The sequence below is a fragment of the Rhinoraja longicauda genome, chromosome 28 (genome assembly GCF_053455715.1).
Source record: "Rhinoraja longicauda isolate Sanriku21f chromosome 28, sRhiLon1.1, whole genome shotgun sequence".
Classification (NCBI taxonomy): Eukaryota; Metazoa; Chordata; class Chondrichthyes; order Rajiformes; family Arhynchobatidae; genus Rhinoraja; species Rhinoraja longicauda.
In genome coordinates this window covers 15,499,440-15,643,618 of record NC_135980.1, presented here as the reverse complement: position 1 = coordinate 15,643,618, position 144,179 = coordinate 15,499,440, and the positions used below count along the sequence as shown (strand labels likewise).

At 43.5% G+C, this 144,179-nt stretch overlaps 5 protein-coding genes across 8 annotated transcripts; 2 read left to right on the top strand and 3 right to left on the bottom strand.

The window, feature by feature from the left end:
- Window positions 1–24,996: 24,996 nt before the first annotated feature.
- Window positions 24,997–37,495, top strand: LOC144607094 (cathepsin K-like). The gene is made up of 7 exons (XM_078423692.1): window positions 24,997–25,119; window positions 26,253–26,369; window positions 27,025–27,192; window positions 29,464–29,685; window positions 31,400–31,568; window positions 34,413–34,518; window positions 37,396–37,495. Exons 1-7 carry the CDS (start codon window positions 24,997–24,999, stop codon window positions 37,493–37,495), a joined length of 1,005 nt encoding a protein of 334 aa, XP_078279818.1.
- A 138-nt stretch (window positions 37,496–37,633) lies between these two features.
- Window positions 37,634–50,015, bottom strand: LOC144607308 (interleukin-27 subunit beta-like). Its single transcript, XM_078424053.1, has 8 exons — window positions 49,961–50,015; window positions 48,296–48,392; window positions 47,459–47,695; window positions 45,562–45,679; window positions 42,693–42,862; window positions 41,886–42,049; window positions 38,686–38,873; window positions 37,634–37,705 (listed from the first exon to the last, which is right to left on the bottom strand). The coding sequence occupies exons 2-7, from the start codon at window positions 48,375–48,377 to the stop codon at window positions 38,721–38,723; spliced, it is 924 nt and encodes a 307-aa protein (XP_078280179.1). The 5' UTR covers window positions 48,378–48,392; window positions 49,961–50,015; the 3' UTR covers window positions 37,634–37,705; window positions 38,686–38,720.
- A 7,562-nt stretch (window positions 50,016–57,577) lies between these two features.
- On the bottom strand, window positions 57,578–91,794 carry ankrd24 (ankyrin repeat domain 24). Of its 3 annotated transcripts, none has more exons than XM_078423570.1 (21): window positions 91,683–91,794; window positions 85,255–85,385; window positions 83,757–83,845; window positions 82,922–82,986; window positions 82,446–82,503; window positions 81,409–81,479; window positions 80,043–80,149; window positions 78,690–78,877; window positions 77,391–77,422; window positions 76,603–76,677; window positions 75,723–75,806; window positions 70,866–70,973; window positions 68,555–68,602; window positions 67,754–67,852; window positions 66,958–67,018; window positions 66,390–66,511; window positions 63,579–65,090; window positions 61,319–61,483; window positions 59,474–59,539; window positions 57,900–57,926; window positions 57,578–57,743 (listed from the first exon to the last, which is right to left on the bottom strand). In XM_078423570.1, exons 1-21 carry the CDS (start codon window positions 91,683–91,685, stop codon window positions 57,609–57,611), a joined length of 3,246 nt encoding a protein of 1,081 aa, XP_078279696.1. In that variant the 5' UTR covers window positions 91,686–91,794; the 3' UTR covers window positions 57,578–57,608. The 3 variants fall into 3 exon arrangements, with proteins under 3 accessions (XP_078279696.1, XP_078279694.1, XP_078279695.1); XM_078423568.1 differs by lacking the exon at window positions 91,683–91,794 and adding an exon at window positions 89,483–89,803; XM_078423569.1 differs by lacking the exon at window positions 91,683–91,794 and adding an exon at window positions 89,483–89,803 and having other exon boundaries at window positions 66,958–67,015.
- Window positions 91,795–106,815: 15,021 nt separating this feature from the next.
- Window positions 106,816–132,572, top strand: sirt6 (sirtuin 6). Of its 2 annotated transcripts, XM_078423738.1 has the most exons (8): window positions 106,816–106,956; window positions 110,364–110,491; window positions 112,650–112,832; window positions 115,098–115,157; window positions 119,147–119,242; window positions 124,066–124,146; window positions 126,092–126,215; window positions 127,124–132,572. In XM_078423738.1, exons 1-8 carry the CDS (start codon window positions 106,891–106,893, stop codon window positions 127,475–127,477), a joined length of 1,092 nt encoding a protein of 363 aa, XP_078279864.1. In that variant the 5' UTR covers window positions 106,816–106,890; the 3' UTR covers window positions 127,478–132,572. The 2 variants fall into 2 exon arrangements, with proteins under 2 accessions (XP_078279864.1, XP_078279865.1); XM_078423739.1 differs by lacking the exon at window positions 115,098–115,157.
- LOC144607199 (relaxin-3 receptor 1-like) lies at window positions 131,369–143,073 on the bottom strand. The gene is made up of 3 exons (XM_078423879.1): window positions 141,980–143,073; window positions 134,929–134,971; window positions 131,369–131,596 (listed from the first exon to the last, which is right to left on the bottom strand). The coding sequence occupies exons 1-3, from the start codon at window positions 143,071–143,073 to the stop codon at window positions 131,369–131,371; spliced, it is 1,365 nt and encodes a 454-aa protein (XP_078280005.1).
- Window positions 143,074–144,179: the final 1,106 nt, after the last annotated feature.

The window sequence follows — 144,179 nt, the reverse complement described above, 5'->3', positions numbered from 1 at the left end:
TGGAGTGTGGGAAGAAACCAGAGCACCTGGAGAAAACCCACGTGGTCACAAGGAGAACATACAAACTCCATACAGACAGCATATGTAGTCAGGATCGAACCCGGGTCTCTGGCGCTGTAATCAGCAACTCTACTGCTGTGCCACTGTGCTGCCCTTTATTATTAAAAGTCATTTTTAAATAGGTCATACAGGAGGAAATTGTTGAAATGGTCCCAACATTTAATTGGCGATATCGTATCATCTTCTTTCCTGCCCAATATATTCCCTGGATTTTGCCATAATTACAGCCCCACTACAGAAAGAAAATTCAGACTCACTTCACAAAGTGGGAAAACCTTCCCTGTAATAGAGTAACACAACTCGAGAAACCAACAGGCACCCCATCTTAGCAGCTTCCTGATGTGCAGGGGGTACAGTTCAAATTCTAACCCCTCCCTTGCCCTTCCATTAAGGGGGTTAAATGTGTAATACTTCCAGTTTCCCCAATGCTGAAACACATGCTGTTTAACTCACTGCAGTGATGAAACCTGGGGGGTTGGGGGTTGGGTCAGTTCCTGTCTGCACTTGCGAATAGGACCTCTGTGACAGTATTAACATTTAGACTATGGAATTATTCATTGGCTTCAGGCAGAGGAAACTGTTTGAAGGGGTTGAACTACATGAACTGTTGATCTTAACTGGGTACCGCCGAGCTATTGTGCCTGCAACAGTAAAGTTAGTAAAATGATGGCAATCCCCATGTTTGATGCGCCAAGAATGAGAGGTTTATCGACTGGCTGGCTCTTTTCCTAATACCCACTGCATTTTCAGCATATAAGTAAGTAAAAGCAATTCATTAAATAATTCTTTCAAAGTGCCAGTGCAGGCACAGTGCTAATGCCTGAAGGGCAGGGTTTTGGAAATCTACCCATTGACCTTCGAATATCAGTGGTATGACCTTTGGGTCTGGAGCCCAAAACACATCTCAATCAACACCAAAATACACATCTTTAACTCAAATGTGAAACAGGTGATGCTGTATGGATCAGAGACATGGAAAACAACAAAACACACAACAAACATGCTGCAAACATTCATTAACACCTGTCTCAGGAGAATACTAAACATCTGGTGGAGAGACAAAGTAAGCAATGTGGACCTGTGGAAAAGAACAGGCCAGGATCCCATTGACTTACAAATTCGAAGGAGAAAATGGAGTTGGATTGGACACACCCTCAGAAAACCTGCCACAAACATCACCCGGCAAGCCCTGAAATGGAACCCCCAAGGAAAAGGGAAAAGAGGTCACCCCAGGAACACCTGGAGAAGAGGTGTCCAGGCAGAAATGTCTGGGAGTGGGCTCAACTGGGGAGATCTCAAAAGAACCGCCAACAACCGAGTGAGGTGGAGGACATTTGTCATTGGCCTATGCTCCCTAGAGGAGCCAAGGGCTTAAGAAGAAGACCTTTGGGTGATCTTTGCAAAGTTTAGCTTGTTGTCTTTGAAGTCGAGTTGTTGGACATAGATGAGCTGCCAGTGCAGAGATACTAATTGATGGTCTTATCAACTGGAAGCCTGTCACAGTCTCCCACAAGGGGATCTCTGATCACATGAACCAGATGGGAATACACGGCCCGCTATATAAAACTACCAAAGCCTAAAACCATTCCGTAACAACATAATGAGTAGAGACAAATGGCTCAATGAAAGATATTGAGACGGGGTTTCATTTAAAAATCATTCTGCAGGTCATTCTGCGGACCTTTCACCGTCCGGCGCGCCCTGGAACGTGGCAACGACAACAGCCTGACCGCGGGAGAGGACAGCAGGGGAAGGGAAAAGACATTCTGGCCTTCCATCACAGTGAGGAGGGGACTGGAGGAGACTCACCGTGATGGATGTTTCTTTTTTTTTGTGTTGGTTGGGGTTGTGTAATTTGCTTATTTTATTGCTTTTATTGTTGGACTGTAGGTGACTAAATTTCGTCAAAAAAACTTGTTTTTTGGATGACAAATAAAGATATCCTGAATCAATTTTTTAGGAAACGCTCACCTTCACCCTTGAGAAGGCAAATGAAATACCATAGATATGAGCCCAATCACAGATTGCAAACTGTCAGTCAGTGAGAGCAAAACGAGCAATCAGGCACTCGTCTCCCGGGAGCAGGGCGAGAGGTTACAGGAACGAGAACACAAATGAGCCCTCACCGGTGGCTAACTCTGAACTATACACTTCCCGTTTCATTAATGGAGCAGTTACTTCAGTGATTAGGTTCTGCCGGGTCTGCCCTGTTGTCAGGTCAGGCACGAACCTTCACACGCGTTATTGTCGGGTGGGTGTCAGTTCACGAGGTGACCACTGAGTGACCAGCATCACACATCCTCCAGCCTGCCCCGTGCTTGACCATGTGAGCAGATGTCCTGTGTGTCAAAGGATTACTCTTATCAAGCACAAGACACACGATAAAAGGCAAGGACTGCCCCGTCGTCTCCTTCACTGGATAGATCCCTCAAGGGGAGTAAGGTTTTCATCCTCAATAAAGCATTAAGCTATCTCTTTGTCAACCCAAGTCAGCGAGATTAACCTCTCCTTCTCAGTAAAACCAGCTGAGTAACTGTAGAATACTTCAGGCAACCCGAGTTACAAGGACAGTTTTACATTATTTATTCCAGTATGCATTGTCCTTCCCAAACAGCGCTCGAGAACAGATGTGTGGAATACCTTGTCTAAAAGTTTGGGGAAAGAAGATTCAATTGCAACTATGAATGGCCTAATTCTACTACTTTCACTTATGGAAAGAGGAAATTGATATTTACTTAGAAAGTGGAAAAGAAATGCAAGAATCTGGAGAGATCAAGGGCAAGTGGCACTTTATTGTCACGTGTACAGCGAAATTATTTTTTGTGTACAGTTCAGCAACAAACATGCTATACGTAGGCACAATCATACTTAAATGCAAGAGTGCAAATAATAGATTACATGGAGTACACACGAGTTGCCACATTTCTGGAGCTATCCTGTAACCTTCAAGTTCAGAGTTGTTAAAAATGTTAGTCTTAACTTGGTTTTCAAGGCATGGGACTAATTGGAGAGCTTTCGAATAGCCATCACAGTTAAGTAGAGTGCTACACTAGTCTCTTTTCAAAAAGCCTTTGAAACTAATTAAATGTTTACAACATGCTTCAGCAGTAAGGGACCCCTCATGTCCTTAGCCCTGCTCTGCCATCTTTCATTTCAGCACCATTTTCCTGGACTGACCCCACATTCGACTTAATATCCAAAATCGTTCAATCTCTGTCTTAAACGTATTCCACAGCCCACTGGGGGAGAGAATTCCAAATATTCACCATCCTCTGGCTGAAGAAATGTCGCCTCATCTCTGTCCTTAATGACCATCCCTTCTCATGTGTCAGTGACCTCTGGTCCAGAGGAGGGAACCATCAGCTCTGCATCTGCCCTTCCAAGCCCCAGGGGGAAGTACTTGACACAATGCATTTGCCGCATTCGATTACCCTCCCCCCCCCCCCCACCCCACCCACCCCCCCCACCACCCCACCCCATTCTCCTCTTCAAGAAAATCTAATGTCTTTTCCTTGTATTATTTTCTCCTTTTTGTTCTATTTTTTTTAAGCCCACCTTTGTCAGTTACTAACCCACATGGTGGTAACTCTCATGCTCTTTATCGCTTCCTGGTGAAAGAGATATTGTCCTAATTCCCCATTTGTGTGATTCAAAAATAGCTGCTGCCGCCTGATTAATTCGTTCAGCTCCACTTAGGGGTTGGAACAGGGAGATTCCTTTATGTTACCGTGACAGATGGCAAGTTGTATTTTGAGATAAATATTTGGATTACAATATCTTTCGAGAGGGCATTGCAACCTTTACTGCCTTGCAACCAGCATCGGAAGAAGAGGAGACAGTGAAGATGACGTGTATTAAAATCCGTAGAATGTATTCAGCTCAGTGTGTCTTAGTGTTGTTACAAAGTTCTTCCAGAACTAAAGCACCTTGACTCCAATCTGTTGGGAGCATCAAATCCTGCTGGTGGGACATCTGCAGGTGACATCCCCTACCAATTATTCATGTGCTGGTTATCTGTGCTTGCCATTAATTAACTTGCAATCTACTAAATCAGGTTGGTGGGGTAATTAACCATTGTAAATTGACCTTATTTTATATAATATTGGGGCCAGGATGGGCGTAGCAGTAGAAATTCAATGATATTGTTGTGGAGAATGAAAACAAATGAGATTGATGCAGCATTAGTTTAAATGTGTAGGAAGAACTGCAGATGCTGGCTTACACTGAAGATAGACACAAACCGCTGAAGCTACTCAGAGGGTCAGGCAGCATATCTGGAGAAAAGGAATAGGTGACTTTTCGGGTCGAGACTCTTCTTCTGTCTGAATTCCTTTTCTCCAGAGATGCTGCCTGACCCGCTGAGTTACTTCAGCGATTTGCATCTATCATTAGTTTAAATAGGTGGTTGATGGTCACTATGGACACCATGAGCTAAAGGGCCCCGTTTCCTTTTCAAGACTCTAAGCTTAGGTGGTAAATAATTAGGAAAGCTTGATTGAATATGGAAATCTAAGAATTGTAGAGATTGATTGAAGTAAATGTTTATATATTTACACTGGATGGGATCAGATCTTAATGGCAGGAGTTATTTTTCTCTGCGTGATGTGTAATTTTGCAGTAGCATTCTCACCTCCGACTACATACTCATGATTCACTCCAGAGTTTTTGTCAATGAAGCTAGACAGACCTTAGGGTGGCACAACGGCTGCCTACCGTGCCAGATCCAGTTTGATCATGACTATGGTTATTGTCGATACGGAGTTTGTCTGTTCGCCCAGTGACCACCTGGATTTTCTCCAGGTGCTCCTGTGTCCTCCCACACTCCAAAGATGAACAGGTTAATTTGCTTCAGTAAAATTGACCCAAGTGTGTAGGAGTGTTAATGTTCGGGTTGATCGCTAGTCGGTACAGACTCGGTGGCTGAAGTGCCTGTTCTGCTCTGCATCTCTAAGGACTAAAGTCTAAACACCTTTGTTGCCGAAGTACCTTTAGGCTGAGATCTTGAGCTGGGAGCCATCCTACCTCTTGGGCTGTTCATCAAAGAGCCTGTGAAAGTGCATCAACAGGGCAAGGAGGCTCTTCCTCAGGTACCTCCATCAGATTACCTGGATAAGACCACACAGCTGTTCGTGGGATCTTCCCATGCAGCACCTACCTACAATTAGAGTGTGCGTCATAGGCATTGGTGTTACCAATAAATTCCGACATTTCCAGATTTTAGGCCAAGTCCAAAATACAAAAGGGTTTTCCCCAAAACAGTATCTTAATGCAGATCGCAGGATCTTATTCCGAGCGGCAACTTGTATAACAGTGAGATTATTCATTATGTGCAAAGTGCAAAGAGATAGGAAAGGGGTCCAAGTGGATGTGTGGGGCAATTGCAAGTAGAGCAAAGTTCAAGAAGCATGCAGTAACACGTTTATCTCAATTGCAAGGATTAGACTGCCCTCTTGTGAAGTGAATGCAGATGTGGAGCAACTGAATAAACTCCATTCCACAGGGACCAAAGTGAGACAGAGCAGGCCCTGGGCAGGAGCACCCAGCAATTTATTCACAAAATGCTGGAGTAACTCAGCAGGTCAGGCAGCATCTCGGGAGAGAAGGAATGGGTGACGTTTCGGGTCGACCCGAAACGTCACCCATTCCTTCACTCCCGACATGCTGCCTGACCTGCTGAGTTACTCCAGCATTTTGTGAATAAATCGATTTGTACCAGCATCTGCAGTTATTTTCTTATACACCCAGCAATTTAGTTCAGTTTAAAGATACAGTGCAGAAACTGGCCCTTCGGCCCATCGTGTCCGCACCGACCAGTGATTCATGCACATTAACACTATCTTGCACTAGGGACAATTTTTACATTTATACCAAGCCAATTAATCTACAAACCCGTACGTCTTTGGTGTGTGGGAGTGAACCGAAGTTCTCGGAGAAAATCTACGCAGGTCGAGGGGATAACATACCAACTCTGTACAGACTAGCACCCGTAGCCAGGATCGAACCCAGGTCTCTGGTGCTGAGAGCGCCATAAGGCAGCAACTCTACCGCTGCGCCACCATCTCGCCCGGAATAAGAATTTCAGCTATGCTGGTGTGAGTGAAATTTAGCTCCTTTATATGTTCCCATTACAACATAGAGACAGTTTTTCAGTGAGTAAGCCCTCTAGCATTTGATCCTTGTACTGGATCGTGGAATCTCTAATCGTCAGATCTTAATCAGTACACGATCGGGAACAACATCTCCTCATTGACCATCAACACAGGTGCACATCAGAGCCCCCTGCTCTCCTCTCTTCACATAAATGACTATGTGGCCAAGTACAGCTCCAATGAATTGGCCAATGACATCACTGTGGAGACCACACACCAGTTTTATTGGTGGGTCAGTGGTGGAGAGAGCTAACTTCAAATTGCTGGGCATTAAAATACTCAGTCCTAAGTTCAGCACATAACTGTACTCATGAAGAATGCTTGCCAGTGCCTCTACTTTTAGAAGTTTAAAGAGATTCTGTATGTCTCCAAATCCTTTACGGAAGTACTGCAGAAATGATCCGAACAGGTTGCATCATGACCAGGTACGGCGGTTCCAAGGCAGAGGAACGCAAGAGGCTGCCGGAAGTGGTGAATTTAGCCCAGTTCATCATGGGCACAGCCTTCTCTTCCAGCAACAGCATCTATATGAAGTGTTGCATCAAAAAAAAAGAGGCATTTAACTTCAAGGATCTGCATCATGCCCTCTTCTCACTGCTACCATCAGATAGGAGGTACAGAAGCCTGACCACCAGGTTCAGGAACAGCTACTTTCCTACAACCATCTGGTTTTTTTAAAAATCAACCTGCATACAGGGCAGCACAGTGGTGTAGAGAGGGTGGTAGAGAGGGTGTAGAGAGGGTGGCAGAGAGGGTGGCAGAGAGGGTGGCAGAGAGGGTGGCAGAGAGGGTGGCAGAGAGGGTGGCAGAGAGGGTGGCAGAGAGGGTGGCAGAGAGTGGCAGAGGGTGGCAGAGGGTGGCAGAGAGGGTGGCAGAGAGGGTGGCAGAGAGGGTGGCAGAGAGGGTGGCAGAGAGGGTGGCAGAGAGGGTGGCAGAGAGGGTGGCAGAGAGGGTGGCAGAGAGGGTGGTAGAGAGGGTGGTAGAGAGGGTGGTAGAGAGGGTGGTAGAGAGGGTGGTAGAGAGGGTGGTAGAGAGGGTGGTAGAGAGGGTGGTAGAGAGGGTGGTAGAGAGGGTGGTAGAGAGGGTGGTAGAGAGGGTGGTAGAGAGGGTGGTAGAGAGGGTGGTAGAGAGGGTGGTAGAGAGGGTGGTAGAGAGGGTGGTAGAGAGGGTGGTAGAGAGGGTGGTAGAGAGGGTGGTAGAGAGGGTGGTAGAGAGGGTGGTAGAGAGGGTGGTAGAGAGGGTGGTAGAGAGGGTGGTAGAGAGGGTGGTAGAGAGGGTGGTAGAGAGGGTGGTAGAGAGGGTGGTAGAGAGGGTGGTAGAGAGGGTGGTAGAGAGGGTGGTAGAGAGGGTGGTAGAGAGGGTGGTAGAGAGGGTGGTAGAGAGGGTGGTAGAGAGGGTGGTAGAGAGGGTGGTAGAGAGGGTGGTAGAGAGGGTGGTAGAGAGGGTGGTAGAGAGGGTGGTAGAGAGGGTGGTAGAGAGGGTGGTACAGGATGCAGCAATAGAGCTGCTCCCTTACAGAGACATGGGTCCAAACCCGACTACAGGTGCTGTCTGTCCAAAGTTTGCATGTTTTCCCTGTGACCGTGTGGGTTGTCTCCGGGTTCGCTGGTTTCCTCCCACATTCCAAAGACGTGCAGGTTTGTAGGTTAATTGTCTTCTGTAATTTGTCCTTAGTGTGTAGAATAGAACTAGTATACAGGCTGGTCAGCGCAGAGTCGGTGGGCCGAAGGGCCTGTTTCCACCCTGTGTATCTAAATTAAACCCAAACCCTACTTCGACAATGGAACTCTATGGCCCATCTCTTACATTACTGTGGACTAATTTATTTAATTCTCTAATAATGTACAATGAGTTTTTGTGTTGATGCTGCTGCAAGCACGATTTATCATTGGACTTGTATCTTGCTGTACTTGCGCAACAGACAATAAACTTAAACCTCAAGTTCTCTGGAAACTAGTTTCATGACAATTTGGGGGCATATTTGTTTGCTCAAATATTATTTTTCTCGTGCAAAGCTCTTCCAGATGATAACAGCAGAGTTGTGCAACGTGCAAAGTACTCAGTGCTGCGGGAGGTGACCCAAACTCCAACAGCTGAAGGACAGGCTTCAGCCCATAGGAGCGGACGGAGTGGGGACATGGTTTTGTCTGAACTGCAGGCTTTCCCAGAGTGCAGGCATTCATGGACTTCCAGAGCTCGCTGTGCCAACTTCCTGTCCCACGTGCCTGCCAGGACTCCAACTATCTCAGCCAAGATCATTTCTCATTGCACTAATCCCATTCTTCATCAGCAGAACCACCTAACCATGTTTTATATCCTACTTATTCTTATAAAATATCAAATATCTGAGAGAATTTAGTTTCCAGCCTTGGACAGCTTGAAATCATATTTTGTAATGGTTATCAGCATATTTACATTTCTACCATCAATTGATCAAAGTAAATACTTGGTTCATTAGACAATAGACAATAGACAATAGACAATAGGTGCAGGAGTAGGCCATTCAGCCCTTCGAGCCAGCACCGCCATTCAATGCGATCATGGCTGATCACTCTCAATCAGTACCCCGTTCCTGCCCTCCCCATACCCCCTCACTCCGCTATCCTTAAGAGCTCTATCCAGCTCTCTCTTGAAAGCATCCAACGAACTGGCCTCCACTGCCTTCTGAGGCAGAGAATTCCACACCTTCACCACTCTCTGACTGAAAAAGTTCTTCCTCATCTCCGTTCTAAATGGCCTACCCCTTATTCTTAAACTGTGGCCCCTTGTTCTGGACTCCCCCAACATTGGGAAAATGTTTCCTGCCTCTAATGTGTCCAATCCCCTAATTATCTTATATGTTTCAATAAGATCCCCCCTCATCCTTCTAAATTCCAGTGTATACAAGCCCAATCGCTCCAGCCTTTCAACATACGACAGTCCTGCCATTCCGGGAATTAACCTAGTGAACCTAAGCTGCACACCCTCCATAGCAAGAATATCCTTCCTCAAATTTGGAGACCAAAACTGCACACAGTTCTCCAGGTGCGGTCTCACCAGGGCCCGGTACAACTGTAGAAGGACCTCTTTGCTCCTATACTCAACTCCTCTTGTTACGAAGGCCAACATTCCATTGGCTTTCTTCACTGCCTGCTGTACCTGCATGCTTCCTTTCATTGACTGATGCACTAGGACACCAGATCTCGTTGAACTCCCCCTCCTCCTAACTTGACACCATTCAGATAATAATCTGCCTTTCTATTCTTACTTCCAAAGTGAATAACCTCACACTTATCTACATTAAACTGCATCTGCCATGTATCCGCCCACTCACACAACCTGTCCAAGTCACCCTGCAGCCTTATTGCATCTTCCTCACAATTCACACTACCCCCCAGCTTAGCATCATCTGTGTAGGAAGGAACTGCAGATGGTTGTTTAAATCAAAGACAGACACAAAAACCTGGAGTAACTCTGCAGGTCAGACAGCATCTCTGGAGAAAATAGGTGACTTTTGGGTTTAACGTTCTTGTTTTTCCTACTCTGATTTTATTTTTATATGAACCCTTATGTCTGTCTCTTCCTGGACACACTCTGGTTCTCATTACCCATTTCAGTTCCCTGCACTATTGAATTGGCCTTTACTATTGACTTGCTAAATTTCACCCAACGTGTCCGTCCCCCATCCTCTATTTAGTTTAAAGCCTTATCAACTGCCCTCCTAATTTGATTCACTGGCACCAGCCCAATTAAGGTGAAGCCAGTCCTTGTTAAATAGCTCCCTCTGGCTGTTCAGCAGATGAACTGCAGACAAACTGCAGACAGTGCAGTTCTTCACAGAGTGTGGCAACTTAGGAAGGTGGAAGTCAGGTAGAGTGTTGCACTTAAACAACGGAAACAGTTTAAAAGGGCAGCACCTACCTTCACAGAGCCAGGAGACAGAGCCCCAGAGACGAAGCAGCATTCAAGGGGTGACATGTTGGGGAGACTGCAGGTATAATCATGTGGGCTTTTCTACCAAGTTTACTAGTTCAGCAGCTCATTAGTTTGAGTGGATGGACTTTAAGTCCAATATATGAAGTGGTGTTTGGAGTGAACCAGATTCCTTCATGCATTTACTTAATTACTTAATTGAATTGCTGAGTTACTCCAGCATTTTGTGTCTAATTGAAAATGCTTAAGGGTAATTGATGATCAGTCTTGTGGCTTGATCGTTCTGAGCAACCAGTCTTAGACCCTGCCAGGGTCAGTATTCAGTGCAGTCATGGACATTATGGCGCTGGAGCTGTGGATGGATTCACTATGGAGCATCCTCCATGCTGATATGTACTTGGATAATGCTTTAGTGAAGGCAGGTAGATAAAGGGGTCTTACATACGCACGATAAGAATTCTTATACACGCAGAGCTGGGCAAAGCCCAATAACAGATCTGTGGGTTAAATCATTCATCTGCAGTGAAGTGACAACGTGTCTGCTTGGGATGAGATTAATGAAAGGAAGGTGCATCTGCATTTCCAGAAGCAATCATGTGGTAGACAGAGAGAGTGAATGCTCCTTCCAAATGTTAGAAATCAGGAAATGGTTGAAAGTTCACAAGTGAACTGAAAGGCAAGATGAACCCAGGAAGCAGACTGTAATAAATACTTGTTATTTGGCTCAATTGCCATTTAATGAAGGACAAGAGTGCTTGATTATACATTAAACCTTGCTGAGTATTCACCACTTGGGCCTGAACCTAGGCCTCCTCTCCACAACCACGATCTCCCCAGCCTCAGTAGTGGCGTTACACCAGGCCAAGTATGTGGCATAGGAGCATCAGATGCATTGTTCTGCAGCTGCGGCTCACCGGCAGTCTCTCTGTCTTTTTTTTGTTTTTTGTCTATTATCATCGTTTAAAGTACGTTTTGTTCTATTTTTAACTCTGTGTATGTGGGGGGGTGGTGGGGGGGTTGGGGGAAACCTTTTTTCTAATCTCTTCCTCAACGGAGATGCGACCTTTACCGTGTCGTATCTCCGTTCGCGCTACGGCCTAACATCGTGGAGTCGGCGGCTTCCAGCTGGGATCGACCTTGAAGACTCCGGTCGCAGGGCCTGGACTTACCATCTCGGAGGCTTCGGCCGTGGGCCCTGCAGACCGCAACATCGGGAGCTCGCAGGTCCCTGGCTGGCGACCGGTTTTTGGGAGCTCCAGCCGTAGCAGCTTCGACCGCCCCGAAGTGCGAGGTACGATCGACCCGCCCGCAGGCCCCTCATCGCCCTGCGTGGCTCGGCCGCAGCACTTTCCATCGCCCGGTGGGGGCTCAGGACTTTAATCGGCCTGCTCGGCTCGGCCCTGGGACTTTCCATCGCCCAGTGGGGGCTCAGGACTTTCATCGGCCTGCTCGGCTCGGCCCTGGGACTTTCCATCGCCCGGTGGGGGCTTCAAAAAGTTGGGAGCCTCGATCACCTCGTGGCACCACGGGAGAAGAATGAAGAGGAGATAAGACTTTGCCTTCCATCACAGTGAGGGTATGCCTGGAGCAATCGCTGTGATGGCTGTTTGTGTAAAAATTGTATCTGTGTGTCCTGTGCTTTTTGTTGTCTACTGCCGGACCCTGACGTGAGAGGACGCTGGCGTTGTTTATTCCCCGCTTTTCCGTTAGGATAGTTTGTCTGTTTGTTTGTTTGTTTTTATGTTGATTGTCTTTGTAAAGCGCTTTGAGCACCCGATAAGGCGCTATATAAAATAAATGCTTATTATTATTATTATTATTGTATTTTGCTTCTGAGCTTCACGCCAATGCAATGAATTTCAGAGGCAGGGTACGAGGTCCTGACACTTACATCTTGTGCATTCAGAGCTATCAGCCAAGGATGAATTTCTAGGAAGATATCACTGATATTTTGGAAGATATATAGGAGATGCTTATAATATATACACATGAAATTAATATTTTATGGGCAGAGAATTTGCTGAACCTGTAATTATGATAGCACGACATTAAAAATGCACATCGGCATTAATCTAAGTAGGATTGGATTTACAGAATATTTTTCATAGCTCACACTGGGGAAGGCTCCACCACTGGAGGAGAGTGAATCATGGACAGCAAACTTGGTGTTTCTACTCAGCTCTATCAGCCCATCATCCTCCCCCCTCACTGTCAACGAGAGTAGTGGAGACAGTGTGCCATTCGATAAGTACTTAAAGGGGAAACCTTTGTGGAGCTGTGGTCAGATGATAAGGCAGAGGGACTCTCACATCGATTGCTCTCACATAGGCACAGCCAGTTTTAATGGGCCAAATGGCCTTTGTCCATGCTGTGACCTTTCTGTCATTCTCACATGGAATAGGAGGAGTTAATATAGCACAGAAAGAGACAAGGAACAGCAGCTGCTAGTTGACAGAAAAAGCTACAAAGTGCTGGTGTAACCCATGTCGCAGCTGCAGAGTTGTCTCATAGTGCCGGAGACCTGGTTTTGATCCTTACTATTGATGCTATCTGCATGGAGTTTGTACGTTCTCCCTGTGACCATGTGGGTTTTCTCCAGGTACTCTGGTTTCCTCCCACATTCCAAAGACGTACAGGTTTGCAGTTTAATTGGTTTCTGTAAATTATCCCTAGTGTGTAGGATAGAACTAATGTAGTAATCATTGATTGGTGCAGTCTCGGTACGCCGAGGGGCCTTTTTCTATGTTGTATCTCTGAACTAAACAAAACTATCTCTGGATAAACATGGATAAGTGACGTTTCAGTTCAGGACAGCAGTGTTGTGTCAAGGAACATCAGGTGTGTTTTTGAAGAGAAATATGAGAAACATACTGGAGCATGGATTTAAGAGTTACCCGATTCTCCTAGTTCTCTGAGATCCCAATATCTTGAATTAGCAAACCACCCTCAAACAAATTATTTCAAAAAAGCACTAATAACAGTTGACTAATCCACAGGCATTTAAAATAATTAAATGTCTCCCTGACAATCTGATAGCAGGTTAACAGCATCTAATTTGCAGGGCTCAATGAAAGCTTTAAAGTAAGAAAAGAAGTTCAATTTCAGTTTGATATCGAGGTGCTTTTATGGAGATACCTTTTGACTAGTGGGGTACCGCAAGGCTCGGTGCTGGGACCGCAGCTATTTACAATATACATTAATGACTTGATGAAGGGATTAAAAGTACCATTAGCAAATTTGCAGATGATACAAAGCTGGGTGGTCGTGTGAACTGTGAGGAAGATGCTATGAGGTTGCAGGGTGACTTGGACAGGTTGTGTGAGTGGGCGGATGCATGGCAGATGCAGTTTAATGTGGATAAGTGTGAGGTTATCCACTTTGGTGGTAAGAATAGGAAGGCAGAGTATTATCTGAATGGTGTCAAGTTAGGAACAGGGGTCGTACAACGAGATCTGGGTGTCCTAGTGCATTAGTCACTGAAAGGAAGCATGCAGGTACAGCAGGCAGTGAAGAAAGCCAATGGAATGTTGGCCTTCATAACAAGAGGAGTTGAATATAGGAGCAAAGAGGTGCTTCTGCAGTTGTACAGGGCCCTATCATATCATATCATATATATACAGCCGGAAACAGGCCTTTTCGGCCCTCCAAGTCCGTGCCGCCCAGTGATCCCCGTACATTAACACTATCCTACACCCATTAGGGACAATTTTTACATTTACATTTACCCAGCCAATTAACCTACATACCTGTACGTCTTTGGAGTGTGGGAGGAAAGCGAAGATCTCGGAGAAAACCCACGCAGGTCACGGGGAGAACGTACAAACTCCTTACAGTGCAGCACCCGTAGTCAGGATCGAACCTGAGTCTCCGGCGCTGCATTCGCTGTAAAGCAGCAACTCTACCGCTGCGCTACCGGGCCCTAGTGAGACCGCACCTGGAGTACTGTGTGCAGTTTTGGTCTCCAAATTTGAGGAAGGATATTCTTGCTATTGAGGGCGTGCAGCGTAGGTTTACTAGGTTAATTCCCGGAATGGCGGGACTATCATATGTTGAAAGACTGGAGCGACTAGGCTTGTATACACTGGAATTTAGAAGGATGAGAGGAGATCTTATCGAAACGTATAAGATTATTAAGGGGTTGGACACGTTAGAGGCAGGAAACATGTTCCCAATGTTGGGGGAGTCCAGAACAAGGGGCCACAGTTTAAGAATAAGGGGTAGGGCATTTAGAACTGAGATGAGGAAAAACTTTTTCAGTCAGAGAGTTGTGAATCTGTGGAATTCTCTGCCTCAGAAGGCAGTGGAGGCCAAGTCTCTGAATACATTCAAGAGAGAGCTAGATAGAGCTCTTAAGGATAGCGGAGTCAGGGGGTATGGGGAGAAAGCAGGAATGGGGTACTGATTGAGAATGATCAGCCATGATCACATTGAATGGCGGTGCTGGCTCAAAGGGCCGAATGGCCTCCTACTGCACCTATTGTCTATGAGAGCTACCTAATATTTCACTTGAAACTAAAACCAGAAATTTTTTGTTAAGAACAAAATCAATTCAAAGAATGCAAGATAGACACAAACATCTGGAGTAACTCAACGGGTCAGACAACATCTCTGGAGAAAAGGTATAGGTGATGTTTAGGGTCGAGTCCCTTCCCACTCAAAGAATGCAAGGCTCATTTCGGAAATTCTTCCACGTATTTCTAGTTTTGTCTCAGGCCGACAGTTCGCATGAGATCCATAACTGGAAACAGTTGGAGTATAATCAAGAATGTGGTACTGGGGCGATCAGTGGGTTAACAGCTGTGCTGCTATTCATTATTTTCATAGATCTATCTCAGAATTGATCATTTTTATTGCAAGTCATCTGCATGTGGAATTGGCTCAGTATTTTTTTCTCTCTCTCCATTAAAACACCCTCCCCAACTATACTGACCACATTACAATTATTTATCACTCTCAAATATCCACAACAACCCTGGCCTCCTCTATCACAAACATTCCCTTCACCCTGTCCATCCCTTTCCGCACCTTCTCTCCAACTTAAAACTAGATTTCTTCCACTCCTTCACAGTTCTGTCAAAGGGTCTTTGACCGGAAACCTTAACTCTGCTTCTCTTTCGACAGATGGGGCCTGCAATCGATCGCAACAGAGAATAAAGTATTGAGAACGGCAACAACATTGTCATAAAGTGAGCTGTTGATGTTGAAGAGAGTCATTGAGTTACAGAGCATATGAACATCCTCTTTGACCCACTGCCATGTCAAGGCTGAACATTGTGCTTTTCTATACCAATCCCACTTGCCTGTAAAGTTCCACATCCCTCGATAGCCTGCTCATTCATGTACCTGCAAAGATGCTTCTTAAATGTTGTTACTGATCCAGCCTCCATCGACTCTTCTGGCAACTCATTCCAAATACCAGATACTTTTTGTGTGGATGGTTTACCCATTAGATCCCCTTTAAACTTCCTTTTGATTAAATCTATGCTGTAATTTTTTCATACCCTCGCCATGGAAAACAGATTCTGGATATTTATCTTATCTTTGACTCTCATAATTATACAGTATATACTTCTATCATGTTACTTCTCAACCTCCTTGGCTTCATGGAAAACAAACCTAGCAGAACCAATTTCTCCTGATACTTCGAGCTCTCCAATAAAGCAAACGTTTTTGTGAATCTTTCCTGCATCCTCTCTAGCTTAATCACATCTTTCCTGTAGTGTGCTGATCTGAAAGTGGTGTCACAAGTAGATCGGGTAGGGAAGGTGTGGAGGCCAAAGTCAATGGATATTTTTTAAATGGAGATTGACAGATTCTTGGTTAGTAAGGGTATCAGGGGTTATGGGGCAAAGGCAGGATAATGGGGTTGAGAGGGAAAGATAGATCAGCCATGATTGAATGGCGGAGTTTACTTGATGGGCCCAAGGGCCTAATTCTGCTCCTAGAATTTATGAACTTATGAAGGAAGGCTTTTGGCATGCTAGCCTTTATCAGACAGGGCATTGAGTAGAGAAGTTAAGATATTTTGTTGCATTTGTAGATGGCATTTTTGAGGCAGCACTCGGGAGTGTTGTGTTTAGTTTTGGTCACCTTCTCTGGGAAATCCATGTCTAGGTTAGTGGATCGTTTACTATGAGATGGGTTCAGCTGAGGTGATTACTGACCTGCTTGCACTACACGAGTTCCAGGGATGGCCAATTGCAGCCCTATTGACAGGGTGGAGTACAAGTTATAGAAGTGTCCCACACTGGTCCAACCGTAACTCTTCATGTACCCCACCACAAAGGTAGTTGAGGCAGCTGCTATCACAACGTTTAAAAGGTAGATGAGGCAGGTAATATCACAGCGTTTAAAAAACATTTGGACATGTACATGGATAGGATAGGTTTAGGGAGATATTGGCCAAACGCAGGCAGGTGGGACTAGTGTAGATGGGGCATGTTGGTCGGCGTGGGCAAGTTGGGCCGAAGGACCTGTTTCCATGCCACCTGACTCAATGACTTAATCATATGACTCCTCTCTGGTTCAGTGAATACAATGTAGAGCTGTAAGTTAAATCTTGACATTAAAGTGCTTAAAAGGGAGTCCTTAAAAACAAGTATAAGGGGCAAAAATCACAATTAGAAATTCTTGAAATGCCTCTTTCCACCCTGTCACCTGTAGGCAGCCTGCAGCAAGCAGCCTGCTTTCTTCTCCTGCGTGGCCTGTATCTGACCCGACCCCCACCCAGTCTTGCAGCCTAGGGCCCAGTTAGATTATCTTCTCCAACGGGTCTGGGTTTCCTTCCAGCGTCTTACTGCTGAGTTGTCCAATTATGTGATTAATGTTGACTTACTGGCAACCTGCTAATAGATCGGCAAGTGGAAAAACAAGGCAACACCCAGCTCAAGGCTACAAATGTAAATAAACACTCTGATGGAAGATTTAACATAAGCTTGCAAACTAATCGAGAGATTCTCAATCAAATCAGCTGAAGCATCTTGTAAAGTATGTGAAAGTATGTTCGAAAATCGTTTCATCTGCTTTTTAGTTTGCCGACTGCATCTTGCCAGAGATGCCATCACACACTCACTAGAATCACAAAAGCTTAAATCCCTGCTGTGCCATTCCAAGGAGCGACTTCTGCTCCCACTTTGGTTTAGTTTAGTTTAGTTTAGTTTATTGTCACGTGTACCAAGGTGCAGTGAAAAGCTTTTGTTGCGTGCTAACCAGTCAGCGGAAAGACGATAGATGACATATAATTGAGCCGTCTACAGTGTACAGATACATGATAAAGGGAATAATGTTTAATGCATGGTAAAGTCCAGTAAAATCCGATTAAAGATAGTCCGAGGGTCTCCAATGAGGTAGATAGTAGCTCAGGACCGCTCTCTAGTTGTTGATAGGATGGTTCAGTTGCCTGCTAACAGCTGGGAAGAAACTGTCTCTGAATCTGGAGGTGTGCCTTTTCCCACTTCTGCACCTCTTGCCTGATGGGAGAGGGGAGAAGAGGGAGATTTATCCGCGATTATGCTGGACTACGTTGTGACTTTGTACAAAACAGGCTGGAATTTTGGCGTGATTTTCCTTTTGCAAGCTATTGAATTAAGTGCCTTAGCTGCAATCAACAAAACAGATCACCGTACTGAATGCTACTCTAATGTTCACCGCGCCTCATTTCTGAACAGGAGATAAGGAGTGTGATGGCTGGGAATTGAAATCAGGTCAATAGGTTGGAAGGCAGCTCTACTCACTGCTGCAACACCAACATTCACCCGGCAACTGCTCCGAACCCGCAGCTCAGCAAATCTGCTCCTGTTCCAAAGCTTCCTCACACTAGAAACACAGAAATATAGAAAATAGGTGCAGGAGTAGGCCATTCGGCCCTTCGAGCCTGCACCGCCATTCAATATGATCATGGCTGATCATCCAACTCAGTATCCCGTACCTGCCTTCTCTCCATACCCCCTGATCCCTTTAGCCACAAGGGCCACATCTAACTCCCTCTTAAATATAGCCAATGAACCGGCCTCAACTACCTTCTGTGGCAGAGAATTCACAGATTCACCACTCTGTGTGAAAAAAAACTTTCTCATCTCGGTCCTAAAAGACTTCCCCCTTATCCTTAAACTCTGACCCCTTGTTCTGGACTTCCCCAACATCGGGAACAATCTTCCTGCATCTAGCCTGTCCAACCCCTTAAGAATTTTGTAAGTTTCTATAAGATCCCACCTCAATCTTCTAAATTCCAGCGGGTACAAGCCGAGTCTATCCAGCCTTTCTTCATATGAAAGTCCTGCCATCCCAGGAATCAATCTGGTGAACCTTCTCTGTACTCCCTCTATGGCAAGAATGTCTTTCCTCAGATTAGGAGACCAAAACTGTACGCAATACTCCAGGTGTGGTCTCACAAATGCCCTGTACAACTGCAGCAGAACCTCCCTGCTCCTATACTCAAATCCCCTCGCTATGAATGCCAACATACCATACGCTTTCTTAGCACTGGAGAATAAAATATTTGCGCACAAATCTAGGTTGGCAGAGAATATAGAGCAAGCAGTCAAAGGAACAATGTGTCAGCCCAATGATCAGTCCAATGAATGGAAGCACATTGGTCCTCTGAGGATTCCTTTCATTCCGTCCTTGGGTTGGCTGCTTTCACAAGCTGATTTTTTTTTTAACAAAAATAAATGTAATTAATCATTGCAAGAATAATATATACGATACAAAACAATACCAAACAAACCCATCGCCATAATACAAAATCACACAATTATCTAATCCAATACTCTTAAATGTCAAATACATTCTTAAACAACTATATAACCATCCTTATTAAGGATGCATTCCATCCCCTGCGATACCCAGCGGTCCCGGAAATCCCCAGGACGCCCGTGGACAGCGCATAGTCCCTCTCTAAAACCACCTGGGCGTGAACGTAACCCCGGAAAAGGGGCAGGCAGCTGGCTCGGGCAGAGCCTTCTTCCACCTGACGCCGTGACTTGCAGATGGCCAGCTTGGCCAGGCCCTTTTACCAGCTGATGGGCAACTACCCAAACCTCAACTGGAGCGACCCACTGCTGTTGCCTGAAACTATGCAGCCTTATTCTGAGTAAATTATCCCAGTTGCTCGTCTGGCACTTGGAAAAAGTGCTGCTTGCTCAGGGAAAGTGGATGTTAGAGTGCAGTAGGTTGCTGCATGATTGCCCTTGCCATTTGCCATTTAGACAACCATTGGCCATTGGAAAATCAGTCTGTGAAATTAAACTGTTGCCAAGTGCAACTAAAGCCTGGTGATAATTCAGCACAGGCCTATGGTCAACTGAACAGCAGAAGACAGAGCTAATTACCCATGGATCAGATCAAAGTTGCCCTGGCCATTCACAAAATTGCAGAGTTGTAGATGTAACCCAGTCTATCACACAGACGAGACTTCCCACCATTGATTCCATCTAAAGCACCCAACATAATCAAATACTTTAGCCACCCCACTCATTCCTTCTTCTCCCTGCTCCCGTCTGGCTGAAGATAGACACAAAAAGCTGGAGTAACTCAGCAGGACAGGCAGCATCTTTGGAGAGAAGGAATGGGTGACATTCCAGGTCGAGACACTTCTTCAGACAGGCAAAAGATACAGAAGCTTCAATGTGTGCACTTCCAGATTCAGGAACAACTTTTTCACTTCTGTTATCAGGCTTCTGAATGGACCTTCCATAAGCTAGAGTATTGTCCAATGCAACTTTCACCCATTGTGGACATTGGACTTTGTCTATTGAACTGATGAGCTACAATGTGTTACAATGCTGAGAGCTATATTCTGCAGTCTATATCGTTCCTTTTGCTCTATCTATTGAGTTTGAATTGATTGTATTTATGTATTTATCTTGTTTCAGGTGACAATAATAAACCTATACAAATACCATACAAACAGCATTTGTTTGTTGCTTTTTCAGGTTCTTTCAGCATGAGAGCAACATGAAGGCTGTTATTTGCATAGTGCTTGTTTCCAAACTTTGTTCCAAACGTTATTCGCATTATTCTCAACGTTAAACTTCATGTAACACAGTCAATTCATTGCCCTTCGCAAGGTGCAAAGCTGATCCACAACCATATCAAGGAGGCACTCAGTCACTGTGCTGATTGGGTGGGTTGCCTGGTGTAACAGGTGGGTTGAGATCCATAACTGCGCTGTCCTCAATCTGAACCCTTCACAATGCAAACAAACGTCAATGTATTTGTTTCAAAGTTGAAGAGGCTGAATACAGAGGGGTGATCTTGATCAGATCAACAGACAGAGGGACAAAAAATCACACTGCCCACTTTTAGTCCGAGAAGTTGATGAATGGTTCCTGGTGATTTTACTTCAAGCTCTCCTTGAGAAAGAAAGTATTCAAAATATCCAAGTACCCAATATCTTCAGCCATTTGTTTCAAGGGATCACGTGGGCTCGGTTTATAGTTTGGCGCAGTGTCATCAATCCTTTAACCTGCTTCAAAGACTTTCACCAAGTGTTGCAGATGTATTGCAGAAAGCAGGACGCATCACAGCTTGGCATTGCAACTGCTCTGCCCAAGACCGCAAGAAATTTCAGAGAGTTGTGAATGCAGCCCAGTCCATCACACAAATCAGCCTCCCACCACCCCCATTAACTCCATCAACACCACACTGCCTTGGAAAAGGGCAACACAATCAAGGACCATGCAGCGTAGTCACTCTCCTCAGGGCCGTTTTTACAGCATTATGGGCCCCCGGGCAAAGCAGTGTACTGGGGCCCCTACCATTACTCTCCCCCACCCCCCTTTCCCTACCAGCCCCCCCCCTGTCGTGCCGGCGAAAAGCACTTACCGAAAAGCACTTAGCGATGGACTTAGGGTGCTACATTGTTGCAAAAAGCACTTACAGATCGCTGTGAGAAGCACTTAGTGACCGAAAATGTTGCGAAAAAAGCACTTATTGAACCTACATTTTTAAAGTAGTATTTATTTATTGCAAGTCATTTAACATACACAGATCAGCATGGGGCCCCTATGCTCGTGGGCCCCCGGGCAAGTGCCCATCAGGCCCATGCGTTAAGACGGCCCTGACTCTCCTCCTCCCTCCCATCAGACAGAAGATACAAATGATTAAAAGCATATACCACCAGATTTCTATTGTTATCAGACTCTTGAATGGACCTCTCATAAGCTCAGGTTGAATTCCCAGTCTTCAAATATACCACATTATGGCCCTTGCACTTCTTAATCCGCATTTTCTCTATTGCCGTTACACTTTATTGTTTTTATTTTCTCTGTTGCACTGCCTGATGTATTCATGTATGAATTGACAGGATAGCAGGCAAAACAAAGTGTGACACTGTATTTCGGAACGTGGGACAATAACAAACCAATAACCGTGTTATGCCATAGGGTCCAACAAAGTTCTTTGGAGCTCTTGAGAGGGGAATTGAGGAGGATATTTAAGAAGATGAGGTGGGAGGGGTGGAGTCATGTAAGATGATTGTATCCCATTGTATTTGTGCATACATGTGCCTGAGCAATATATGTGTGTGTATGTGTGTGTGCGCATATGTATGTGTGTATAAGTAGTTATGTGAGTGTGTGTCTGTGTGCACTATGTGTATGCGGTGCACTAAGTGTGTACATGTGCCCGTTGTGTGTGCATGTGTGTTACAGTGGGCAGCCGGTATATTCGATGGATCTGGAGGGGATTCTGAAGTCTATTCAATCATGACAGTGGCTCCAACTTTCCCTTTGGTAAAATCCGGGGCCCAGACCAAGAGTTTCCATCGGTCTCCCTGGCTGGAGGTGGGAAAACACCTGAAGAATCAAGGTCTGGCTAAAACCAGAGCCTGAGAACTTATCTGGCTTCTGACGAAATCTGAACCTGACCCGGCTTAAAACCAGGCGTCCATGAGGTGCTGTGGACCATCAACAGCAGCCGATAGTTGAGGAATAATCTCAGGGCCCAGAGAAGGTATGAAGAATGTTTACTGGGAAGCTACAAGAAATGTGGATGTTTAGCTATCTGGAGACTGGAAACATGGAAAAGATGGGATTATTCCTTATAATGAAAGTTGAGGGTGATTTAATAGAATTTCTCAAATTCATGAAGGGGTTTGAGAGAATAAGTTATCAATTCTAAGTGATAAACTATTTCTGCTTGCATTATGACGGGTAACCAGAAAGCTGGACACATGAGATAATACCTCAAGGAGCACTGATAGAGAACAGGAGGAAATTCCCAGCACTCTGCGGTGATCTAGAACGCAGGCCCAGAAAGTGTTTGACTCAGATTCAAAAGCAAACATCAGGAAAGATGATATTAATTTGAAAGGGTCATTTCCCAGGCCTCTGGAGAATAGCCAAATGAATGAAATGATTTGGTGAGGTCAATCAAGGAGCCAATGCAGGGATAATCAGTTGAATGGGCTCTTTCCATGTCCTGTTGATTCTGTTTTTACCATGCCGTGATAACAGTGCCACAGCAGTTAAATGTAATCTCCAGATTACAATCCTTTAATGTATACATAGGTTACGTTGAAGTATAGAAACTTAAACTTAAAGTTTTTTTTTACTGAGTGATAATGATGTAGATGCAATATGAGCTCTGATAAAAACACACACACACGCACACACACACGCACACACGCACGCACGCACGCACGCACGCACACACACACACACACACACACACACACACACACGCACACACACGCACACACGCACACGCACACACACACACACATGCACACACACAAAGTGTTGGTGTAAATGGGTCAGGAGAACATGAATAGGTGATGTTTTGGATCGAGTCTGAAGAAGGATTCCAATCCAAAATGTCACATATCCATGTTCTCCAGAGAAGCTGCCTGACCCACTGAGTTACTCCAGCACTTTGTGTCCCTTTTTTGTAAACCAGCATCTGCAGTTCCTTTCATCTACATGATCTCTGTTAAACCTTGGTGGCCTTGTAGCCTTGGGCCTGATGAGATTACCTGCCCCATTACATGGTTTTGCAAACAGCTCCAACCCATGTTTTGGGCGACATATCTATCAATATGATTACAGATGATTGACGGCCTCCTCAATATCGGGTCATCTCAGTTTGGGGAAGAAAACCAATCATAGTTAATGCCTGCCTTGAGGCACACATATACAAACTATTTGAAGCATTTTCAAATGTTCGCTTTACAGCAATAAAAACCCTGGCCGTCAGCCAGGTGAGCGCAGATACTTAGCAACTCCCTATCTGGGCAAGCGAGGTGAGTTTGAAATCATTTTCTTTTATACCTATTGTTTTTTTGACGTATTTTGTATAAACTGTGCATGTCATTGGCATCTGTTAGATTTTGTTTCATTCTGTGTTAATCATTCTCTTTTCATTCTTTAGCGTTAATCCTCCTAATTTTAATATCAGTGTTTAATTGAAATTGTTCTCATTGTTAATTCCTTTACTCTGACACTTCTCAGGCCAACACATGTTGTACGATAGTCAGATTGGGCAGGGGATGCTCAGTGACAAAGACTAGGGTTAGTTTGGGAGGTGGTAGGTTTTTCAGCCGTTTGCACCAGTTTCTGTGCACTGCCAGCGTGTGAACTCATCGTTCCCAATACCATCCTGAATGCTCCTTCTATATTTTGAGCCATCCTTGGCCAAGAATTCCCAGGAGTGAGTGGGGATGGTACATTTTCTCAAGATGACTCTGAGATAACTTTGAATCTGTTCCCCTGTTCACCTAGCATCTCTTGCAGAAGTCGGAAAGAGTGTCCGTGTCTGCACTGGGAGTCGGGTGTCAGACATGTAAACAATGTGATCTTCTCATCAGAGCCCAACTGAATGTAATTGTGGCCTCAATGTCGGCGATGTTAGCTGGGAGAGTTCACTGACAATAGTCGCTTATCCTGCCAGTGGATTTGGAGGATCTTGTGAAGGCAGCAATCATGGACCCTCTTCTGTGTCTCGAGGTGCCTTGGTTGTCCATGTCACAGCAACGTATAGGAGGGCAGGCCCTAGTAGACCATATATTTGGTGTTGGGACTGAGGTCTTGATCACCAAGCACTCCTTCCTTCAGAGAGCTAAAGGCTGTGTTGGTGCAATATCCGTTGAATGCAATAATCCATTTCATTAACAATGTCAGTCCGCGTTGAAAGATGGCTCCCCGGGATGTGGGGAACAGTCTCTCTTTCTCACCCCAGCTTCACGACTGCAGTACCAGTTGCATCCAATTCCCAGGAGAACTGGCCATGATCAAAGGATTGACGAGGAATCACTATGGGGAGGTGAAAATCATTTGAGCTATTATTGTGCAATATCTTTGGATTAAATAAAAATTATAAAATAAATGTTTAGAGTGCTTCTGCTGATATTGCAGAGCTGCTAATGTGATGGTGTAAGGGTATGGGCTGTACACAGTGTAAGGGTATGGGCTGTACACAGTGTAAGGGTATGGGCTGTACACAGTGTAAGGGTATGGGCTGTACACAGTGTAAGGGTATGGGCTGTACACAGTGTAAGGGTATGGGCTGTACACAGTGTAAGGGTATGGGCTGTACACAGTGTAAGGGTATGGGCTGTACACAGTGTAAGGGTATGGGCTGTACACAGTGTAAGGGTATGGGCTGTACACAGTGTAAGGCTGTGGACCATCACTTGGTAAAACAAATCAAAGTTTGAGTTTCTATCCTTCAATCTAGCGATTATATTTAGGTGGTGTAGTGGTAGTACCATAGGATGGTGCAAAGAGAAAGAACCAAGAGGGCATGGAGCGCAACTGATGGAGACACTGCAACAGTGCAAAACAACAGTTGTACTCTTTTGGTATGCCTGTGTCCACTTTAACCTTTCATTTCAGAGCCATCACCAGGCGTTATTTGGTCAGGCGTCCGATACTTCAGGATGAGGCTTTACCTGCTCGTAGCCTATGTTCTGATGGCTGTATCTGCTTCCACAACCACCCCGAGCCCGAATGAAGAATGGGAAGCCTGGAAGACCATGTACGGGAAGACGTACAGTAGTAAGGTAAGAGATGGGGAAAAAATTCCAGCGGGAAAGATCCAACCAGAAGATTTCCAATAATGCAGCACTTCACTTCACAGTGATGTGGCCCACCTATTGTTGCACTTGCATTGCCAGAACTTGCATTTATATAGCACCTTGCAGGCCCCAGGATATTCCTATGCACTCTACAAATGCTCTGGTATTTTATTTAATTTAATTCTTCACATGTTTAAGTTATAATGTTTTATTTTTGATTGTCTACTGTATATCGCGTTGTTACTTGCGAGCAAAGCACCAAGGCAAATTCCTTGTATGTATACATACTTGACTGATAAGATTTATTCAATTCAATTTAATTCAATTATTCAAATTAAAAACTCTTACCCTTGTAGAGCTAAGGGAAGCCATATTCCCCCAGGTCTGAAGAATGATACCCTGATGAAGAAGAACATTGAAAATGCTTTTGGTTCCCAATGTGCATATCTCAGGTAGCTAACAAGGACAGCAGTAGTTGAATTTGCTAGAGCCAATAACTTTAGTTTATCCAAAGGCTTCCCATCCATCTGGCCATGAGAGTTTATTATGTGTGTGGGATGTCTCAGGATTTGTCCGGTCTCAACCATTCCTCAGTGCCTCTGAGGTGAAGTTTCAGGTCCCAATCATTACCGAGAGCACACACTCCAGAGAGTTGCACCCCAGCAGGTCTGTGTTGTCGTAGCTGTTCATTAAGTTTCAAACCAAGACCACATTTGTCATCTCAGGAGCATATAAACATCCCATATAAGGGGGCTCTCCTTTGCTAATGTTTATCCTCCAACCAATACTCTTAAAACAGTCTTGTAACACTCTGAAGAAGGGTCTCGACCCGAAAGGCCACCCATTCCTTCTCTCCAGAGATGCTGCCTATCCCACTGAGCTATGCCAGCTACTTGTGTCAATCTTGTCATTGGGTTGGGAGCTGTTGGTTGGACATCCCTTTGGGCAAGTTGGCCACAGGCTTCCCAACAGTACAGCAACATTGAAAAGAACTTCATTGACACTTGGGGGCATTTTACGGACACAATCAAAATATGAAAATATTTACCTTCCTTTGCATGCACCTGCCATTCATTGTGCAAACTTCCTCCAGTAATTTATCACTGTTCTGTGTTCAGAAAATAGAGTCTCTCAGGCAAGAAATATGGCTCAACAACCTGAAGAAAATCAAGAACCACAATAACGAGCAAGAAAATTCAACTTTCACAATGGTCATGAATAGTTTTGGTGATTTGGTGAGTGAAATATAATCAATTTCTTGGTTATGGTACGGGGCTAACGATTGAGGGATTGTAAGTTAAACTCTACTGTGACTAATTAATTAAACAGGATTTCATGAAAATTGGTCATTGAACAATTAGCCTCGAAATGTACAAAATCACCAGGTACTGATTTTTAAAGAAGAAACTTGATGGTACAATCCTGGTTTGGTCTACATATTAATCAATTAGATTATATTGTTGCTTCTTAATGTTTTCAGAGCAATTAATGGTGGGTGGTGAATGCAGGGCACTGTTCAGGTCCTGACAAATAATATTTTTGTTGTAACTGAATCACAGAATCATATAGCACAGAAACATACCCTTTGGCCCATTGAGTTCATGCTGACCACCTATTTACACTAATCCCATTTTATTCTCCCCACATACCCATCATCAACTCCAACCAGATTCTCCCTCTCATGTATACACTTACAGTGGTCGATTAACCTGTCAACCTGCTCGTCTTTGGGATGTGTGAGGAACACCTGGAAGAAACCCACACGGTCACAGGAAGAACGTGCAAACTCTGCACGTACAGCACATGATTGAACCCAGGTTAATGGAACTGCATTGTACTATAGCAAGAAAGAAAACCATCAACAAAGTGTCTTTGTTTCTCTCTCTTCAGACAGAAAAGGAGTTTGCAGAATCGTCGTTAATTTATCCCAGTAAAGAGATGCCAGTGAATAATGAAACAGGAGAGGCACAAGTGAGGACAAAGTCACGGAATGCCGGTCGCCTCCCATTGAGTGTGGACTGGCGCAAGGCTGGCTACGTTACCCAACCAAAGTACCAGGTACCAACTTTACACCAACCATTGCTTCACATTCAGTGAGGGCTTGTCAGCTAACAGTGTTTGTGGCACGTCCAAGCCGCAGTCCCTGTCCTCTTGAGTAGGAGGGAACTCTCCCAATTCTCTGGGCAACACTGCACCCACAATCAAAGCCATCAGAGCACAGCAGTGGTTCAGACATCTTATTGCTGTTTGTGAGAAATCGGTATTGGTTTAATATTGTCATGTTGTACCGAAACAATGTCAACCCTTGTGTGGACAGCTTCCCTCTACATTTACATATTTCACTCGACAAGTCGGTCAGCAATTAATATTCACGTTGTTCCATTTGCTGGGTCCAATTCACGGAATTCCTGACTCAGCATAATTGTGGGAATGCCTTCATTATTCCGACATCACTGCCATCTCACATTTCTGCATTAAACTTCAAATGCCCATTTCACCAGACTGTCGATGGTCAGATACGATCTACACTCCCCTCTTCACCTCTTTTGTATCATCCACAACTTTAAAAAGTGTAGTTTGCACCTTCAAGGCTTGTTCATTAACATAGATTAAAACAAAGGTCCAAACACTGATCCATGGAGAACACTCTTATTCACTTTCCTCCAGTTCAAACAACAACCATTCATCATGACCCTCTGTTGTCTGTTAATGAGGCAACTTCACACCCATGCTATGAGGAACGGATAGAGTAGACAGTCGGAACCTTTTTTCCAGGGTGGAAATGTCAAAGGCTAAAGTGCATAGCTTTCAGTCAGAAGGTGAAAAGTTTAGAGGAGTTGTGCGTGGTAGGTGCCTGAAATGCACTGCCAGATGCAAAATCAGTGGTGTTTTTAATAGGTTTTAAGATAGGCCCATGAATATACAGTACAGTAAATAGAGGGATATCGATCACCTGCAAGCAGAGGAGATTAGTATAACTTGGCATTATGTTCGGCATGGACCATTATGGGCTGATAGGCCTGTCCTTTACTGTGCTGTTCGATGTTCTATATTCTGTCACTACCCTTTTTATACCATGTTCCAACTTCCACTGATGGCAACTTATGCAAAGATTATGGAAGTCCATGTACACCACATCCATTGCATTACCTTCATCAGTTCTATCTGTTACTACATTAAAAAATCATCCAATTTGCTCACAGGAATTTTCCCTGAAAAAATACTTGCAGATTCACCTTAATTATTCAAAAAAATTTTTGGTTGACCCACGTGGATTAAATGTTCCCAAAGCTCTTCCAGGACAAGATTATAATCACTGACCTGTAGTTGCCAGCTGATTTGTATTCTAATTGTTTAATACAAGAGAGTAACCTTCCCTAATGTCCAGTCCTCTGGCACCTACCCTGAGTCAATAGACAATAGACAATAGACAATAGACAATAAACAATAGACAATAGGTGCAGGAGTAGGCCATTCAGCCCTTCGAGCCAGCACCGCCATTCAATGCGATCATGGCTGATCACTCTCAATCAGTACCCCGTTCCTGCCTTCTCCCCATACCCCCTCACTCCGCTATCCTTAAGAGCTCTATCCAGCTCTCTCTTGAAAGCATCCAACGAACTGGCCTCCACTGCCTTCTGAGGCAGAGAATTCCACACCTTCACCACTCTCTGACTGAAAAAGTTATTCCTCATCTCCGTTCTAAATGGCCTACCCCTTATTCTTAAACTGTGGCCCTTTGTTCTGGACTCCCCCAACATTGGGAACATGTTTCCTGCCTCTAATGTGTCCAATCCCCTAATTATCTTATATGTTTCAATAAGATCCTCCCTCATCCTTCTAAATTCCAGTGTATACAAGCCTAATTGCTCCAGCCTTTCAACATACGACAGTCCCGCCATTCTGGGAATCAACCTAGTGAACCTACGCTGCACGCCCTCAATCGAAGTTCACATTGTATCTATTCTTCTCTTGTCAACCTAACCTCTTCTTCCTCATGTGTAGAAAGGAAGTGCAGGTGCTGGTGTACACCGAAGATAGACACAAAATGCTGGATTAACTCAGCGGGACAGACAGCATCTCTGGATGGATCTCTGGATCTCTGACTGACTCTGAAGAAGAGTCACGACCCGAAACGTGACCCATTCTTTCTATCCAGAGATGCTGCCTGTCCCTCTTCTTCCTCATTTTGGCTTGTGATGGATGTGCCGTGTGAAAATGTCCAACAGGGCTTCCAGCTATCAGTTCTCTTGAAGCTTGTGACTCCCCGCTGTGTGACAGCCTTTCAGAAGTACTCCACAGCTACAGTGTTCACTTCTTCCCCACCAGGGTCGATGTGGCAGCTGCTGGGCCTTTACTGCGACCGGTGTGCTGGAGGGCCAGCTCTTTAAGAAGACACGCAAGCTGATCAGTTTGAGTGAGCAGAACCTGGTTGACTGTACAAGGCATTACGGATCCTCCGGATGCAATGGCGGCTGGCCTTTGAGTGCCTTTAAATACATCAAGAAGAGTGGAATCGAAGCTTCATCAACCTACCCCTACACAGGCAAAGTATGTCTGCATTCCCAATTCATACATTGGCATTCACTGCATAAAGGGGCTACTACTGTGCTGCGTGTCTATACCAACAACTCGTTTAAAATACAGGTAGTTCTGATACAACGCTATAGTTACATTCTCAAGAAACCTTGTGTTAGAGGAAACTGTGTTATCAAAACAATTAGAGGATAAGAGGTTAGATGTAGAGAGTTTTAGACTCACAATAACAAGGTTATTTCTTCCACGGGATTTTCAGTCTTTTTAATAGCTATAAGTTTATTCTTGTTGTTGCAAGCTAAAAATATTCAATGTTGAACAAGTGTCGTTGAGAGCAATTGCTTGTCAATTTCTATGACTGCCTGTGTTATAGAGTCATGGAAGCAGGCCCTTCTGCCCAACTTGCCCATGCTGACCAAGATGCCCCATCTACACTAGTCCCACTTTCCAGCGTTTGGCCATACCCTTCTAAACCTTTCCTTTGTTCTCTAGAGACAATTGTGGCTTATTACTGCAGAGAGGTTACATAATAATAATAATAATAATAAGCATTTATTTTATATAGCGCCTTTCCAGAAGCTCAAAGCGCTTTACATAAACAATCATAACATAAAAACAAACAGACAAACTATCCTTGTCGTCGTCATCCTCCCCCCCCCCCCCCCCCCCCCCCCCCCACCCCACCCCCCAAGACAGTTTTTGTTTGACTTGTCAATTTCTGAAATAACTTTTAAGTGGTTCTGTCGTTCCCAATAGAAATTGTATTACAACCAATTCGGCTTGCGAATACAAAATATATTCCTAATTTATCGATCACATTATGTTCAATTTCACGATTACGAAAACATACATTGTAGCAGAACTACCTGTAGATTCAGATGTTGATGATGTGTTTAACAAGTCCTGGGAATGAACAGTGTTCAATCTTTTATCTGCTATGCATTGTATTATACGTCCCACTGGAATAAATATATAATCGATTAAACGTGCAAACGTTAACTGCTTACATATTTAAGGAAGCTGATCAGATCTATGTGCAGACCTACGTGATACGGACAATAACTTGCAGGGAGGAATATGGCAGGCATGGCAAGATACCAACTACTTGCTTGAGTGGGATGAGTATCATTTTGGGTCATGCCAGAGCTAGGGTTGCTACTCTTTTGCTGGGGGTGGGGTGCGATACTTAACGGGACTCCCTCTATCAGCTCAGGGATTAAACCTGCTAAGCAGCCACCTGCGTGGAAGCAGAGGGAATTGACATCATTTCTGGGAGAAGGTTGAGGGTATTACAGGGATCCAGCGTCAATCTACTCCTCACGGCCACTGCAAAATAGGTGGCAATTTCTCCTCCAATTGTCATCCCTCCACCCAACAGTACCGAAGCAGATTGTCATTGTTGTCTGTGGGAGCTTGCTGTCTCCAACTGGCTGCTGTGTTTTCCACATCACAGCAGACCAGTTCTTCAAAAGTTAACCCAGTGGGTGTAAATAAGAGATCACATAGTGCAGTGAGAGTCCCAAGAGCTGCTGATAGGGGAGTTCAGTCTTTGGTTGAGTTTCATACCCTCAAGATAGTACCTCCAACACTCCAGGATGTGGAATTTGCCGGCATGGCGCTCAAGACCCCATAACAGTGTACAAGTGTACCTCTGAGCTGCACCCAACACTAATCTCAAGGGCTGGTCATTCGATGTCGGTAAATTCCCACCTGTCTCTCTTTCACACAGGCCAAGTCATCTTGCAAATTCTCAAAGTCAAAGAGTGTGACTTCCATCAAGGAATACAAGGTCCTTCCCTCTGGTGATGAAGAGGTGCTGACCAGAGCAGTGGCTGAGGTTGGGCCCATATCAGTGTTGATTGATGCAGAATTGAAATCCTGGCAGTTTTACAACGCAGGTGAGGAGGAGCGCTCAACTCAAGCCTTCACTGTGCAAAGCCCCAGTAGGGTTTGTAGCATGTTATGCTGTGGCAGCGGTGGGGAGAATACTTGACCAAATGGCCTTTCTATGATCTCGTCAGGGAAGCATTGGCTGATACAGGCGGTGGAGCCCTTGGTTCCTTCCAGCCACAAGGCAGAACGAGTGACCCCCAATAGCAGCGAGCTGTTAACCAGGTGACGGCAGTCAGCCCAGCACTCTCCAATCAGCAACACCAAAGACCACAGAAGAGCAGCAGACATTACACAAGGGAAGGCACAAAGTACTGGAGTAACTCAGCGAGTCGGGCAGCATCTCTGGAGAACATGGATAGGTGATGTTTCAGATCGTTTGTAGTGGGGAGGGGGGTGAAAGAAAGCTGGAAGAAAGGAGGGGGGGGAGTGGTTGAGGCAGGCAAAAGCCTGGCAAGTAAGAGGTGGATATAGGTGAAGGGGAGGGGGTTGATAGGTAGATGGTGGGACAAAGACTTGAAATGAAGAGAGAAAAATGGTGAGATAAGGTGAGAATTGTGAAGCGAGAGGAAGGAATATAGGTGGAAGGAGAGGGGGAGGGGGCAGGGGAAGGGAGAAAATGGGTGTGAATCCAGGTGGAGCACATGGAAGAGAGGAGGGAGGGAAGGGAAGGTTTTTTTTTAGGTTAGTTACCTAAAATTGGAAAAAATAATGTTCAGGCCATGAAATAGTGAGGTGCTATTCCTCCAGTTTGCGTGTGGCCTCGCTCTGACTTGGCTCAGGCAAAGGAGGGGGCCCAGGACAGATAGGTCAGTATGGGGATGGGAAGGGGAGTTGAAATGGTTACTAACTGGGGATTCCATGGGTAAATCCCAGGAATGTGATCACAAACCTCCAGACATGGTGTCGCAGCTGTAGAGTTGCTGCCTTACAGCACTTGCAGCACCGGAGACCCAGGTTTGACTGCGGGCGCTGTCTGTACAGAATTTGTACGTTCTCCCCGTGACCGCACGGGTTTTCTCCGAGATCTTCAGTTTCCTCCCACACTCCAAAGATGCACAGGTTTGTAGGTTAATTGGCTTAATTGGTATAAATGTAAAATTGTCCCTAGTGCGTGTATTGTTAATGTGCGTGTATCGCTGGTCGGTGCGGACTCGGTGGGCCGAAGGGCCTGTTTCCGCTCTGTATCTCTAAACTAAACTAAACTAAACAGTTGTGTGGCAAACAGCTGTTGAATGTAAGCAAGGCAGGCGTGACAGTGCAAGGAATGTTTGGGAATGTAAAGTAAGATAGATATCAGATGACAACGGATCCACTTTCCTGATGTTCATTTCCATTCTCATCTTTTAGAATCCCTCTTGTATTCTGAGGAGCAGAAGGGGAGGTTTTGCCCAGGTTCCCACACACGTTGATCTCTGACTTGGATTCTAGCTATGTAATGCGGCACTCTGTCTCCCTCTCTGATTCTACTTCCTCTTCCAGTTTGTGTCGGAAAGAACTGCAGGTGCTGGTTTAAATCGATGGTAGACACAAAATGCTGGAGTAACTCAGCGGGCCAGGCAGTATCTCTGGAGAGAAGGAATGGGTGACGTTTCGGGTCGAGACTCTTCTACCAGTTTGGTATTTTTGGAAATCAGATTAATTTGTACCCAATTCACTTGCAATTTGATCGTAGCACCAAGCCCAGAGGAAATGGCTCCCCATTGCCCCACCGGGACAATGGTACCAAGTGTGTAACATGTTTTACGATGAAAACCTTCCTCCATTCAGCCTTAGCAAGCAACAAACTGCCCAAGGAGGCAAAGGGGTAGTTGACTTTTCAGGTCGAGACTAAATGAGGACTAAAGGTGTAAAAGGGGGATAACTATTACAAAGGTGGCAGGGTGGAGGGTGAGGCAGGAGCTGGCGGGCAATAGGTGGAACCAGGTGTGGAAGGGTTGATGGGCAGGTGAAGTCAGGTGGGGAAGGGAAGGGTGGAGATAGTGACAGCTGGGAGGGGATCAACCCATCCTCAACTGGATCCACATGTCACATGTCAGCTCCTGTCTCACCCCTCCCATTTCAGCCCTATATACTGACCATCTCCCCTCTGCACCCTCAGTCTTGATGCATGCTCTCGACCCAAAACGTTGACCATGCCTTTGGTTCCACGGATGCTGCCTGACCACCTGAGTTCTTTCAGCAGTTTTGGTTTGGTTTGAAGAGGTCCCAGTTTCAGCAGTTCCTTGTGTCTCCATCCATCCTGAATTTCCTTTTCATTGGTTTGAACCAGCTGTTGTGGTTTAAAATTAGCTCTTGCTCTTTGCAAGAGTTTTTCAAGACAGACAAATGATTTTTTAAATTCAGTGTAAGTAACTCAATCAACCTTTGGGACAAAAAAGTAGCATGATCTGATCTTCAGAAGCAAAAGAATAGGAAGCTGGGAATAGGAGATGGCTATTCTGTCCATTGCTGCTGCCCCACTATTCATGATCTCCTGTATCTTAACTTCCCACTTTGATCCCATAACCCTTATTATAATTGCTAAACTTTTAAAGCTTTTAACTGACATCCACCCACCATCTCCATCGTGTACCTACCAACCCCCTTCATCCCACATCTGCCCAATACCTCCATCACACTTACATCCCTCCTCACCCCCCACCACCATCCCAATTCTGATGAATGGTCTTCAATCTACACTTTTTCTCCTTCTACAGATGCTGCCTGACTTGCTAACTGGTGCCAATTTTTTTTTCTAAACACTTGAAAGACCAAGCCAGATTACCTCTTCATCTGAATTTACAACATTACAAGGCTTTGAAGGCGGATGTTCATGTTTGCTTCCTTCTAACAATATGTTTCATTTGTAGGTGTACATTTCGATAGTAATTGCAGATCTAACACCTTTAGCCATGCTGTCCTGGTAGTGGGCTATGGTTCTACAAATGGAACAGATTACTACATTGTTAAAAACAGGTACGTTAAAAGCCCAGTAAAATCAAGTAGCTCTTTGGAGATTTCTTTGGCAATGCAGAGGGATATTCTCAGGGGCAGAACAAGAACATTCTTAGGCAAAAACTATTTGGAAATTATCAAAGAAAGCACAAATAGTAATCCCTGTAAAGTGTCTTTGAGTGTTTGAAAAGCGCTATATAAATGTAATGCATTATTATTATTATTATTATTAAGTCTATGAGGAGATTCTCTCTATTGTCCAAGTCAATAATTATCTCTTCAACCATCATTACTAAAATGCACAATAAGCTACATGCAGCACTGTGGGAGGACATTAGTGCTGAATGAAAGTGAGCACATAAAGCAGAAGAGATACTCGAAAATAAATTGACATCCAGTTCTTCCGTGCCCATCCCAGCAATCAGGAGGAGAAATTATGAAGTTGTTCACTGCCTATAGTAGCAATCATCTCTAGCTATTGCTGTACAGCAGGTGCAGAGAGGAGGTGACCAAGTACCAGTTATGAAGAGCGTGTACAAAAGTTACTTGCTCCTCACAAGTATTGCTCCTCCAAGTAAGTGTTTCTCCCAATCTTCACCTTCGATTTCAAAATGATTTAGAAAAAAAAAAACAATCTTAATTTCATTCCAATGAATCATGACAAACTGATTCTCTCATCTCCTGGGCAATCCTTTCAGGCAGTCTGAAGTTATGTCACATTGTGATCGAGTGCTGTTCAGATAGTGAGGCAGTCAAAACTCAAGGATGGAATTATCTCATTAACATGGGCAAACCTCCAGAACATTTACTCTCAACCTTAGAGATCCGTTCACTCCTATCATCACACATATTAAAAGTTAAGGGAAGAACAGAAGAGACATTATCAGATGCATATAATCATCCATATTGAGGAGGGAGGATAAGGGGTGTTGAAGGGGATGGAGTGGGGGGAGGGGAGGGGGGAGTGGAGGGAGGGGGGAGGAGGAAGGAGAGGGTGCTGCACCAATGCAGGAGAGGTTTGGGCCCAACGGGTTCACTTGGTCTAGTATAGTATGTATATTCGAAGATAGACACAAAATGCTGGAGTAACTTAGCGGGACAAGCAGCATCTCTGGAGAGAAGGAATGGGTGACGTTTTGGGTCGAGACCCTTCTTCAGGCTGATGTACATCAGTACATCGGACTGATGTACATGAGATGTACTTCAGACAGACATCACAGAGTATCTACATTCTGTTAACTCTCCCCCATCTCCACACCTCTGCCCAACTGAATCTGAACCATGTTTTCCCACTTTTCAAGAAAGGAGGGAGAGAGAAAACGGGAAATTATAGACCAGTTAGTCTGACATCAGTGGTGGGGAAGATGCTGGAGTCATTTATAAAAGACGAAATTGCGGAGCATTTGGATAGCAGTAACAGGATCGTTCCGAGTCAGCATGGATTTACGAAGGGGAAATCGTGCTTGACTAATCTACTGGAATTTTTTGAGGATGTAGCTAGGAAAATTGACAGGGGAGAGCCGGTGGATGTGGTGTACCTCGACTTTCAGAAAGCCTTCGACAAGGTCCCACATAGGAGATTGGTGGGCAAAATTAGAGCACATGGTATTGGAGGTAGGGTACTGACATGGATAGAAAGTTGGTTGACAGACAGAAAACAAAGAGTGGGGATAAATGGGTCCCTTTCAGAATGGCAGGCAGTGACTAGTGGGGTACCGCAAGGCTCGGTGTTGGGACCGCAGCTATTTACAATATACATCAATGACTTGGATGAAGGGATTAAAAGTACCATTAGCAAATTTGCCGATGATACAAAGCTAGGTGGCAGTGTGAACTGTGAGGAAGGTGCTATGAGGTTGCAGGGTGACTTGGACAGGTTGTGTGAGTGGGCGGATGCATGGCAGATGCAGTTTAATGTGGATAAGTGTGAGGTTATCCACTTTGGTGGTAAGAATAGGAAGGCAGATTATTATTTGAATGGTGTCAAGTTAGGAAAAGGGGACGTACAACGTGATCTGGGTGTCTTAGTGCATCAGTCACTGAAAGGAAGCATGCAGGTACAGCAGGCAGTGAAGAAAGCCAATGGAATGTTGGCATTCATAACAAGAGGAGTTGAGTATAGGAGCAAAGAGGTGCTTCTGCAGTTGTACAGGGCCCTAGTGAGACCGCACCTGGAGTACTGTGTGCAGTTTTGGTCTCCAAATTTGAGGAAGGATATTCTTGCTATTGAGGGCGTGCAGCGTAGGTTTACTAGGTTAATTCCCGGAATGGCGGGACTGTCATATGTTGAAAGACTGGAGCGACTAGGTTTGTATACACTGGAATTTAGAAGGATGAGAGGGGATCTTATCGAAACATATAAGATTATTAAGGGGTTGGACATGTTAGAGGCAGGAAACATGTTCCCAATGTTGGGGGAGTCCAGAACCAGGGGCCACAGTTTAAGAATAAGGGGTAGGCCATTTAGAACAGAGATGAGGAAAAGCTTTTTTAGTCAGAGAGTTGTGAATCTGTGGAATTCTCTGCCTCAGAGGGCAGTGGAGGCCAATTCTCTGAATACATTCAAGAGAGAGCGAGATAGAGCTCTTAAGGATAGTGGAGTCAGGGGGTATGGGGAGAAAGCAGGAACGGGGTATGATTGAGAATGATCAGCCATGATCACATTGAATGGCGGTGCTGGCTCGAAGGGCCGAATGGCCTACTCCTGCACCTATTGTCTATTGTCTAAGTGCTCAGCTCTGCAGTTCACCCAGCCATGAAACAGGGTCCTATTTGGGTCAATACACAGTGTCTCAGCCTCTCCCCCTTCCCTGACTACCACCCCCAGGGTCCACAGTTGCAAAGGCGCTCTCCTTTCTTTCCATTTGCTCCATCTTACTGATTATGTTCTTATTGCAGCTGGGGACAGAGCTGGGGCCAGTCCGGCTACATCCTGATGTCCCGGGGAAGGAACAACCACTGTGGAATTGCAAGCTTTGCCATGTTTGCTCTGATCTAAGTGCCCATGTTTCCGGAGATTCAAACGTAACGGCTCTGGCAACTTTTAATACAGCTTTTATTATAGATTGTGGTTGTGATTGACCTATTTTCATTGTACAAAATTGTAGCCGCTTAGTCACAAGAATATACATCAATAAAACTTCCGAAGGCTGTCAAACTCTCTCCGTCCTCATACTTTGTCAGTTCGGCTGGTTTGCACTGGAAATAACTGTACAGACAAAGAGAGCAAGGTTTATTTTCAGTAGCAGAGTACATGGGGAAGGAATTAGTAAAACAAGGGAATATCTATTGTGGGGCAGGACCAAATAACTTTAAAATGGCCATTGTGCTTCCTTGCATTAAATGTTGCTCACAGCAGGCCGCTGGGGCATGCTTAGCAGGCCAGACTGCATTAATAGAAAGGGAAAATGAACCAAGAGTTGCACTCTGACAAAAACTCTACAGGAGTGGCATATTACTTCCCATATGAACTGCAGTAAATGCTCATTATAATGGATCATGGGGGGTGGGGAAGAGGGGGCAGGTGGGTGGAATGGTCTCTGTTGTTGCCAATTGTCTCCTATAACATAGATAAGGTGACATTTTGGTTCGAGACTTCTTCAGACTCTCGGTCCGGAACTAGGCCCTGAATCCATGTGAGTTGACAGCAAGCCTGCAGGCGGCCGGGGGAGAGGTAAGAAATGGTGGAGTCAATGGTCGTGGCCCGCGTGCCGCCGGAGTGCATGTGGGGTGGCAGATGTGTGCTGGAAGTGGCCGAGGACGCTGTGTGGGCTGGCGGTGGCAGTAGTAGGTCCAGCCTGGAGTGGTCAGGGAGGCGATGTGGGTCGGGGGTGGCGTTGCCAGCCATCCATAGGTCCGTCCACTGTAACCAAAATCCGTTATAAAGAGGTCAGTTATAGCGAGGGTTTACTGTACAATGGATTCATTGGAAGGACAGGAGGAGAGTGCACCAATCTTCACAATGACGCCCCCTGCCTGTGGTTTTATGGAGCAAACGAGGATTTAATTCACAAACATGTCTCATCTGCCCACAACATTATACCTCAGCATTTTAAGAAGAGTTTTGATTCACAAGGAAGAGATGTTCTAAAGTGCAGACACTATGCCTCGATATTTACTCTTTAGATAAACGTTCCAAGTCTACCCATCTACTCCTTCAGACTGTAGATGCTAGTATAACCAAGTTACCAGCAGGAAGATGCATTGATTCAGAGGAGCCAGTGTCACTCCTTGGACCACAGCCGTGCAGAGATGGTCGGGCTCCACTCACTGGGTTGGCCATTGTCAACAAAATCTTTTGCTGCCATTTGTACAAAGTACACAGCTCTGGATCGCAGGCCACTCAACGTGTAGTTGGTTGGATTGCTGATCTCAATCTGTGGGACATAAAAGGAAGAATTTGTCCAAAGTCCAAAGGCAATGTGGCCACCGAGAACTATGGTATTGCTCAACGGTTTTAGTGTCGTTTAGTTTATTGTCACATGTACCGAGGGTACAGTGAAAAGCTTTTGTTGCGAGCTAACCAGTCAGCAGAAAGACAAAACATGATCACAATCGAGCCATTTACAGTGTATAGAAACATGATAAGGCAATTATTTTCAGTGCAAGGTAAAGCCAGCAAAGTCCGATCAAGGATAGTCCGAGGGTCACCAATGAGGTAGATAGTAGTTCAGCAATGCTCTCTGGTTGTTGTAGGATATTCGGTTGCCCGATAACAGATGGGAACTGTCCCTGAATCTTGAGGTGTGCGTTTTCAAACTTCTATACTTGTTGCCTGATGGGAGAGGGGAAGAGGGAGTGGCCAGGGTGCAATTCACCCTTGATTATGCTGCTGGCCTTGCCGAGGCAGCGTGAAGTATAAATGGAGTCAATAGAAGAGAGTAGAAAGGAAGAAGGGTCTCAACCCGAAAGGTCACCCATTCCTTCTCTCCAGAGATGCTGCGTGTCCCGCTGAGTTGCTCCAGCATTTTGTGTCTCTCTTTAAGAGAAGGAAGGTTGGTTTGTGACTGAAGTTTGTCTGAAGAAGGGCCCCAACCCAAAATGTCACCTATCCATGTTCTCCAGAGATGTTGCGTGACCCACTGAGTTAATCCAGCACTTTGTGTCTTTTTCTACATCTGTAATTAACAGCTGATATAAAAGTTCATGGAGAAAGGTGATAGTTTATATAATTATAAGAGGTATAGGTAGAATGGATAGAGTTTTATCCCAAAGTAGAAATGGCATGTAGTAGAAAGCATTAGTTTAAGGTGCAAGGGGAAAGTTTAAAGAAGATGTGTAAAGCAGGTTTTTTGTAATGCAGAGTGGTAGATGTCTGTTGCTGGAGCAGGGTGGGAGAGGAATAATAATAATAATATATTCCTTTATTCATCCCACACCGGGGAAATTTACAGTGTTACAGCAGCAAAGTGGATAGCAGGAGAGCAAGAGATCATTCATTATAAATAATAGATACATAGATTGTCATCAGTTTTCTGTGTGCTCTTAGCTGTTATTGTTGACTCGTCTGCTGGGTGCTGGTTGTGCGGTCTCACAGCAGCGGGAAGGAAGGACCTCCTATATCTCTCCTTCAAGCACTTGGGGTGAAGGAGTCCGTCACTGAAGGAGCTATTCAGTGCAGTGACAGTGTCCTGCATGGGATGGGAGTCGTTGTCCAGCAGCGATGTTAACTTTGCCATCTTCCTCCTCCCTCCCATCACCTGCACTGAGGAAGTGGTGGAAGCTGACACTGTATTACTTAAGAGACAAGAACATGCAGGGAATGGAAAGATTTGGAATATATGCGGGCAGTTGAAATTAGTTTAATTTGGCAATGAGATCGGGACAGACATAGTGGGCCAAAGAGCCTGTTCCTGTGCAGTACTGTTCCACGTGCAGGAAGGAACTGCAGATGCTGGTTTAAACCGAAGATAGACACAAAAAACTGGAGTAATTCTGTGGGAAAGGCAGCATCTCCAGAGAGAAGGATGGGTGACGTTTCAGGTCGACCCTTCTTCATACTCTGAAGAAGGGTCTTGACCCGAAATGTCACCCATTCCTTCTCTCCAGAGATGCTGCCTGTCTCGCTGAGTTACTCCAGCTTCTTGTGTCTATCGTCAGCACTGTTCTATTTTCTATATTTTATGAGACCATTCCCACACTATGTCGAGGCCCCACCACAGATCGATGTATGAACTCTGATCATTTTGATCTCCAAAAGACAAAAGGAGTCTAGAGCGTGTGGAGGTGAGACTGATTAGACAGCCAGAGGGAGTTGGAAGACTGGCGCAGCAGTTAAAACTGATCCCTTGAGGTCGGTAACTGTGCAGGTCAGGTATCAGAGGGAAACCAAGTCATGCAACTGTTGGTGAATGGGGTTGGGTCTGTGCCTGTGGGAGGTGCAGTTGGATGAAATAGTCACTGAGAAGCTGCATGGTGTCCTTCAACTCCACTTTGCTTCATCCTCTTCTTGCTCAGAAAGCGCTTACACTGTGGTTAGTTAAAAAGAAAACTTCATTGCAGTGGAGAATGTGAGGCATACAGCTGACCATGAACCCCAAGACCTGTTCTGTGAGCACGACAGTGTGGCTGGGACAATGGAGGTGATGTGTGAACAGCTCAAGCTCAGCCTTATCACATTTCACTCAGCAACAGGGTGGCACAGTGGCGCAGCGGTAGAGTTGCTGCCTTCCAGGCGGGTGCTGTCTGTACGGAGTTTATACGTTCTCCCTGTGACCTGCATGGGCTTTCTCCAGGATCTCTGGTTTCCTCCCACACTCCAAAGACGTTACAGGTTTGTAGGCTAATTTGCTTGGTAAAATTATAAATTGGCCCTAGTGTGTGTAGGGTAGGGTTAGTGTGTGGGGGATCGCTGGTTGGCGCGGACTTGGTGGGCCGAAGGGCCTGTTCCCTCGCTGAATCTCGAAACTAAACTAAACCGGCTACCCATGTTTGTGTTGTTTTTGCATTAGGGTCAAAACCAATGTAACAATCAAACAGCCCCATCACCCGGTAATCACCCTTTGTTTTGCAGTGGTGCTGCCACATAAATAACAGAGCAGACTACCAGGATAACACCATGGACCAGCACCATGCCTTACAGATGCAGCGTGGAATCAGGCCCTTAGTCTCACCGAGTCCGCACCGACTAACGATCACCCGTAAACCTGGTCTACCCTACACACTATGGCCGATTTACTGAGGCCAATTAACCTACAAATCCACACTTTGGGATGTGGGAGGAAACCGATGCACCCGGAGGAAATCCGCACGATCACAAAGAGAAAGTGCAGAGTTCCCGAGGTCAGGATCAAACCCAGGACCCTGCCGCTGTCAGGCAGTAGCTCTACTGCTGCACCACTGTGCCACCCTGACATCCCTCTAATGATGACAGAAAACATTGCTTTTACCATTCTGGGCCTGCCGGATCCTGCTTGCCAGTATTTGATTATATATTTCAGCAGGAATAGCTGTGGATTGGGCCAGGTTGCAGGAGGCTTCCATTGCAGCAGCAGCTTTTTACGTTGGTTGGGTATTGGAGAAAGACTGACATCAGCTGGTGGGTCTGGTTTAACTGAAAGAGAAAGACACATGTAGGATTCTTGACAAAAGCCATGCCCTTTGATTTGTGCAAACGCTAAATGTAAATAAATCTTTTGTTCAGTGTCTCGACTTACTGGTTTATGTACATTGGCTGACAAGTAACAATTTGTGGCTGAGAGGTCTGAGGTGACTTTTCTTTCCACACACACACAAAATGTGGATGTTGCCGGCCATGCTGGAGGCCTGACTGACTGCTCTCTCAAATTAACATAAATGTCTCTAATGCAAACAGCAAGGTTTTCCCAATTTTCCAAACAGCAGGGGAATCCTGATATCCCAGGAGTGAATTATGTCCCACCCATCATAGCACATTTTCTCATATTCCCTTTCGACACAAGAGCCGTTCAGCCCATCAGGTCTATGCTGGCTCTCAGAGCTGTCGCGTCAGTCCTATTCCCACACTTGTTTCCCTGTAACTCATTTCCTCTCACATGTACACCAACTCTACACTCATCTGCCCACCAGAGGCAGTGTCTAAAATTAATCATGTGGTGTCCTTTCCCGAAACTGGAACAATAGATTTTTAATGCAGATGCGTTTGCTGGCGAAACGTGTGTCACGTGGGTGAAGGTCTACATGGATTGACACGGGAATAGATTGACTCTGCCACGTACTTATCTTCTCCACAATGAATTCTTTAATGGTGGATCGGGATCCCAGGGGGTTTGTTGCCGTCACTGTCACCTTGTAGGGAATCTTCGAAAATAGTTTGATGTCCTCGATTGTACAGCTGCCCCGCAGCGACCCCGCACTCGAGCAGGTTTTCACATGTTCTGTTCCATAACTTTCAGAAATATGGGAATGTTATTGTGCGAACGAGAACCAGAGAGCATGTTTAATTGTCATAAGCGCCAGGAAATGTACAATGAAATCCTTACGTACTGTAGCTTTACAGGCACATTAATGTGACAACATAACAAGTAACTGTACAATAGACAATAATAATAATAATAATAATAATAATGTATTTTATTTATATAGCGCTTTTCATATACTCAAAGATGCTTTACAGAGATTTAGAGAACATAGGGAAATGAATAAATAGATAAATAAGTAAATAAATAAACGAACAGAGAAAGGAGACAGAAGGTGAGGTGACCTTCAGTGGTTGAAGGCAGTACTGAACAGGTGAGACTTCAGCGATGTTTTGAATGTGGTTAGTGTGGAGGAGTCTCTAACGGTTTGGGGTAGTGAGTTCCATAGGGTGGGAGCAGCGATGGAGAAAGCCGTGTCCCCCCAGGATCTGAGTTTGGTCCGGATGTGGGGGGATAGGAGATTGGCAGCAGCAGAGCGGAGGGTGCAGGTGGGAGTGTGCCTGTGGAGGAGGTCGGTCAGGTAGGATGGGGCCAGGTTATGGAGGGCTTTGTAGGTTATGAGGAGGATTTTGTACTGGATTCTCTGGGGGATGGGGAGCCAGTGGAGTTTATAAAGGACGGGGGTGATATAACCAATGATCCCATCATTTATCAATAATACTAGCTAACCAGATCATAATGGTGCAAACTGAAGTACATATTGCAACCTAAAGTCCATAATAAATCTTTGCTGAGGTAGGGTTGTGTAGTGTGGTTCAAGAGCCTGATGGTTAATGGGAAGAGGCTCTTCTTGAACCTGGAGGTCTCTCGGTTCTTAGATTCGTGTACTTTCTTTCCGTTGGTGGCAGCGAGATGGGAACATGGCAGGGCGATGTGGGTCTCTGATCATTTAACAGCCTTTTTGATTCAGCTCTTCCTATAAACGTCACCTATCCTTGTTCTCCAGAGATGCTGCCTGACCTGCTGAGTCACTCTGTGCCCTTTTGTGGATTAACCAACATCTGCAGTTCTTTCTTTCCACTTCTTCCTGTAGATCCTTTTGATGTTGGGGAAGTCAATACCAGTGATGGACCTGGCAATTCCCACCACTTTCTGTGGCCTCCGTTGTTCTTGTTTTTTAAATGAATTGGAAATCTTAATAGATGCTTATTCATTTGGCACCATAGGTTTTTGACTTCTCTTCGTGGGAGCTGGGCCTGTTTCAGGGGTAAGCACCAACTCATTGCTGCAGATAGACGAGGCAGACGGGGGATCATCCCTATTGCTGTGCTTCTCTCAGAGAAACTGCCAAAGGAAAGCAGCTCCTCGCACAGTGAGCAGAACAGGTCATCCCAAGTTGGTGCCAGTCGAAGGGCAGGTCAATCAGAACAACTACTGCGGAATAGCCTCGATGGGCCAAATGGCCCACTTCTGCTCCTATGACATAAACTTATGAACTTATGAACGAATTCCATGCGGGAAGGAGCATTCCCGATGTTTATGCGCTCCCTGCCTACAGATTCCAACCTCAGCCACCAGATTTTGTACCCCACCTTTCCTGCTCTTTCCAGCACTGCTCAGGGTAGTCATGCCCCTAGAGGAGGAGGTGCACCTTGCCAAGGGTAACAGAAGCCAAGAGAACACATTTCCAATCGTCCAGTCGCTTTTAAAAGACCCCATTCAGAGACCTCCACACACAATCATGTCTACAATTGAAATACTTACCATGCTTTGAGAAGTCTTTTATAAATCTGTCTTAATTTACTTTCCAACCATTAATTTTATGACCTAATGGCGTTCCATAAAGGCTTAATTTGAAGCATTGCTCTAAGATCATTTTCCTGGATCATTAAGTGTGTTTAACTTTGCGTATTCCTCATTATTTTTTTTTATTATCAAAAAATACTTTATTCAAGAAATAAATATATACAAAACATGTTCCTTCCAAAACTCCATCATTATTATCACCCTTTGAAGCTTCACAATTTCACTGTAGTTTCACTATTTCCTTTGCCTTTGGTCATCACACTTGTGATCAACCTTGTTGCTCTTTGCTGAACCTGCTGTAGCTTATTTTGACTGATCAAATACTTCAAACTCAAACAGTTCAATCCTTGTGGTCCCCAACTCAAGCTTGTTAATGGAACTGGGGCCAGCCTCATGATCTTGAGTAATGACCTGCCATCGGAGTCCGGCCACCGGACACTGTGCTCTGATTGGACTCAGGATCACTTCCCTGGAGATATTCCCAGCATCCTGTGCAGCATCCTGGTTTTCCCGAGGCAATGTTCCAAAGATTCCCTCCATACCTCCCTCCTGCCAGGGAATTGAAGATCCAGAAATGCCTATGTTGAGTGGATGTGGAGAGGATGTTTCCAGTAGTGGGAAAGACCAAAGGGCACAGCCTCGGAATAAAAGGGCAAACATTTGGAATGGAGCTGAGGAGTGAAGGCCAAGTCATTTTGGTATTTTTACAGTGAAGATTGATAAGCTCTTGGTTAGTAATTGTGTGAAAGGTCACAAGAGAAGGCAGGATAATGGGGTTGAGAAGAAAAAAATAGATCAGACACGATTGATTGCGGAGCAGACTCGATGGGCCGAATGGCCTAACTTTGCCCCTATTTCTTACCATCTCACACACAAACATGCCAGCAGGGAGATGTTCCCTGATTTGTTGTAAATCTATCACCTGTATGTGGTGCTAATCTCGGTGGGCAGGTTGGTTGGCTTCTCCAGATTCCAGGTGCAGGCCACGTTCAATGGGTAGCTTACTGACCAACAGCTGAGCTGAGGCTTTCCTGGGACATCTGTAAACAAGAATGAGGTCAATTGAGACGTGGAATGGTAGTGACCCAAATCCATGTCTGTGATCAGTAATTCAGAATCAGTAACATTGTAGTACTGTTAACAGATTCAGAGTCAGTAACAGATTGTACTAACTCCTCCATTCACATAGGTTGAATTTACAACTTTTTATGGCAACAACATTGACTCTATAGGATATTGTCCTCAAAGTGTGAATGCACCATTCACTTTGTGTGCCTCTCTTTGCTTGCACTGTACAAAATACTCATGGTGTATTTCATTCAGCTTGTTCCATAGATCCACCGCTGTGACTATCTACCCTATCTATGCCCCTCAGTCTCCTTTGCTCCAGCGAAAGCACTCAGCCTTTCCAGTCTCTCCTTACAACTCAAACCCCCCTGTCCCAGCAACATGCTGTGCATTGTACTTCATGCGCTCCAGTTTAATCACGTTTTATCAGGAGGGTACAATGTGGGTGTTAATTGTACACGGGGAGGGTACAAATTGGGAAGTTATAAATTGGTAATAGTGTAAATTACAGGGCTATAAATTACAATAGACTACATTTGGAGAGGTATATTATATTTACATTAGTGGAATGTAAAATTTGAGAGGAGTAAATTATGTACTGTATGAAGTGGTAAGGGTAACGTTAATTAAGGTGGTGTTAATTGCAGAGTGTGTGTTAGCTGTCGGGGTATAAATTGGAATTTACATATTGTGAGGTTGTACCTTGGAGATTATGTAAATTCAGAAGGTTTCAATTGTGGAGGTGTAAACCAGAAAGGTGTAACCTCAGGAGTTGTAATTTGGGGAACAGTTAATTTTCAGGAATGCAAAGGGATCTATGTTGAGGGTGTGTAAATCGGTGAGCTATAAATTGAGGAGGTGTACATTAAGATATATATTTTGAGAGGGTGTAAGTCTGACTGTCAGTGTTGTATATCCCGATGCTGTTGAAAGTGGGAGTTCGGTGAGCTCACATCGGTGAGCATGTGTGTGAGGAAGTCATAGAGTCATAGTTATATAGCATGAAAACAGGCCCTTCAGCCCAACTTGCCCAAGCTGACAAACATGCCCCATCTACACTTGTCCCACCGGCCTGCGTTTGGCCATAACCTTCTAAACCTATGTGTTTTAAACAATGTGATAGTACCTGACTCAACTATCTCCTTTGGAAGCTTGTTCTATACACCCACCACTCTTTGTATTAAAAAGTTGTCCCTCAAGTTCCTATTAAATATTGCCTCCCTCACCTTAAACCCTATGTCCTCTGGTTTTTGATTCCCCTACTTTGGGTAAAAGATTATGTGCATCTACTCTATGTAATCCCCTCATGATCTTCCTACACCTCTATAAGATCATTCCTCATCCTCCTGTGCTCCGAACAATGAAAGGCCTAGCCTGTTCAACCTCCCCCTCGAGCCCAGGCTCTCAAGTCCCAGAAACATCCTCATAAATCTTCTCTGTACCCTTTCCAGCTTAACAACACCTTTCCTATAACAGAGTGACCAAAACTGAACACAATACTCCAAACATGGCCTGAACAATGCCTTGAATAATCGTAACTTAACCTCACAACTGCTCTACTCAGTACTCTGATGAAGGTCAATGTGTCAAAAGCCTTCTTTACCACCCTATCTACCTGTGATGTCATTTTCAAAGAACTGTGTACCTGCACTTCTAGATCCCTCTACTCCTCACACTCCCCAAAGTCCGAAGATATAGTGCATCTAAAAGAAGGACCGTTTGGCAAATGGTGTTCCACTGAATGTACTTACATCCCAATAGCAAAGAGATTCTGCTGTAAGCGTTGCCTGTCACTAGGCTGTGGCAGCTGTACTCCCCTTCCTCGGATGGATGAGCACTGAAGATGGCGAGTTCATTTCCAGTCAGATTAACCTCTGTGGTCTCAGTGATCTGCAAGTTGTTCAACCTCCACTCTGCCGCTTCACTGCCTGAGATGTTGCAACTCAGAGTGATGTTCCTCCCAATCTCCCCATAGTACGTGACAACACCTTTAAATGCAACCAGGAAACACCACCAGCTTTAATGACAATCAATAATTAATGCATGTGTAAATCAAAAAAAATCTGCCAATAATGGAAATCTGAAATAAAAGCAAAATGTGCTGGAATTACTCAACAGGCCAGGCCACATCTGTGGGAAGAGAGAACGGATTAATGTTGTAGGTTGAAGACTTGGCATTCTTGCTATGTCGTCAAAAAATGAGGAGGCTTATAGCACTAGTATGGATGTAGGTAAAATGGTCATGGATCATTTTCTTTTCTTATCTTTCCGTGTCGAACTCAATGTCAAGTTACACCAATCTCCCCAGCCTGCATGGAATGCATATCTCTCCATTCCATGCTTATCTGTGTGCCTATCTAAAAGCCTCTTGCTACAAGATATCCAATCAGCTTGTGTTCAGACTCTCCAGCCTTCCTTTCTGGAAACAAGAACGGAAAATAATCTGTGGCTACTTTACCGACACCCATGCCGATGTTGAAAGTCCTCCTCGGTTCCCTACAGCATAGCAAGAATGCAAAAGGCATGAAGCATGCAACATTTCTGGTGTGTTTGTTGGAGGTGTCAAGCGGGTGCAGATAATTACTCACCAGCCATGATGTGTTGACCCTCTACTGCACCACTGGTATTTAGCAGCACCATCACAGCACAAAGGATGACAGGGAGCTCCATTTATAGCTTGGAGACCTATATGTGGATCAGCAGCCAAAAGATCTAAGTCACCAAATTAGCACAATTAATACATTGTGGCAATCACCTGCACACCACTATTATGCTCGAGGGAGACTGTAAGGTAGAGTATAGCCACTACTACAGTGAGGCGAATGGAACAAAGTTCCACTGATCAGAGAGACCAGCGGCAGAGTGTGACAGCACATGGTACAGAGGATGGTATACAAATGAATCCAGAGGCAGCTGAAAAACTGGCTCAGTTCTATAACCTAGTTACCTAGTTAGCGTGGATGGATTGGGCCAAAGGAGCTGTATTTGTACTGTATGACTTTATGAGCTGTTCTTGCTGATACATACTGCCTCCCATTCTACCAGTTCCTCAGTTATAAAATCCTTGCCTTTATTTTCTGGATCCAGCCACGTCTCACCCTCCCACTCCGCAGTCTCTGTAGCCTGTTCCAGCCCCTCAAACCTTCCAGGTAAGTGCACCCTGGCCATTGTGGCCTCTGTGCATTCCCTAGTTTAACCTCTCCACAACAGCAGCCATAAAGCACTGACATTCCACAACTCATCCCCTAGATTTCTTCACACACTCATATTAATGGTATTCCTTAATTTCTATCCCTTTGGCCAAACCTTTGTAAATTTCCCCTGAAACCTTCTTTAGCAGCTCAGTGTCAAATAATGACATTTTGTTTCGGTATTGCAAGTTGTGTGTTGTTAGGATGCTCTTAGCAAAACTGAATGGTATTAGTTAGGTTCTTAGTGAAAATGAGCCAACAGCATAAGCTGTCCTGGCTTTCATATTGGTGTCTGATGGCAGGGATGTTGGTTAGGAAATGTTACAATCATTTTTGTGGTATCCCGCTCTGAAACATCTCTGAAGAGTTGTCAGGATTCATTCACCATCTATTATTCCCGGCCTGATGTTGGCAAAGAAAGGCCAAATCAAACAGCACTAAATTTCCTAGCAGGCACATTAACAGCCAAGAAATTGTTAGTAATCTGGGAGGCTGTTTCTTCCTAAAAAAGAACATTTGTTGAATTGATTGTCTGCCATTTTAGGTGCAGATAATTTACTACATTAACACAGCCAAATTGCACTGTAACAAAGTTCACAATCTATTATGCTTTATTGTCATGAGTGCAGAAATACCATTATATAGCTGAGCACATTGTTAAATAATTATAAAGAAATACACTGAACATACTGGCCATGTGTACTGACCGGCTAAGTAGTCTGGAGACTGAAAAATAAGTGCAGGGAACACAATGTACACCACTTCCTACAATCTGGAACGAGAAAAAATCCTTTCCAACTCACGTCACTGCATTGTATCCCTACACTAACAAAATGTAACTTCAACAACAAACTTTCCAACATTTTCAGGAGAAGTAACTCCTTCAATTTTGTTTTGCAGCTGTAAAGCTCAATTGTATCGAAATGTTTTAAACCATTAACTGGTAGGACCACATCGTTTTACTTGTTTTACTTCATCTCCTCAATGCTTCAACTTCTTTTCAATGCAAAACTAATTGCAAAATTCAATTGCAAAAGCAAATATCAAAATCAAAATACTTACTCTTTCAGGGAAGGAGTTGGTAAAAGGTTTGCTGCAATACTCTCTGCCCTTTATCTGCTGCAAAAGGTTGAATTCAAAATGCAGAATCAACCTAGTTTTACTTGACAATTATTGACAAATTCCTAAGTAATTACAAAGATTTTGTTTCCTTATTTAGATTGTGATTAACCATTTGAGTTTGCCAGGAAGTTTACTGTGGCTTAATCTCTACATAAACAGCTATAAATTACTTCCTTCTGAAATAATGTCCTCCCGAATAAATCAGTCCATCAAGTTCACCATTCAATCATAGCTGATCTATCTTTCCCTCTCAACCCCATTCTCCTGCCTTCTCCCAATAACCTGTAGCACAGTGGCGCAGCGGTAGAGTTGCTGCCTTACAGCGCTTACAGTGCCAGAGACCCGGGTTCGATCCCGTCTACGGATACTTGTCTGTAAGGAGTACGCACGTTCTCCCTGTGACTGCATGGGTTTTCTCTGAGATCTTCGGTTTCCTCCAAAGACGTACAGGTTTGTAGGTTAATAGGCTCGGTATAAATGTAAATTGTCCCTAGTCTGTGTGAGGATCGTGTCAATGTGCGGGGATTGCTGGTCAGCGCGGACTCAGTGGGCCAAAGGGCCTGTTTCCGTGCTGTATCTCTAAATAAACGAAACAAAATAACCCCTGACACCCTTACTAATCAATAATCTGTCAATCTCCCCCTTAAAAATATCCATTGATTTGGCCTCCACAACCGTCTGGGCTGAATTTAAATCTCCTGGGTCAGTCTATCATAATGGGCTTTGTCAAATACTTTACTAAAGTCCATGTAGGTAACATCCACTACCCTACCCTCATCAATCATCTTTGTCACTTCCTCAAACATCTCAATCAGATTTGTGGGAGTGGATCTCCTCAGCACGAAGTCATGCTGACTATCCCTAATAAATCCATGCCTTTCAAGTGCAAATCAATCCAGTCCGTAAAAATCTTCTCCAATAATTTCCCTGCCATTATTGCAATATTTCCCAGCCCATAATTTCCTGTTACCCTTCTTAAACAAAGGAATAACATTAGCTATTCTCCAGTCTTCTGGCACCTCGCCTCTGGCTAAAGAGGATAGAAAGGCCTCTGTCAAGGCTCCGGTAATCTCCTCTCTTGCCTCCCTGAGTATCTTGGGATAGATACCATCAAGCCCTGCGGATTCATCCACTGACTGTTTCTCAATACATCCAACACCTCTTCCTTCTTAATACTAAAATTCCTTGGAGTATCAACATACAACCACCTCCCATCATCTCTCCCTCCCATCTCACCATCATCCACCTCCTCTGCTTTGGTGAATATGCATAGAACATTTTGTATCTCACCTACTTTCTCTGGCTCCAGGCATAAATTCTCTCTTTTGTCCTTTTTATCTGTCCTAACCTCTCATTTAAATCCTTTCCTGATTCCTTTGAAATCACACAAGAGCCCTGTGTGATTTCACCTCCCTAATCCTTGCATAGGCTTTCTTTTTCATTTTGACTAATGATATCTTTGTCAGCAAAGGTTCCCAGACTTTGCCATCCTTGCCTTCCATCCTCACCGGAACATGCTTGGCCTGAACTCTAACCAAACTCCCAAACATCATTTGTAGATTTACCTCTTAACAGTCACTCCCAATTTACTGTACTTTCTCCAGTTCCAGCCTAACACTGTATTTGTCGTTGCTCAATTTAGCAATTTCATCTAAGGTCCAGTCTTATCCAAATCCATGACTATCTTAAAACCTATGGAATTATGGTCACAGTTCCCAAAATGCTCACCACTGAAACTTTGATCACCTGGCCTAGCTCATTCTCCAATGTAAGGTCAAATTTAGCCCCATCCCTAGTTAGACTGTTTATATATTGTTTCAAGAAATCCTCCTATATACACCTAACAAATTCTAGCCCATCTAATCCCCTGCACTAAAATCACTCACTACAGTAATCAGGTTGACTTTACATCTTTCCATGAAATGTCTGCATATCTGATCTTCTAGCTCCTGCTGGCTGTTGGGTTGGTCAATAGTATAACCTCCCCATGGTGATTGCACCTACTGCATGCCTGCATACCCATATGGCCTCACTGGATGAGGCCTCAAAGATATCCTCTCTCAGTGTAGCCGCAGCATGATCTTGGAACTAATGCAACTCCTACAACTCATCTACAACCCTCTCTATCATTTGTGAAATATTTGTACTCTAGAATGTTGACTGCCAGTCCTGCCCTTCTTTCAACCAAATTTCTGTCATGGCGACAATATCTAGGTTCCATGTACTAATCCATGCTCTAAGCTCCTCTGTCTTACCTTTTTAAATAAAAACATTTCAGACTATCAGTCCTACCGTTCTTATTATGCTGGCCCTGCCCGTTCTTTCTATTGGACTTACTTGACTTAACCTCTACCTTCCCCTCAATCTGTCCATCTGCTAACCTATTGCTCAGGTTCCCACCCTCTCCTATACTTGTTTAAACCCTCCACAATAGTACCAGCAAACTTCCCTGCAAGGATATTGGTACACCTCCAGTTAAGGTGCAACCCATCCTTGTACAGGCCTCACCTGCCCTGGAAGAGATCACAATATCTGAAGCCCTCTCTTTCACACCATAGCTGTACTATTTTCATACTTGCCTCCAGCAGGGTGTAATCCTGAGATTAGAAACAGAGAGGTCTTGTTTTGTAACCTTTTATCCAATTCTTTAAATTTTGCAGGACCTCCTCTCTCTTCCTGCAAATGTTGTTAGTGCCAATGTGGATGCTGATCTTCTGCCTGCTCACCTACCCCTCTTATAATATCCTGTGCCTGCTTTGAGACATCCTTAACCATGGCACTAGGGATGCAACACACCACCTTGGAGTCTGGCTCATAACCACAGAAACACCACTGTGCCTCTGATTACAGAGTCCCTATCAATATCGCTCGTCTAGACCTTGATTTTCTCTGTTGTACAACAGAGCCAGTTGTAGTGTCACTGATATGGCTGCTGCCACTGCTTTCCTCTGACAGTACCCACAGTACCCAAAATGGTATACCTGCTAGAGAGTGGAATAGACACAGGACACTCCTGCACTACCTGCTTGCTCCTCCTGATAGTCACTCATCTATCCTATCAGGCAGTTATCGTGAAAAGGTGATAGATGCAAAATCACACTTTCTGAAAAGACATATGCCAATCCACACAATTCTTAATATTCTTCATGGTGAACCGTTTTGCATTTGTCATTTGCCTTCAAGGTAGATTCAGCTTGCAGATATGATTCCTGTTGGCAGTTTATTTGGCGCACAATGGCTTATGTCTTCTTCTTTCCCTCATTGAGTTGCTTGTCTGCATCCCAAGGTGCCGTACAAGTCGGAACACCCTTTCAACACCAACTTCCATGCCCGAGTCCTCTGTAAAATGAGATCTGTGGTGGCTGTGTTATTTCTCCACATGTGACATCTTGCTCTGCCCAGAGTTGTGCACGGTGTTGGTGAGATCGCACTTGGAGTATTGAGAGCCCAAATTTCACCAGACCACAGCACAGTGGTGCAGTGGGAGAGTTGCTGCCTTACAGCACCACAGACCAGGGTTCGATCCTGACTATGGGTGCTGTCTGTACGGAGATTGTACATTCTCCCCTTGACTGCGTGTTTTTCCTCTGGTTTTCTCCCATATTTCAAAGAGTTGCAGGTTTGTAGGTTAATTGGCTTCTGTAAATTGCCCCTCGCATGTAGGATGTGAAGCTGGGATAATGTACAACTAGTGTACGGGTAATCGTTGGTCAACGCGGACACGGTGGGCCCAAGGGCCAGTTTCCATGCTGTATCTCTAAATGAAACTAAACTAATCACATTGATTTTCCCACCCAGTTAGAAGAAGTTTCAGATCTATGTTCCTTCATCAGATCTAGAAGATTTTTCACGAGTGGTTTTAAGCCGGTACAATGGTAGGGAAAAGGGGGCAAGAAAATAAATTGGAGATGGAGGACAGAAGGGGTCAAATGACAAAGGTGACCATGGTGCAAAACAATGTGCGGTGATAATTGGGCAAGCAGATAAAAAGGTGAACAAAGAACAAGTGTAAAATCATTTTATTGCTTTGCAATTGAAGGACCTATGACGTGAATCCCATCAGAAACAGAGGCACAACCATTCAGAACTGTAACTGTTTACTCAGAGAAACTGGGTGCAGTTAATCAAAGGAATGTTGATAACATCCTCAAATGAAAGCAACAACAAATTGCCTTTGTTGATACTTATTTCCTGTTTTCCAGGGGGTATTTGGGGAACAGAATTCTCATGCTCCTTAACAGTTTCAGGATCTATGAAAGTATTTACAACATGACAAAATAGCATCTTTGGTTTTTAACGTTGTTAATTGTGCAGAGGACTAATCTGAGATTATAGTACAAGTCACTCTCATCAAAGTCCTTGCATATCATTTATGTACTGTGGAGAAATGTGCAATAAGTCATGAATTTATTTATTAGTCGTGTTTCGAATTTGAGCAGCATTAGGAAGCCATTATATAACGTCATTCCTTTACTTCCCAACAGAGCTGCTGAAATAGTTAAGAATTAGTGTGTACTATAATTTTAACCTGTATTCGGCAAAATATGCCACCTTGTCTAAGGATTTGAATCTTGGACCAAGAACTATTGCACTAAGGCTCAATAGACGTCATTAGCTATTGCTTATTAAAATGGCCACAGAGCATTTTGATGGCTAGCATTTGCCCTAACACCCTCTTCTAAGAGTGGCAAGCATCCCTCACATGAAGACGCGTGGATGCTAAGCTGGGAAAGGGGGCAGGTCCCTATCCCTTAAAGATATTAGTGAGCCATTTAGGTTCTTATGACAATCTACATCCTTTCCTGGTGTTTATTCTGCAGTTAGATTCTAAATGACCAAAAACATTACATTCAATTTACATTACATTCAGGTTGCCAATGTGGGATTTGAACTAAGGGATTTGTTATCCCACGATTTAGGTCATGAAAAGAATAGAAGTAGAGGATGTGGACCATCAATCGATCCTGACACTCGACAAGGCCAAGAATGATCTGAACTTCATTAAATATCATTGAATGGCAGCAGAATTATTGATTAGTGGGAGTGGTGGGAAGTCCCAGGTCAGGGTGAGAGACCATGGGTTACAGAGATCAAGATGGAGATGATGGGTTAGGATTGGTCATAATTGGGATAAGAGATCACAGGAAAGGGAGCATGTCACAGGATGGTTGGAGATGCAAAACTGGGGAGGACAATGAAATAGTTCACATGAGTGCAGATATCCTGGATCAAAACAAGAAATAAGATCAGGAGTGGCCCTTAAGGCCTTTGTACCTGCTCTGCCGATTTGATCTTTGTCCTCAGCTCCACTTTTTTATCTGATGGAGAAGGCAGGCACAGGTCACTGATTGTAGATGATCAGCCATGATCACAATGAATGGCGGTGCTGGCTCAAAGGACCAAATGGCCTCCTCCTGCACCTATTTTCTATGTTTCTATGTAACCCTTTATACTGCTGTAGTCAATAAAACATTGATTGTATATCGTACAATCCGTGATCTCAGTCTACGAGGCCAACCGAGAAGATCCTTCTTGACGGTGAACACGTGGAAAATGTCCAGCCCTGATAGTGCACTGAACTACATTCTTAAAACCTGGATGTATATTTTCAACCTTTCGGTACTACTAAAGGACATCCATAACACAATCCATAACACATAGCTCACGAAGAGCAAGGTAACAATTACCAACTAGTGGAATTCACATCCATTGTGTAACAGTACTTCGAGAGATTGGTTTCAATGTAAATCAATTCCCGCCTCAGTAGTGGCCTGGAACTATGTCAATATAACTACTGCCACTCCAGCTCAATATTGGCTGTGATCTCGCTGGCTCTCCATTCTGCGCTGGATCACTTGGACAGTAGGAACATATATAATAGGCTGTTGTCACAGGTACCGAGTTTCCCACCATCAAAGTGATCTACAGGAAGCACTACCACAAGAAGGCAGTTATTATCATCAAAGCCACACACCTCTTCTCGCCACGCTCTCTTCTCGCTTTTACCATCGGTTTGGTGGTACGGGAGCCTGAGAATCATTATCTCCAAATTCAAGAGCAGCTTACTCTCATCAACCATCAGGTTCTTGAACTAACCAAAACCATAACCCTACCTCAGCACTAAGCCACCAAAGACGTTGCGCTATTATGATTGCTCCATTTTCTTTGGTTTTTGTACTCTTATGGTCTAGTTTACGTAGAATAACTGATCATTTATTGCATGTTTATTTCTTTTTTGTTGTTGTATTTAATGTGCATGTAAAGCTGCAGCAAATAAGAATTTAATTGTTCCGGTTCACAGCTGCTGTTTATAACAAATAAGCACTCTTGCCTCTTTACTCTTGACGCATCGAAGGCAACATTTGCTCTCCTAGCATTGTGCATGAGCACAACTGGAAGATAAAATGACATACTGTATTCATGGCTACTATGTGTTTGGCTTGGAAAGTGTTTTCTAAACATATTTGCTTTTATATGCAGACTCGAAACATTTTTCAGAATGCTGTTCATAAACCCAATCACTCGGACAAGCAATCATTAAAGTTGTAGAAAATACAACAATCATTTGATGCATTACAAAATTTCACAAGGAGCAATAAACTGAGTTTGCAGTTGCTATTTTGGTGTTTTCATATTTCACCAGAAAGCTAATGCAGGCAGGGTTTAAAAGGTGTCAGATGTGAGTTAGCAATACAGCACTTGGGTCTGGATGTGGGAGCAAGGGATGAGCCTGGATACAGAGAGCAACAATCTGTGATAACCCGAGGACCTGGAAGACACAAACATAATCATCGTCAGGGATTTTTCAGTTCCTGGAGCCCACAGGAGCCGCACTTTCACAATTTTATATGTATGGAATAGGAGGTGGGCCAGGAGTAATAGAAGGAACAGGATTTAAGGCCTGGCCTGGCCTTCTGTTTGATGGCATTCAAAAGGAGGTTCCAATTATAAGGATTACCAGTCCTGAGGGCGATAAATAAAAGAACCAGCAATAATTTCTGCAAAACGTTCAGCAGAAACTTCTTCACCCAGAAAATGAATGATCCATGGAACTCACTACTCTGCTAATGCAAATGGCAGAGGATCCATTTTAATGGAAAATACGAGAATGGATTAAAAAAATAGATGGGTCAGAAGTGGAGGAGTAAGAGAGTAGACAATATTTGAAGCAGTTGAAGCAAATCTGTTAATCCTGTTTTGGAATGTACTATGCAATTCTATACTTGCCTTTTCCACCATCATTTAGTTTAGTTTAGTTTAGAGATACAGCGCGGAAACAGGCCCTTCGGCCCACCGAGTCCACGGCGACCAGAGATCCCCGCACATTAACACTGTCCTACACACACCAGGGACTTTTGTTTTGAAATTGAAACCCGGTTTCATTTTCCCATTGAAAATTCTCCAATGTCTATTGTGTGTCTTGGCTTAATATACCTTAATTGACTTAATATTACTGTCCAATGGACAACAGCTTGCTACCTCAAGGATATTTGAGCCTTTGGCTGTGGAAGGAAAAAAAAAAGAGTACCATTAATTGATTGGCATTAAGTATTTCCACTTTATTGTTTTCGGCTCCATATTATTATATTCAGTATGGGCCTACATCACCAACCAACTCACCCAACACACTGGTTTCAATTTCCCCATGTTGGCCATTCAAGAAGATAGGCTCCTTGCCACAAATCTTCTTTCCCTGTTTTCTTTTAAATTGCTGTTTCCTTAACTTGAAAAATTAGAGAAGATAAAATGTACTAAATAATTTTAACCATGTCATTGTGAGCAATAAACAGCTCATTATCAATAAAATACAGATGTCTGAAAAAAGTATCACAGGACTTGCTCATGAAATTTTGTGCATTTTTAAAATCTGAAGTAATACGTTTTGAACATCTTCATCCATTCGGCCCTAAAAGAAAAGGAAGCACAACAAATCAGCTCACTAAATCTCAACTTTCAGATAGAAGTTCAAAGTAAAGTCTCTCACACACAACCACAGTAAAAGTTTTGGCAACAAACAGATGCTGGCTTACAAAATAAGACATAAAGTGGCAGAGCAACTCAGTGGGTCAGGTGGCATCACTGGAGAACATGGATAACCAAAGATACTAGAGGAGCAAGATAGACCACTCGACCCTAAAAACCGTAGTATGTCATGGCGCCATTTTAGTAGGCAGAAACTTGCAGGAACATTAAAAAATAAATACAAATCTGTGAATTGATAGATGAGATATATTCTGCATTTTAATGGTATCATCACACACACTGTTCCCCCAAAACACTGATTACACTGCGAGAGGTATAGCGAACGGCGGGTTTTGCCTACTAAAATGGCGGACACTACGCTCCTTTGCGTACTACACTTCAGAATAGGCAATTTCAACTGAGTGGTGCATCTTGTTCCTCTAGTATCTTTGTGGATGACTAACATTTCAGTTCAGGAGACTTCATCAGACAAAAGAGTTTTGTCTTATTCCCAGCAATTTTGAACATTATCAAGAATTAGCAACTCATCGTGGCTCCGCTGTGTTTTTCTTCCACCCGAGTCAGTTCTGCACATAATTTGGACGTATCAACTTGTGAAGCTTTTGGAATTGACATGTTACAAACGAGGCATTATATAGACTATGCTATCACAGGCATAACTTAGTAGGAAAAATGCATTTTCCCTGTGTCCTGGCCGATAAATATCCCTCAGCAATGGGGAAAAAAATCAAATCATCTTTGTAATTTCCAACAATTTTCTTTGTTAAAATTCCACAAGAGCAGAATTTGCAGTTTTTTTTCTTTCTGAACCGGCACCGTCAGGATATTTATGAACAACTAGACCAAGTGGACCCGTTGGGCCCAAACCTCTCCTGCATTGGTGCAGGACCCTGTCCTTCCTCCTCTCCTGAACCCCCCCCCCCCTCCCCTCTCCCTTCTCCCCCTTTCCTCCCTCCTTTCCTCCTCCCTCCTCCTCCCCTCCTTTTAAACTTTAAAATGTGAATAACTTTAAAAATATAAGACCGATTTCAATAAAACTACTTGCATTATCAGTAAAGTGACAATGGTGAGTAAGGTGGGCCTAAAATTGTCGCGCTATCGTGTACCATTTTGGGCTGAAGTTCAGTCACAAACAAGATAACAAACGAGAGTTTTAGTATATAGATAAGACATCGGCTTGCCCTTGGAACAATTTTTCCAACTTCTTAAACTGCGGTTAGAGGCAATAGAAAATTATATTGGGAATCTCATCATGGTCATCATTATTCACCTACCAGGGGACCAGTCAGAGTCAAAGCCTGTCTGGATGGTGTAAACCATAAATCAATAATAACTAGCAACGGAGGCTATCATCTTCCAGTGGAGACTAAATCCCTAAAAGAGTTATGTTCAAAAGAACCATTCTAACAAATTTAATTCTGATTCTCAATCAACGTATCATCTAAATTCAGGTCAAACTGAGCTCCTTACCTGAACAGCATAAAGGAGATGCGATCTGTAAATGGTCACAATAGCTCTATGGTCACTCTCCACCTGCTGCCAAGAGAAAGAGTTTTGTTAGCCCAGACGATTATATTTTACAACAAAGTGGTTGAGAAGATTCGTATGTGACTAAAAATTATTGCTCGTCCTTAAAAGTGATGCCAGCAATGCCTGGCTGAGAGACAAAGGAGTTCTGTACATCTTGAAAAGGCGAACATTCTACCCCCCAGGAGGCAGTGGAAGCAGCTGTTATTGATTTGTTTAAATGCAATGCCTTCATATCCATGCCAGAAAATAATCTTTTGCAATTGAGCTCAGGGATAACGTGAGATAAGAAGAGTTTAAGGTATTTAGGAGGAGTAGGTCGCTTAAAGCACTCCATTACTGAAATGTTTCCTCAGTTCCATAGATCAATAAGAACAGCTCCTTCCGCCTACAATGTCTGTGCTGAACATGGTGCCAAGACTTACTTTTATCTACCTGCACATAATCCATACCCCTCCATTCCTTGTATATCCTTATGCCTATCCAAAAGCCTCTTAAATGCCACTATTGCATCAGCCTCAACCACCACCCCTGGCAGCACGTTCCAGGCAGTCACTGCCCTCTGTGTAAAAAATACTTGCCCCTCACATCTCCTTTAAATTTTGCCCCGATCACCCTAAAAACTATGCCCTCTAGTATTTGATTTTTCCAACCTAGTAAAGTGGTTCAGATTGTCTATGCTATTTTAACTACCCTTCCCATTCCCATACTGACCACTCTGCCCTGGGCCTCCCCCACTGCCAGAATAAGGCTACATGCAAACTGGAGGAACAGCACCTAATATTCTGCTTGGATAGCTTACAACCTAACAATATCAACATTAAATTCTCCAATTTTACAAAACTAACCAACAAACACCCCCATCCCCTTTCTTACTAGTCCCGAATCAATATGTTGCCTATCCAAGCTCTCCAGAGATGTTGGCTACCCCACTGAGTTTATCCAGCACTTTGTGTCCTTTTTTTAACCATTCTGGTAAACCTCCTCTGCACCCTTTCCAAAGCTCCACATCCTTCCTGTAATGTGATGACCAGGACTGCACACAATATTCCAAATGCAGCCTAACCAAAGTCCTACAAAGCTGCATCGTGACTTCCTTACTCTTATATTCAATGCCACGTCCAATAAAGATAAGCACACCATGTTTATGTACCACTCTATCTGCTTGTGTTGCTACTTTCGGGGAGTTATGAGCTTTGACCCCAAAATCTCTCTGTAAATCAATACTGTAAGGGTCATACCATTAATTGTATATTTTCCCCTTACATTCGACCTCCGAAAGAGCAACACGTTCCTCTTGCTCGGATTAAACTCCATCTGCCATTTCTCCAGCCATTTCTGTATACTTTGACAGCATTCCACTGCAATCTCTGTGTGGTGTGCAAACTTACTTACCAACCCACCTATGTTCCTACTTGGATGTTGGAGATACATTAGCAAAGATTGATTGTTATGAATAATCGGGGACCTGCCCTTTACCAGTGAAATTAGGAAGCAACCCCTTTCAGGACAGGTGGTGGAAATTCTGAATTCTTTCTCCGAAAAGGCAGAAGTTCTTGGTCAACTGTAACTTACAATTCTGAGAATGTTTTACTTTGTTAGTTGAGGGAATCAAGGGATCTGGAACACGAGTGAACAAACTCCACATTCAGATCAGCTATCGTGCAATTGAATGGTTATTTCCATTTCTCTTTCATTCTATGCATGACCACCAATGTTAAACCTCCTATGTCCCTGCACCGTTGTTATTTCCTTCCATCCCCCAGTGTGGCGGAATGAATCACTTACTGCCAACTGCTGCTGCAGCAGTTTGATCTGCCTTTGCAAAGATTCGACATGCTGTTGGTTGTGTGGGGAGACTGGTTTGGGAGGTAGCGCAGCAGCACTGGCCCGTTCCGACAGGCTGTTCAAAGCCTCCTTCAGTTTGGACACCTCTTTCGAAAGTTCAGTTATCTACAAAAGAACAAATATAACAGACAACCATAACATGATTCTTGCCTGGAAGACTGCATTTCGACAGGGATCATTCAGATTAATGTATATCCCTCTCTCACCCAATTTTAGATTCACTCCTGCCTTATGGGAATAGGGTTTAAAAAATGAGGCAAATGATTTTGGTAATGGCTGTTCCTATTAATAGAGATAGCACACTATTCATTGTAGCAAAAAAAAAAAGATTTATATATTGAAGACACCAAAGAGTCAATAATATTATGGAAAAAAATCATAAGCTGACTATGCTTACATCAAAGAACATTAATAAATTAAGTGATGGAAAATTCACAAAGGATTAAAAATCGTATCAATTTAGGAAATGACTGGGACTATATCAGGGGATGATCACATTAAAATCCTGCCTGCAAAATGTGGCACATCTTCAGATTAACAAATTCAATTTTAAAATCACACGAGTTAGTTGCCAGTGGTTAATGATTCAATGATTCAATGATCAATGTACATGAATTTAAATACCACTACTGCGGAATTTAAATTTGAATTATTAATTAAGTTTGGACTAGATAACCAACCCAATAATGATGGCTATGAAACTACTAGAATGTTGTAAAAGCACATCTAGTTCACTGATGTGGCGCATCTAGAGGGTGGCGGATTTCCGCTTCCTGGGAATCCATATTGAGGAGGACCTGACGTGGAGCGTGAACACCTCTGCGCTGCTGAAAAAGGTCCAGCAGAGACTGCACTTCCTGAGGGTGCTCAGGAAGAATAACATCACTCAGAGACTGCTGTTGTCCTTTTATCGGTGCTACATTGAGAGCATCCTAACATACTGTGTATGCGTATGGTACACCAGCTGCACAGCGGCTCAGAGGAAAGCGCTCCAGAGGGCCATTGACAACGCCCAGAGGATTGTCGGCTGCCCTCTACTTACCTTGGAGGACTTACACAGTTCCCGCTGCATCAAAAAATCCCAGAGTATTATAAAGGACATTTCCCACCCCGGACACTCCCTGTTTGAACTGTTACCGTCAGGCAGACGGTACAGATCTACAAGGACAAGGACAAACAGACTTAAAAATAGTTTTTACCCCACTGCTATAAAGGCACTAAATGTAGCCGCCAAGGAACGCAGGGGCGATACATAATAAGAGACTGTGAAATCGACAGAAGGATGTAGGGTTGGGTGTTTATGCGTGCTATTTTCATGATATTTATTTTAGTTGTTTATCTTTTTTAAAATATTTTACCTTGTATGTATCGTTAGCTTTTAGAAATGTTTGAATGGTGCACTGACTGGCTGACATTTTACAATTTCGTTGTACATGGCTCATGTTACAATGACAATAAAGGAACTATTCTATTCTATTCTGATGTCCTTCAGCGATGGAAATTAGCCACGCTTACCCAGTCTGGCTTATCTGTAACTCCAGGTCTGGTAGTGTACTAGCATCTGTAAACCTGGATAGCTGGTCAGACAGTAAGAGTTCAATTGTGATTTTGACCTGTTAATAAATTGAAATCTTCGAGCCAGACAATGTGAAGAATTGATTCACCAGGATGTTCCCAGCGCTGGCAAAGTTTAGCTATTGAGAGATGCTGGCTAGGCTGGGGGATGCTTTCTTTGTTGGAAGAAGATAGATTTAAAGAAGGGTGTAAAATTACGAGAGGTCTAAAATGGGTGAACGTCTGTTAAATAAAAGTGGTAAAGCAGGATTCGATGTAATTTATATAATTCACCCAACAGTGGGGTGCTGGAACTCACTATGTAAATAGAGGTGGAGATCTTTCATAATACAATGAGGCAATGATGAACATTGAAAGTGCTTCAACCTTGCAGGGAACAGATTGTTAGTTGAGACTTGGGCACAGTTAAAGAGCTCTTTGATGAATGGGCACAATGGGCTCCTCCTGTGCAGTAAAGTTCTACTGTCCTATGTGTGGAAGAAGCTATTCCACAATATTGTTTAAAATGCGATAGTTCTTCTTACTTTTAAATGATGGCATTATAGAAACATAGCAATGCCGACAGAGACAGGAAAACAAAACCCACAACAGCCAAAACCTAGAGATCTGCAAAATTTTCCAATACCTTTTTATCCTTTTCTTTAACAATGGCAGCAGAGTCCCCGATGAGTTTATGCAATTCGACGATCTTCGTTGACTCAGATTTTAAGTCATGGAGTTGTTTCTTCACTGCAGCTACCTGTTCTTCTGCTGCGTGTTTCTCACTCTTCATGAAGAGTGCTTGTCTCTGTACCTGGAACACCTCCGTGCAGGTCTTCTCATGCTTCTTGGTCAGATCATTTAATTTAATTACCAAAGAATTTACCTCAGCCTTCAGGGAGCACGTGACCTTCTCATGCTCTTCTTTTTGAATGGTTTGTCCTTTAGTTATCTGCAGCTCCTCCTGCTGTCGGGACATCTCCTTATCCTTTAAAGTCAGTTGCTCTTTCAGCTTATTTGCATTGTGGAGGGATTTCTCAAGTGATTCCTTTGTCTTCTCGTGTTCACTCTTTGACACCGAATTCTTCCTTTGGTGATCGAGCTCATTTTGCAACCTTGCGATTTCTTGCTGGACTTCACTGCGTTTAGTTTCTAAATCGGAGAACTGTTTCTGGGCTTTTCCGAGTGATCTACTTAACGTCGCCTTCACTTCTTCGTGTTCGTCTTTCGGAACATGTGTGGCGTGAACTAACTTGAGTTCTTCAACTTTATTTTTGTGTTCTGCTTGAAGCTCTCTGCACTTTTCTTGCAATTCTTCATGGGCTTTCTTCAGGCCTTCGAGCTGCTCTTCAACGTCTCTGGATGATTTTGTACCATCTTCAGTGGTCTTCCCAAAACAGCTTCCCTTCATCTCCTTGAGTTCATCTTCTACTTTGTTATATTTTTCTGTCAGCAAGGAATTCTCTTTGGAAATTTCTTCGAGTGAGATACTGAGTGAAATCTTCATTTCATCATACTCTTTCAAAGGAACACTGTCAGACAGTGTCTTCTCCATTTCACACAATTTTTCCTCCAATACTTTTACTTTCTTTTTCTCCTGTCCTTTTGCTTCAAGTGCTTGTAGAAGCTTCATTTTAACATTCTCTAGTTCATGGCCAGGGATTGATTTTGCACCATCTGTGTTCATTGCACCTTCATTTCGTACCATTGAAAGGATTCCCAGTTGCATCCGCTCTTCGAGCTGATGAATCTCTGTCATTGCTATCTCATATTTATCTTGAGTTTCTTTCAATTTTCTTTTGAGATCTTGAATATCGTGGCTTTCAAGTTCTGCCATGTCTTTCAACTCCGAGTTCAGAGATTTGGATGAACCTTCTGCCTTTGCACCTATTTTGGCCTTTAGCATATCAAGAACGTCTTGCAGCCTTTGAACTTCTTGTTCATGTTCCATTTTTAATTGCTCATATGCTTCGGCTGGGACTAACCTTCCAGAGGTTGCTGAATTGAGTCCCTCTAAAATTTTAACTTGCGACCCTTCATACTGTTCCTTCAACTTCTCAAAGTCTGCTTGTAATGAATCATAGAGAAGAACTGGAATAAAATCAAAGCTTGCTGAAGAATCCCTCTCGTTTGCTCCTTTCTCGAAATGTTCCAACTCCTGAAAGAAAAGTTGCAAAATGGAATGTCCTAAATACTGGCTGGAACAAGTTAGGTAGTTGAATGATTTTTTTCATTTGTACCAGCATCTGCAGTTATTTTCGTACACTAGTATAATTTCCTAGATCATTTACTTAATAATGATCGAAAACCGTAAGCCACCAGCCATTGTACAGAGTACAGTGTGAATGGCGTGTAAATGGAGTGAGCAGAGGAAATAAGTACAGGCAGGAAAGGGACATCTCTCTCCAATTCGTTTTCATTTCAAGCAGAAAGTACTTGACAAATACTTGGTGTAAATTAGGAAAAGGTAATAAAATATTGAAAGGCAGACAAACTAATATAGTACTTGACTTTCCAATAAATAAATTAGTTTAAATGTTATCATATACATTGGAATGCATAAATCAAGGTCAATTGGAATGGCAGGGAAAGTGATTTGTTGGCTACAATATGTGGAATTTGCTGGAGGTCAGGATGAACTCCATCATGACTCAATGTGCACCTGGAGTCTGAACAGCAGATTTTACAAGCGTTATTTGGATCACTGGATCCAGGAGGCAATCACAACCTTAGGTGATAATAATAACCTAGGTTTGAGTATTGGGCAGGAAAAAGGATGCAACTGTGAATCAGGTGAGTATGAAACCGAGGATGTGGTGACACATATCATATCATATCATATATATACAGCGCGGAAACAGGCCTTTTCGGCCCACCAAGTCCGCGCCGCCCGGCGATCCCCGCACATTAACACTATCCTACACCCACTAGGGACAATTTTTACATCTACCCAGTCAATTAACCTACATACCTGTACGTCTTTGGAGTGTGGGAGGAAACCGAAGATCTCGGAGAAAACCCACGCAGGTCACGGGGAGAACGTACAAACTCCTTACAGTGCAGCACCCGTAGTCAGGATCGAACCTGAGTCTCCGGCGCTGCATTCGCTGTAAAGCAGCAACTCTACCGCTGCCTCAATCTTTGACCAAGTCCAATAGGTACAAAGTATTTGTTGCCAGGATAGGTCCCTTGGTGGGGGAAGCCAGTAACAGAAAATGTTCGCAGGATAAAGACATAGCATTTATGAATAAAGATTTTGTTTTTGAATTTGCTATCCAAAAGAACTATGGATGGTGTGTCATTAAAATTTATTCAAAGCTTCTGCTAATCATCAATATTTTTGAAGTGTAGTTACTACCATAATTATGACAAGGCACTCCTTAACACTTCCTCTGATCCTCTCACCCCCATTATGAGAAGGTCAATAGCAAGAATCACCATTTTAAGTGTTCGTTACCTGGAGTTTTATTTGCAGTTCCTGATTTTCTGTTGTAAGACTCTCTACTTGGCTCTGCAGAGTGGCAACCCATTCCTCACTGGGATGGTCAAGACTCCTTTCTGAAAATAGATTCTCAGTTCCTGAGACAATGGAATAACAGTAAGCAATTGAATGGAAATGTTTAAGGGTTATACTGCAGCAAATGTGCAACAAAATGAATGCCAACAATGGTCATTCTTACGAGAGCAGCTGAATACTGATGGCAATCTACCCCACCAGCCCCGAGATCAGGATGGAAGCCATGGCTCTGGCACTGTGCAGCAGAGTTCTGCCAGTTGTGTCACTGAAACTGCCGCTCAGGGATTAGTTAATAGGAAAATGACAGGAATTAGATTGTTCAAGAGTGAGAATATTGTGGATAAATAAATCCATTTGAATTATTCATTTATATAGTTAAATAAAATCGACCGCTCGGATCAAATGGATAATATGGTAACACTACAATTTTTTGTATTTTCAAAACTCCTAAAGGTGTTTTATTGGAGTAAAAATAAATCCAAAAAACAAATTCAAAAAGATGGTTTACCTGCAAAACTGGAGAGCATTTCTTCCTCATCTGTTAAGTCATTCTCATGATGTTTGCCCTGCTAAAATAAGGAAACAGCTTAAATATACAAGGGACATCTACTTTAATCTCAGCGTCTCAACTAATTTTCTCCTCTTACCCAACATTAACCGAGCAGACTAACTGGTTATTCCTTCTCTCCAGAGATGCTGCCTGTCCCGTTGAGTTACTCCAGTTTTTTGAGTCTATCTTTGGTTTAAACCAGCGTCTGCAGTTCCTTCCTACACAACTGGTTATTTATCTCACTTCTGTTTCTGGAAATCTTCTGGCCTGTAATATCTGATCTCAACAACAGTGGCTGCTCTTCAAAAATATTCCATAGATTTTTGAGTTCCATGGAGACATTGTGGAAAATAATGTGAATAAAGGTATTAGGAAAAAGCAAGATTACTTGGATAGTTCTTTCAAAAGCCTCTTTCAAAGTCCAAGAGGTAGTCCCAAAAATCCCAGGAGCATGTGAACAGTAGAGGACACAGCTCCTGGGGCAAATTCCCATTTAAACAATATTCTGATTTTCCATTCTTCCTATCATGTTTCCTGACATTATACTCCATCAAACTTAATTTTTGTCCACTCAAGCTGAGAGATCATAATTTTGACTTTGAATACAAGGTTGCCAAAACACAGGTCCATTTTGTGACTCATTGACTGCGAATGTGGGGATCCCTTTGTAAGCTCATTGTATCCTCCTTACTGTGCCATGACTCCAAGACACCCCAATGTTAATGTAAAATATCTTTCTAAATGGACCGTTTACCTCATGCAAAGATAGTTTGCCCTGCAGAATTTCAACCTGCTTGGTAACTTCTTGACGTTGTTGCTCTTTCTCAGATAGCTTGTTTGTGAGCTTCTGTACCTATTAACATTAGCGTTGATTAAGGAGAGACAGATAAATTAGATTGTGCCTAACATTGAAAACATCATATAAGCTTGCTTCTTCAGAGTTGTAACATCACCACAGAATATCAACTAACCTCAATGACTCAAATATTGACCCTGAATTTCCATCAGATCCTCCAAACCTCTTGTAATAAGAAGGAACCCACTGATATTTGGAGATCAAGTCCTTGCCTTCGATTAAGGAAGGCTACCCATTAAATCAAGATTCAGGCGTAGGTATACTGTACCTTGTAAATCTGCATATCGATTAAGAATATTGATCAATTTAGGATTTAATAGGATTACTAATAAGGCAAAGTTTTCAGCAGATAATTTAGAAATTGAAGGATTGATGTGTTTTATCAAATCCATAAAGACATGATTCTGAGGGTGTGCAGGTTTGCTGCTGTTTGTTTTGTCACAAATTCAATGCAGACTGCAATCACAATCTTAAAAAGTACACACACATTCCTGATGAAATTTGGAAATATAGTATACTCTGTTAATTTGGACTCAGTAATTGGAATACAACACCATTGGAAAATTTACTTGTGCAAGCAAATTTGAATTACCAATTGATCTGAATTAAACATTTTGCATCAACAGTACGTGATTATGGCAAGTAATACTGCTGATTCGTTATATCCAACAGCCAGAAATCATTAAAACATTATCATACCTGATTCTCAAGTTTATGAACTCCACTGTCTTTTGCAATCAGCACCTTCTGAAAACAGAAAAGATTCATGATTATTTTATCTTTTGTGTAGAGTCAGTCATGCATCAAAGCACACAAAGAATGCCAGCACTCAGTTCAATTGATAAACTACCCAATTAACAGTGAACTTTATTGCCTTTCGTCACAGTGAGGAATGTGGAATCCACTGTGGTGGATGTTTATGTTAACTTTTATGTGGTTGTGTGTCTTAATAGACAATAGACAATAGGTGCAGGAGTAGGCCGTTTGGCCCTTTGAGCCAGCACCACCATTCAATGTGATCATGGCTGATCATTCTCAATCAGTACCCCGTTCCTGCCTTCTCCCCATACCCCTGACTCCGCTATCCTTAAGAGCTCTATCTAGCTCTCTCTTGAAAGCATGTTGCTTTTCACTTAGTATGGCTGTATGGTACCTCAAATTTCACTGTACCTTAACTGATTCATGTGACAATAAACTGACCTTGAAACCTTGAAATGTACAGCTGTCAGAACTGCTAACTTTAAAATATGAAGTTCTGAAGTCAAACAGAAGCACTGTAAAGCCCATTCAGTAATTTAAAGGTATATGAGTAACTCCGGCTGGTCACTCATAGGCTGGTGTGCAAGGCCCCATTGGACACCAAACATCCTTTGCACCACCTCGTCCAGGATTCACGCAACTGGGACCTCAACGCCTGTCATCTCGTCGCCCCTTCTCCCGTCATGCAGCGACCTTCTGTGGCTCCGGTTTCAACATACTAGGAGCATGGAGAACCAGCTGGGAACAGACTTCGCGACCTCCTCAATTCACTGTCGCACCGAACACCACAGCCCCACCCGGCTCAGACATGCCCCGCAAAGAGTGGGTCACCCTGAACTGGCTCCGCACAGGAGTTGGCCGGTTCAACGCCAACATGCATCGTTCGGGGTTGCGTTTATCAGCAGTCTGCGTGTGTGGAGCAGACCAGCAAACAGCGCAGCATGTAATTTTCGACTGCGCTGTCCTCCGCCCCCCTGGTTGAAGGGTAGACCTCACGGCCCTCGACAACAGCACATTGCACTGGCTACAGCACCTGGAGGGCGTTACATAACTTCTGCTGCCTCAAACTCAAGAAGAAGTAACTCCGGCCTCCATTTAAACATGAATTTGCACTTGTATGTGAGAAGATGGCTCAACTGCAGATATTCTTGAACTTGCACTTCTAACCTGCAGTTTGAGGATTCATGGCTGGACACAACAAAAGTGAACTGAATGAAGGTAAAGTTGTTTGGACTGATAGATGACAATGATCTAAGTAGCTGTATAGAATTTTGATGAAAGAAAAATGCTCAGGTATTGTTGCACCTTCCCTTTTCCAATCTATCACTGTTTAATAATGTCTTGCTATTTTTGCAACCAAAGTGAATAACTTCACACTTATCCATGGTAAACTGCATCTGTCATGCATTTGCTCATCACTTGATTTGTCTGAATCACAAGAACCTCTTTGAATTTCTTCAGGTCACATTCCCATCTAGTTTTGTATCCTTTGGAACTTCAGGTATTTTTATATTTAGTTCCCTTATCCAAATCATTGATCTATTTTGATCTATTAGATCTCTCCACTCCTTTAGGGTATGCCTTGAAATCCACCTCTGATCCAATACTTGATCACATCACCTTATGTGGCTCAACATCATTTCCTTTGTCATAAGGCAAACCCATGAAATACTTTGAGACATTTTCAGTTCATTGATCCTCAATGTTGTTTTAAATTGCAAGTAGTTAGAATCTCCAAAGCAGAGCCGAAAGATTAGCAAAATGGGAACAATTTGTAATTGTCAAAAATGAATGTGATAAATATGTGAAAACGAATGAAATTGTAGGTGGAAGAGTCTAACTGGATAATTTTTTGAAAGGCTGGAATGCTGTGCCAAATGCCTTCTTCCATACTACAAATTACAATGATTCTCCAGCCCAGATTTTAAATGTTCTGGCAATACTTAATTTGGATTCCAAGTTAGACTCAGCTATAGTTTAGTAGGATAATGTTAAAATGAAGTAAGAATCAATCAGTTGTCAATGTGACAGATGTTTGCATCTCGAGCAATTATGAGGGGCGGGTTGGCAATTAGACCGCAAGGTATTATGTGGATTATCTTTATTATGTAAGCTGAACAAGAAACTCTTTGAGAGTTAAGTAAGCATTTGTCAGATTTATAAAATCAATTTTCTTGATACTTTCCAAAAGAGGCCAGAGGTAGCTAAACTAATGCAAGTTGTACACACACATCCACACAAAATGAATTACCTCCCGCTGGCACTTGTCCACCAGCTGCTCCAGGTTGCTGATTGTTTGTAGCAGGTGCTGCCGCTCTTCTTGAAGCTGGAACACCTCCTCACTTAATTTCTGGTCATTCTGTGAAACCAACAGAACTAGTTAAAGGTGGCTAACGTGCAATGGACTGCTGCTCTGCAATTGCTGCCCATGTAGCGACCATAGAGAATGGTCCAGGTCGTCGAACCCTCGGATTGGCCAGCGAGGTCACGTGTGAACGCGACCATGGGGATTGGTCCAGGGAGCGACATCGCTGATTGGCCAGCGATGTCATGTGCGCTTTTGGCGCCCGAAATAGACAGTTCGGCGAAGTCTTCGAAGAAGACAGTAAGTTTTTGATGGTTGTCCTTTACCTTGTTGTTTAACTCTGTATTCGAATATTGCGGCTGCAATAAACTTCTTCTACAACCAACAAGTTTTCGGACTCGCCATATTGGTGACCTCGACGTGATCTGGACGATCACCGACTAAGCAGGAACCCGACGCCTCGTTGACGATGACCGCGCCGGGCACACCGGAGTTAAGCGCGGCAAGCGTTCACCTTCCGTTGTTTTGGACGCACGCACCGCAAGCTTGGTTTATCCACACCGAAGCTCAATTTCATATAAAGAAGATATCGGACGAATCCACGATGTACTACTACCTCGTCAGCGCTCTATCGCGGACACAACCAAGCGCGTGATACGGTTCATCGTGAATCCACCTGCGGAAAGCAAGTACGAGGCCATGAAGAAAGTATTACTGCGAATCTTCGGGTTTAATAAGCATGGTGGTGCGGCAAGACTTCTGCACCTACCGGATCTTGGAGACCAACTGCCTTCCGTCCTCATGTCCGAAATGATGATGCTAGCCGGTGAGCATACGGATTGCCCTATGTTCGAACAGGCATTCCGCGAGAGACTTCCTGAGGATGTCCGACTGCTGCTCACGGATTGTTCTTTTAAGGACCCCGAAGCATATGCAGCGAAAGCGGACGCGCTCATGGCGGCAAAAAACAAGGCAAGTGGTTCGATCAACAAGGTCTCGACATCAGTGACCACGCCACAGCGACGGCAAGATGGCGCCACGTCTCCCGCCAATTCTCCGAAAGCCCGCCAAAAAGATCCGCACAAGCGCGGCTGGTGCTATTACCCCATACCGCACCTACAGGACTTTTCATCTGGGCTGGAAGGAGCGGTGGTGTTTTCCAAAATCGATTTGGTGCGAGGATACCACCAGATCCCGGTGCGACCGGAGGACATACAGAAAACTGCAACGATTACTCCGTTCGGGTTGTTTGAATGGTTGCGTATGCCTTTCGGTTTAAAGAACGCGGCACAGGCTTTCCAACGACTGATGGACCGCGTGGGCCGGGGTTTACCCTTTTTGTTTATTTATTTAGACGACATCCTGGTCGCCAGCCCCTCAGTGCAGGAACACCAGGCCCACTTGCGGACCGTGTTCCAGCGGCTCCACGGGCTCATTATCCAACCCTCCAAATGTCAATTCGGCCTTCCTGCTCTTGATTTTCTAGGGCACAGAATTACCCCTGCCAGCGCCTCCCCTTTGCCCGAGAAGGTGGAGGCTATCCGGGCATTTCCCAGGCCCACCACAGTAAAAGGGCTACAGGAGTTCGTAGGCATGGTTAATTTCTACCATAGGTTCGTTCCGGCAGCTGCGCGAGTCATGCGCCCGCTTTTCCAATGCCTTGCAGGGAATCCGGTAGAGTTGATATGGTCCCCGACCGCAGAGTCGGCTTTTACAGCAGCTAAGGCAGCCTTGGCAGACGCCACCATGTTGGTCCATCCGAGCCCCTCCGCCCCCACGGCCCTGACGGTTGACGCCTCTGACGTGGCGGTGGGCGGGGTTCTGGAGCAGCAGGTCGGTGGCCGTTGGCAGCCTTTAGCGTTTTTCAGCCGGCAACTAAATTCGGCCGAGCTGAAGTATAGCGCATTTGACCGAGAGCTTCTGGCTCTCTATTTAGCTGTTCGTCATTTCAGGTACTTCCTCGAGGGCCGCCCATTTGTGGCCTTTACGGACCACAAACCATTAACATTTGCTTTTTTGAAATTGTCTGACCCATGGTCGGCCCGCCAGCAGCGGCACCTGACTGCTATCTCCGAATTTACCACGGATGTCCGTCATGTCGCGGGTAAGCTTAATGCCGTTGCTGACGCCCTGTCTAGACCCGCTTTTCCCCCTATTTCGACGGTGGACTGCGAAGTGGATCCCCAGGAGCTTGCGGAGGCACAGCTTCTAGCGGATACCGTTTCGGCATACCGGTCCACCACTTCGGGATTGAAGTTGGCCCAGGTAGCTTGTGGGTCGGAAGGCACAAAAGTCTGGTGCGATGTTTCTCTTCCCCGTCCCAGGCCGGTAGTACCGCCCTCCCTTCAGCGCCGGGTTTTCGATGCCATTCATGGGCTGGCGCACCCGTCCATCCACTCCACCTCTGCCTTGGTAGCAGCGAGGTTTGTCTGGCATGGCCTACGGAAACAGGTAGCGGGTTGGGCACGTTCCTGCGTTCCCTGTCAGACCGCTAAAGTCCAGCGCCACGTCCAGCCCCCCGTACAGGATTTTGAGGTCCCAGCAGTTCGTTTTTTCCACATCCACGTGGATTTGGTCGGGCCTTTGCCTTCCTCCCGGGGCTACACCCACCTCCTCACGGTGGTGGATCGGTTCACCCGGTGGCCAGAGGCTTTCCCATTGTCTGATATTTCGTCAGCGTCTTGTGCTAGGACTTTGGCCCTTCATTGGGTAGCTCGTTTCGGGGTCCCGGCAGTTATTACCACTGACAGAGGGCCACAGTTCACTTCGTCCCTCTGGGCCGCGCTCGCAGAACTGTACGGTTCCAAGTTACAACCCACTACTGCATATCACCCCCAGGCAAATGGACTCGTAGAAAGGTTCCACCGTCAACTTAAGGCATCCCTCAGTGCAAGGCTTGAAGGCCCGGACTGGGTAGACCAGCTCCCTTGGGTTCTTTTGGGCATCCGGACTGCTCCTAAGCTAGATCTCGGTGCGTCGTCCGCGGAGCTAGTATATGGCTCGACACTTCGAGTACCCGGAGATTTGTTTCCGGACCTTTCAGACCAGCTGCCTACAGTCCCATCGGTGTTAGCATCTCTCCGGGAACGGGTGGGCTCCCTGGCCCCAGTTCCAACTTTACGTCATGGGTGTCCCATGGTACATGAACCGCCTTCCCTGAAGGACTGTGAGTTTGTTTTTCTGCGAAAAGATGCCCATCGCGCCCCGTTGCAGAGGGTCTATCAAGGGCCGTTCCGGGTTTTGCGTAAGGGAACGGCTACCTTCACCTTAGACATGTGCGGCAAGAGTGAGCTCGTCTCGGTGTCCCGGCTCAAACCTGCACATTTGGATCCGGATCAACCAGTCCTGGTCGGTCAAACCCCTAGGAGAGGCCGACCTCCGTTAGTTCCGCTCAGTCCAGGACCCCCCGTTCCGACAGTTCCTCCAGGACCCCCCGTTCCGACAGTTCCTCCAGGACCCCCCGTTCCGGTAGTTCCTCCAGGACCTCCCGTTCCGGCTGTTCCGCCAAGTCCGGAACCCCCGGCTCCTGTGGTTCAGGCTGTCCCTCTCCGTACTCGTTATGGTCGCGAAATCCGGCTCCCTGCTAGGTTCCGCACCTCGGGTTCTGGGGGGGGGTCATGTAGCGACCATAGAGAATGGTCCAGGTCGTCGAACCCTCGGATTGGCCAGCGAGGTCACGTGTGAACGCGACCATGGGGATTGGTCCAGGGAGCGACATCGTTGATTGGCCAGCGATGTCATGTGCGCTTTTGGCGCCCGAAATAGACAGTTCGGCGAAGTCTTCGAAGAAGACAGTAAGTTTTTGATGGTTGTCCTTTACCTTGTTGTTTAACTCTGTATTCGAATATTGCGGCTGCAATAAACTTCTTCTACAACCAACAAGTTTTCGGACTTGCCATACCCCTATTATAGAGCTATAGAGACTTACAGCGTGCAAACAGGCCCCTTGGCCCAATTTGCTCACACCGTGTACACGTCCCATCTACATTAGTCCCATCTGCCTGCGTTTGGCCCATTTTTGCTATTGAGTATGGGCAGACTTAACAAAGAACAGGTTTGTTGGGGTCTCATGTACCACAGGCCAATGTGCATTGTCCTGGTGCGAGATATTGTAAATGTACAGTTAGTCCTGTGAGATTCCACCTCTACAAAATGCATTAATAACCATGTATACACACACACACACAATCTGAAGAGTCAGTTAGAGTCAGTTTGTAGACTTATTTTAAGGGGGAAAAATTACAAACACTTTGTTGTCCCTGCACCTTCCCAATTCTTTGTTTATTCTCATTTACTTTTATTCTGTTTCCTTTTTAACAACATTTCCAATAAACTATTTAAAGAATTTGTGTTGATGTAGCACCAGAGTTTGTATCTGACAGAGTTTGTAGCACCAAAGAACTTGTAATTTCTTTTAACTGTTGCAATGTAGGAAAGCAAGGCAGCCAGTTTACACACAGGAATTTCCCACCAACAACAAATATACCAATGCCTAGATAATATGAGCTTGATAGGTTCAGCGATAAATGTTGGCCATGATATGTCCTCTGCTTTACCTCCTCTTCACTTGAGCATTTTAAACAATCTTAGATTAACATCCGATAGGAAAGAAAACACTGCCAGATGCAACACGCACTCAGTCCTGCACTGAGCAACAGTTTTCTTATAGTAAACCCTTAGAGTGTGGGTTCAACTGGTTGATCTGGGATGGAAGTGAATAATTAATGACTGGAGTTTTGACTGATTTTGTTGGATAAACAGCTATAATTTTCCGTCATTCTAAAATAAAAACGATGAGCTCACCTTTGGTGTGAGTGTTTCTGTGGAAGAATAGGATGGGCTCGTTGATTCGCCAGTGGAGAGAAACTCACAGGATTCTGTAGGGCTCTGTAAACAGCAGAATAAGAAATGTTTCCATTTGAAACTTAAACTAAAATGTTCAATCCTAAAGGCCCTGAAGGAAAAGGAGCAAGTGAATCATGTTGGATGGTTTTTCTTTCAATATTATTTCACAGAATTACTTCTTCATTAGAACTTATGAAGAAGCACCAAGACCTTGGCTTGGCTGGTGGTAAAAAAGGCCTTCCCTACCAAACCCCTCATATACAGTTGAAGTCTCAATCCCACCATTTACTGCCCTCGGGGGCATCTATCTCCTTCTAGATTGTGTGTTGGAAGCCTGAGGAGATAAAATTATCTTTGTTCACATTCAAGTAAGGCAGAATGGACTATTGCAATAGACATGTATGGTACCAGTAATCGACACAGTGATTGAGAAATTGTAGAAATTGAGAAATCACCAATGTTCCTTCCACCCCCACTCCCAGTTTGACAGCATTCACGAATATTGCAGAATGATCAATTCCCTGGCCAATTTAATAAATTAGTGACAGCAAGTACTACCAGTAGACTCTTTGCTATGGGCATAATCACAGTGAAACCTGGTATTGTTCTGTTAATGTATACAAGGGTGTGGTTTATTGTGTTACCTTACTCTCTTTCCATACAAATTAACTGATAATGTATTTTGGATGAAATGAAGGGGACATTTTTCTATTGAATGTAAAGTCTCCCTTTAGATTGGCACATACCATAATTACCAATCCCCGTGCTTACTGTAACAGACCAAGTGCTGCTTTGCTACAGTTGATTTTGATTACGTACTAAAGTGGATTCCAGTTACCTGAGTAGAAGGGGTGCTTGGTGGCAAGGGAGCTTGCCGCTTTCGGGGACTTGTAGTTTTCTCTTTTGCCAAAATCTGTAGAATTTGAGAATTAATCAGATGAAAGGAACCACCAAATAAGAAAGTAGTATAAGAAAATAACTGCAGATGCTGGTACAAATCGATTTATTCACAAAATGCTGGAGTAACTCAGCAGGTCAGGCAGCTGCTGCCTGACCTGCTGAGTTACTCCAGCATTTTGTCACCAAATAAGAAATATGCCCAAATATCAGGGTTGGAGGAAGACAGTGAGCATAAGGAGTGATGATGAAGGATGTTTATGTGCAGACGGACAGTAATGGTTGGAGCTCAGAGTCATACAGCTGATATGAGGGTGGAATGGAATCTGGAGGATAAGGGGGCTCTTTACAAACATGAGATGCTGGAAAAAAATCCCAGACACAGACTTTCAGTATGGAAATAGTTATGGAGGAGAGCCAACGCATAGCCCATGTCTGGTGTCACTTCAGCCTTCCCCACCTTGCCACAAGAAAATATTGCAGGAGAGTGAATGGCACTGTATGACTATGTTGAACAATAAATCCCAACCCTACATTTGAATCTTTGTTGTGCAATCAGTAGTCAGTCAGTGACTCGGGTTTTTGAGATTAAAGCAGCTTTCTATTGTACTGAAACATGCACTTCCTTGATTTCATTTTGGGCAGTGGGGGGCAATGTAAAGAGAGCACACCCAGTATGGTTCTGATCATGCCTTGGGACTCATGAAAATCAGAAGCCAGTTCCTTTACCTGATGTTGCCTCCTCCTCAATTCCGGTTCGGCTAAAACACAAATTAAAAACAGAAATAAGATCCATGCAAGGTGGAAAATTATGCAGTATCTCATAATGAATATTACACAGGAACTGTGTGGTGACAATGTGCATCATGTTCCTGAGGCTGTTGCCTTGGATAGTAGGATCCGCGTATGCTTCACTTATATTTGCATTTCCAAATTATCTATGCCATCACGGCAGGGTAACATATGGACAGAACTTCTTTCCAACATAGCAGCAATAATAAATAATGAAGATGTTTTGATGTTCCCATGGTACATTTTATACTCTACGATTGACTTGCCTCTCTATAATCCCTGACCAGACCTAGACAGTTAATATCAACTAATGTTCTCTCCGTTTCTCCTGATACCTGAAGATCTCTATTACCACATCACTAATTATTCCTGGCATGGATTTTGTTATTGTTTGTGCGACAGAAGAAGTGTTTTCATTTCTATCACAATGAACATTGACCTTCTGATTTGTTATTCAATCTCAATATGATTTATATTATTGTGATTATGAATTAGGTCTTTACACAAATTCTGTCCAGTTTCAAATTTAGCTTCAAAGCAGGAAATTTAGCTTCAGCTAGCAGGAACCAAGGAAAACGTTTGTAGTGACTTCCTCTCCCTTTCAAAGGACAAATTTAATCTTAATCATTTCTTTTGACATCATGCCCTCATCTCTCACTGTTTCCTCCTCACCAACACCCCATGCTCCACATCTCTCCACAAAACTCCCCTGAGATCACTATGCAACTGCAATAAAGAAGTTAGACTCAGTTGCCACCTTGGTGACTGCATGAAGAAGATGTTGGAAATAAAATAATCAATGGAACTGCATCAAACACTAGAAAGGGGATGGAAATTGGTGGGAATGGGAGTGGGATTTGGGTGACATTGTGGATAAGCCTAGAAGAAAAAGGACGGTTAAAAAAAAGCTTTCGCATGTTAAAAAGAAGCCAATATCTCAGCAATGGAATGGAGTTATTCTAATGCAAATGTAGTCAATAATGAATTGTGTGCACGACACAATAAATGCTCTTTATGCTTAAAATAGCTTTAAAAGTTACTGCAGATGTGGAATTGCCCATCCTATCTCCATAGCCCATAAGACTCATGTTTCGGATCAACTCATTGACTGTAAAATATATCCATTTGGAATGAGGAATGGAGGTGGACAAAACTTATTCTGTAGCAATTGGAGGAGAAAATGAAGGGAATCTTTTAGTAGAGGAAAGGGTACTGTGCCTCGAGAACGTGGCCTACCATTATTCCAGTAGTTCCTGTGAAGAGCAGCGTGAAGGAGTTGCAGGATTTCTGGATTCCCAGTCACCATACTGTAGTGTACAGCATCATGACCCAATGCATCCACTAAGCTGATGTTAGCTCCACTCCTGACTAGAACATTGACCGTCTCCACACTGTTGTTTTCGCAGGCTAGCATCAAAGCTGTTCTGTGTTTAGAAAAGACAAGAGAGAATGAGTCTCATTGTAGCAGTGAGAAAACCCTAAATATCATCCCGCAAGGTATTTGAAGGAGTATTCTCCCCAAGATGTTAATGGTCATACATTTTCATGCTTGCATTTCTGTTGCTTCACCAAATCATGTGATGGTTTAGTCCTGTCATCATAAAGAATGAAGAATGAGGATTTTCCGAATCATATGCAGTTCATACGAGTTCATAAGGAGTTAATCTATGACAAACTGCCTTATTCTATTGAACAATAATATGAGAGAACAAGCCCTGCAATGGATGGGGCAACTTCAGAAGTTCACTGCAGGAACAATGCCTCAGTTACAGAGTTGTCGATATTTGGACAGGATCATGAGTCAGATAGCAATGCGAACTGGGCAGATTTCCTTCAAGAAATAATAAAGTTTGATACAATTGAGACTGTCAATAGTCACCAACATTTGCTATCTTGATTCTGAATTTAGGCAGGTTCAGAGCCTGCCAGTGCTTCTGACCACAGCTTTCCATGAGACACTAAAGAGAGGGATGAATGTGGAATGAGAAAAAACATACTTGTTTTAAATGCACATTTTCTTATCCTGTTTCAAGAGAAGCATCACTCATCACTGTCACTGCCTGCTTCAATCCAATTTATCCACAAAAGTACCAGAATGCCTCTTTTAGTAACTAAACAAAAATTAGGTGCTATTTATCTCAAAAGGCCTTGATTTTTAAATGTTCAACCTTGTATTTAAAACTTCATTGCTCCCTCAGACTGCTTACTATGACAAAATCTTCACTCCTGCAGGTCTAATTTGGATGGATCCACCATTCTCTTCAATCCGCTATCAGTAGCAATGCCTTCAGCTGCCTTGGTTCTTCGCTACACTTCTCCTCAAAGCTCCTTTTATGCACCCTTGTGATTTAAAAAAAAATTAAGTCACACTGCTATGAAGCCCCCTTGAGTACATTTTATGATGTTAAAAAAACAAGATTTTAAAAGTTGGTTTTGGTGAATGCAATAATGGTGCCAGTTGCAGAGTGTTACCGCATGTCATGAGAACATAACGCGTTATTGATGCAATGTTTTACTTCCTTTCTACTTGCCACACTCTGCTCCCCTGCCTGTTGGCATATGGTTTCCAAGTTGACACACACAACTCACCTCCCCTGCTTGTCCCTGCTGTTGATGTCTCCACCTCTCATAATCAGACATCTGCACATCTCGTAGTTGCTCACCTGTGCAGCCAGAACCAACGGAGTGCAGCCATCCTGCAGCAGTGGGAAAGGGGTGAGAGAGTATACAACACCTATCATCACCAAGACAATACTCTCCCCATGTTCCCAATAGTCTCCCATTCAGAGGAGATAGATCGGAATGCCCTTGAGCTAGTAGACTCCAGTGGCTGAGATCTTGCTCAAGCAACTTTAACTCCAAAGACACAGCTGGTAGAACTGTTGCCTCACAATTCCAACCACCTAGATTCCATCCTGACCTCCAGTGCCGTCTCTGTGGTGTTTACATATTCTCCCTGGGACTGCGTGGGTTTTTCTGGCTGCTCCAATTTCCTCTACATCCCAAAGGTGTGTGGAATGGTAATTTAGTTAGTACTGTAAATTGCCCTTAGTGTGTCTGTGATTGAAAATAGAATATAGAACAGTACAGAAAAAAGGCCCTTTAGCCCATGATGTCTCTAGCAAACACTATGCCAAATTAAACTAATATCCTCAGCATGCATGCAATCCATATCCCTCCATTCGCTGCATATCCACAGCTCCCTGAAAGTGGCAACACAAGTGGATCGGATGGTAAGGAAGGCATACAGCATGATTGCTTTCATTAGACAGGGCATTGAATATAAAAGTTAAAAAACTATGTTGCCGCTGTATAAAACTTTGGTCAGGCCATGTTTAGAGCATGGTGTGCAGTCTCGGTAGTCCCATTACAAATGTTTAATGGACATTTAGACATGGGCACACAGACGGGATCAGTTTAAATTGGCAACATCGTCATCACAAACATTAAGGGTTGAAGGATTATTCTTGTGCTATATTGTTCTATGCTCAATATTTTTACCCCCCTGTCATGCCAGGAAGTACAATTTTTTGAAAGTCCTGTAATTTCCCAAAGGATATGGTGGGAAAAGGAGTTGTCAAAGTGGAGCAATTAGTCTCAATTCTTGGAAGAATCTGAATGAAAGCCTGCCAGGTCCTCAGCGTTTGGGTGTCCAAATAAAACTCTTTATGCAGCTCCCTTGTAATGCATTTAACTGAATATCTAGGAAGTGGGCTTAATTTTTTGATCAGGACCCCTCATTGCCAAGTCCTGGTCAGCTCTTCTATTTACTGTGGAAGTCTCTATATTGTTCATATTACATTCCTCTCTGCACTATGTCTTGCACACAGATTCAAGTATTTAATTCCTCCCGGAACCATTTAAAAATGCACAACAAACAGAAACCAAACTGAGTTCAGCTTCACACTGTGTCTTTCAATAAATCTGCAAAGAGTAGGATAGAAATATTACTTACATCATCATAAACATTTATAGGCCCCTTGAAATCACAAAGGGTCTGAACACAGGAAAAATTTCCACTGAGAGCTGCAAAAAGAGAGACAAATAACGCAATATGAAAATGCACAAGTTAAACTTAACATTAACATGAACTACTGTATGTATAGGAAGGAACTGCAGATGCTGGTTTAAACCGAAGATAGACACAAAAAGCTGGAGTAACTCAGCGGGCAGGCAGCATCTCAACCATCATCTCAACCATTTTCTATGAACTGAACCATTTTCCTTTAATAATGTGTGCTGCTTTCAGAAAGAAGAACGTCTTATTACAACTGCTTGAGATAACAGTAATTGGATCGGCCCTGATACTTGTCCTGACAGATTTCTCCTGTTTCTGTCCTAGTACATGTTGTTGGTTTGGCTAGCTGAAGTAGATTGATTGCACCATGTTGGTGCAGGTGACTTAATCCTATCTTGATGACTTTCAGGGATTGCCCAGTCCTGACGCTTAGGAACGATTCCACCTTCCTGTCTCAAGATTCACCAAATGCAAAGTACTAATGAGGGGCAAGACCCAATTTCAGAAAGCCTTTAGTTAGGTTGACTGTTTTCTGTGGAGCATCCAGTCCCTGCTTTAAAAAATCTTCAGCAAATTTCTTTTCTTTTATATTGTTTCCATCTCAGACAATGAAACAATATACTTTGCTTCCTTCCCTGACATCACACTAAGATGAACTTGCGGATATATTACTCGAGTATTCCAAACATCTGGAGATGTGATTCATGTTAGAGTCATGTTAAGGTGCCTGCAGCATAAACTGGATGAGTCTTTAATTTAAAGATGAATGCTTAGGATGGTGTTAGGTTCGTGTATAGCAGTGGCATTATGCAGATGAACCCAGACTGCAGAAAAATAGGTGCCTCTCTGTTCATCCTTCATCTCTTGCCCAAACCTGAGGCATGGCCACTGCACCATGCTGCCATTCCATCGGTTCATTGTCAACACCTCACGCCAGGCAGAAGGAAGAGATGGCAACTTTGAGAAACACTGACCTGCATAATGTAGCGCAATCCTTCCTTTACTGTCAACTGCATTCACTGGGCATTTTTCCTAAAGAAAGAAAGAAAGATTTAGATTTATAGTTTTCCAGCCAATGAAGCATTTCTGAAATTTTGTCGTTGCTGTGCTGTAGAGAAAATCCCTTTATTCTCTGCATTTCTCCCTCCTCTTTGTCCTTTAATAAGCCACCGTACAAAATGTTCTCATTTCATACAAACGATCAACCTGAAATGTTAAGTTAGTTTCACTCTCCATACATGCTCCCCGACCCGATGAATATTACCTGCATTTTCTTTCTTATTAATTTAAGTGTTAACAATGGGCTCAGCCTAATGCCCCCTGCTGATTTCCAATCCTTCTGAATCTACCTGAAACACGTGAAGTATTGCCAGCAGGAATTTGCAGGCTGGCTGTGGTGTTTACCTGGGAGCTCCTGAACAGCACAAGGATTATCACAGGATAACCATACCTGTAGAAGTCTCTTCACACACTGATGGTGCCCGTGTTTTGCTGCCAAATGTAAAGCATTCATTCCTAGGTTGCAATCAGACACACACGTCAGATCAATTTTCTTGTTCCCAAAAAACAATAACAACTAAAATATATGGGATACCATTCATCCACTATGATATTTTCATACACTACTAAACATGCATGCAGTAAATTCCCAAGTGCTATTTGAACACAGTCATTAAGGCAAAATTATTTCCTTCAGTTCCCTTCAGTGTCTTTGTATTTATGTTAATCAGTGTCCTTTTGCTACTGACCTTCCTGTCAGTGCAAGTACTCTCTCATTATAAAAATCTCCCATGATTTTCAGCATTTTTCGATAAATTGACGTTCGATGCTCTATGGCTCAGGAGTATGGTTTGGTTGTATTACTGTCTTAGCTCAGAATGCCGACACCAAAAGTGCTCCTGACTCAGCTCACATAATCAAGCTCCAAGGCTGGGTGCAAGCTTGGATCTCCTCAGACTTTCTTCCTCAGCAAATCGTCAGTTTTTGCAATTGAAAACTCAGACTCTTTATTGTTTAGCCAAACTGCTACTGAGGATTTCAGTGGTTAACTGATTTTCACATGTAAATTGCAAAAGAACCAAGGCATAGTCAGAACCAATGGAAGAATTAATAATGGTTCTTTTTATGTTAACACAAAGACTTAGTGATTTATGCATCAGCGAACTGAATGTCCACCAGGAATCTCCTGATCATCCACTAAAACTAGTGCAATGCCCCCAAGACCTCTAGCTCCATTTTGCTAGAAAACAGTCTTCCCTTAGAATGCAAGAGTGGGACAGGTATACCTGAGCCATCCAGTGCAGTGACATCCACTCCGTGGGCCAGGAAGACTTCCAGACAATCCACATGACCCTTTATTGCAGCCAGGTGGTATCTAAGGGGCAAATGGACACAGCCCTTGAATTAATGGTGGAGGAACAGAGTATAAGAGCATGCTAATCTTTTATAAAAACAACTGGTTGGACCGCAACTGTGCTCAGTTCTGATTAACATACTTCAAATAATCCGTGGGGAAATTCCAGAGGAAATTGGCCAGCTTGGTATCATGGTCACATCTTTAGACATGTGATGAGACTGGGGAGCTTTGATTAGGCTCTTTAGGGAAGGGAAAGTAAGGAAAGCTCTAATCGTTTTCAGGGTTATGAGGGATATTGATTGGGCAAATATTGTAAATAAGATGTAAATGAAACTAAATTTTGGATGCGATGTACGACATAGCTGGCATTATATTGCACGTTTAATACAAATGTTTGTTGTGAACTTCACTGTTTCCACTGGCAGGAACCTGGAGATTAGAGGACCAAGATTTATGTTAAATGGTAAAAAACGTGAGTGGAAATTGACGAGAAGTATTTTACTGTGGTGAATTGCTGTAAATTTGAATACTTCATCTCAGAGGTTGGTACAAATTGATTTAATAAGAACTTACAAAAGAACAATGAGACATTGGGAAAGAGTAGGAAAATGGGACTAATTAGAGCCGGCATTATAGATGATTGTGCATCTCGTATGCTGCCTGATTCAAAAGAGTGCTTGGGATTGCTTGGATCAATGGGTTACAGTTGGCAATGGCTTGGCTTTGAATAACTTACAAAGCAAACCAGTGGAGATAACTATTTGGAATCTTACAGAGCAGTATTGCAATGTTTAATGCTGGTCTTCAGCTTGTATGAAACTGTAAACATTGAAAATATCTTAGAAACATTTTTTATTTTAACTATGCAAACTTATTTTATTAAGTTATTTGAATATCTGTCAAGCAGGCTCCTATCTTTCACTGCTTTCCTGTCCATTGCACGAGCAATTGTGATTCTGTGTAGACTGCTTCCTTCTGTAAATGTGACAGTAATTGAATATTGATGATTATCAAAGTTGAACAAGAAATATTTGGGCTAATTACATTTAGGGAAATGACAAACTATTAAACATTTATCTCAGAATCAATCATTTTCTTGCACATGCTGTGAGATTTCAGACCATTGCTAAAATTTCCAAATACATCTTTGATTGGCGTTCGGAGTTGGATTCAAAAGAGTGTTCATTTTTACCAATAAAGGCTTCATGACCTGTAATTTTAACTCTGATTTTCTCTCTGTCCTTGGTATCTGCAACATTATATTTTCTTAATGAGAATGAAATTGGTAAGCTCAGCTTCCTTTCCTAATAGTTATAGCAGGAAGCTTGCTACCCACCCAACGGCTTATTTTGTTCAGCTGAATGCGTAATAATCATCCCACAGTTTTTAAATATGTCTCTCCAAATGCAGGAAGTTCCAAAACTCACGCTGATTGTCCCTCAATGTCGAGCTTTGTCGTGAGCAGGGTCCTTTTATTGAGGAGTGAGGCCACTTTCTCCGCATCACAGGCGGCCACGGCCTGTAGTAGTTTCTCGTCATATTTACTCCAGTCCTGGCTCTAAAAAGACAAGAGGCCCATTAAATGAACACTTGAATTTATATAATACCTTGTACAACGTCAAACATTCCAGAGCACTTCAGAAACTTATTTGCTCCTGTGATTCAGGAATTGCAGCAGCAAATTTGTGAATAATAATTTTCCACAAACAGAAGATCCTGAAACAGATCCTAATTAACCCAGGACTAACATCTCAAACTTATTCCATCGTTCTATCCAGCATGCTTCTGCCTTGGTTAGTTCCCATAACTCAGAATGTAGAACTTGCAGCCACATCAGGGTGTAACAAATGGCAATGTTAAATCAGCCTCCACATCCAATATATTAATTTTGGGTAACCGGCTATGATGATTTCGACAGGATACAGAGAAATCCTCAGAGGGCAGTGGCACTGCAGTAGAGTTGCTAACTTACAGCGCCAGAGACCTGGGTTCGATCCTGATTACGGGTGCTGTCTGTATGGAATTTGTAGGTTCTCCCTGTGACTGCGTGGGTTGTCTCTGGTTTCTTTCCCACACTCCAAAGTGCAGGTTTGTCTGTAAATTGTAAATTGTCCTTAGTATTTAGGACTAGTATTAGTATACGGGGTGATCGCTGGTCAGCACAGACTCGGTGGGCCGAAGGGCCTGTTTCTGCACTGCATCTTTACAGTACAGTCAAAAGTAAAGAAAGATTAAATACTATGTCTGAAAGAGGGACCTCAGTTATATGGCGATCCTGGAGAAGATGGGATAGTTCTTAAAGCAGAGAAAATGAAGGGGAGTAAAAATAGAAAATGCTGGAAACATTCTGTAGGTTGGGCAGCATCTATGTAAAGAATTCTGATGACGAATCTACAGTCTGAAACATTTTTTTTTCTCTTACCAAGAATGTTGTCCCATCTGCTGATAGATTTTTCTTTCATTTCTATTTTTCAGTCAGATTTTCATCATCTGCAATTTTTTATTTCAAGGCGAAGTCGAGATTGGACTGAAGTGTTCACAGCAATCAGGGGTAGATCATTCCATAATTTTTATTGATCTTTTAACTCAATGCCAATTTCCTGCACTACCATATCCCTTGATTCTTTTAAGATTCATAAATCTATGGACTTCTTTTCTGATTATAATCTGCCCTGCTCTGGGTTATGAAATTCCATAGATTCACCACAATCTGGCTAAAGAAATTCCTTCTTATCTCTGTGCTGGTCAGCCATCTGTAACCAGGAGATACTCCAACTCAGAATGTTCAATGTTTACTCCCCTAAAGAAGACTCCACGTTTCTATGCGTTTGGTGTCCATGCCTGGATGTAAGAGATCACTGAACGTCTTGCAGCAATGGATCCAGATATTCAGGGCTGGCAAGAGGGAGGCTCTCAAAAGTGAAATAGCAAGAGTACATGGGTAGCATGTTCCTGTTAGGGTGAAGGGCAAGGCTGGCAAGTTTAAGGATCCTTTGTTGACGAGAAATATTGAGGCTCTGGTCAGGAAAAAAGAGGCAAACGTCAGATATCGGCAGTCAGGATCGAGTGAATTTCTCCAGGAATTTATAATAAGTGTTGGAGTTTGCTTGAGATTGCACTCATGAGGGCAAAAAGAGGACATGAAATGGAGCTGGTAGGCAAGGTAAAAGAAATTCCCAAGAAATTCTACAGGTATTTTAAGTAAAGGTGTGGCCAAGGAGAAAATACTTTTCCTTAGAAATCAGCATGGCTGCTTTTATGAAACCACAAGAGTTGTGGGAGATATTAAATTAGTACTTTTTGTTCATTTTTACTGAGAAGATCATGGAAGCCAAGGGATCGAGGCACAGTAGCGTGATGTCTTAGATCATATTCAAATTACCGAAGTGGAGGTCTAGGTAGTTTTAAAGCAAATTAAGATGGATAAATCCTGAAGGGCAGACCAAAATCATCTTCATATTTTGTGGGAAGTTAGGGATGAAATGACAAAGACCCTTGCAGAGATATTTGCATCATTGTTAGCATCATCGTTAGCCACAGGTGCAATTTCATAAGACCGAGGATAATTAACATTGTACTATTTATTAAGAGGGACAGCAGGGACAAGCCAGGGACCCATTGGTCGGTGGGCCCGACGTCAGTGGTGGGTAAGTTGTTGGAGGAGATTCGGAGGGGCAGGATTTACCAGCATTTGGAAAGCCGCATAGTAATTAGAGATAGTCTTTGTGGCTTTGAGCATGGGAAATAGTGTCTTACGAATCTTTTTTGAAGGGGTCACCAAGAGGATTGATGAGGGCAGAGCAGTGGATGTTGCCGAAATGGACTTTAACAAGGCTTTTGGCAAGGTCCCACATTGTAGGTTTGTTTTTAAGATTAGATCGCATGGCATTCAAGGCAATATAGCCAATTGGATTCAAAACTGACTTGGAGGAAGGAATCAAAGAGTAATTGTGGAGAAGGAACTGCAGATGCTAGTTTATACCAAAGATAGGCACAAACTGCTGGAGTAACTCAGTGGATCAGGCAGCATCTCTGGAGAAAAGAAATAGGTGACGTTTTGGGTCAGAACCCTTCTCAGACCATGATGTTTCGGGTCGGAAACCTTCTTCAATCCAACCCAAAATGTCACCTATTCCTTTTCCCACTGAGTTACTCCAGCATTTCGTGTCTCTCTTCGGAAATTGTGAAGAGTTGTTTTTTTTGATCAGAAGCAAGATTATCTAAGTTTACAACCAGATCTGGATCACTTGGGACGAAGGTAAACCAAGGAATGGCAAATGGAATTTAACGCTGATAAATGTGAGGTTTTGCACTGTCAATGGTTTAATACTGGACAGTGCTGCAGAATAGAGAGACCTGGGAGTACACGTGCATGGTTCCCTAAAGGTAGCAGGTAAGGCAGACAATGTGGTGAAGAAGGTGTTTAGCATGCTTGCCTTCATGGAAAGCGAATTGAGTATAAAAGTTGGGACATCATCATGCAGTTGTACAAGTCATTGGTGAGTTCACACTTGGACATCTGTGTGCAGTTCTGGTCGCCCAACTGCACGGGGTTAGGAGGGAGCGATAGATCAGCCATGATTGAATGGCGGAGTAGACTTGATGAGACGAATGGCCTAATTCTACTCCGATATCTTATGACCTTATGCAGGAACCCTGTCACTAAATTGGAAAGATTGCAGAAAAGATTCACTAGGATATTACCTGGGCTTGCAAGCTTGAATTATAGGGAGCTGTTGGATGGACAGGGGATTTTTTTCTTTAGAGCACAGAAATTACCTTATTGAAGTGCCTAAGAACATGAGGGACATGAATAAAGTGGACACTCACAATCCTTTTCCAGGGTAGAAGATTCGGAATCTCAAGCGCATAGCTTTAAATGAGAGGAGAGCAATTTGAGGGGGACCTTTGGGGAGACCTTTCTACTTCGAGGATATTCTGCGTCTGAAGTGACTAGTCAGAATGAGTTGTAGAAGCGGACAGAAGTTATGAGTTTTAAAAGCCACTTGGACAGAAATATGGATGGGAAGGGTTTAGTGGCTGATGGACTAAGTACAAGCAAATGGTTCTACCCAAATATGCCAACTTGGTCAGCACGGTTGATTTGGGCTGTATGCCTGCTTCTGTGCTGCACAGCTCTGCGACTCTATTCTGCCTGACCTGGTGCAATCTGAACAAAATCTTCTGTCATTTTAAGCCTCTCAGAGAAGAATTTGGCCGTTAATACTTGTACATTAAAGGGTTTACGCCTCAAAAGGCCAGTATTATACTTTACTTGTTTTACATATGAAAAATAATTCCACCATGGAATAAAAGCTCATTATTAATAGCATTTGTAATTATTCTACTCTGCATTTCATGTACTAGAGATTCTTTGTTCTCTGGCTCTCCTCACTCTCAGCATCCACTCATCCCCCTAGAACCCCAGGTAAAGGTCTCACCTTGTACAAAATCGAATACACATTCAGCAGAACAAAGCTAAGCTTTAAAGGCAATGGCTTGGATTAATGCAGTGCAGCATCAGTGCTCTCTGCACAGGTATGGCTGCATGCAGCAAGGGGAATGTGGAGGATGAATATATATATGAGAGAGAGAGAGAGAGAGAGAGAGAGAGAGAGAGAGAGAGAGAGAGCGAGAGAGAGAAAGCAAACATACTGACAGAGAGGCAGCACAGAGACAGATGCGTTTCATAACCAATCGCAGACACTTGACTGCCATGCAGCTTCAGTGGATGTTGCCCCCACAGCCTTCCTCAGATAGCGTTCGGCTGCTGTTCCTCTTCCCCAGCTAGAGTCAGTCCTGCAGCATAGCCAAGGCTCTCCTTCACGAATGTCCATGCCTCCATTTCCCCAGCACTGCAAGCACACTGCAGTTTACTGCAGAATCTGGTCTGTAATCTATTCCGTCCGCAGGCTGGGAGATCACAGTTAGCGTGCAGGATAGCATGCAACGTCGCAGGACGAGTTATCCCGTGTCCGGCTCCTAACAGCAGCATACGATTCTCAGGGTCATCAATCAACCACTCTGCATTTAAATACAGCGCCAGAAATTTATGCAGAGCTGCAATCAGCAGTCAATAAACTGCCGTCAGCTTGCCTGCTTGCTCACAGGACAGTTGGCAGTTGCAGGGCGTCGCACTGAATTTACACCTCTCACACATAAACCTTGTGCGATTTATGTAATCAGTATGTTACCTAGATACAGAGAACAGTGCAGCATAGGAACAAGCCATTCAGCCCATCACGTCCACGCCGAACATAACGCCAAATTAAACTAATCTCTGCTGGATGTTTAAATGTACAGCCAGACACCAGGCAAGTCAGGTGTTCCTGCAGGATGAATCCAATCCCATCAGGTAACACCTTGGATGAGAGACCTATAAATCTCTCCCACCCTTGTGCTCCCCAAACTTCCCCTCCCCAATCCCCAGGCCACAGTGGCCACAGCCTTCCAATATTGGGCAGCAGCAGACAGATGGTTGGAGACAAGGCGGGGTTATCGTTGATGCAGGGAAGGGAGAGTTCCAAGGAAGGCCGCACACCATGGCAGTACAGATGCAAGGAGAATGACTGGTGAAGTGAATAGGGGGCAGCTTCATTCCCAGATGATCTGTGTTGGTTTGTGAGACGGTGGCCTGGTGTTCGTGGTGAGGTCATGGTCAAGGGGTAGATATGAAGAGATGTCCAGGAATGTGTCTCTGGTGATCCCACCTACATCCGGGACACCTCACAAGCTCTTCACCACTTCAGGAATTTCCAATTCTTTGGCCCCCCCACCGCTTCATCTTTACCATGGACGTCCAGTCCCTTTATACATCCATTTCTCTGTTCATTTATTTATTTACTTATTTATCTATTTATTAATTTCCCTATGTTCTCAAAATCTCTGTAAAGCGTCTTTGAGTATATGAAAAGCGCTATATAAATAAAATGTATTATTATTATTATTATTATTCCCCATCAGGAATGCCTCTAGGTCCACCATTTCTTCCAAGAACAGAGACCCAAATAGTTCCCCTCAACTAACATTCTCCTCCACCTGGCTGCACTCATCCTCACCCTAAAAAAAAATATTTTGATTCCTCTCACTTTCTTCCTGTCAAAGGTGTAGACATGGGTACTCGCAAGGGCCCCAGCCAGCTATGCCTGCCTTTTCAATTGCTACATTGAATACACCTTGTTCCAAATGTACCCCAGCACCATTCTCCAACTCATTCTCTGCCACATCAATGACTGCTTTGGGGATGTCTCCTGCACCATGCAGAACTCTATCTACTTTCTCCCCTCCACTCCATTAGTCTGAAGAAGGGTCCCAAGCTAAAACGTTGTCCTTCCATTTCCATTCATAGGTGCTGCTTGGCGTGCTGAGTCCTTCGGCTTTTTGGTTTTTGCTCGTTTCCATCATCTATGGCCTTTTTTATGTCTCCATCAGTCAGGGAAATCTGGTAGGATTCCCAACACGCCCTTCCAGCAGCCCAAGTCAGCAGGGCACTCAGTCTGACATGGGAGGTGCAGAGAGAGGGTTAATGGGAATGCTAGCTTGGGAGTTTATCAAATACATATTTTGAAAACATTCCCTTTCAGTGCAGAGATAATAAATAACACCGTGTTTCAAACAAAGCATCGCTGTAGCTGTCAAGTCCAGAATTATTCAGAGAAAAATAGCGTAACATTTTAATGAATTTCCAAATTCATTGAAACAATAGACAGCAGCAGCCCAACTAACAATATGCACAAATTCCTTTTTTAAATTTCAACAGGCTGCTGATTCATTGCTTCCCAATCTACACTGGCGGCCAAGATTTATTAACCCCTACCCATTACTTACTGCCAGCATGTTATGATCAGGTGCCTACCATTATCAGACAGACTCTCTTGAATGCTCCCTCTCGTTCATGATGCCATCATATCGACAATAAGAAAAGCACAGACAACAAATGCAAGCGAGTCACAAAACATTTGTGACAGCTAAACTGGTTTCCAAACCTCTCCCTGGAATCTTTGTGCTATTATTGCACGATCCAATCCAACTACAACCTCCCCCAACCCACACCTTCAGCTCTCTGGAGAAGAATTCTGCTCTAATTTTAGGATAGTTTATTTTCAGTTCCTCCTCCATCTCTCACTCTGCTCACTGTTTGATTCATGCCTAAATCAAAATGTCAGCAAATGTGGGGGGGGGGAAATAGTAAATTACCTGCATAAGATCAATTGCAAATTATAAGCATCATTTATTCAATATATCTGAAATGCAAGTCAAAACTAAGAATAAAATACCACCATCCCTTTTAATTGACCTATCTCCCTCGATCTGCTCACTATGAAGAGATCTTTCCCTGGTTAAAAGTAATCAGCCTCAGTGGAGCAGCATGTAATCAGCATGTCACTTCAGTGCGGCCCCACATCAGGAACTTAAGAAGTCACTTACCATGGCAGTCAGAACTTTGTTCCTTTCATGTCCAGCAAAGCAAGGGTGAGCACACAGTTTACCGTGAGAGATTGAAAATAGATGTCCCCACTGTCACACAGTTCTACACTCATCAGCTGCCGGTTGTGCTGGATTCAGTCTGTTCAATTTGTTAGTATTATACTGAACATCCTGAAAAAGAGAAGTAGATTCTTGCTCTGCGCCAGCTTGTTTGTTCTCACAGGTAATTGAACATCACTATTCATACAGGCAGACTTTTCACAAGGAGCTTTCTTTCAAAGTTCCCCTTTTGTTTGGAGAGAGGGAACCAAGGTGTCACCTGTGTAATGATGTAATGCCGGATTAGGAACTGGCTATTCCACCCCTCAAATGCAATGCATTATTCATTTAGATCCACAGTTCTCAACCTTTTTGAATGAGATCGTCACTTGTTTAAACATCAGTGATCCCCCCTCCCTAGCAAAAATATAACCACCAGACAACGTCACAGCCTGCACCTTTTAAGAAGCTGGGCCAATCCCAGAGATTGGTACACACAAACTGCTGGAGTAATTTAGCAGGACAGGCAGGATCTCTGGAGAGAAGGAATGGGTGAACTTTCGGGTTGAGACCCGTCTTCAGACTGAGAGTCAGGGGAAAGGGAAATAAAAGATATAGACAGTGATGTAGAGAGATATAGAACAAATGAATGAAAGATATGCAAGGTTGATAGACCTATTACTGGGGCATAGATAGACACAAAGTGCTGGAGTAACTCATCGGGTCAGGCAGCATCTCAGGAGAAAATGGATAGGTGACACTTTGGGTCAGGACCCTTCTTTAGACTGGCCCCAATCAGAAACGTCATTGTCTCCAGAGAGGCTGCCTGACCTGCTGAGTTACTTCAGCACCTTGTGTCTATGTTTTGTGTAAACCAGCATCTGCGGTTCCTGTTTATTTATATTATTGTGGCAGCTGGCATGCCATGGAAATGTTTATTTATTTTCCCATTTTAGTTTAGTTTAGTTTAATTTAGAGATCCAGCATGGACACAGGCCCTTCAGCCCACCGAGTCGGCAACTACCAGCAATCCCTGAACACAAGCACTATCCAGCACAAACTAGGGACAATTTACAAATTTTGCTAAGCCAATAAACCTACAAGCCTGTGCGGCTTTGGAGCGTCAGAGGAAACTGGAGCACCCGGAGTAATCCCACGCCATCACGTGGAAAATGTACAAACATGTACAGAATGTACAAAAATGTTCAGCAAAGCAGCGCCTTTGCCACCTGAGACAGCTGAGGAAATTCAGAGTGTTTCTGAGGATCCTTCAATGCTTCTACTCTGGGGCTGTAGAGAGCATCCTGTCCGGCAACATCACAGTCTGGTTTTGGAACAGCTCTGCCCAGGACAGGAAGGCCCTGCAGAGAATAGTGCGTTTGGCAGAACACACCATGGGAACTACACTCGCCCCCCTGCAGGATCTATACATCAGGAGGTGTAGATCGAGAGCAAGCAAGATTATGAGGGACCCCTGCCACCCCAGCAACGGACTGTTCCAGCTGCTACGGTCAGGCAAGCGCCTCCGCTGTCACGCTGTGAAAACGGAGAGGATGAGACGGAGTTTCTTCCCACAGGCCTTCAGGACTGTTAACTATTATAACTCCAGGGACTAAATTTTGTCTTCTCTATATTAACTTTAATTTATATGCTGTAACTGTAAATCTTTTTTTGCACAATCCGCAGGCATTGCCACTTTCATTTCACTGCACATCGTGTATGTGTATGTGACAAATAAACTTGACTTGACGTGACTTGACTTGAACTCCGTATAGACAGCACCTGTAGTCAGGATCAAACCAGGGTCTCTGGTGCTGTAAGTCAGCAACTCTGCTGCTGCGCCACCACACTTTCTTAACTAGCTTTGATATTATTAAAGCCTCACAAATCCACTGATAGAAAAGTGAAAACACGCGATATTAGAAATGCTGGAATCTGGAGCAAATAAAGTGAGCTGCTGGTGGAACTCAGTAGGTTGAGAAGCACATGTGCATGTAAAGGTATGGTCGACGATTCGGGTTGAGACCCTGCATCGGGGTCTCGCTATCCACTATGTGAACAAACTGGCACTGAAAGATTGTCTGTGGAGAGGGAGGACTTTCATGAAATATACAATGTGTGTTGTATATGAACACCATTATGAGAGGGAACAGTGAGTTCAGATTTAATGAGGACCATTGTACCTGTGCAGTAAACATGTTACACAGTGCATACATCAAATGCCATATATTTTTCACCATGATTCGTCCTTTCCTCTCCAACTCCACCCCATTGCCAAACACGTTTCCACAAAGACAGGACAGGAATTATAGCCATTGCACCACCCCCCCCCCCCCCCCTCCCACTCAACCTCACCTCCAAAGACCAAGCAACCATCCCTAACCATCACATATCCCTGCTTGAACTACACCCACAGCAGCTAAAGGTTACATTCAACCAACCTCAAGTTTTCATTTTTAATGGAGATTAATAATTAGGAAACTTGCATATTTGACTTCTTAAATATAAGTAAGGTTCCCCAGGTCTCAGGAAATCTGCCAACTACAGGAAGGTGAGAAAGGCAGTACCCAGGTGTGTAGGGACACTGACCTTTCCTTCCATGATACTCCACTTCTCTTCCCAGGATTTGCTCTTGACCCAAAGTTTACCGATTCTGCAACAGACCCACCATCTCTTTGGCTTCTTCTACAATCCCACAATCATTTTCCCCTTCTGCGTTCTCTACTCTGCAGCATAGGTTTTCCATCACATGCCTTCATGCCCAACTGCTAGCCAAACCTAAAGGGGGAAAAGGATAGGCAACCAAGCCCTCATTCTGATGGGCAGCTTTGCATGTAGCTGCATCAAGCTGTGTGTAAAGCCAGGACATAAAACTGTAAGTGTCTCCACATACCGAAGTTCAACCCATCCCTGGTGTTGCAAAAGATGCCCCTGGCCTTGTTGCTGCACAACGTTCTCCGGTGTCCTTCATGGAAATGTTTCTGCCGAGAAACACCTTTGACCACAAGTCCATCGGGTAGTGGTCAGCAGAGCATGTTCTGGAGGCCTGAGGGATGTGGGCATGATAGATCCTGTGAAATGGTTTCCAGAGCTGAAGGTCAAAATTACCTGGCAAAATGCCTCATTGCCAGAACACGCAAACAAGCACCAAGATTTTGCTTGGCTGGCGTTGAGAGAGGCTCTTCCTGCACAGCCAGAATCTCACTCCCAGTGTGTGCTCTCAAGAGGCCTGCCACAAGGATGAGGTTAGCATCCAGCACCTTATGGTCTAGGTATTTGCTAAGAAGATGTAGAAAGTGATACAATGGTCCTGGTTGTGTTTCGTCCAAGCAGCTATGTGGCATAGTACACACTCTCTAATCAACGACTGTTCCCAGAGTCGCACACTGAGACAAACATTAATTGCTGTTGGTAAACTGTCAACTCAGTAAAGGGTCCATTCAGTCTGAAGAAGGGGCTTGATCTGAAACGTCACCCATTCCTTCTCTCCAGAGATGCTGCCTGTCCCGCTGAGTTACTCCAGCATTTTGTGTCTACCTTCAATTTAAACCAGTATCTGCAGTTCTTTCCTACACAAAGTGCCCATTCTGATCTGCCCAAAACCTATAACTCTTCTGGTGTAAGGAGATGTCCAAAAATGAATGCTGCCAACTGGCACATTCCAAAGTGCAGGTGGAGGTGTTTTGAAATGATACTGAAACTCAGTGAATTCACCATAAAGTCTCTATGAGGAAGGACCACAGTCTCGAGTCCTGACACAACTATACACTGAGGGTGTGGACTCACTGTAACACTCAAATATGTAACATTAAAGCATTGTAAGAGAATGTACTGAATTGATAATACAATGAATGTAGAGAAAGTCATATCGATTGTATTTGGTGTATATATTATGAATAAAATATACTTCCTGTTAGTTACTTCCATTTATCCTCTTGCTCACTCCCTGTGTCCTTTTAGGCACAGTTCTTGAAAGGGTGAATTTTTTTCCAATAATGGTTTGCTTTGTCCTACCTGAGTCTATAAAAAGAAATGTTCCCAGCATCCTTGTGACTTGTAACTCCACCAGCTCAGCTGTCAATGTATGATGAAGAGGACAGTTTGAATTATCACAGCTTACTGGGCTACTCAGAATGTAGAGCATCACACTGCTAGACTGAAGTACTTTATAAACAGCGCAATAATATGAATGCTGAATGAATATTAGAGTCATAGTGTCAGACAGCACGGAAACAGGCCCACCTCGTCCATACCGACCAAGAGGTCCTATCTAAGCTAGTACCATTTGCCCATGTTTGGCCCACACGCTACTAAATCTTTCCTATCACTGTACTTGTCCAAGGACAACACCAAAATTTGCCCCATGGTAGTCTTGGTTTCCAGCACTGGTGTAGGCCCAAGTCTCCAGCCTCTGCCAGCTGATAGTTGTCCCACTCCAAGCGTCTCCTCAGAGAATCCAGCAGGGCAGCACAATTTTCTGCAGCCAGGAAAATCTGTTCCTAAGATCGGGCCAGGTTAAAGTTGTGGTAAGCACACCACCTCCAACCCCATTCAAATAAATGGGAAACACTGGCTAGGGAAAAAAAGGCTAGTTGTATTCATCCGTTATTTGTTTTGGATATTTATAATGATATCAACTGAATTTCAGCCTGTGCATGTGTTATATTGCTCAAAAGTAAATTTAATTTTGATTTTAACAATATTTTCCCTTTTTATATGCTGGAACTGTCGCTGAATATTTATGACTGTTGCCTTCAGGAAGGGAAAACCGAGGGACCATGCACCTTATTCATTGACAGGATGGCAGTGGAGAGAGTCATCTGCTTCAAGTTCTAGGCCATATACACCTCTGATAATCTGCCCTGGGGCGCAGCAGACTGTTGCAATTACGAAGAAAGCTCATCAACGTCTTCACTTCCTCAGAAATGTGAGATTCAGCATGTCACCAACTCTATCAAACTTCTACAGAGAACTGTAGAGTGGAGAGTATACTGGCTGGTTACATCACTGCCTGGTTGGGAAATTCAAACATTCAGGAACAAAGGAGGGTGCAGAAAGTGGTTGACATCGCCCAGTCCATCACTTTCCATGGGATCTACAGGAATCACTGCCACAAGAAAGCAGTCAAAAACACGCACTACACAGACCATGCTCTCATCTCATGGCTACCTTCTGGAAGAAGGTACAGGAACTTGACAACCATGACCTCCCGGTTCAAGAACACTTTCTTCCCATCAACCATCAGACTCTTGAATCACCCTGCACAACCCTAACCACACGTCTACCTCAGCATTGAATGACTATGAAATTTGCACTACAAAGGCATTTTGGCCGACATTATTATGGTCAGGTTATTGAGTACAACTGATAATTTAGTGGATTACATTTTTATTGCAGTGTTTACTGTGCAGCAAGCAAAAATTTCATTGTTCCGGTTCATATCCAATGTGCTGAGCCCAAGATGATTCTCTAAGAGGAAACATTTTGCCTCACCTTAGAATTTGCCTCTTATAAATGGATGACCTTTATTTTAAAACAGTGGTCCCTATTTCTAGATTCCTCCACATGAGGAAATATCCAAATCTGCTTGTCTGCAACTCAGAGGATCTTGTACGTTTCATTTAAAGCCCCTCTCACTCTTCACAATTGCAGTCGACACAAGCCGACCCTGTCCCATCTTTCTCCATAAGGCTCAAAACCCACATAAAACCAACAACAAACAGATAATGGTGATAATGGTGATCACTGGGATCAGTAAATCCATCTCACTCCTTCTGGTAACCTCACATAGCCAGCAGCTTACAGACAACAGCCGAAAAATGTAAGAGCATCTTTGGGCAGTAAATATAATTAACACTATTAATCTAGTGCTTTTCCTGTAAGGGTGAGGAACAGTTTTCAGTTACAATTGGAAAGTGAACAGAGTTTGGAAGAAACTAAGCTGCTAAATAAACTAGTGGCGAGCTGAAGTGGAAGCATGATTGAAACTGAAAAACAATGGAAGACAATGAATTAATAATTATGAGCATTGAGTCATTCACAAAATTCTTCCAGAGTCATCACATTACCATTGAGACTAAGAAACCAAATTACACTCCTCCCTGAGCCCTGCCGAGGAATGATTTGTATTGTGTGCTCTGAGTGGAGTATAAGTGATGCTACCTGATATGAAGAGGTAGCAAACTTCCTCCCATTGATGGGCATTAATATGTGCCAATGAGACTCATTAGGATGAAGTTAAACCCATCTATATTTGAGTAAGATTAATAACACAAGGGCTGGAAGCCATTTTGGTACCAAATACAAACAAACTACCTTATAGAGTAGAAACTAGGCACTGCAGATACTGGTTTACAAAAAAGGACACAAAGTGCTGGAGTAACTCTGCGGGTCACACAGCATCCCTGGAGAACATGGATAGGTGAGATTTCAGATTGGGACCTTTCTTCAGATTTAAATACTGAAGCACACAATATAACTGGACAATTTGTGGATCCTCGGCACTGTTGTCAGACCAAGAGCAAAGATTTCCACCTGGTCTGGAAACCTACAATCTAAAACAGCTATTCCAATTGCTATTTGCTCCATCTACTTTCATTGTTATAGTAAAACCGTTTTTGGCCAATTTTATAAGACCCCTCCAATCCCGACTCTACATCCTAATCCTACCGGCAGAACTGTCCGACCCCAATCCCACACCTGATGTCTCCCTGCCCTGATCCCACAGTCAGAAGCTTCCCTTCCTAGAATCACTGAAAGAATAAGGAAACCAATGCCAGTGTCCTCTCCTTGGGCAACTTCCCCAGCATTGAGGCCCTAATTACACTCAGGTGGCTCTGTTGGGCAAGTTGCACCATTCACAAGCCCGAGACCAGAATCCCAAGCCAGACACTCCAAAAGAAGCTCTATCGTGATGTGATTACCAGATGGACAGAGGAAAAGATTCAAGGATGACTCGAGTCTCTTTGAAAAAGTGCAATGTCCCCACAGAGCCTTGGAAGTGCCTGAACAATAATCTCTCAAAGTGGAGACGGAGCACTTGGGATGGCATTCAGAACTTGAAGTTCACACATCAGGAATACATAGGAGTCCCATTTATATGACATAAGACCACCAACTCCCAAGCTATCATATCATATCATATCATATATGTACAGCCGGAAACAGGCCTTTTCGGCCCTCCAAGTCCGTGCCGCCCAGCGATCCCCGTACATTAACACTATCCTACACCCACTAGGGACAATTTTTACATTTACCCAGCCAATTAACCTACATACCTGTACGTCTTTGGAGTGTGGGAGGAAACCGAAGATCTCGGAGGAAACCCACGCAGGTCACGGGGAGAACGTACAAACTCCTTACAGTGCAGCACCCGTAGTCAGGATCGAACCTGAGTCTCCGGCGCTGCATTCGCTGTAAAGCAGCAACTCTACCGCTGCGCTACCGTGCCGCCCTATATCTGCACACCTGCTTCACCATGCATTTTCTGTCACAGCCTGAGTATCTACTTGCAATTGGTGAGCACTTAGCTAATCTCATCTGAAGTTTTAGAGGAACTGATGGCGTAAGAGTCACAGATTGGTCGGGAGGAATGGGGAAATTGCACAGGAAATCTGCAAGATTCCCATTTCTGATTTTCATGGGCCCAAGTAATCTATGCTTGGGAATCTGGCAAGGACTGGATAAACCCCTTAAGATGCCATTCACAGTTAACGAGCCCACCAACAACAGGACATAAAGGCAGGGGTATAAAGTGAAAGATTAGCCGGTATCACCAGAGTTAGTCAGTGTCTTTAGTGCATAACAAGTGAATATTGGAAAGGGATGAAAATAATATTAATCGGAAAACAATTCACTCCATCAACATTAGATTCTCAGCTAACTTACTGGGTGAAGGTAAGAAAGTAAAAATTAAAATACATGCATTTATTCACAAAAAGGCAGATTGTTGGCAGTAGACAGCAGGCTGGTGTCATCAGGACAGCTTATGTTCCCTCCACAGTTACTATGGAAGCGGTTTAAAGTGTCACATTTAACCCTCCTTCAATTTGCATCTCTGTATCAACAGGTGGTGAGCTGAGGAAATAAACACACTCACCTCACTTTTCTTAAATTTTGCTTTTAAACTTTTCATTTTTTTGAGTGCTTTAGTCCAACTCCTGCCTCTCTTTAGGATACTATGAGCTGGAAACTGTGGAAAATAAAACAAACATCAGTATCCCAGCTGATCAGAGATCAGAAGCTGTATAAATTGCATCTCAATAACTCAGTTGAACGCTAATTCCATTTTCCTTGTTTAAATGGAGAGTGATTACTTTAAGGTACATGGTAGGAGTGGTCAATAACCCCATTAATATATGTGAGGGATTAGTTATTTTATAATCACATTAAAGTGCAGGAGGCACAAATAACTCTAATATATGTACAGAATCAATTTGTCTGCAATATACACATGGAATTTATTGGTCATTTTCTATTCTTTATTTTCAATACTGCATAAACGTGTTCTAATATACATTAAGATATAAGCTAATCATCAATACTTTGTAAAATTAATAAGGGTGTGTGCTCATCCCAAGAAGACACATGAGCCAGAGTGATTGCAATTAATTGATGCAGTGGTTCTTATTGATGCAATGAGTGAAGATGTTGGGTAAAGATTAACTGCAATGTCATCCATGTTGGCTAGCTGACACATTCACTGCTCTCCACAATCGAGTGGCTTGCTGACACTCACTGCATGCCACAGTTGTGTAACCTTCCAGAATGTGCTGCCCTCTGAGTTTGGACAGGATGCCTAAAAATAATTGCTTAATCTCAACTAATAGCCACAGGAAAATTGATTGGCATGATGCCCACTACCCATACAATCTCACGTTCAACTGTGGGCTGTTTCTGCTGCCACACACACTTCTATTGGCTTTGATTTGGCACTCAATGCAAGGCCCTACTGCTACATATGCCAACCTCAACTAGGCCACAAGCATTGCCCTAGAAACACACTGGGCATTCTTCTTCAAGACCTTGCAGCATTTTAATAGTCTAATACAGGCCAGTTAAAGAAGGGAATGAATAGGTTCCATTCCCTCAAAGGCATTAATGAGGCTAGTTGGATATTGTATTAAATCTACTAGTTTTCTGTATTAACAAAATCAGAAAATGCTGGAAGCACCCAGCTAGTCAGGAAGCATCTGTGAAAGGAGAAACAGAGTTAATGTTTCATGTCAAATATCCTTTGTCAGGTCAGAGCAGAATTTCTTCAAGGTTGGCTTTCAAGGTTTCTAAAACGATTGGAATTCATTAGGAGTCACTGCAACTTGTGAAACATTAATGATTATTGGTGCCATAATACCATCTTGGTGTTTCTTATTCTAGATGAAAACCATTGAAATCTTAACTCGATTTCAACCAATGAATTCCTCCTGTTTACTCATTTTTCTTTATATTAACCTAAGTAACCCTCAATTAGATTCCAGTTTCCAGTCAATGTCAAAATAAAGATAAACAGACTTGTATTTACATAGCATCAGTCAATAATTCATTTCACTTTTTGAAATCAGGTCACTGCTGTCTTGGTGGAAACATAATAATTTGTGCACAGACAGACCCCATAAACAGCAATGTATTAATTAGCAGGTAATCTGTTTTGATAATGCTGATTGTTGGTCATCTCCAAGGTTAATATCTCTGCTGATCTTCAAAATAGTTCCCTGGGATCTTTTTAGTCTATTCGAGAGAACAGACGTGGCCTCACTTTAATGCTTCATCTGAAAAATGACCCTTGACAAATTCTGCATTAAAGTGTCAGCCTTGATTTTTGTATTCAGTTCCCTGGAATGTGATAATCTTCTGACAGAGTGCTATTCCTGAGCCACAGTTTAGTTTTGATTCCAGCATCAACTAACAACAATTTTTAATCATACCACATCATCTCTGAAATTTGAGTTTCAAGACAATGCATTAAAATATCCCAATTCAAATTTAATTGCTTCAGGCGAAGGAAGCATGCCAATATCTTTTTCACAAATTCCCTAAACAACCAATTATACTCATTGGCATTGAATAGCTACTGGCAATGTTGCAGGTAACTCTTACCTGTAGTCCAATATGCAATGCCTCCTTTATGAAGCTTGATAACAGCTGGCATTTGTATGACTTCCTCAACAAGAGTGCATCTTTTAACTGCTGTATTTTGTCTGTATTCTGTGGAACTGCAACCGTGAGCATGTTGCCTCATGTCGCTTCATGTAGCCTGATACCCCCTATTGAATGACAAATAAAGGACCAATGAAGAGCCACTGTTTGCACTCTAAATAAGGCTGTCTGAACCAATGAACTGAAGCTGTGGGTGAGACAGGGTGAGCTCAAAAACAAGGTGCCTAGAGTTACATTGCTTTGCTCCAGACCTTGGAAACAATGGAAACCAATTTATACATTCACAAGCAGCAGTTCTGGATTCAAAAACAGCCATAGCAGAGTTCAACTCTCACTTTCCAAATAAATTTGATAACAATTTTCAGCAACTTCCATGACATTAAATCTCCTCATCTCTACAAGCTCTTTCAGTGCCAAACCGTAAAACTTTGCTTTCTTCCATTTCAGGCATAACCCCTTTTCACTCATTCCACCCTCACCCACCTATCCTTTCTGTTAAAATATTTAATAAAACTTTTTATCCAAGCTTCTAGTCGCCTAATACATAATCTCCTAAACCAGCTCCGTTATTCATCTCAGATATATTTTTTAAATCCTCTACAACCACCTTGCACCCATGGCATAATGCGCTACCCAAATAATGAATGTCCACTTCAGATTTTATTAGATTCATCTCTCCTGTTTATTGTTGTGTCTTGGCCCTCCCACTTTAGCTTGTATTCACTAGCCCGGAATCTATTTTGAACAAAGTTAATTCAGATTTTGTGCCCATATTGCACTTCCAACATCAGGACTGTCACATCTGGGCTTCCTCAGCATCAGCAGACCTCATCCACTTTTGGTTGTTTCACCTCATAGCCTGGTTAGTGAGGGAACAGTTTTATTTCACTTGGCTGGTGGACTTGAAGAATAACTATATAATAATTTGGATGGAGCATCTTGGTTGCCATGGACAAGTTGGGCTGAAGGGCCATGTTTCATTGCTGTATCACGCCAACACTCAATTCTATTAAAGACTAGACCAAGTGGACCCGTTGGGCCCAAACCTGTCCTGCATTGGTGCAGCACCCTCTCTCTACCCCTCCCCTCCTCCCTTCCCCCCCCCCTCCACCCCCCCTCCCCCTACCCCCCTCTCCTCCCCTACCCCCTCTCCTCCCCTCCCCCCTCTCCTCCCCCTCCCCCTTCCCCCACTCCATCCCCCTCAACCCCCCTTATCCTCCCTCCTCCCCCCTCCTTCTCCCCCCCTCCTTCTCCCCCCTCCTTCTCCCCCCCTCCCTCCCTCCACCCCCCTCCCTCCCCCCCTCCCTCCCTCCACCCCCCTCCCCCCCTCCCTCCACCCCCCTCCCTCCCTCCACCCCCCTCCCTCCCTCCACCCCCCTCCCTCCACCCCCCTCCCTCCCTCCACCCCCCTCCCTCCCTCCACCCCCTCCCTCCCTCCACCTCCCTCCCTAGGAAATAGATTTAAACTTTAAAATGTGAAAACTTTGAAAATATAACACCGATTTCAATGAAACTTTCCATTAGCACCAAAGGGTCGACGGTGAGTACAGTGGGCCTAAATTGTCACGCTATCGTGTACCGTTTTGGCTGTAGTTCAGGAACAAACCAACAAACAAATGAGAGTTTTAGTATATAGATGCCTGCTTGTGAATCCTGGACAAGTTTTCCACATATATCAATTTGTATTACTGTTATGTTCTCTAAATGGCATAATTCTGAGAACTTTTACCAGTGCTCTTCATTTTGTTGTTATTGTCCTGCCTCAACTACTTCCTCTGGCAGCTCATTCCATATATCTACCAGCCTGTGTGAAAAGGTTGACCCTCGGGTTCCTATTAAATCTTTCCCCTCTCACCTTAAACCTGTATCATCTGCTTTTGGGTAAAATACTCTGTGCACTCACCATATCTATTTCCCCTCATGATTATATACACCCTCAATATGATCACCCCTCAGCCTCCTTCGCTGCACGGAATAAAGTCCTAGCCTTCCTTATCTCTCCCTAGAGCTCAGGTCCTCTAGACCTGGCAGTATTCTTGTAAATCTTCCCAGCTTAATGACACTGTGCCTAAAGCAGGGTGACCAAAATTGAACACAATACTCCAAATTCAGCCTCACCAACAATGCTTACACCTGCCCCTCATCCTTTAACATCTTGCTTGGATCCATGTAAAATCAAGCTTTCATCCAGTTGTACATGTTTCTGCACTCAATCCATCTTATATCAAGCCACTGAAACAACTTGGAATATTGTTCTACAATTGAGATACTATTTGATGGATTTACAGAAGTCCCTAGCTTTAGTCTCCGTTTAGAACTATTCAATAAGCCCAGAAAATAAGTATTCAAGCCACTTTATTTGCTTGTAAAATACATTTCTTTAAACAACTCATTTGGAACGCATAATTAATGAGTTATTGCCAGTGATAATAATTGAAATGCTTACATAAATGCCAGGAGTACATAAATGTGTGGGGTTATAACCTGTTATATTCAGGCTATTGCAGTTTATGAAAAACAGTCCAAAGCGCAAAGGAAGAATTTCACTCGCACACCCTCAGGTACTGTTTAAATACTTTAAAAAAAGGAACTGTTTTAAATTATTGTAATGATACTCACAATAACACAACTGCCCTAATGGCCTTCTTTTCCCAGTACTGGACTTTGACAGGGGTAGTTCTTCCAACCCTGATGTCCACTGTTTTTGTGCGATACTCACCTATTCTAATCCGACTATATAGTCGGTTCATGCCAAATTGCTGTACTGCCCTGAGATGGATAGTGATCCATTTGTTGCCGTCTGCCTGTTCCTTCTACAACCTATTTCTGTCCTGAACTAATCCATAGCCGCCTCCTCTGCTTGCCTGTTTCCTGGCCTGTTCTTGTCCTCAGCTGGGGATCTGCTGAGCCCCATCCAACCTGTTGCTTCTTACTGGGCAGACTTTGACCCTTTGTACCTATCACGGATATAACTTGTTCCTATCACAGATTGTGGACTGTTCCTCTCGTACTGTAGCCTGTTCCCACAGATCAGAGCTCGTTCCTATCAAAGATTGTGGCCTGTTCCTGTCACTGATTGTATTCTGTTCCTATCATAAACTGTGGTCTGTTCCTATCAGCCGATATTCCTCTTGTTCGTATGACAGGCCGCAGATAGGGTAGATGCACAGAGTCTCTTGCCCAGAGGAGGTGAATCGAGGACCAATGGGCATAGGGTTAAGGTGAAAAGATTTATTAGGAATCTGAGGGGTAACTTTTTCACATGAGGGTGGTGGGTGTGTGGAACAATGAGGGGAGGTAGTTGAGGCCGGGACTAACCCAATGTTTAAGAAATAGTTTGATAGGGACATTGGATAGAAACATAGATTGGCGGCACGGTAGCGCAGCGGTAGAGTTGCTGCTTTACAGCGAATGCAGCGCCGGAGACACAGGTTCGATCCTGACTACGGGTGCTGCACTGTAAGGAGTTTGTACGTTCTCCCCGTGACCTGCGTGGGTTTTCTCCGAGATCTTCGGTTTCCTCCCACACTCCAAAGACGTACAGGTATGTAGGTTAATTGGCTGGGTAAATGTAAAAATTGTCCCTAGTGGGTGTAGGATAGTGTTAATGTACGGGGATCACTGGGCGGCACGGACTTGGAGGGCCGAAAAGGCCTGTTTCCGGCTGTAGATATATGATATGATGATATGATAGAAAATAGGTGCAGGAGTAGGCCATTCGGCCCTTCGAGCCTGCACCGCCATTCAATATGATCATGGCTGATCATCCAGCTCAGTAACCTGTACCTGCCTTCTCTCCATACCCCCTGATCCCTTTAGCCACAAGGGCCACATCTAACTCCCTCTTAAATATAGCCAATGAACTGGCCTCAACTACCTTCTGTGGCAGAGAATTCCACAGACTCACCACTCTCTGTGTGAAGAAATGTTTTCTCATCTCGGTCCTAAAAGACTTCCCCCTTATCCTTAAGCTGTGACCCCTGGTTCTGGACTCCCCCAACATCGGGAACAATCTTCCCGCATCTAGCCTCTCCAACCCCTTAAGAATTTTATATGTTTCTATAAGATCCCCCCTCAGTCATAGGACAGGTTTGGAGGGGTATGGACCAAATTCAGGCAGGTGGGACTAGTGAAGCTGAGACATGTTGGCCGGTGTGAGCAAGTTGGTCCAAAGAGCTTGTTTCCACGCTGAATGACTCGATGAATCTGCCCCAGTCGACAGCTCGCCAGCGCTGGTTGGGGCGGCGCGCACCCCGAGTGACGTAATGAGGTGTGTGGCCCGGTTACGTCATCGGGACCCGTGCGTGCCCCGGCGACGTGAGCGCGGACCGTGCGTGCGTGCCCCCGTGACGTCAGCGCGGCCGTGCCTGGCCCTGCGTCGCCCACGGCCTCGGTGCCTGCGTCTCCTCACGCCCGCCTCTCGCTGCTTCCTTTCCCCGGCCATGTCAGTCAACTACGCGGCGGGGCTGTCACCCTACGAGCACAAGGGGAAGTGCGGCCTACCCGAGGTAAGGAAGCGCAGGTCGCGCAGCTACCCGGCTTGAGTTGAGTCGCGGCGGTGTCGAGTAGCAGCCGGTCCAGGCCCGAATGCGCCCGGGCCCCACTCGGCTCGTCCCAGGCAGGATCATTGTTGATGCCTCTGTAGAATCAATGTCTTGGATGAGCTGCGACGTGTGGAGCTCGGTTATGTTGATAAGCGAAGGGGTGTGGGCATCACTGAACATTCACGTGCAAACAGGTAGAAGGTAAATGATAACAAACACAAAGTACTGGAGGAGCTCAGCTGGTCAGGCTGTATCTGTGGAGGGTGCTGTTGTCTGGAAATTCCCACCACAAATGCTACCTGACCCGCCGAGTTACTCCAACACGTTGCGTTTTACTGAAGACATCTGCAGTTCCTTGTCTCTCGGGGGGTAAATGATATATCGGCTGTGCTAAAGAGATGGTGAAAGAGAACATGTTGCATTCATAGAGTTCGTTGTTGAGACTGGGTTATTGTGTGTAACTCCTAGGATAAGAAAGGTCGCCCTATGAGATGAGGTTGGATAGAAAGGAATCAAAACCGAAAATGCAGAATATAAAGCTCAATTGTCGGAAAGAACGTGTGGAACCAGATATGGTCAACGTTTTGATTCTGTGGCTAAACGTTGCAGATTCAGATAAAGGTCACAGCGCTGAAAGTTGGGCTGTTTCTCTTTCCACAGATGCTACCCACATGTCTGAGTTTTTCTGGCATTCCTGTTTTAATTTCAGTTTTTCAGCATCTGTATGATCGTCATATAATATAATATGCCTTTATTGTCATTGTACGCAAGATACAACGAAATTAGAAGTGCTACAGCTGATAACAGTGCGACAGTGCATATCCTTCAAAGACAATTGCACAGACATACGAACCAACACAACAAATGCCAGTATCAGTAAAAAAAGCTATTAAAAAACCTAATAAATAATGAATGGGTTATACACTTAAAATTCTGAAAAAAAGTTTCTTTTTTAAAATGTGCGACGAAAATGAGAGTAGTCAAGTCATGTGCTTCCGTTCACTGTTCTTATTGCCCAGGGAAAGAAACTGTTTTTGAGTCGATTTGTCCTGGCCCTTAGGCTCCTATAGCGCCTCCCAGAGGGCAGGAGAGCAAACAATTCGTGTCCTGGATGAGTGCTGTCCTTGATTATGATTCTGGCCCTGTTCCGACAGCGCGAGCTGGTGATGTTCTTCAGAGAAGGTAGTGGACAGCCGATGATTTTCACTGCTGTCCTGATGACCTTCTGGAGGGCCTTCTGGTCTGCAGCCGAGCAGCCAGCATACCACACAATGGTGCAGTATGCCAGTACGCTCTCGATGGTGGAGCGGTAGAAGGTCACCAGCAGATTCTCCTTCAGTCTGTTTTTCCGGAGTAATCTTAGGAAGTGCAGTCTCTGCTGTGACTTTTTCACTACCGCCTTGGTATTTGCAGTCCAGGAGAGGTCCTGGGAGATGGTGGTCCCTAGGAACTTGAAGGTGGAGACTCTCTCCACTTCCTCCCCATTTATATGAAGTGGGGTGGGAGCCGCTCTTTGTTTCCTGAAGTCCAGCACCATTTCTTTTGTCTTGCTTGTGTTTAGTGTTAGATTATTTGCCTCGCACCATCCGGACAGAGCACAGACCTCGTCTCTGTACGGAGACTCATCGCCTCCAGTGATCAGACCGACCACAGTTGTGTCATCTGCAAATTTGATGATTGAATTGGAGGGGTGAATAGGAGTGCAGTCGTGTGTGTACAGAGCATAGACTTTTTGGGATAAAGAGGACTTGTTTTGGCTGATGTTTAGATGTATAGAAGATGACTATAGATCGTCATTTACCCTGACTGGAGAGTCATAAAGAGCGAATGGAGACACAAGGAACTGCGAATGCTGGAATCATATGTGGAACACAAAACACTGGTGTAATTGAAGAAGGATTCCGACCTGAAACGTCACCTATTCATGTCGTCTGGAGGTGCTGTCTGACCCAGCATTTTGTGTGGTATATTAGAGAGAATGATCTTTATATAAAGAATTTAGCTCTGCGATGAGAGGAATTGTATTCATCATTGTGAATCAAATTATGCAAGAAATAAGGAAGAGTGTGGAGTTGAGGTTGCAGACTAGCCATGTTCTTATTTAATGGGGAAACACGTTCAAAGGCCAATACAGTCTTGAGCAAAAGATCAAAGTGCTGAAGAAATAAGAAACAGGAGAATGCTGGAATCGAGCAAAACACAAAGTGCTTGAGTTGAGTCGCAGTGGTGTCAAGTAGCTGGTACAGGCCCGAATGCGCCCGGGCCTCACTCAGCTCATCCCAGCCAGGATCATTGTTGATGCCTCTGTAGTAGAATCAATGTCTTGGATGAGCTGCGACGTGTGGAGATCGGAGCATGTTGATAAGCGAGGGGGTGTGGGCATCACTGAACATTAACGTGCAAACAGTCCGGGAGCATCTGCAGAGGGAATGGACAGGTGATGTTTGGGTTCGAGACCCTTCTTCAAACTGAAAGTTGAAAACCCTTTGGTGGCAGAACAGTAAAAAGGGTCTCAACCGGAAACTTCACCTATTCCTTTTCTCCAGAAATGCTGACTTACCCGCTGAGTTACTCCAGCTTTTTATGTCGAACTTCAGTAAAAATGAATAGTTGATTTGGTTCCAGAAAGGGTGGGGGTAACATGGCTATGGTTGATGGACAGCACAGAGGGAATACTTTGAAAGGAATAAGTCATGGTTGCCATGATGATAAGATGTTGATGAAGTAATCTGTTGATTGGTTAAGAGGACAGTATATTGAGCTGTAGGATATACCCAGCATGCCAAGCAAGCTGTGCTATAGGAGAAAGAAAAACTGAATCAATATTATAGATTGGCACACAGTAAATACTGGACATTTCCTATAGCATTTCACTTTATAGCTTTTGTGTGTCTGTTTGTTTTCCTTCTCTCTCTAACTGATCTCATTAACCTTTCAACCAAATGTCACCTTCAGCAGTTCATCACCATTGCAATCCTGACCATCTTATCAGAGATTTCCTTTGCCATGTCTATCCCTGCGCCACCCTCTCTGCAACCGCAAACCACAATCACTTTACCAGTTGTGGTGAAGGGTCTTCACTTTGAAACATCAACTCTGTTTCTTCCTCCAGAGACCTGCTGAATATTTCCAGCACTTTCTGTGTTCTCTTCAGATTTTCAGCATCTCCTTTTTTATTATTTTCATCTTGTACAGGAATGAAGTGACATTCCAAAGTTGAACTGGCATCGTTGGGCAACAACTGATCCAAATTGACATTTAACGTGGTTTAATCTTCACAATAACTTGGAGTTGTTGTTAAAGCACGTACTATTTCAAAGCCACTCGATTAAGTTTCGAAATGAAACCAAATTGCATTCTTAACATTACAGAATTTTGATTCCCCTGAGGAGCTAGAAAGGAAAGTGTTGGAGCTGGCTGATTTGGTACAAAATGCCTCGTACTTGGTCGTGCACACTGGAGCTGGGATCAGCACATCCTCAGGAATTCCTGACTTCAGGTACTTTGCCTCGGTTCACAAAACTCATTTTGAACAGTGCCCTGCATCTGCATGTTCCACCTTCTTGTTATATCCATCTAGAATATGAAATGTCAGGCATGTTCTGTTTTACGATTGCCAACAATTCTCTCCATATGTCTGGAGATGGTTCAGTGTATCGCTCCAAGATCATTTGTGCAGTCAGCTACTGATGCTAAGTGATAAGATGCAAGGCCCGAGGCAGCAGTAGATCTGCGTGCACCTTGAAATGTACTGAAACCTGCATCCATCCCTCCCTCACCGACAAAACGGCCAGCATACCTGACGCCCATGTTAGGCTCATGGCTACACCTTCAACTTGGAGAAAGTGAGAGTAGTTGTTGAGGGTGATGATAAGTTCCCCCAGATGGAGAAGAGTGTTAGTTGAGGGAAATAGATTGGGTCTTTGTTCAAGGAAGAACTGGAAGGTCATGGTAAAGATGAGGAAATGGGGCCCTAGAAATGGAAAGTTATTGAAGAGTTGAAAGAAATGTGAGGTGTCTCGGATCTGGGTTGGAAAGGACTAGACAAGGAAGGAGAGGATGTTTGGAGTTCTTGGAAATTAGTTCTGTGGGGCAGACGAAAGCAAAATTAATTGGTCGTGAATCTGACGGAGAATAAAGTAAAGTTGAGATCTATTGCGGGTCCGGGCAAGTGAGGCCTGGAGCTGCGGAAGAGACAGAGCAAGGACCTACTGGTGCCGACACACGGTGGGGAGTGTAGAACGCAGTGCGCAGAAGGAGAACTATTGCGAGAAATGGTGGATTGAGTACAGGTACCCGAAATCCTGGTTGGGTTCGAACTGGGAGGCCGCGAGCTTTAACATTTGTACTTTTCCATTCATGTCTAGAAATTAGCTTTTTGTTTAAGAGCCCTTTATTTTTAATGGAAAACAATAGTCATTTGTACATGCATTGTTGTATTATCATATTTTGAAACTATTGCTTAAGTGTTAAACATTTGGCGCTCCTCAATTTCGTTATGTGATCAGTGCAGAGCAGGCCATTAAATGTGAACCACGAAGCGCTGTTTCCGTTCCTTTATATTTGGACTTTGCAACCACAAAACATAACACACATCTTTTTATCTCCATTTGCAACTTCATCCCATTTAGACTCATTCCAACAGTTTGTGACCTCCTTATGTGTCCTACCAAAATTGAACAGTTTACATTGATCCGCGATGAAAGTTTTTTGCTATTATCCAACATTCTCTAATGAATATGTGTGGCATGATTGACCACAGGATTAATCCTTCTGAGATATGATTTAACATCATCTCTTTGAAGAATTGTTGATGCCTAATAAAATTTCACAAGAATAAGAAGGGAGCAGAATGCAGGATGACAGCAGGTTTGTGTCACCGATTGTTATACATGACGTGCTTAGTTTATGGGTCTGTATTGTTGTTGATTTTAAGAGGGGGGATGTAGATTAGTGTAATGGTGTCACTCATGTTATGCGTCATGTTTTTGTAGTTACGCCCCTTTAGCTTTTGAGTGACCACTGCTTGCGAGATTCGGGTTAGTGTAAGTGGAACGTGCAGGCATGAGGTTGTGCTTGCTATGTCGTTAATAAAGTCTTTGGATCATTATCCAAGTGTAAGGCTTCTGTTATTATACAGTCAGTACAACAGTTTGATGCTGTATAAAGTGATGGTGCATTAATCTGATGCTTATACCAGTTGCCTCTGCTGACACATCGGGATAAATTTATAGATTTACCATTTTTGGATCTGATCAAAATGCAAGATTTGCTTGCAGGCCACCATTCCTCAGCGCGCATGTAACGACACAATTACCTGAGTGGCATAGGTTTTGGCTCTCGTAGAATAACTATATTGAGTCATACAGCGCGGAAATAGGCCATACAGCCCAACTCGTTCATGCCAACCAAAATGCCACACATCTGATAACAAATACTGAAAGCCCCTGCTGCCTTTGCTATTAAACCAAATGTAAAATGACAGTGAATAAATAAAATACAATGAACAAGCAAACGTAGAACAATAGATTACATTAGCCAATTTGTTTTCCTATGTTTTGGGTGTATGCAGTTTAGTACTTGTGAATCCCACAGGAAGCTTTGACGTACAGCCTTGTGAGCCTTATTTGTAAACTATTGAATGGTGATGTTGACAGGGGACCACGTGGAGTGTGGACGATGGAAGAACAGGGCCTGGAGCCCAAATTTGATACCACTTTCGAGGAAGCCAAGCCTTCCAAGACGCACATGGCACTGGTGGCACTTCAGAGGGTTGGCATTGTGAAGTATGTGATCAGTCAGAACGTGGATGGGCTTCATGTGCGGTCAGGTTTACCAAGGTAGGCATTTGGAATTTCTGTAGCCAAAGCAAATGGTCATTTTGCTGATTTCATGTCGCACCTGTTTCTCATAATAACACTGGTAAATATTGTTGTGTATATGGATCTAGGTACCTGCCTATTTGGGCGTGTGCTGACAAGTGGCACAAATGTTATTTGCCAGACGATGGCCATCTTGTGACGAAGAGTTGCTAGATCCTGCTTGCATTAAATGAAATTACCATAGCTAAACCCCCACTAACAATGTTCCGAGTCTTAAGTCAGAGTAATCCTTTCAAATATCACTTACCAACAGCCTATTCACCACCCAGTTTAGGTTTCACAGGGACATAGAAATTACAACACAGACATAATCATTAGGCATCTGTAAAGGTTTACACAGATCTTCTCCAAGGCCTCATAATTTCATCATATCATTTTATTCCTTGTACACTTGCTCCTTTACCTACTAATCCAGCCTCCCGTTAAAATAGTCTGTTATCTGCCTCAGCAACTTCATATGATAACAGGTTCCACAACGTCATCATATTGGATTTATAAAATAATCATTACAAAAAAAAGCTGGTGCATTTATCAATCATTGTCTTGTATTCATGATCTTGATTTTGATCACTTCCAAGAGCAGACATATTTCTTAAATCCACCCTATCAAATCACATCATCTTAATGACTTCAATTGACCTTAGCCTCTCTATTGGTCAAAAGTGCTTGTTACTTCTTAAATATTATCACCTATCATGTTCATTGTATTTTTCATTTCAGCAATATAGATATTATTTCTCAATTTTTTTGTGATATAGAGATCATAGCTGTTCAGGCCTCTAAAATATCATTTTCCCATTGATTTATATATTCACGTAACTTTTCTATTTTCAAATTCTATTTTCCCATAATAGTGGTTAGCAAACTTTTCCTACTGCATCTCCCCTTCCAGATTTATCAGATAAGCATCAAGTCACATCTTTTTTTTTATATTTCTACTGCATTTCCCCTTCTAGATTTATCAGATAAACATCAAGTCACATCAGCATTTTTATATTCATTGTGTGCCAACTATTTTAATTGCTAGTGTGGAAAGGAGACTTTGGAAACATCTTAAGTCATTTAATTTGCCCAAATGGCAACATGTTGCCATGATAAAATTTGGAATAGCATATCTTTTCCAGGTTGTCAAGCAGACAAATGAGGTATTGGTGTCGTTTTGTTGTTGCCATGTATACCAAGATACAGTGAAAAGCTTTGTTTTGTGTGCTATCCATGCAAATCATGCCATGTATGAGAATATTTATACTATATACTAAGTAATGCAAAACAGAAGGAAGCAGTACAGAATATAGTGTCCCATCTACACAGTGCAGATTTAAAAAGTGCTTGGGACCATGCTATGATAGAATGGGAAATAGGCATAGGGAGCAGCAATGAGTCCAAAACCTTTGGACAGAGGTTCACCTGCACCCCCTCCGACCTCATCTATTGTATCCGCTGCTCTAGATGTCAACTTCTTTACATCGGCGAAACCAAACGCAGGCTCGGCGATCGTTTCGCTCAACACCTTCGCTCAGTCTGCCTTAACCAACCTGATCTCCCGGTGGCTGAGCACTTCAACTCCCACTCCCAGTCTGACCTTTCTGTCATGGGCCTCCTCCAGTGCCATAGTGAGGCCCACTGGAAATTGGAGGAACAGCACCTCATATTTCGCCTGGGCAGCTTGCAGCCCAGCGGTATGAATAATGACTTCTCCAACTTTATATAGTTCCTCTGTCCCTCTCTTCCCCTCCCCCTTCCCAGTTCTCCCTCTATCTTCCTGTCTCCACCTATATCCTTCCATTGTCCTGCCCCCCCTGACATCAGTCTGAAGAAGAGTCTCGACCCGAAACGTCATCCATTCCTTCTCTCCTGAGATGCTGCTTGACCTGCTGAGTTACTACAGCATTTTGTGAATAAGTCCAAAACCTTTTGTCATTTGGGTAAAAAAAGCTCCTCACCTGAGATGAGGAATGTGGATAAACTACTGGGCCTAGAATGTGTTTAGAATGTGGTACATGGTAGCATAGCCAGTAAGTTGAGTAATATGCTAACGATATATTTAAGGCCAGCTCATACATTAGGGAGAAAGGTTTCACATGACTTTAAGGTAAAGTGGTTTATGGAGCGTAAACTCTGTGGACTAGTTGGGAATCCTTCTGAGCAGTAAATTCTGACAATACTATGTAAATAAATATGGTTGCCAATGCAGGGACATTTTCATTAAGTTGCCATTTGCAGGGACAGGCTTTCAGAGCTCCATGGCAACATGTTTGTGGAAGAATGCACCAAGTGCAGCAAGTAAGTTTTCTGCATTTTGTAACCCTCAATCCTGCACTGCACGCATACATTACGTGAATTGTTTACTTTCCCCGTGTCTTTATTTAAGTTTTTTTTTCCAGAGACTGAAAATCTATTACGCTATCAGAACATAATCATAAGCAGTTTGTAAATGTATTGTGCGTCTCACTGGACATACTGCACAATTCTAATGGAGTGGCTTTATTTGCAAAAGAAAAAACGGGTAAAATATTAGGATCTTCCAATATTTGACTGTAGTACATTGAAGAGTATATTGTGGGATCTTTTGTTTTGAAGGGAATTGATGGATTTAATTGTGCACATCCTTAAATGATGAACCAGTGCTACTACACATAATTAGTATTTGGATTAGCTACTGGCTCCTGTTTACTAATCTGACGCAGACATTCATTTAAACAGGTGGCATTCTCAGTGATATTGAGGACTTGCCAATTTAAAATCTCTGCAGCCTCTGGAACAGAGAGGTCGCCATTCCATATTTCACCAACAGCCTTTTTTTCATTGTCCATCTTTGGTTGGGGCTTGTCCTCACCTCGTTTCATGTTAATCTAATAATTGCCAAACTACCTGCATATTAGCTATGCTTGTGCAAAAGTACACCGTGTGGCCCACCAAGAATCTGTCCTTCGCAATCACCCTTTCTCATCGAGTTGCTATTCTGTGGCAACATCATCTGCCGATGTGGACTAATTATCCACATGTATTCTGCAACAGGTAACTCTTAACAACGGAGAACGATAGAAATAGGCAACATTTTATTTGATGTGCAGTGACTGAGTGCTGAAGTCCAGTTGTTATCAATGTATCTCAATGAATGAGATTACCAATTTAGGCTTGTATGTTTGAAGTACTTCCATAAACCCTACTGCCTCTCCACCTCCCTAAATTTGTCGTATGGCAGTATGGCTGTCATCAACGTACAGGTGAAACTCTATGCTTGTTTATTTTCAATGAACAGATGTAGATAAAAAATAGGGAGTCAAAGTTAAGGTCTTTATGGCCATGGGTGGAAATGGTATAGCAGTGAGAAGATAATTGATTATCATTGATTTTCTGGCTATAACAGAATAATGATAATGGGCAGACACAAGAGACTGCAGATGCTGGAATATTGAGTAAAAAACAAGGTGCTGGAGGAACTCAGCAGGCCAGACAGCACTGTGGAGGGGGATGGACGTCTGACGTTTCAGGTTGGGACCCTTTTTTCAGACTGAATCAGAGCTGGCAGTTGGTGTTGCTAAACCTGACAATCTAACCTCAGCAGACTGAGTTGAATTTGGGGATCCCGAGCACCACAAGAGTAATTGCAGGTTCTGGAATTTGAATGCAAAATGGGACATCGGTGTAGCTTCTCATCAAAGAGCAGGGGAAAGCACCAAAACCAGTTCCCATCGTGCAGTAATGATTTCTACGGTCATTCCCAAAAACCGGAAGAGAAATCTTTCAATCTTGTACCCACTCCATCAGTAAGACTATAAGAAAATAACTGCAGATGCTGGTACAAATCAAAGGTATTTATTCACAAAATGCTGGTCAGGCAGCATCTCGAGAGAGAAGGAATGGGTGACTTTTCGGGTCGAGACCCTTCTTCAGACTGATGTCAGGGGGGCGGGACAAAGGAAGGATATAGGTGGGGACAGAAAGATAGAGGGAGATCTGGGAAGGAAGAGGGGACGGGAGGGACAGAGGAACTATCTAAAGTTGGAGAAGTCGATGTTCATACCACTGGGCTGCAAACTGCCCAGGTGAAATATGAGGTGCTGTTCCTCCAATTTCCGGTGGGCCTCACTATGGCACTGGAGGAGGCCCATGACAGAAAGGTCAGACTGGGAATGGGAGGGGGAAGTTGAAGTGCTCGGCCACCGGGAGATCAGTTTGGTTAATGCAGACCGAGCGCAGGTGTTCAGCGAAGCGATCGCCGAGCCTGCGCTTGGTTTTGCCGATGTAAATAAGTTGACATCTAGAGCAGCGGATGCAATAGATGAGGTTGGAGGAGGTGCAGGTGAACCTTTGTCTCACCTGGAAAGACTGTTTGGGTCCTTGGATGGAGTTGAGGGGGGAGGTAAAGGGACAGGTGTTGCATCTCGTGCGGTTGCAGGGGAAAGTGCCCGGGGTTGGGGTGGTTTGGGTAGGAAGGGACGAGTGGACCAGGGAGTTACGGAGGGAACGGTCTGCGGAACGTAGAGAGGGGATGGGAAGATATGGCCAATGGTGGGGTCCCGTTGTAGGTGACGGAAATGTTGGTGGATGATATGTTGGATCCGCTGGCTGGTGGGGTGGAAGGTGAGAACGAGGGGGATTCTGTCCTTGTTGCCAGTGGGGGGAGGGGGAGCAAGAGCGGAGCTGCAGGATGTATAAGAAACGCTAGTGAGAGCCTCATCTATAATGGAGGAGGGGAAGCCCCGTTTCCTGAAGAACGAGGACATCTCTGAAGCCCTAGTGTGAAACACCTCATCCCGGGCGCAGATGCGGCATAGACGGAGGAATTGGGAGTAGGGGATAGATTTTTTGCAGGGGACCGGGTGGGAAGAAGTGTAGTCCAGATAGCTGTGCGAGTCAGTGGGTTTATAGTAAATGTCTGTCACTAGTCTGTCTCCTGTGAAGTCAGTAAGACTGCTGGTTTTCACCTCTCAACATTGTTCATGTCAACCTTTCCCTTTTCTCCTGTACTACCATAGCTTTATTCTTTAACTCCTATCCTTCACTGTTCCGACGGCTGGCCTCCCTTACTCTGTCTGTAACAGAATAACCAATACTATCTCCTTATATTGCACCAGCGTAACTGTGCTAATTGGCATGCATTGATTCTCAGTTGAAGTCTCGATTTTAAAATTCTTCCTTGTTTTGAAACATCTTTATGACTTTGCAGTTTCCCTTTATTATTTCCTGTGGTCCCTTAAATCTGTCTTTGTAACACTGGCCCCTCATCTGATGAACCAATTGACTAAATCTCTGGGAATTCCAGTGCCTCCAAATCATTCCCACACTGAGGGGACTAAAACTGAGTGCATTATTCAAGCCGAGTCTAGAGTAGTGTTATATAACGGTTTAGCATGATTTGCCTGATCTGGCCTTAACTGTTAAAGCCTAGAATTGTCTGTGCCTTTTTAACAATTTTCTCAACCTGCCCTACAGCTCCCAATGGCTCCTATGCCCAAACGTTCCTCTTGACCTTCTGCTTATCCAATCCATTTAGCACAGCACCCATTACTCTATCTTGCCTCTCCTCACTCTTCCTACCAAAATGCATCATCTCTCATTTCTCCACAATAATCTTCATTTACCTTGCATCTGTGTATTCTATAATGGTTTGTATCTTATGCAAATTATCACTATCCTTCTCGAATTCACATTACCGCCAAGAACAAAGATCTTTTGTGTACCCCCTGTTTTATCTGATCAGAAATTAAGGTTTTATGTTAAAATGCTAAAATTTACAGTTTATATGCGGTCAGATAAAATTACATTTGAACATAGGCTACCCCACGTATTTATTCTATCGTTCATTTATTCTATCGTTCTATCTGACTTCCCTGTATCTTAACTCCATTTACCTTGATATATTCTTGTTATTTAAGAATATTTAGTTTTGAATCATTCAAACCTCTAACTTAATCAAACATAAGATTTGATATTTCCATTAACCTTTGTATTAAAAAGTATTTCCTGATGTAGTCTTGATTGGCCCAGCTCTAACATATGGATCTGCATAATCTTCATTAGAAATAGATTTTCTCTCCCTTTCAAGAATTATTTAATCAGTGTAATTTAATCCATTTAGCGCTGGCATCTTTTTTTTGAGGAGTAACATGCCCGGGATGTTTGTTCACAGAATTATCACTTGCTTTACTATCTCATTGAATGGCAGATGGAAAGAGAAATTAAGAGAGTGATGTCTGATGATTTGAGAACTAGATTGTTAATCTAAGTAACTTAATATCGTTTCCCTCACTGCTTTCCCATTATAGACAGTATGTTCGAGATTCAGTAGTAGGCACCATGGGACTGAAAGCAACAGGCCGGTTGTGTGATGTTAAAAAGGCCAGAGGTCTTCGAGCATGCAGGTATGAGATCCTTGTGTGTTGTTTGTTGCAGGTGGCATCTTCAAACTTTATTGTAGAACATTAACAATAGCCTTTCATAGCTCTGTTAATTCTGGCTCTGTCATTGCACATGTTGACTAAGAGTATTCAAACACATATAATATATCCGCAGTTAAAGAACAATGATATTACTTACTATAATATATGTAATGTTAAAGTTAGTGATATAATTTTGTTTTTCCTTTATTATTATGTCCCTGAAGACGTTTTCTTTATGGCAGTAGAATTATATAAATACCATCCAGTCTCTGGTAACTAACAAAAAGAGCACATCATGAACTAGATTGAACAGTGAATATCAGCAAGATGATGATCAGGAGTGGGTACTCTATTCCTGCTGCTAAAGTAATTTTTAATGACATTGTTTAAAAAGAAACTCGGTGGGGATATTTTCTATTTGAAAACGCGGCCTCAATCTGGTGCATTCAATCTTTTGCTTAGTAATTCATGAGAAATAGACATTGCTGATGATGTCAACACTTATTGTTTATCCCTTATTTCCCCTGCATATGGAGGAAGCGCATTCATGTTGTTTGGTCTGAAAAGTGAACTGAGCAAGCTGCTGGCTTTTGGCCAGATTTAATTTAGTTTAGTTTAGAGATACAGTGCGGAAACAGGCCCTTTGGCCCGCTGAGTCCACACTGACCATGAGCCCCACACATTAACAGTATCCTACACACACTAGATACAATTAACACATACCAAGCATTCACGGGGAGAACAACTCCATACTACAGGCAGCACCTGTAGTCAGGATCGATCCTGAGTCTCCAGCGCTGTAAGGCAGCAACTCTAACGCTGTGCCACTGTGCCGCATGCATTTCTTTATTTCATAACAAAGTAATGATGCAATGCAGCCATTGTAGTCAAACATAATCTTCTCAGTCAAATGCATGCACATATCTTTGCAAAGTAACCCAAATAAAAAAAAAATCCCATTGCTTCATAAAGTTGGTGCCATCTTTCTTGATTTATACCCGCTTCCAACAGGCTTCTCGAGTCTAACTCCTCACTGCATCAATAATTTTGGCTGTTTCATCTTAAAATAAATCTCTTTTCTGTCTTTCTATTTTTCTTGCCTCATTTCATATGTTTCTGCTTCATTCCTAAATCTTCCACTCAGTCCGAAAGTAAGGTATGCCAATTAGCCCTTTGAGAGCCTCAGTAGAATATCTCTCCAACACAGTAAATCAGTAGAAATGATTCATCAGTGTGTCAGAGTAGTTAAGTTACTGGGCCAGCAATTCAAAGTACAAGACTGGGGATCCAAAAATGAGTTCAAATCCCATCACCACAGCTGTCGCAGTGAAAATAACAGCTTGCTATAAAAAGCCATTGTATTCACTAGAAAAGCAAATGTGCCCCACTTTATCAGATCTGGTCTGCAAGGGACCTTAGAGCATGGCAACCTGATAGACTCTCAACTGCTCTCAGCATCAGTTTGGCAAACCCCCTTGAACAATTTAAATGCTGACTTTTCCCACAAAAACTCACGTCCTATGAATAAACTGAAATGAGTGTACATTTATGTTTGTCTCAGATCTTTTGAGGATATGACTGAAATAATAGATATGGGGTGACAGTAGACGTGGTATATTGGATTTTCGGGAGGTTTTCACTTGGCCCCTACATAAACCACATCTGTTGCCACTAATTATTTATTAGCCACATCGTCAAAAGGCCACACCCTCAAAAGGTCAATCAGAATGGTAGGAGCATATAGAAATTGGGTTAATGTACTGACATTGATTCTGTATCGGTTATTAAAACCGAAAACAAAGGTAGAAATAAATGGATCAATCTCGGGTTGGCAGGCTTTGACTTGTGGTCTCCTTGGGCCCCAGCATTTCCTAATATACATCTGATTTGGCTGAGGGAACTAAATGTCATATTTCAAAGTTGTTGGTAATCCTAAACTAGGTAGGATTGTGTGCGATATAAAGAGGCTGCACTGGTATGTGGACAAACTGCGTGAAGGGGCAAAGACATGACGGATGGAATATCACAGGAAAAAATGTGAATTTATTCACTTAAGTGCACACAACAGTAAAATAATATTTTTATTAAATGCTTAAGAATTGAGTTGTGCTATTGTTTAAAGGGACCGAGTGGTATTTGTATTGGATTGCTGAGGGCCAACTTGCAACAACTAGCGAGTTAGGTGGCAAATGTTAAAGAAATCTTACTGCCATTGTATAGGGCCTCAATGAGATCACACCTAGAGCCGTGTGTACAGTTTTAGTCTCCTTGCCTGGAGGGCTGTGGAAATGTAGTCAGTACAAAGATCAATAGATTTCTGGGCATTATGGAAATCAAGGGTAATAGGAATATTGCTGGAAATGGCACGTTTAGAAGATGAGATAAATAGCAGAGCAGGCTCAAAAAATTCAGATCAATCTTGCTTGATTTGTTTTTACATTATTCTGTTTCTCAAATGGTGCACAAAAGGAGACCTTTACTGCAGTGATGGTGGAGTAGATAAAAGCCAAGAGGATCAAAAATTGTGAAATTAGTATCTTAATGCAAGAGAAATTACTAAATATTTCTGGTTGCCAAAACTCATGGGAGTTGTAGGATTTTCTCCATTGTGGCAAATTTGATGCAGTTCTCGACTTCCTGCTGTTTCATTTTAGTTCATTAGTTATCGACTTCCTGCTGTTTCATATTCTCGTTATGCACTGATCTTTGCATCAGTGTTTCAGACAGGCATATTTCTGTATGTATGCCACTGCAGGAGAAAAGCTGTAGAATGATACAAACTCAGAACTCTGCAACTACTTAACTTTGACGATGCAAGGTTCATTATAGTGAACTTTCAAGCAGCCTTTTAGTGATGATGGGTATGGGATGAAAGCTAAGCATCAATGAGTGGTGGACAGAGTGTTAATGAGACCTCATACTTGATGTACACTGATAATCAGGATTGACGTTTTAGTAACCCTGTTTTGGGTAATGGTTAAGAGATTATGCCTCTAATCTATATACTAAAACTCTTGTTTGTTTGTTTGTTCCTGAACTACAACCAAAACAGTACACAATAGTGCGACAATTTTAGGCACACCTTACTCACCGTTATCCCTTTGGTGCTAATGGAAGAAGTTTCATTGAAATCGGTGTTATATTTTTCAGGTTATTCACAATTTAAAGTTTAAATCTACCTCCTAGGGAGGGAGGGGAGGGGAGGAGGAGGGGAAGAGAGGAGGAGAGGGTGCTACACCAATGCAAGAGAGGTTTGGGCCCCACGGTTCCACTTGGTCTAGCTTATAATCAAAACACAAGAGCATTTTTACAGTTTACCAAGTTATGTATCATTGGCAATATGATCCCCACTCTTGCCTGTTACCTTGAAAAATATAATTAAGAAGCATTTTGAAGTTCAGGAATTGGGAGAAAAGGGTTTTGCTGGTAAATGCCATGGCTTCCACACATTATCAAACCCAAACCATTGGATTTCATTAAGTGTAGACTCAGCAATGGCTTTGCTGGACACTTGTGCTCGTTCCGTTAAGGTCTTCTGGGAGTTAACAGTCGCTAGCTCACCTTCCCGTTCCCATACTGACCTTTCTGCCCTGGGCCTCTCCATTGCAGAGGCAATGCACAAATTGGAGAAACAGCACCTCATATTCCGCTTGGGTAGATTACAACCCAACGGTGAGCATTGAATTTTCATGATTTAAGTAACTAACCCATAACAGCCTCCTTCTCCCTCCCCTTTCTCCTCCAAGAACCTCCCCCCTTTTCTAAAACTCCTTCCCCCTCCACTTGCACGTTTACAATGGATACACAATTCATACCTTTCCTATCCCCAAGCTTAACAATTCGCAATTCTTTATCCTTTTGGCTCACACCTGTCTCTACGTCTCTGGCATTTGTGCAACAATCTGCCTGTCAAATAACCCCTCGTCTGTGTTTACCTATTACCACTCTGTCCTGCCCCATATCTCTCGGCTTTCCTTCTTGCTCCCCCCCCACACCATTAGTCATAAGAAAGGTTCTGACCCGAAACATCGCCTATCCATTTTCCCCAGGGATGCTGCCTGACCCGCTGAGTTACTTCATCATTTTCTGTCTATTGCGAGATTTATTATTTAATGGATAACCAAGTGTGGCTCTACATCCCCAGATTGTAGCCTGGTTTTGCATGTCCACAAAGGATTCCCCTCCACTCCCCTCCCATAAATACATGTCAACGTGCCTAACCAGCACCTATAAAGCCATAAACCGTGGACAGATTATTGACGTTTTGTGGGTCTTAAGTACAAAAGCATTAATTTTCCTAAATGAAATTGTGATTGGAAAGACTTTTCAAATGCTCACAGATTCGCCACCTATTTAATTTCTCAAATTCCTACAATTGTGGAGAAACTGAAAAGTGCAATAAGTAATATAACCTTGTTCCTATGCTTACATAGCACAAGTTACTTAAATTTATTAACACGATAAATTATTGACCGAAGTAATGGTCAAAGTACACTCTTAGAAATTAAAAACATCTGCTAAATATGCAAATTCATACATGTTTCATTCCTAATGCAAAACTGTCACTTGCAGAGACCTCATGCCAGAGTTGGCGTGTCTATTCCAAAGATCCTTAAACTATAATTCAACTTAACCAATTACTTCAGTGAATATATTATTTGACTTATGACTCTCAGTTTCTATTACAGAACAGCTACAATATTTATGCATTCTTTGATTTATGGTATTGGAAAGGTCAGAGTGTATGTGTAGGAAGATGATTTCAGAATACTGCATAAACTGACTATTCCAAATTTTTAATCTAGAGGAAAATTGCGAGATACCATTTTGGACTGGGAAGATGCATTACCTGACAGGGACCTCAGTTTGGCAGATGAAGCCTGCAGGTATGTTTGAAACTATCCAGTCGGCATATGCTTTCAAATGTGTTTTATTGTCACGTGTATCAATTAAGGTACAGTGCTATGCAAATTACCATACAGCCATACTAAAACAAAAGACGCACAACTACATAAAAGACAACATAATCATCCACCACATTAGATTCCCCACATTCCTCACTGTGATGAAAGGCAGTCCAATCTTCTTCCTCCTTATTCTCCTGCGGTCGGGGCGATCGAAGCTCTCGCAGTCTGCGGTCAAAGCCCCTGCGTGTGGAGATCGAAACTCCCGTGTCGGGGCGGTCGTTCCTGCGGCTTGGAGCTCCCGAAGTCGGTCTCGCGAGCTCCACGATGTTAAAGTCCATAGGCTCCCGCAGTTGGAACTCCCGAAGTCAATCTCCAGCAAGAGGCCGCCAACTCCTTGATGTTAGGCCGCAGTGCAGACGGAGATACGAAATGGAAACAAAATTCCATCTCTGTCGAGGCAAGAGATTAAAAATAAGTTTCCCCCAACCCCCCACCCCCACCCCCCACATTAAACAAGCTAAAGGGCACTAAACACATACTATTAATCCAACAAAGAAGGAAGAGACAGACAGACTGTTGGCGAGGCAGTGGCATCGATGAGAAAATATCTGGAGTCATTGAGTCATACAGGTCCTTTGACCTACCAGGTCCACATTACCCATCAAGCACCCATCTGCATTAATCCTACTTTATTCCCTCCATATTTCCATCAACTCCCCCAGATTATACTGGTCACTTACAACCAAGAATCTGCTGCAATCTTCCACAATCATCTTCACTATCTGCAAAACCACCCACTTTTGTATCATCAGCAAACTTGCTAATCTTGCCCTGTATGTTCTCATCCAAATCATTGATGTAGATGACAAACAGTAAAGGGCCCAGCACCGAACCCTGAGGCACACCACTGGTCACAGGCCACCAGTCCGAGAAGCAATCTTCCACCATCACCCTCTGCTTCCTTCCATGAAGCCAATATGCTATCCAATGCCAATAATCAAGTGCCTAATCATTTATTCTTACAGGGCAAAATCTTGCCAAAGCATCTCAATCTGTCCCTTCTGCTAGTTTCTTCCTATAATAGCACTGCCCACGTCATCGTTTTACCTCTCCATCACGAAGCCTGTGCACAACTCAGTCTCCACCACCTGTTGCTCTTCACCCATTCCCAAAGTGCTTTCTTGAAGCAATGATGTGTTATTGCTGTATGGGTCAATATAATGTAGAAGTAAATATTATGAATTGGTTTATATTTGTCGCATATATGGAGATATAGAGGGGAAAAAAACGTTTGTGTACTATCCAGGCAAAACATGAGAAATTAAACAGAGTGCAGAATAAACAGATAAAGTTCTGATTTAAAAAAACAAGGTGGAATGGAAGATTGGGTATTCATCCTTGATATATGAGAGGTCCAGTCTGATAACGGTAGGGAAGAAACTGTTCTTGAATCTGGTGCTACATAATTGCAAGCACTTGCATCTTCTGCCTGACAGAAGAGAGGTGAAGAGAGAGTGACTAGATTGTGAGTGATGCTTGATTATGTTGGCTACTTTCCTGAGGCAACATGAAGTGTGAGTAGGTTCGTTTGTGTGATGGACAGGGCTGTGTCGTAGCTCTCTGCAGTTTCTTGTGGTGTTGGGTAGAGCAGTTGCCAAGCCAACCTTTACTGCGTCTGGATGGATGTAGAAATAGGTAAGAGTAATCAGAAACAGGCTGAATATCTTTAGCCTAGAAAGTAAGCAGTAAAATTATGAAAACACAATGTGAATGGTTAGATGGTATTGTGTTATTTAAAATGTTTTTTTCCATTGTTATTTCAGTCTGAGCATCAGCATTTATATTTTGGTTGTATATAAGCTATGAGGAATTCTAACCATCACCTGCAGAAACAATTTTTCATTTGTTTCCTCCAACCCCACAGGAAATCTGATGTGGCCTTTACATTGGGGAGCTCTCTTCAAATCAAACCCAGTGGAAATCTGCCATTTAATACAAAAAAGAAAGGAGGAAAGTTGGTTATTGTTAATCTTCAAGCCACAAAGCTGGTAAGTATGATTGGAGCTTGAGCTTTCAGTCAATTTGCTACTTTTTCTTTATTTTTTTAAACTTTTCATTCCTTTTTCATTCGTGCTTTGAAAAGTCACAACCCATGTCTCAGGCGTTGTAAGGCAGCAAATCTACCGCTGCGCCACCATGCCGTATCCCAAAAACAGCCCCAGGTGGTCTGGCCAATAATTTGAAACATGCTAATTAATGTAATTTGGGGTATGTGGCATCTAATTTACACACAGGTGTCTGAAATACAGTTTTGACCAGACGTTGTGTTCTGCTGAAGTTTGACAGTGAATATTGGTCAGAATGCTTGATGTCCCGGAGATGCTGCCTCCAGGGATGTTGTCTGTCACTCCAAAGTTCAATGGTACTTCCATAGGCCCCTCCATTCATTGTGTATTCCATAGTTCGATTGGTGCTGCAAAAATGCATCTCCTCGCATTCATCGGGATTAATCAGAGGTATGATGAGTAAGTTCAGATAGCATGAAGGTTGGGCTGGAATCTGCTCCACGTCTTCATGCACTACCGTTTATTATTTACCCAAATCACTTAAATCAGATGCCTTTCTATTCTCATATTCACATGGTCTTATGTTTTTACATCCTTTCTGACCTTTCTATATTCAGTTGAAACTGGCCTGCGCGATTAATCTGACAACCATCATATATTTCCTTTTTCGTTAATTTCACTCAAATGCAAATCCATTATTAACCCATTGAAGTTGACACACTTTGACAAATATTTTGTACTCTTTGCCATATTTAAATTAAACCATACAATAATATGATCACTTAAATGTTACTCGTAAACAATGAGGAGAACAGTTGTAATGGTCACTGGTTATTCCACTTCAATCCATGCTCAATAAGTTTTTAATATATTCCTCCTTATGTCCCCAGGATCGATATGCAGATCTCCGAATTTTTGGCTACGTTGATGAAGTTATCACTAAATTAATGAAACGGCTCGGTGTTGAAATCCCGAAATGGGAAGGACCTCAGGTAGTGGAGACAGCAGAAACAATTAAGGAGGAGATAGAGAACCATCTTTTAGAGAAAGAAGATCCGGACAATAAACCTAAAATCGAGATCAAGCAGCAAAATAGAGACACTGAAGAAGAGCGAACGAGTGGCCTGAAATCAAGAGCATCCCTCTCCACAAAATCCAATGGCTGCTTCAAACAAGATTGCCAGGATGTGGACTGTAGTTCTTTCGAGGCTAAACGTATCAAGTTCGAGCCTGTCATGGTGTGAAACGTCGCTATGTGCAATACTTTGGGGCAATTTTCTTCTTGCAAACATTACTTAATTGTGACTATATATTTAAATATTTTTTATCTCTTCTTAAACTGGATTATTCATCCAAACTGTAACAAATCGGACTTTTTGTTTTCTGTATACCTTTCTTTAAGCAGGTATAATTTGAACTCTTAAGGTAAAGGGTCTTGCTTAATTGTAGCTCTGAAGAAAACTTCTCCAGAATCTCTCAACACAAAGATAATAATCAGTCCATAATGAAAGCAGGGTACAGTTGTTCTTCATTCATTTCCCATTGTGCAGAGCAGAAGTTGGGCCAGAGCTTGTTTCCATGCAACCGCCATGACTCTAAATGCCAAGTGGACTTGGAATTAATAATGCACGTGTTTAATATCTTTCTATCTTCAGTTAAATCACTGTTTTACTCTGCCCCAACAATGTTTGTTGTGCATTTCTCAAACATTGTATGTCATAACCTTTATAATGCTGTATGGACGAGTGGAGTAGTTTTGTGAACTTGAAATATGTTTTTTACTCATTCACAGAAAGTTGGCAAGGCAGGTTTCTCCCATTAATACATTTTTTTTTGTTACGACGTTGCTGCTGAATATGAAGATCATGAACGGGTGGGGTCCTTTATAATTTCCAGGGCCTCAAATGTTCACCCAGTTGCCCTTAGATCACTGAGGTCGATTGAGGTCCTCCATCTGCACGTTTTTAGCCTAATAACCTGAAAATTATCCCATCAAGTGTAATCCGGGAACAATGGTTTTGGTATGTATTTTTCCTTCACAGACATAGCACAGCTGGAATTAGAACCGGTAATTATATATCCAGTAGTTAATCTGCTCGGAATGATGAATAATGCTACATTTACGTAGCAACTAATTATGTCAAAATGTCTCAAAGGGTTTCTCGCATCAGAGTACAGTGATTATTGTGCAGCCAAAGGTTAAATAACGGTGATTGCTTAACCAAATAACTGAATCTTGTAATGCTAAAGCATTAAATTGTAAGCAAACTTTAATGTCTTCAACACAGATGAAAAAACCAAACCCAACAAAGCTTGTTGGTCTGCATTCCCATTGTATTGTGTGTAATTGGTATTGGGTCCCTGTAACATGGTTACCAAAAATCATGATATCAGATATTCCTGCTTCTTGCTGGTGGTTTCAAGTCTCATACCATCAAAATAGAAGGTTGTGGCAACAACAGAGAGAGTGCAGAAGAGATTCATCTGGAAGTTGCCTAGAATGGAGGGCTGAAATTACAAGGTGGGATAGGTTATCGTGGGTTTATTCTTGCTGGAACATTGGAGGATGAGGGAAGATCTTAAGAGGATTATAAAATCCAAAGTGGGGCATAGCATTGATAGCTTTTTTCAGAACGGGGGAGTCCAGAACAAGAATGCACAATTTTTAAGTGAGAGCTGACATTTAAAGGAGATTTGAGTGGTTCTCAGTGGCCGGTAATTATCCTGGATCTAGCTGGCAGAGGAGTGTGGTGGAGGAAAATGCAGTTACAATGCTTAAAAGGCATTTGGAGATACTTAGAAAGGAAAAAAGTTGAGGATGTGAGTCTAAATCCAGCAAATGGAATTAGTGTAGATATGCATCATGCTCAGTATGGGCAGAGTGGGCCGAAAGGGCCATTTCTATGCTATAAAATTCTGTGGGCACACAATCCACATTGGCATTCCAATACAGCACTGGACCAGTGCTGTTGCTTGAAGTGTAACCTTTAGAATCGGCTTTTAATTCAAGCCCCTCGATTGAAGAGTAGAGGAAGACTCCCTTGTGTCTTGCTAATGTTTATCAATTCGCCAGCATTAAAGATGTAAATTAACTGCACAATTTAACATGGGAGATTGCTGTGAACAACTCGTCAGTGCCATTTGTAATAAACAGTCATGACTTCACTTTGCAGGTACTTCATTGGCTGGAAAAATACATTGATATCTGGCGGCTGTCAAAGGTGTTCTATAAAAATATTGTTTATCTCTTGAGAAATTACTGTGTGCAGTTTTGGTCTCCAAATTTGTGGAAGGACATTCTTGCTATTGAAGGAGTGCAGTGTAGGTTCACTAGGTTCATTCCCGGAATGGCGGGACTGTCATATGTTGAAAGACTGGAGCGACTAGGCTAGTATACACTGGAATTTAGAAGGATGAGAGGGGATCTTATTGAAAAATATAAGATTATTAAGGGATTGGACACACTAGAGGCGGGAAACATGTTCCCAATGTTGGGAGAGTCCAGAACCAGGGGCCACAGTTTAAGAATAAGGGGTAGGCCATTTAGAATGGAAATGAGGAAAAACATTTTCACTCAGAGTTATAAATCTGTGGAATTCTCTGCCTCAGAAGGAGGTGGAGGCCAATTCTCTGGATGCTTTCAAGAGAGCGTTAGATAGAGCTCAATGATAGCGAAGTCAGAGGGTATGGGGAGAGGGCAGGAACGGGGTACTGATTGTGAATGATCAGTAAATGACGGTGCTGGCTCAAAGGGCCAAATGGCCTACTGCACCTATTGTCTATCAATCAGAAGTTTAGATAAAATCATTAGACTTTAAAAAAAATATTGAATATATGCACACAAGATAAAATTTTAGATAAGATTATTGAGTATAAGCACACATGCTACAGACTTTAAAAATATATTCCATTCTCCCACTACCCCATTTGTCTCATCTCAGCCTTTCAATACACCTATTTCTTTTAAAAGCAGTTGTGCATTGTTTCTTCAGTGTTTATTTACAGTGGTAGCATGTTTCCAATCTTATCATTCTGTGGGTAAAGAAAATTGTCCATCTACCTCTATTGAATATATTGCCACGTGCCTTGTGTTAATCACAGGATTCTCCCACAAATGGAAACAGTTTTTGTAAAGAGAGTGAAGTATAGCTATTTTAAACATAAATCTCCTTATCACAAGTGTTGAGGTGCTCATCTTGGGGCGGCACGTTGGTGCAGTGGTCGAGTTGCTGCCTTACAGCGCTTACAGGCCCAGAGACCCGGGTTCAATCCCGACTGTACGGAGTTTGTACTTTCTCCCCATGACCTGCGTGGATTTTCTCCGAGATCTTCAGTTTCCTCCCACACTCCAAAGACGTACAGATTTGTAGGTTAACTGGCTTGGTGTAAATGTAAATTGTCTCTAGTGTGCGTAGGATAATGTTGGTCGGCGCAGACACTGTGGGCTAAATGGCCTGTTTCCGTGCTGTATCTAAAGCTAAAAACGAAATCCTTTTGATACTGATTTAGTTTGGTGAGATTTTCTTTGATTAAACGCTGAGGATAGCACAGCTTTTGCTTACAACGTTGAATGATTATTGTTATTGTGGACTACAGCCACAGGCATGGATAATTTCACAGTTGACCTCTGATAAATGCTCAACACAACATTAGCCCCACTTTCACTTCATTGGTGCTCTCTTAACGGCTCAATATTTTCAACATTTAGGGTTGTCTCACATTTCCAACACCAGCAGTGGTTTTGCTTTTACTGTAGTCCCAACAATGAAATAAAAATCAAAAAGCTATTGGAGGCAGCGGGTTAAGAAGCATCACATGATACCATGGTTACAAATTGTTTTGCTTCTGATAAATATTCATTTGTGAATATATTATTTCTTTACTATATGCTATTTAAGTATATAATTAATACTTAGGATTCCTATGCCTCAGAGCACTTGAGCCTTTGTATCTTCCTCCTGTCAGGAGAGGGAATAACTGGAGTGAAAATGTTGGTGTGAAAATCATTCTGTTGGCTGTTGTCCTGTGGCAGAGTAAAGTGTAGGTGCAGCCAATGGTGAGGAGATGGGTCTGTGTGATGGACTGGGCTACATCCACTACTCTGCAATTTCTTCCAGACCTGGGCAGAGCTATTCCTATTCCAAGCTGAGATGCAACTCAATACTACGCTTTTCTACAGTGCATCTGTAGAAGTTGGTAACAGTTGTTGTAGACATGCTGAACTTCTTAAAACTGCAGACGGTGTGTTTTTTGGCCGTCGCTTCAAAGCAGTTGGTCCAGTATAAAGTGTTGGTGATATTTACGCTCTCGATCATTTCCATATCAGCGTTGTTGATGTTGATTGGGGTACGTATTCCACCACACTTCCAGAAGTCAATAAGTCAATAACTATTCCCTTCATGTACTCCATCTCAACATTATTTGAGATCTGTCCCACTGCAGTGGTCTCTCCAAACTTATAAATGGAGTGGAAGAAGAATTTGGCCACTGTCTTGAGTGTACAGGGAGTATAGTAAAAGACTCGAAATGCATCCTTGTTGGGCACCGGTGTTGAGAATTATTATGGAGGATGTTTTGCATTTTCTTTCTGATTTTGTTCTGTGGGTCGGGAAGTCAATGATCCAATGGCAGGGGTGCCAACTTCTAAGTCCAGGTGTTTGGAGATATGTTTGGACAAAATAATGAGGCAGAAGGTGGAGCTGTAGTTAAGAAGGAGTCTGATACAAGTGTTGTTGTTGCTTAGATGTTCCTGGGATGAATATAGGGCCAGGGTTACGGCACCTGCTGTGGACCTGTTGCTGCAGGAGACAAACTGCAGTGGACCAAGGCTGGCTGGGAGGATGGAATTAATGTGCAACATAACTGGACGGCACTGTGGCACAGAAGTAGAGTTACTGCCGTTTAGCGCTTACAGCGCCAGAGACCATCCCGACTACTGGTGCTGTCTGTATGGAGTTTGTACGTTCTCCCCATGACCGCGTGGGTTTTCTCTGAGATCTTCCCACTCTCCAAAGACGTACAAGTTTGTAGGTTAATTGGCTTGGTACGAATGTAAAATTGTGCCTTGCGTGTGCAGGATGGTGTTAATGTGCGGGGATCACTGGTCGGTGCGGACTCTGTGGGCAGAAGGGCCTGTTTCCATGCTGTATGTCTAAACTAAACTGCCCGCACAAAACAGTTTATGGTGGAGGATGTCAGTGCCACTGGCCGGTAGTCATTTAGACAAGCTGCCTTACTTTCTCACAGGGATTATAGTGGTTGTCTTCAAGCAGGTGGGGATGTGAGAATGGAGCAGTGAGAGATTAAAGATGTCTATGAATCGTCCTGCCATCTCGCAAGTGCAGGTCCTGAGGACAAGGCCCGGGTCTCTGTGTACAATAATCACGATGTAAGTTGTGAGTCGTCCTGGAACTCATTTGCTGAATGACATCATTGCAAATGCTCAAATAAACCATGAACAACAGAACACGTGTTTTGATTGATTACTGCACAGGTGCAGAGGGTAACTGAACTTCCACAACTCTGCAAAGGGGTGGGACTGCCAGCTCTAGATGCGCTGGAAAACAGTATGTGAAGTTAAAACCAAAAGAGGAAGTTTAAATCAGACATTAAGAGCTTAATATGGTAGAAAGTCTGGAGATACAAGAAATAAAGAGGTAAAATTCAACAAGAAGTTAAGAAAGTGGGGAGCGTATAAAATAAATTAATTCAAAAATGTTCCAGGATGACATCGTGCAAGAGGATAACAAAGTGAAGAGTATGGCTTATTTAGAGTTTAGCGATACAGCATGGAAACAGGCCCTTTGGGCCACCGAGTCCACGATGACCATTGATCTCCCATACACTAGTTTTATGTTCTCCCACTTTCGCATCCTACCCACGAGGAGCCATTTACAGAGGCCAATTAACCTACAAACCTGCACATTTTTGGAATGTGGGCGGAAAACGGAGACTGGAGAAAACCCACACAGTCACAGGGAGAGCATTGAGACTCCATAAAGACATCACCTGCAGTCAGAATCGAACTAACCTCTGGAACTGAGACAGCAGCTCTACCGTTGCGCCACCGTGCTGTTTATTGGGGGACAAAAACTAATTGCTATATGGAGGGAGAGAAAGTAGGTTATGGTGTTAATAAATATTTTCCACTATGTCATATTATAAGACACCATGAGTTGATGGGGTACTTGTATACATACATGTATAACTAAACATAGCACAAAAAGTAAGGAAATTTGTGTTTGGTAGATTATTTCTTTGTTGTAACAATGCTTCTTGGCAATAAATCTTATACCGTTGGAAAGCCTGTTTATTTCCCTTTTAAATGGTGCCACATTTGTAAGGAACATGCATTTGTGGGATGAGCAGCAGAGCTGAGTATATGGGTTGCGCCCATGAAAAATTTGCCAAATCTCTGCCAATGCCAAACAGCTTATTCTGCTGTTGCTATTGACTCTTGTTTTGAGCTTCTGGTACCCCCAGGTGCTGACAAGAATGGGATGCCATCCCACAACAGTGTGTGACCAGGCTGGTGACCAGCATGAGGAGGAGGTGCCAGGCTGTTATGGCTGTGTATGGTTCTTCCACACGCTACTGTGGCTCCTGTTTATTAAATGAATAAATTGTTAAATTGCCAATATGTCTTGTTTCTTCAGACTTCAATCATCCAATCCACCAAACAACACTGAACAAGAATCAATGGCAGAATAAGCTGTTTGGCATTGGCAGAGAAGATTTGGCAGATTTTTCATGGGCGCAACCCACATACTCAGCTCTGCTGCTCATCCCACAAATGCATGTTCCTTACAAATGTGGCACCATATAAAAGGGAAATAAACAGGCTTTCCAAAGGTATAAGATTTATTGCCAAGAAGCATTGTTACAACAAAGAAATAATCTACCAAACACAAATTTCCTTACTTTTTGTGCTATGTTTATTATGTTTCAGTGTTGCACTACCAATTGTTTTCTTTACAACTTCATTGTGAATGATGTTGCAAATGAGATTTCACATGCTGTTTGATTAGATTCCTTCATAAACCTGCCTGATAATGTGCATTTTGAGCTATATTTTTATGTCCTCACTTTTAATGAAGAATTGTCCTTGTACTGAAGAAGGATCACCTGCCTTCAATAGCAGAGTGCCAGGCACAACTTCTGCCATGTTGTGTGTTGGTGACCAAGGCCGTATTGCTACTCAGTCTCTGGTTACTCCATTCTGAACTGTTTTAATTTGATCTGTCAACTCGCACCTCATTCCATTCTCTTCAGTAATCTCCCTTATCATGCCTTCTTAGAAACGTTCCTAAAATCCATGTACCTTACATTCCTCACATCTACCTACTTGAGTTTTGTGAGCCCAATTGCTGCTTTTGGTGATTATAAAATTGCAGATGCTGTACGTCTGTGATTAAATCAGAAAATGTTGGAAGTATCGTGCAGGTGGCCAGCATCTGAAAACAGATTTGACCGTTTACATCGATGACCCTTAAACGGAAAAGATCTTTCAATAGGTTTTTGACCTGGAATGTTAGCCATTTCCTTTTCCATGCCTGCTGACAGACCTGCTAAGTGTTTCCAACGTCTATTTGTTTGATGTCCATTCAGAGATCAGTTTTTACTACTTCCAACTACTCCCAGTATGTGATCTCACACCGTTTGGTATTATGGTAGCAGTGCCTTAACTGATACCTACCACAGGGCATGTCAATGTCATGTGTAACTTGTGCATTGCATTTCTGAAAAACAAAAAAATTGTTTTAAAAAAAAATCTGAAACAGAAATAGAAAAAACTGCATTCAGTTGGGCAGACTGCTTCTGTGGAGTAAGGAACAGAGTTAAAGTTTCAGGTCAAAGACCCTTCAGCCTCACATATTAAGTCTACATCTCTTTTCACATATCCTTTACATTTTTGTTAATGCGGCAATAAAGTTCCAATCCTTACTTAATATGGCGAGTTACTTTCCAAATTAAATGATACTAAATGTTAGGCATAAATGTTACAACTGGAACCCTTCTTCAGACCCAATCTGGTCTTGCCCACATAATGGTCAACCTTGAGCGACTGATGATGATACTTCCATAATGCTGTTGCGGAAAGCATGATCTGCAATTTGGAAGGGAAATTAAGTGTGTTTTCAGCTACACCAAAGTTATTGCTTTGATTTTGCATGTTTCCTGTTGTTTTAATTGATTTTTGTTTAGGTGATCGAGATACCTGTTGAGTCAAGTAGGTTCCAGCATTCCCATCTAACTGCTGTTCTTGCCCTTCATGCTGGTAATGGTTGCAGGTTTGAAGGTATTGTCGGAATTCCATTCATGGGTAAATGCAGCACATTGTAGATCAAGAGTCAAGACAGGAGTCAAGAGTCTTTAATTGTCTTGTGCACCAGCAACAGAACAATTAAATGTTTACTTGCTGCAGCTTTACAGGTACATTAATGCTACAACACAGCAAATAAACATACAATATGCAAGTTTCTGTGACGTTTGCCTGTAAGGCTACAAACACTACATTAATTCATTGTACAGTACATAAATACTTTGAGAGGCTTTAGATTGGTATTGTTGCTTTTTTTAATACAACTCATTTGGCATCTTTATTAAGTGACGCAATATTACAAGATTATTGGAAGTTAATCTGTTCATTGTGCTCTTTTAAAGAGCTCAACATTCTGCTTTCTCCCCTGGCAATTTTTCTTCAAGTTACTCTGATTAAATGGCCTAAATTGTAGACTCAAATTAAGTTGTTAGTTGTTACTGCAAATCCTTTTATATTAATATACTTTTGGTCCTCTGTTAATGTCCCTTAACACCTGCCTCTGAATAATCTTGTAACATTTCCAATTGAAACAGTGTTCCTCACATGCATTATCAACAGACACCACCTTCTATCTACTCTACAGTATCTCATGCACAAGATGCTGCTCTTTACCGTTACTTAACACTAATATTAAAAAAAGCAAAGATCAATTATAATACGGATGTAAAACTAACATATTAGACTAATAGATACAACTGTAAAATGGTTCCAATTAATATTCTACTAATTAAACATCAACCCTGTCCAATCCACTAAGAATTTTATATGTTTCTATAACATCGCCTCTCATCCGTGCAGAGCATACACTGCACTCCCTCAATAGCAATAATGCCCTTTCTCAAATTAGGAGTCCAAAATTACACTCAATGCCACAGGTGCGGTCTCACTAAGGTCCTGTACAATTGCAATAGGACCTCTTTGCTCCTAAACTCAAATCCTCTTGCAATGAAGGCCAATATGGGAGGCACGGTGGCACAGCGGTTGAGTTGCAGCCTTAAAGTGAATACAGCCCTGGAGACCAGGGGTCGATCCCGGCTATGGGTGCTGTCTGTATGGAGTTTGTACGTTCTCCCCGTGAGCTGCGTGGGTTTTCTCAGATCTTCGGTTTCCTCCCACACGCCAAAGACATACAGGTATTTAGGTTAAATGGCTTGGTAAATGTAAAAATAGTCCCTAGTTGGTATAGGATAGTGTTAATGTGCGGGGGGGATTATTGATCGGCGCAGATCCGGTGGGCCAAAGGAGCCTGTTTCCATGCTGTATCTCTAAACTAAACTAAACATACCATCTGCTGACTCTCCCTTATCCATTCTACTTGTTACATCCTCAAACAATTCTAGAAATTAGTCAAGCATGATATCCCCTTCATAAATCCATGCTGACTTTGAGAGATCCCGTCGCTGCTTTCCAAATGCGCTGTTATTTCTTCTTTAATTGACTCCGGCATCTTCCCCACTACCGATGTTAGGCTAACTGGTCTATAATACCTCGTTTTCTCTTCCCCTCCTTTCTTAAAAAGTGGAGTTACATTGGCTACCCTCCAGTCCACAGGAACTGATCCAGAGTTGAGAGAACATTGGAAAATGATCACCAATGCATCCACGATTTCAAGGGCCATCTCCTTGAGTATTCTGCGATGCAGACCATTGGGCCCTGGGGATTTATCTCCCTTAATTCCCAACAGTTTACCTAACACCATTTTCTGACTAATGTGGATTCCCTTCAGTTCCTTCCTCTCACTAGATCCTCGGTCCCCTAGTATTTCTGAGAGATTGTTTGTGTCTTCCTTCGTGAAGGCAGAACCAAAGTACTCATTTAACTTTTCGGCCATTTCCTTGTTTCCCATTATACATTCACCTGTCTTTGACTGTGAGGGACCTTCATTCGTCTTCACTAAACTTTTCCCTTTTACATACCTATAGAAACTTTTACAGTCCGGGTTTATATTCCCCGCAAGCTTTCTTTCATGCTCTTTTTCCACCTCTTAATTAACCCATTTCTCTGCCTCTGTTGAGTTCTAAATTTCTCCCAGACCTCTGGTTTGCCGCTTCTTCTGGACAATTTATATGCCTCTTCCTTGGTCACTCTCCATCCTGATGCAGAATTCCACCATATTATAGTCACTGTTGCCCAAGGGGCTCTGCACAACAAGATCGCTAACTAATCCTTCCTCATTACCCAGAACCCAGTCTAGGATAGTCTGCCATCTAGTCGGTTCCTCTACATATTGGTTTAAAAACCCATCCCATATACATTCCAGGAAATCCTCCTCCTCAGCACTGTTACCAATTTGGTTGGCTCAATCTATATGTAGATTAAGGTCACCCATGATAAACGCTGTACGTTTGCTACACGCATACCTAATTTCGTGCTTGATGCTATCCCCAACCTCGCTACTATTGTTTGGTGGACTGTATATCACTCCAACAAATGTTTTCTGCCCTTGGCTATTTCGCAGTTCTACCCATTCCGATTCTACAGCATCCAAGGTAATGTCTCTCCTTGCTTTTGCATTAATCTCCTCTTTAACCATCAATGCCATCTATGTTTCTATGTTAATGGTGGCTATGCCATGTGAAGTTTGCAGGATAATTCATCTGCTTCTCCTCTATGTTTAATCAGAAAACTACGTTCATCCTTCAATTGTAGCCGATTCTGCACACCGTTGCATTACTCCTTGAATATGATGCTGAACTCACTGAATTGGACATCCACAAAATAGGCACCCTGTGTCATGCACTCTGAGTGACAACTAATCTGGATAAGTTTGCCTCACAGCTCCAGTGATCCAGGTTAAATCCTGACCCTAATGCTGTCTAAGTGGAATTAAAATGTTCACTTTCTGACCATACAGGTTTCTCCTGGGAGCTCTATTTTCTTCCCAGAACCCAAAGTGGGTCGGTAGGTTAATTGGCCAGTGGATATTGCCTCTAGTCTATGACATCTGGATGGTGGTCAGGGCCAGGTCAGTAAGGGCAGAATTGCCTCTTGCCTTTCCCCCACCTGCACTATCCTGCAGTAGCAATAACATCTGAAGCTAGATCCTGATCATTGAGAAACGGAAGGCCTCCTCCACCCCAGGAAACTTTAACTTCAGACAGAGCCATCTCTACCAGGATCTGGCCATCAAACTCTCAGGCTTTGAAACTTATCATAAATGAAATATATTAATAAAAAACTGTAAAAGTAATAGTTATTAAACATTAAAAGGCTTAAAACAATGAAATACATTTGAATTGCCAATTAATTAAATCATATAGATTATTTGAAAATTATCCATCTTCGGAGCGGCGATCCTTCAGTGCCATGAATGGGTTGACTGGGTCTAATCTGTTGTGGGTTCAAAGCTTGGATTTCCTGGTATAACTTCAAAGTTGGAGCTAGTGGCTCTCAGATGTAATGTATATTGTTGCTCTGGTCTTCCCCACTCTGTTGTTGTGCACTACTGTTTTAAAAATGATCTTATCCTGGATTCTGCCCATGGCTGACAACTTTGTTTGAAATCCAACAACATTCACTTTCAACTCCTCCTTCAGCTTTTTCAAAGCCTGAGAAATTTTGTCCTTTGAGAAGCTTCCTCACAAAATGCTGTCAATGCAAATTAGTTTATGATTATCTCTCTTGTCTACCATTTGGTGCAAAATTAAGCTTGGCTTGCACGAGACTCTGGCAAGTGTTGAGGTGGTGACACAGAGATCTCTTTATCGTTAAGTGGAAATCTCTACTCCAAAATATACGGTACTTGTATTTCTTTTTCTTACTTAACCAAACACACATTAGTTACAATACACTTTACAGGATTCAGTTTCAAAACAGATATCGAGGCAGTTTGTTCGCATGTAGAGGAGAACAGATTGAACCAGTGGGGCATCATTTGAATGTTAAAACTTCCCCATCGATTCAATCCGTAGCCACACGTTAAGTTTGGCCACATGGGCAAGGCCAGGTGGATAATTGTGAGATGCTACTTGAAATCCAAAGTGGTTTTCTCCCTGGATACTGAGGGATTCCATAGGTTTGCTTCATCATTTAGTTCTCTGGATTTAATCCACCACATCTTTGGTCTTTCTATTCCTGAGGTGGACCAGCCCTAAGAATGAGAAACATGGAAACAATACCTGTATTTTCATGTATGAATGGGCATTGTGGCACATAGTAAGATCGGGAGCTCGACGTAAATTATATTGCTCCACAAACACTACCGCCTATAAAATGGTCACAGAAACATCAATTGTCCAAGTCTGGAGTGAGCATCAATTGTATAAAATATTGGGTCAGGTCTCAGCTGAAGTATTGCATGTCGTTCTTGTCACCATGTTAAAGGAAGGAGGTGCTAGCACTGGGGGCTAGCACGATGGCTGCCTCGCCTACACTCTGTCCTTTTCAAGCTCTTTTTGTTATTTTTGGTAAGTTTTAAAAGTTTGTGTAAATGTTTTCTGGTTTGTTTTATGTGGGGGGTGGGAGACGGGGTTAGGGAAACTTTGTTTCAATCTGTTACCTTGCCGGAGATGCGATTGTTTTCCGGATCGTATCTCTGTTCGCTGTGCGGCCTGGAGCCTGCAAACATCACGGAGCTGGAGACTGACCTTCAGTCCCCGCGGGGGCGTGGACTTATCATCTGAGCCTGCGATCCCTTGTCTGGGATCAACGCTCCAATGCAGCCTGCGGACTTTAACATCAGGAGCTCGCAGTCTCGGGTTGAGACCGGTCGGGAGCTCCAAAAGCTGCACGAGGTTCGACTGTTCCCGACCCGGGGTAGATCGCCGGCGCGGGGGAGCTGAGATCCCCCCCCCCCCCCCCCCTCGATGAAGGAGCTTGATCGCCCCGTCTAGGAAGGCTCGCCGCCGGCTACGGGAGTCAAGATCATCCCGTCAACGGAAGGTTAGAGCCCCTGACCGCTGGAGGACAAATAAGGGAGAGATTGAACTTTTTTTCACCTTCTAACTCAGTGAGGAACGTGGAGGAGTCACTGCGGTGGATGTTCATGTTAAAGTGTATTTTGTGTGGCTTGTTGCTTTTTATTGTCATGACTGTGTGGCAAATGAAGTTCCTCGTATGTTGCAAAACATACTTGGCTAATAAAGTTTTATTGAGATTGAGATTGAGAAAGCATGCAGAGGAAATTCACCAATGTGTTACCTTGGGTGGGGCAGGTCAGATGTAAGGAGAGACGGGAGAGCTGTGTCTATTCTCCCTGTAGTGGAGGAAGTTAAGATGGGACATAATAATAATAATAATAATAATAATAATAATAATAATAATAATAATAATAATAATAATAATAATAATAATAATAATAATAATAATAATAATAATAATAATAATAATAATAATATTCATTTATTGTCATTGCAACGAGTACAACGAAATTAAAAAATAGCCAATCCTGACGGTGCGTAAAAACATATATGCAATAAATGCAAAAACAAATAAATACAATTATATTAAGTACAAAAGTTTTAACAGTGTTGCCTAGTGTAGAAGGTAGTGTTCAGTTCTCGTATGGCCCTGGGGTAAAAACTGTTCTTAAATCTGTTTGTTCGGGATTTGATCGACCTGAAACGTCGACCAGAGGGCAGATGAACAAACAGACGGTGGCCGGGGTGGGATGGATCTTTTATTATTTTGCCTGCTTTACTGAGGCAGCGTAGGCTGAACAGGTGCTCCAGGGAGGGCAGTGAGCAGCCGATGATCTTCTGGGCCGTCGTGATGACCCTCTGAAGGGCCTTCCTCTCCTTTTCTGAGCAGCTGGCATACCATGTTGTTATACAGTATGCCAGCAGTATGGAGCAGCGATAGAAGGACATCATGAGCTTCTCCTGCAGGTTGGTCTTCCTGAGGAACCTCAGGAAGTGGAGTCTCTGCTGTGCCTTCTTCACTGTGGTGATGGTGTTGTCACGAGGGGTATAAATAGGAAATTGTCCTATATCAGAGGTAGGTAAAATTAGAGGACATAGATTTATGGACGGGGGAAAGAGATGTCGAGGGGATATGAAGAGTTATTTTTCCCTTAGAGAATGATATGTGGAGTGGACCGCTGGAGTGGGTGGAAGCTGTCACTACTGCATTTAGGTATCTAGAGGAGGCTGTGAATCCCTTGGGCATAGAGGGCTCTGGACCACATGCTGGGCAATGGGAGGTGCCCACTGCAGGAGTGTGAGTTGGGATCGATGGCCCGTTTCCATGCTGCACGATCCAACGATTCTAAAAGTAAGTACAATTTATCACTGCTCTGCTGAAGTGACACGTTAAACCTTAAGCAAACGTCGCCCTGTGATCTTCCCTGACCCAGATTACTATGTGAAGTTTAAATTGTGAGTTCGAGCACTGCTGGTATGAGCCCCATGGCTCCCATTTAAACTTGAGTAAACCACCACTGCTCGACGACAGAGCATGTGAGCACATCGGAGCTCCGGCATCTCACCTGGTCATGCAGATAGTGACGGGCAGTTGTCTTCTCATGCCGGGCGGGCGGACGCGCCGGACGCAGGTCACTTTCAGCACCAGGTCGCGGACAGCGCCGCGGAACTCACTTCTCATCAGGCAGTAGAGGACGGGGTTGAGGCAGCTGTTACTGTGGGCCAGGCAGACAGCCACGGGGAAGACGTAGGCCTGGGTGTTGTAAAAGGCCACGCTGAAGTCGACCACATCCAACTTGATGAAGGCACTCCAGAGCGTGATGGCTTGGTTGGGCAACCAACTAATGAAGAAAGTCAGCACCACGATGGTGACGGATTTGGTGACCCTGGAGGTCCTCTTTGGGTTGTTGCGGCTCGTTTCTTGGCTGTTGATGAAGCGGAGAAGCAGGAGGTAAGAGGCGGAGATAACGACGAGGGGCAGGATGAACCCGACCAATACTTTGAGCGCCTGGTAGAGCCCGAACCAAAACAGGGGGTTGTCGTGAAGTTTCGGGAACTTGGTGATGCAGAGCTCTTCGGTGGGGAGCACGATGGTGGTGGAGTAGATGGCCTGGGGAAGGGTGGCCACGCACGCCACCGCCCAGATGTAGATGCAGGTCAACCAGTCCCAGTGTGGCGAGGAGTGCTTCTTCATCTTCAGCGACTGCGACACCGAGCAGTAGCGGGTGATGCTCATGACGGCCAGGAAGAAGACGCTGGCGTACATGCTCATCACGGTCACCGAACTCACCACCTTACACATGACTCGGCCGAAGGGCCAACTGAAGTCCATGGCCGTGTCCACCGCCCAGAAAGGCAACGTCAACACGAACTGGATGTCGGTCACGGCCAAGCCCATGACCAAGGTGGTCATGGTGGACTTCTTCTTGTTTGCCTGCAGGAGGTAGAGGACCAACAGGTTGCCCACCAGACCCAAGGCGCACACCACGCTGTAGACGATGGAGACCAGGATCCTGGTGAGTTTAGATCCATCGTTCTGCACCTCGGTGCCGTGGAAAATCAGAGACTTCAGCAACTCCTCCAGACACTGGTTGCTTTTGTTCAGCGCAAAGGGCACTCCATCTTCGTCCCAGTAGCAGTCTCGGTCAGACATGGCCATCTGCTCGCCCCTCTCTCTGTCCCGTCAACTCTCCGCCGGCAGGCAGCGGCTGAAGGTTGGCGACTGGGAGCACCAGCGAGTGTCGGGGTCGCTCTGTGCGCCCTGGCCCCCAGGAAAATGACCTCCCGCCCCTTACTGTTGGAACTGCCTCCCTGTCCCCCGTCCCCGGTCCCCTTCTCCCACACCCCCCTCTCCCGCAAATCACCCTCTCCACCGCTGTTCCCCCACTCACCAGGTCCCCTCTCTCTCCCGCGTCCGTCTCTTTCTCGATTCCTCTTTTACCCGATCCCTCTCTCCCCCGATCCCTCTCAACCCCCTCGATCCGTCCTCAGTCCCGCTCAAGTCCCACGATCGTCTCTTTCTTTCTCTCTCTTTCTCTGCCCCTCCTGATTTCTCCCCTCTCACCGGCTGAAAAAGTTATTCCCTTCGCGCCCGAGTTCTCCGCTTCCTCGACTCTTGTTGTATCCGATGGAGAGCGATCGTCCGGCTCTTAAACCAAGTAGGTCACCGACACCAACCCGGTGCTTGGCTGAAACCGTGCCCGTGAAGCGGAGCTGGGAAGCCTTGGACCGAACCCGAGCATGGGCTAGAACGAGTCTGCAAACAACCCGGTCACTTTCTGGGAATTCCAACGCTGTCTGTGCAATGCCAGCGATGTCATCAATGGTTTCACAAGAGTGCAAGAGGATGCTGCCTCAATCTTTTGAATGTTCTCTTAATTTACACCCCAGTCAACGAACTCTGCAATCAGTCATTCTCTGTTTGCAGCCAGTTTTCATGGTGCTGTTACCGAAATCTTGAGCAAGAAAACAAAGTGCGAGAGGAACTCAGCGGGTCAGGAATCATGTGTGGAGGGAAATGGACGGACGACTCATCCGGCTGTGACCATTTGTCATTATGATGAGGTGAAGAGGAGAGAGCTGAAAGGAAGTGATGACGAGAAGGGGGGGGGGGGGGGGTGTGGAGCAGCTGGCAAGTGATCGGTAAGCGGTTGTTTGGCGGATGAGTTAATTGGGGAAGAGACAATTGGACCACTGTAACGGAGGCAGCAGGTGATAAGTGGAGAAGACAAAATAGTGCAAATGGTGAAATCTGGTAAGAAAGGA

Excerpts from the sequence above, each read along its gene's own strand:
- LOC144607094 (XM_078423692.1), top strand. The coding sequence starts at position 24,997 with ATGAGGCTTTACCTGCTCGTAGCCTATGTTCTGATGGCTGTATCTGCT. Across the intron at positions 26,370-27,024 it reads TGAATAGTTTTGGTGATTTG|ACAGAAAAGGAGTTTGCAGA; the intron begins GTGAGTGAAATA and ends CTCTCTCTTCAG. Across the intron at positions 29,686-31,399 it reads CCTACCCCTACACAGGCAAA|GCCAAGTCATCTTGCAAATT; the intron begins GTATGTCTGCAT and ends TCTTTCACACAG.
- LOC144607308 (XM_078424053.1), bottom strand. The coding sequence starts at position 48,377 with ATGGAGCTCCCTGTCATCCTTTGTGCTGTGATGGTGCTGCTAAATACC. Across the intron at positions 42,863-45,561 it reads GAGATTAGCACCACATACAG|TTATGGAACAGAACATGTGA; the intron begins GTGATAGATTTA and ends TATTTCTGAAAG. Across the intron at positions 38,874-41,885 it reads GATCCGGCAGGCCCAGAATG|ATTGAGATCAGCAATCCAAC; the intron begins GTAAAAGCAATG and ends TATGTCCCACAG.
- ankrd24 (XM_078423568.1), bottom strand. The coding sequence starts at position 89,545 with ATGGCAGTCAAGTGTCTGCGATTGGTTATGAAACGCATCTGTCTCTGT. Across the intron at positions 81,480-82,445 it reads GATTGCGCTACATTATGCAG|CTCTCAGTGGAAATTTTTCC; the intron begins GTCAGTGTTTCT and ends CTCTTTTTGCAG. Across the intron at positions 65,091-66,389 it reads AACTGCAAATAAAACTCCAG|GAGTTGGAACATTTCGAGAA; the intron begins GTAACGAACACT and ends CTTTTCTTTCAG.
- sirt6 (XM_078423738.1), top strand. The coding sequence starts at position 106,891 with ATGTCAGTCAACTACGCGGCGGGGCTGTCACCCTACGAGCACAAGGGG. Across the intron at positions 106,957-110,363 it reads GGAAGTGCGGCCTACCCGAG|AATTTTGATTCCCCTGAGGA; the intron begins GTAAGGAAGCGC and ends TTAACATTACAG. Across the intron at positions 115,158-119,146 it reads GAATGCACCAAGTGCAGCAA|ACAGTATGTTCGAGATTCAG; the intron begins GTAAGTTTTCTG and ends TTCCCATTATAG.
- LOC144607199 (XM_078423879.1), bottom strand. The coding sequence starts at position 143,073 with ATGGCCATGTCTGACCGAGACTGCTACTGGGACGAAGATGGAGTGCCC. Across the intron at positions 134,972-141,979 it reads GTCACTATCTGCATGACCAG|AAATGCAATGCACAAGTTAC; the intron begins GTGAGATGCCGG and ends TTTGTTTTTCAG. Across the intron at positions 131,597-134,928 it reads TGACATTGACATGCCCTGTG|TGTGGTGGAATACGTACCCC; the intron begins GTAGGTATCAGT and ends GACTTCTGGAAG.